At 37.7% G+C, this 144179-nt stretch overlaps 1 protein-coding gene and 1 non-coding gene across 9 annotated transcripts; both read left to right on the top strand.

Moving 5' to 3' along the window:
* Window positions 1–27061: 27061 nt before the first annotated feature.
* ANKRD62 (ankyrin repeat domain 62) lies at window positions 27062–139679 on the top strand. Of its 8 annotated transcripts, XM_074383805.1 has the most exons (28): window positions 27062–27452; window positions 36364–36478; window positions 36630–36803; window positions 39916–40022; window positions 41391–41528; window positions 43898–43965; window positions 45277–45336; window positions 50524–50557; window positions 53078–53147; window positions 56310–56379; window positions 56461–56642; window positions 58426–58465; window positions 59117–59175; window positions 71303–71396; window positions 76998–77068; window positions 87161–87324; window positions 93205–93238; window positions 93513–93654; window positions 104890–104970; window positions 105442–105655; window positions 107283–107463; window positions 108557–109495; window positions 111159–111311; window positions 112752–112822; window positions 113163–113241; window positions 114451–114489; window positions 115125–115281; window positions 138001–139679. In XM_074383805.1, the coding sequence occupies exons 1-26, from the start codon at window positions 27229–27231 to the stop codon at window positions 114469–114471; spliced, it is 3585 nt and encodes a 1194-aa protein (XP_074239906.1). In that variant the 5' UTR covers window positions 27062–27228; the 3' UTR covers window positions 114472–114489; window positions 115125–115281; window positions 138001–139679. The 8 variants fall into 8 exon arrangements, with proteins under 8 accessions (XP_074239906.1, XP_074239905.1, XP_074239908.1 ...); XM_074383804.1 differs by having other exon boundaries at window positions 114451–115281; XM_074383807.1 differs by lacking the exon at window positions 104890–104970 and having other exon boundaries at window positions 114451–115281.
* On the top strand, window positions 42778–42884 carry LOC120361700 (U6 spliceosomal RNA). The gene has a single exon (XR_005577840.1). It is a non-coding gene; the product is annotated as a U6 spliceosomal RNA (small nuclear RNA).
* Window positions 139680–144179: the final 4500 nt, after the last annotated feature.

The following is a 144179-nucleotide window of genomic DNA, read 5'->3' as shown; positions in this document are numbered from 1 at the left end:
CCTACCAGGTCCCTTCTCCAATTTGACATGAGATTTGGGGTGGGGAGGACCCAAATCTAAACCATATCACTTGGTACACTCAGAGTAGAACTAGCCACATGATCCACCAATTTCACTATGGAATATGTATCCAAAGTAAGGAAATCAATACCTCTAAGAGAGATCTGCACTCCTATGTTTGTTGCAGTATAATCACAGCAGCCAAAATATGCCAACAACCTAAATGCTCATTTTAAGAATTGATGGATAAGGGAAATGTGGTCCAGAGTAAGAACATTGTACAGCCATAGAAAAGAATAAAATCCTGTCATTTACAGCCACATGGGTAGAATGGGAAGTCATTATGCTTAAAATAAGTCAAATGCAGAAAGACACATAATACATATTCTCACTCATGTGAGTACAACAAAAGTGGGTCTCCAGAAGATAAAGTGTAGATCAGTGGTTACCAGAGGCTGAGATGAGGGGTAAGAGAGGAGATAAACAGAAGTTGATTAATGAATACAAATATACTATTTGACAGAAGAGGTGAGGCCTAGTGTTAGATAGCTCCATAGGATGACTACTGTTTATAATAACCTATTGTACATCTCAAAATAAGTAGAAAGATTTATGCTAGCATAAAAAGGACATTATGCTAGCATAAAAAAATTACAAATACTTAAGGGAATGGGCATTCCAGGTACACTGACTGATATGATTTTTACAAATTATAGAAATGTATCAAATTATCACATGCATCCTGAAAAAAATTGTATACTCTCAGTCACAATCATAATTACTGAAACCGTATTATCTGATCACCAGACAATTAAATTAAAAATTAACCCTTACAAATAGGAATTATAAAAACACAGGTTAGAAAATCTGAGAAAACAAAGCCCAAACAATGAGTAGCTTACAGAAATAAATCACAAACTGAATTATAAATGTAATACTTCTAAGATATTACAAATACAAAAATATTAAATACAAAATATAAACTTGTGTGATACAACTAAAACACTATCTGAAAGTTATCCATAGTTTCTACGTATTTCTGATGACAAAATGGGTTAACTGTCTGATCCCAGAAGCTAGGTGAATAATTTAAAAGAATAGTAAGAAAGTTGAAGAGAATTATAAAGGCAAAATGCAACTTAACCTAGGAAAAAAAAAAGAAAAAAGACTGTATATATATATATATATATATATATATATATATATATATATATATAGAGAGAGAGAGAGAGAGAGAGAGAGAGAGAGAGAGAGAGATGGGGGTCTGGTTCTTTCACCCACCTGCAGGTTGTAGGGTCAGGGCATGGCATGAGAGAGCCCTAATTCTAGTACCTCATGAAAGAGTCCTGGGTGTCGATGGGGCAAGACTCATCTCTGGGCTTACTGGAAGGGAGCATGGGCCAGCTGAGCCTCATCTACTGGCACTATCTGGAGATCTTAATGGTCCTGCAAGGTGGCAACTTCTCCCTGTACTGCCTGAGCAAGTTCTGAGTGTTCCTGAACAGCAAGTTTCAGAGTCTCAGAATACAGCAGCTGCAGCTGATGCATGTATGAGTATTCAGGTCCTGGGTCAAAAATATCAGGATTCACATAAGTAATGATAATAGGATCTACCTCAGGAGTTTTCTGCGACTACATTTGGGAATACATATGAAGCACATCACACCACGCAGACACACACTTACCATGTTTTCACATTATTAAGTGCTCAGTCATTGTTAATCTTTATTGTTGCCATTGTGGCTATAATTGCTGTGGTTGTAATGGTTTTAGAGATGATAAAATTTAAAAAATGGGAAGAAAGAGTTTGTGACAATAGTTGCAAACCCCGGCTGGAGGGCAGTGGTACAATCTCATCTCATTGCAACCTCCATCTCCTGGACTCATGTGATTCTCCCACCTTGGCCTCGCAAGTAGCTGGGACTACAGGCCTGTTCCAACACAACTGGTCATTTTTTGTTCTGTTTTGTAGATACAGGGTTTTGACATGTTGCCCAGGCTGGTCTCAAACTCCTGGGCTCAGGTAATCTACCTGCCTTGGCCTCCCAAAGTGCTGGTATTATGGGCATGAGCCACTGCAACCAGTCAGGAGTCTGTTTTAAACAAAGATTTCAAGAAGATGCAATAAAGAAATCACTCTCTTCCATAGTCAGCATCAGAAAAAATGGATATATCCACATGCAGGAGACTACGCTCCTTTCACACCATATTAAAAAGAAAAAAACATAATGAATTGAAAACTTCAACATAAAACTTCAAACTGTAGAAATACTAGAAGAAACTATGGTACAAAAGCTCCATGACACTGAGCTGGGCAATGATTTTTTAGAAATGACCTCCAAAGCACAGGTAACAAAACCAGAAATAGACAAATGGAATCACATCCAACAGAAATGCTCCTTAACAAGAACCAAGGAAACCATCAGTAGAGTGAATAGACAACCTATATCATGAGAGACAATAGTTGCAAACCATACGTCTAATAAAGGGTTAATATTATATGCATATGTTATATATATATATATATATATATATATATATATGCACACACACACATATGTAAAGCTCAACTCAATAGTAAGAAACAAAATGAGCAGATCGATATATGTGGGCAAAGGACCTGAGTAGACAGTTTCCAAAAGAAGACATGCAAATGGATAACAGATATATGAAAAAAAAAATCAACTCACTAATCACCAGGGAAATGTGAATCAAAACCACAATCAAATATGACCTCACACATATCAGAATTGCTGTTATGAAAAAGACATATGATAACAAGTGTTGATGAGGATGTGAAGAACAGGAAACACTTGTGCACTGCTGGTGGGAATATAAATAGGTCTAGCCCCTATGGAAAAACAAGATGAATGTTCCTCCAAAACTAAAAGTGAATCCATATGATCTAGCAATCCCACTATTGGTTATCTATCTAAAAAAAATCAAATCAGTATGTTAAAGAAACATCTGCACTCTCATATTCGTTGCACCATTATTCATAATAGGTGAGACAGGAATCACTCCAAGTGCCAGTGATGGGTCACAGATAGAGAAAAGGTGGTACATACACAGGATGAAATACTGTTGTGCCATAATAAACAATGAAATTCTATCATCTGTGAAAACCCAGATGAATCTGGAAAATGTAAGGTTAAGTGAAATTAACCAGGCACATTAAGCTTAATACCACATGCTTTCACTTATATGTGGCATCTGAAAAAGCTTACCTCCAAGAAACAAAGAGTAAAATGGTAGTCACCAAAGGCTGGCTGGTGCCGAGATTGGGAAGACATCAGGCAAAGTGTGTAAAGTTCCAGCTGGACAGGAGGGATGAATTCAAGAAAGCTACTCACAGCATAAAGGCTAGCATTAATAACTGTAAATTGTATACCTAAAATTTCCTCAGAGTAGATTTTCAGTGTTCTGAACACATGTAAAACAGAAAGTACATGAAGTAAGGTATAACATAAGTAACTTCTTTTAGGCTTTTCACAATGTACACACACCTCAAACACGTTGCATACCACATATATGCACAATTTTTACTTGCCAATTAATACATTTTTAAAAGTTTAATACCTAACATTGTTAATATATGTAAAGTAGTGTTGAACCTCTATGAATATTAAAACATATCAACAAATACAGCAATAGTGAAGCTTACAAAAGAAACTGGTATAAAATAAGAAAAATTGCTAAGTCTATAATGATAAAGGGAAATTATATACCTTACTTGGGTATTTATAGATTAAGCAGACCAAGACTTTAATAAGATCAGATGAAGCAGTAAGACTGACTTGATGGTTGTGGTTAGAACTCAACAAAGAGGGAACACATTTGTTTCTGGGATTTCTGAATCAGTCCCAAAAGCTGTCCTCAACAATCAAAAGGTAACCTATACCCTGCAAAGATGCAATAAAATCATCACCCTAAAGCATATATATTTGAGAAATTGAAAGCTACACTTAAAGTATGCTCAGGTCGATACATCACAGAAAGCATGATACCTATATAAAGAAACAATAATGAAAATCCTACAAACAACATTTGTGCAATGCTGATAAGGGACTACCAGAGAAAGTGGGACTCTAGGTTTTGCATCCATCCAGTGTGCACATATGAGAAATAAAGATGGAATGAAAATTTGTCAGGCAACTATGTACATACAGAAAGCAGAATGGAGGATCCAATTTAAAGATCAGTCAATGACTGGAGGCCAATTTTGCTTATCAATATTACAAAAAATGTTGCAAAATAAAATGTCGAAGCAAATGAAGCCAAATAGACATTTGGCGCTGGAAGATACAAAGTGGCAGTAGCCAAATGGAACAGCTGGAAAACTCCTAGCTTGCTACTAGGACTAGACATCAGGAAGGGCCATTATGCACACCTCTTAGACAAAGTTCTTGCATTCATAAATAGGAAAATACATGCAAACAAGAGACAGCCTCAGGATGACCCCACAAAAAGGATCAACACCTCTCACCACTTCTGACTCACTGGATGGCTCCCTGGCCACAGGCCTGGGCCTGGCCCCTTCCTAGGCTCCTGCAGGCCCAGGACAGTGGCATCAGCAGGACTTCTGGGTGCAGACCACAACTACAGTTTGCAGGGCTAGGGGAAGAGTTCGAGGGTCACTATTCCAATACTTGATGAAGATGGAATGCTGGGTGTCCATGGTGTGTGACTCATTTCTGGGTTTGCTGGATGGGAACACAGGCCACTGGAGTAGAATTTCCTGATGCCATCTGCAGACCTTCACACACACCCCTGCAAAAGGGAGCAACTTCTCCCTGTGCTGCCTGTGTCAGGACTACATGTTCCTGGATAGCATGTTTGGAGGCATGGAGTACCATTGCTGTTGCAGCTTCATGAATGCACATTCAGATCCTGGAGAATAAAGATCAGGATGACTTTCCCTTTCACCATTCTCACTCAACATAGTTCCAAGGGCAAGTCACGGCCAGAGCAATTCAGCAAGAGAATGGAGAGAGGAACAGAACATAATGGAAAGTAATGTTCAAGGGAAAGGAAAGTGGGGGGAAGGAAAGAGAAATGAAGGAAAAAGGAAGATAAAAGCAAGGCTTCTACATGAAAAAGGAAGACATCAAATTAGCCTCGTACATACATGATGTGATCATACATTTAGATAAAGCTAAGGAATCCACCAAAAACAGGCAGAAGTGATTAAAGGATTTTGTAAAGTAGAATACAAAATATCAACATACAGTAATCAGTAGCATTTTTATTCAGCAAGAGTAAATACTCTAAAAAAGAAATCAGGAGTGCAATCTCATTTACAATATAATGGCAATCAATATAAAACACCTAAGACTCCATTTAGCCAAAGATGTGAAACATGTATGCAAGGGAAACTATAAAACTTTGAAGGGAGACATTGAAAAACATACAAGCAAATAAAAACCTCTTCCGTGCTGATGAATTAGAAGAATTAAGACTGTTAATATGGCGATAGTAGCCCAAGCAATGAACAGATTTGATGCAATCCCTATCAGAATTCAAATATCCTCTTCAAAGAAATTTTTTTTTAATATCCTAAAATTTCTGTGGAGCCACAAAAGTTTCCTGAAGAGTCAAAGCAATCCTGAGCCAAAAAAAAAAAAAAAAAAAACGAAGCTGGAGTTATCACCCTACCTGACTTCAACATGTACTAGGAAGCTATAGCAATAAAATCTGCACGGCTCTGTCCTGAAAACAGATACATAGATCAATAGAAGGGAATGGAGGACCCAGATATACATGCACACATTTAGAGCTAACTCATCTTTGACAAAGGCACCAGGAAAATGCACACAATGGAGAAAGGAGCTAAGGTGTGAGTCACCACCTGGAAGGCCAAGATGGGTGGATCACCTGAGGTCAGAAGTTCAAGAGTAGCCTCAGCAACATGGAGAAACTCTGTCTTTACTAAAAATGCAAAATTAGACAGGCATGATGGCACATGCCTCTAAGCCCAGTTATTCAGAAGGTTGAGGCAGGAGAATTGCTTGACCCTGAGAGGTGGAGGTTTCAGTGAGCCAAGATCATGCCACTGCACTCCAGCCTGGGTGATAAAGTGAGACTCTGACTCAAAGAAAAAAAAATGGAAAAAGGTCAGTCTCTTCCATCAATGATGCTGAAGAAAACTAGATAACTTCATGCACAAGAATAAGACTAGACCCCTAACTGTCACCATCAACTCAAATCAAATCAAATGCATTAAACACTTATGCTGAAGACCTGAAACTATAAAATTACTAGAATAAAATATTGTGAAAACACTCCAGGACCCTGGTCTAGGCAAAAGTTTTTGATTTAAGACCTCAAAAGCACAGATAACCAAAGCAAAAATAAACAAATAAAATTCTGTCATCCTGTAAAGCTTTTAATGCACACAAACACACACACACACACACACACACACACACACACGCACACAGAAAGAAAAAAAAAAAAACAGAAAAGAAAGGAGACAACACACAGAATGGGAACTAATATTTGCAAACTCCTCACACCACAAGGAATTCAAAACCAGAATATATACAAAGCTCTAACAACTTAATACCAAAAAAACTCCAGGAAACAAAAAAAAATCTGATTTAAAAACGAACAGAAGATCTAAATAAATATTTCTTGAAAGAAGACACATGGATTGAACTACTGGATCTCTCTTAGACCCTGCTAAAACCAGAAATCAGTAAGGCCACTGTGAACACTGCTTAGCCAATGTTCCTACATTCATGAATGAGAAAATAGATCCAAACCAGAGAAGGCCCCAAGATGACCTCCAAGAACAGAGGTCCCCAAACTACGGCCCGCAGGCCACATGCAGCCCCCTGAGGCCATTTATCTGCCCCCCGCTGCACTTCAGGAAGGGGCACCTCTTTCATTGGTGGTCAGTGAGAGGAGCACTGTATGTGGTGGCGCCGCAACGCGCAGCATCGCTCACGTACAGTACTACTTCCGTTGATGCGGGACGCACTCGTCATGGCTCTGGAAGCGCGTCATATGACGCACATCCGGTCTGCGGCTGCTACGCCCCACATCACCAGAAGCGGTGTGAAATAACAGCAGAAGTAGGAAGAAAGGCAAAGCACTATAACCATTACTACACAGTACAATGACCTCCATACTCCCCTAAATGTACAACAACATAATGACTCCTATAACCTCCCTTTGCCCAAAAGTCTCCCCCCACATTACTACACACCATGTTTCCCCTATTATAAGACCCTGTCTTATATTAATTTTACCCCCAAAAGACGAGGGCTGTCTTATTTTTAGGAGGTGTCTTATAATAGGGGAAACATGCAGCAGTGGGCTTCCCACAGAAGAGGCCCACCGCTGCTGCAGATGTCCAGGATACTGTATACACAGTGTCACAGGCTGATCACTGCCATCCCTGTATACAGCACTGGAGGTGGTGCTGGGCCTGTGACACTGTATACCACTGTCTGGGTGGAGGCAGCAGCGCTGGCTGTGAAGGGTGTCACACCTTGCATAATCCAGCCCTCCAATGATCTGAGGGACAGTGAACTGGTCCCCTGTGTAAAAAGTTTGGGGACCCCTGTCCAAGAAGGTTTTGACATCCCTCAGTGCCTGTGGCTCGCTGACTGGATCCCTAGCCAGCAGCCTAGGTCTGGAACTTTCAATCCTTCCCTCAGCTTTCACAGTCACATGGCAGTGGCCATGGCAGCACTTCCAGGCTTGGACAACCACCTGCATGTGGTAGAGCTGGGGTGCGGCTTGAGAGTCCTAATTCCAGCACCCGATGAAGGAGTGCTGGGTGTCCATGGGGTGAGACTTATCTCTGGTCTTGCTGGAAGGGAGCACAGGTCAGTTGAGCCTCATTTCCTAGTACCATCTGGAGATATTAATGCCCCCGTGAGAAGGCAACTTCTCCCTGTGCTGCCTGGGTAAGTTCTGAGTGTTCCTGAACAGCATGTTCCAGAGTGCCAGCACACAGCAGCTGCCGCTGGCACATGCATCAGTCTTCAGGTCCTGGGTCAAAAATATCAGGATTCACATAAGTAACAATAATAGGATCTACCTCAGGAGTTTTCTGTGACTACATTTGGAATACATATGAAGCTCTTCACACCATGCAGACACACACTTACCATGTTTTCACATTGTTAAGTGCTCACTGTTAGTCTTTGTTGTTGCTGTTGTGACTATAATTGCTGCAGTTGTAATGGTTTTAGAGATGACATAAGCAAAGAATGGGAGGAAAGAGAAATAATTATAAGTGACTGACTGGTGATAGCAGCAACTGGAAATCTCAACTCCTGCACAACAACAATTCAGTGAGTCTCCATGGGATATGTAAAATAACTGATTTGGAGATTAGTAAGGAAACTATTCAACACAATGAACCTGGGCTAATCGATTATACCTTTTCTTTCTTTGCAGACAACTCTTTCACTGTATAGCTATAGAATCTATCTGGAAGCAACCCATACAATCAATTTGATGCTAAGATCCCCTGAATAATTTTAGCAAAATGGTTTCCAAGTCTCTATCTGGATGATTAGTGTCAGAGAACTCTACTTTGAAGCAGTTTTGGACAGCTCTCACTGAAAGTTCCTCCTTATGTTTAGTACCCAGCATCCATTCATTAGCCTTAGTTCTTCATGAGGACATGTGAGCCATAATTTACCCACTTCTATAGAACAGTCCATCATGTATGAAGACAACTCAAGCCCTGGGCACAGGCATCTTTACCGTCTCAGGTTAAGTGACCCTGTATCTATCAATTAACAGGATCTTGAGTGCCTTTGTCTTTTCCAGAGCTCAACTCTAAATGTCTTCTAATCAGTTAGTTATCATTTTAAAAGCTTATGCAGATTGAACATTCCCAGTAATTATACTAGCACATAGTGACAACAATCATGACAATAGTTATAAGTAAAATTTGTGAAGCATGTTCTGTATGTCAAGCATTGTTGCAAGCATTTTACCTGCAAGATCTCAACTAATACAACAACTCTATGAAGTAGGTATAATTATTCTTGCCACTTAATAAATAGAAGAGGTTTAGGTATCACACAGCTAACGGGAGTAGGGCTGGGAACTCTGACTCCAGAGCCTGCTTTTTAGTCAATACACCATGCTGCAGAATTGTCTCCTCCTATGGTTTATAGATCATCACTCGAAGGAATTCAGCCTCAGATCACTTCGATATCCATTTTTTAAAAACATTCCCAGTTCCCTGCCACTCACCAAGTTGACGAGCATGTTTTCTCATGTTTCCTCAAGTCCCTAATATAAATATAAGGTAAAACATTGTGCTAACAAAAATTTTCATATAGGCCGAAATAAATCCACTCATCAGGGCCCAGCTCAGTTGCTGCTCTAGCCCCCAACTCGTATCATGAGAGGAGTAAATCAGAGGTAAGTCATAAAAATCAAAAAACTCATTTTCTGGAGTGAAAGGATACATGACCATTTGTGCTGCTCTCCTAAAGTACATGACTGAAAAGACAAAAGCTTATTTTTTCTTACAACATTTGGTCCCTGAAACTGGGCACTTATGTTTTTCTCCTTATCTACAACAGAGTCAAAGAAACAGTGCCAGGCTCTTCTCCATCATCCCCCAAATCCCACTTACATCTATCTAGTATTCGTGTACACCAGAGAGAAAGAGGGCCTCACCTGGTTAATGAGAGCCTGGGTCAGTCACTTTTGCACACTGACCTGCTGCAAATAATTCCAGGCTCTCATTAACCAGGTGATTCCCAGGATGGGAATAGGTCTCCTCCCAACCTCACATTTATGCCACTTTCCACCTCAGCTTTACCAGACAGTTTCCGCTGTGGGGCTTATAAGGTGTGTGGAGATTTGCAAGTTCAATAACTACTTTCCTTGTGTGTGCTTTATAAATCAGAGGCCTGAGACATGAAGAAGTGTTAAAGCTACCCTAACACTCTCCTCACAAAAATAAAGAAGTTAGAGAATTGGACATCACAATGAACTAACAATTTGTACTCCAAGAAAAAGAATAAAATGGAATACTAGACCAGCCTGGCTAATATGGTGAAACCCCATCTCTACTAAAAATACAAAAAATTAGCCAGATGCAGTGGTGCATACCTGTAATTCCACCTACTTGGAAAGCTGAGGCAGGAGAATCACTTGAACCTGAGAGCTGGAGGATTGCAGTGGCCAAGATCATGCCATTACACTCCAGCCTGGGTAACAAGCAAAACTCCATCTCAAAAAAAAGGGGGGAGGGGGCGGGAGAATATTATTCTCTGCTTCGAAGAAACACCCCAGCGTTGACCCCAAGGAAATGCATCTAATCAAAATCCTGGGCATTTTGGTTTGCAAAAGAATACCACTTTTTTGTCAGCAGACCAAAATAGTGGGGTGGTATTTGGACATATCCTTATATGATACTTAGGTGCGAATAAACATTCACCAGGTTTTGTTACAGGGTATTATAATTTTTATCAGAGTTTTATAAAAAACATTCAATTACAGTCAGTCTAGGTCTGAAGTATGGCATCCACTTGGCCACCTGAAAACAAGTATTTGGAATCCTACCTTCTTTACCTTGCTTCTGGTAAAGAAATGAATGCATAACTTTTTCTAAAGAGGCGTTGAGTGTTCAGAAACATTTCTCAGCCTAGAGCAACTACAACACCAGGAGACTGCCTAACTCCACAAACTGCATCATCTGAATCACAACTCTGAATGATTCCAGAGGCCTTATTGTACCTTGAAAAATCATACATCACAATGTCATTCTTCTCATTGAAAGGATCTTCAAAGGTGCCACTCAGATATCATGTCAAACTGTGAGAATCAAAAAAGCTTTATAATGGTAGCATTACTCTTTCCTTACAAGTCCTATAATAAAATATGTTTATTTGCAAGGGACTTGAGTGAATTTTCTCTTCCCTACAAATGTGCACAATTACACAACCTTTTTAAAGTAACTTATAATTGTTAGTCAAGTCTTGGGTAATACATTACATAGTAAATAATCCGAGTTTTGTCCTATATATCTTATAAGTTATTTTTGTACAAAAATGTTCATTTTATAAAATAAAACCATGGCATTGTACAGTATGTACAGTATTATAACTGCCCAATGGATTCACCTTGCCTGCTGTCTAGACACAACCAATTTATCAAGACAGGGAACTTGTGATATAGAAAGAAATTCAGGACCATTCCCTGGAGCTCCAGTTTTCAGCTTCTTTCCAGGCTACCTTGTAGCAATTAGAATTTGCCAGTCATCAGTTTCTGCTGGGTTTCAAAGATCCAGGAGAAGCTTAGTGTTGTGTCAAGACGAAAATGGATCCAACACAGAAGTTTAATCTAACCTTCATCCCAGAGTCTTCACAAGTGGTCACCAAAGAAATTTACCTGGATGATTCAGGGGCCTCTCAAAACTTCTCCAAGACATTGATAAAGAACCTTAGTAAGCTGACTACCAACACCAGTACTGAACTCCCTTCCCCACTACCAAAGGGTTCCCCACTACCAAAGCAGTCTACAGGAACAGCGATCCTCAGGGAAATCGAAGATGACTTGTCTTACAGGAGGAGAGGAGTAAGAACATTGATGTCTGTGAAGAGAGAAAGGCTGGCAAGACTCAGATACATATTACTTGGCAGAGGTCCTAGGCAGCCTTAAAGAACACTAACAAACACTGGGCTTAAGGGAGTTAAGAATGCATCAAGAAGAGGAATGTTCAAATGTCCCTGCAGTTTCTGTGAGTCTAGCGAATGGGATCCTTCTGAGAATGTTAGAATGGGGAATTATGACACCAAACCACTTCAGCCATAAACCTTATTCTTGCCCTTTTTTTTTCTTGCTGGTAATTTTATATAGCAGACCAAGAAAGCTACTCTCTGCTCATATGAATTATACACCAATAATTTTGATAATGAGTTTGAGGTTGTATTTTTCTTGTATCTTTTTCCCTACTATGATGCTAGTAATTAATAAGGGATCTGTGTAGTTTGAATATATTTAGATAACTTTAGCTCTACTGTTTGACTTGACCCAAAGAAGCCAAGATCATGTAAGTGTTCCATGTGTTTTAAAAGTCCAAAGTCAGTGAGGTGAAACCCAGCAACAAGAAATTGAAGCAAAGATACTTGTGGATAAAGAAAGCATTAGCTAGTTTGGTTAGAGCACAATAATTAGATTTTCTGGCTTTCAAAAATTTGGGTTGCAATAAGAGCAAAGTTTATGCTATTTTTACAGTTTTCAGTCCAAAAAGGTGTTACTATAGAAACAATAAAGTTGACATTTGATTACCTTAAAAAAAAAAAAAAAGAAAAAATAAGAAACAAATTCAGGCAGAACTGGCTGTACATGAGACCACTGGCTGTACGTGAGACCAGAGTTTTGTTATTACTCAAGTCAGTCTCCCCAAGAATTCAGGAATGGGAGTTTTTAAGGATAATTTGGTGCATAAGGGTTCAGTGAGTTGGGAGTTCTGATTGTTTGGGCCAGAGATAAAACTACAAGGAGTCAAAGCTGTCCACTTGTGCTGACTCAGTTCCTGGGTGGGGGCCATAAGACCAGATAAGTCAGTTTATCAATCTGTGTGGGGTCAGCTGATTCCTCAAGTACAGGGTCTGCAAAATATCTCAAGCACCAATCTTAGGTTTTACAATAGTAGTATCATCCCCAGGAGCAATGTGGGGAGGTTTTGAATCCTGGAGCCTTCAGCTGCATGACTCCTAAACCATAATTTCTAATCTTGTGGCTAATTTGTTAGTCCAGCAGAGGCAGTCTAGTCCTAGGGCAGAAAAGGGGTTTTGGAAAAGGGCTGTTATCTTTCTTATTTCAAAGCTAAACCATAAACTAAATTCTTCCCAAAGTTGTAGTTCAGCCTATGCCTAGAAATAAACAAGGATAACTTGGAGGTTAACCAAGATGGAGTCAGTTAGGTCAGATCTCATTCACTGTAGTAATTTTCTCAGCTATAATTTTTGCAAAAACAGTTTCAATCACTCCCTTTGGGTTTTATAACACCTTATTCTTTTATTCTTTTTTTTTTTTCTTTGAGAAGGAGTTTCGCTCTTGTTACCCAGTCTGGAGTGCAATGGCACGATCTCGGCTCACCACAACCTCCACCTCCTGGTTCAGGCAATTCTCCTGCCTCAGCCTCCTGAGTAGCTGGGATTACAGGCATGCACCACCATGCCCAGCTAATTTTTTGTACTTTTAGTAGAGACGGGGGTTTCACCATGTTGACCAGGATGGTCTTGATCTCTTGACCTCATGATCCACCCGCCTTAGCCTCCCAAAGTGCTGGGATTACAGGCGTGAGCCACCGCACCTGGCCTATAACACCTTATTCTTAAGATGTGAACTATGAAGATGGAAAAAGAATGACAACTGCTCCAACTTCTTCCTGCTGACAGGGGGTATAGTTGGGCATAGGTGTTAACCCCAAGGGAAGAGAAGTGGACTTGCTTTGCAACTATCTGCGCAGACTCATGGACGCCTGGTTGGGGTTTACAAGGCTTGCATAACAAGGACGTTGGCATTCTCATCTACAATTTTAGCACACAGCAGTGGACTATAAGGTAAATAATGAGTTCCAGGATAAAAAGTGAAAGTCTTAGCAGAATTGCTCTTAAGCTCTGAGGGATCCAGATGGACAGCTCCAAGAACCAATCAAATATGGGGTTACTAGCAGAGAGAGATTTCGGTCAGAGGTTGTTAGACAGACAAATTCGGATATACAGAAAAAAAGCAGATTTAAATACACTGCCCCATATTTTTTCAATCAGTTTTCTAGTTCTGAAACTAGGTCAGTTCAGTTAAACATCTGTTTTCTGTATCAGGAGGTGCACCCAGCCCTCCATTGTTTTTAATTCATCTGTATCTTTGAATCTAAAGTGTATCTTAGGCCAGGTACAGTGATTCACGCCTGTAATCCCAGCACTTTGGGAGGCCCAGACAGGCAGATCACCTGAGGTCAGGAGTTCAAGACCAGCCTGGTGAACATGGCAAAACCCCATCTCTACTAAAAATACAAAAATTAGCTGGGCATGATAGTTTGTGCTTGTAATCCCAGCTATTCTGGGGGCTGAGGCAGGATAATCGCTTGAACCCAGGAGGCAGAGGTTGCACTGAGCTGAGATCACTCTCCACTGCACTCAAGCCTGGGCAACAGAGTGAGACTGTCTCAAAAAAACAGAGATTCTGTCTCAAAAAAAAAAAAAAAAAAAAAGAATAAAGTGTATCTTGCTCGGTAGACAAGTTGAATCCTCTTTTTAAATCCAGTCTGACAGTTTTAACTTTTTGATTGAACTGTTTAAGTCGGTTCACTCTGTGTGTGTGTGTGTGTGTGTGTGTGCGTGTGTGTGTGTGTGATGGAGACTTACTTACTCTTGTCACCCGGGTTGGAGTGCAGTGGTGCAATCTTGTCTCTCCGCCTCCTGGGTTCTCCTGCCTTAGCCCTCCATAGCTGGCACCACAGGTGTGCCCTACTATGCCTGGCTAATTTTTGTATTTTGGGGTAGAGATGGGTTTTGCCTTGTTGGCAGGCTGGTCTCCAACTCCTGACCTCAAGTGATCTGCCTGCCTTGGCTTCCCAAAGTGCTGGGATTATTGGCATCTGTGACTGCACCCAGACTCCATACACTTTTTTAAAAGAGGGTGGGAAGGGTCAGGGTCTCTATCTGTCTCCCAGTCTGGAGTGCTGTGGTGAGATCTCATCACTGCAACCTCTGCCTCCCAGGTTCAAGTGGTTCTCCTGCCTCAGCCTCCCGAGTACCTGGAATTACAGGCCTGCACCACCATATAGGGACAGGGTCTCACTATGTTGGCCAGGCTGGTCTCAAACTCCTGATCTACCTGCCTCGGCCTCCCAAAGTGCTGGGATCACGGACATAAGCCACTGGTCCAGCCCCATCCACATTTATTTATTTATTTATTAAGATGGAGTCTCACTCTGTTGCCAGGCTGGAATTCAGGGGCATGATCTCAGCTCACCGCAACCTCCGCCTCTTGAACCTCTTGGGTTCAAGCGATTCTCTTGCATCTGCCTCCTGAGTAACTGGGATTACAGACATGCATCACCACACCCAGCTAATTTTTGTATTTTTAGTAGAGACGAAGTTTCACCACGTTGGCCAGGATGGTCTCAATCTCCTGACCTCATGGTCTTCCTGCCTCGGCCTTCCAAAGTGCTGGGATTACAGGCATGAGCCACTATGTCTGGCCACCCCACTCATGTTTAATGTTATTATTGATATGGCTTGATTTGTGTTTGCCATTTTAGTTTTCTTTTATCTCATGCATTTTTTTCTCCTTTATTTCTCCCTTAATGCTTTCTTGTTCTGTTTTTTGGTTTTTGTTTGTTTGTTTGTTTGTTTTTGGTTTTTTTCTTTTTTTAGAGATCAGAGAGCACCCGGAGGTCTACTGCTTTCTTCTGTGTTAAGTGAATATTATATTTTCTTAATTTCAAGAGACAGTGTCTCAATCTGTAGTCAGGGCTAGAGTGCAGTGGTGTGATCATAGCTCACTGCAGCCTTAAACTTGTAGGCTCAACAGATCCCTGGGCTCATCAGATCCTCCAACCTCAGCATCCAGAGTAGGTGGGACTACAGGCATGTACCACCAACCCAGCTAACTTTTAAAATATTTTGTAGAGACAGGGTCTCACTCAAATACAGGCCTTAAACTCATGGCCTCAAGCGATCCTCCTGACTCAGTCTCCCAAAGTGCTGGGACTACCAGGGTGAGCCACCATGCCCAGCCCAAAAGAATATTTTATAATTTAACATTTTAATTTGTTTAATGATTTTTATCAATTTTTCATCTTTTTTTAAAAAAATCACTAATTTTTGAGGGTTTTAGTATTTGCCCTAGGGTTTCTGTATACATAATATTTTTGTTTGGTGTTTGTTGTTTTCCGTATATGTCTTCATTTGTTAGAATCAGATTAAGATTTATATTAGCTTAATTTCAATAATATATGGAATTTTTAAGATTATATATGATAAGTAGAGGTTGTTTTAAATGTGGTAGAATAAACCTATTCAAAAGTTTGTTTTTTTTTTTTTTTTAGGCCCGGTGTAGTGGCTCACGTCGGTAATTCCAGCATTCTGGGAGGTGAATCAATTTAGCCCAGGAGTCTGAGACCAATTTGGACAGTGTGGCAGAACCCTATCTCTACTAAAAATAGAAAAATATTAACCAGGTGTGGTGTGTGCACCTGTAGTCCCAGCTATTTAGGAGGCTGAGGTGGGAGGATTAATTGAGGTGGGATGTCTCGAGGCCTCCCTGGGCCATAACTGCACCACTGCACTCCATCCTGGGCAACAGAGGGAGACCCTGGACTCAAAAAACAACAACAACAAAAAAAGAATACCATACAATTTTGTTAACCCTGGAAACTTCCATGGCATTATGACAATATCACAGCTGAAGAATTATCAATACCTATGAATACAACTAACGAGGAATGTAAAGGACCTCTTCAAGGAGAACTACAAACCACTGCTCAACGAAATAAGAGAGGACAAAAACAGATGGAGAAACATTCCATGCTCATGGTTAGGAAGAATCAATATCACGAAAATGGCCATACTGCCCAAAATAATTTACAGATCCAATGCTATCCCCATCAAGCTACCAATGACCTTCTTCACAGAACTGGAAAAAAACACCTTAAATTTCATATGGAACCAAAATAGAGCCCACATCACCAGGTCAATTCTAAGCAAAAAGAACAACACAGGAGGCATCACACTACCAGACTTCAAACTATATGACAAGGCTACAGTAATCAAAATAGCATGGTACTGGTACCAAAACAGAGATATAGACCAATGGAAAGGAACAGAGGCCTCGGAGGCCACATACCATATATACAACCATCCAATGTTTGACAAATCTGACAAAAACAAGCAATGGGGAAAGGACTCCTTGTTTAATACATGGTATTGGGAAAACTGGCTAGCCATGTGCAGAAAGCAGAAACAGGACCCCTTCCTGACATGTTACACTAAAATTAACTCCAGATGGATTAAAGACTTAAACATAACACCTAACACCATAAAACCCTAGAAAAAAATCTAGGCATAACCATTCAGGACACAGGCATAGGCAAGGACTTCATGTCCAAAACACCAAAATCATTGGCAACAAAAGCCAAAATAGACAAATGGGACCTAATCAAACTCCACAGCTTCTGCATGGCAAAAGAAACAGTCAGTAGAGTGAATAGGCAACCAACAAAATGGAAAAAAATTTTTGCAGTTTACCCATCTGACAAATGCCTTGTTTCATCAGCAAAGTATAATTCAGTCTGAACATTTTTCTTTACACAAAACTCTGGTGTGTTAAAATTTTATCAAGAAGTCTCCATTGTTAAGCAATTATTGTCAAACATCAAACTTTGCTACAAAATAAAGATATTTTTGTGGCCAGTTGTGGTGGCTCACACATGTAATCCCAGCGCTTTGGGAGGAAAAGGCGGGTAGATCACTTGAGCTCAGGAGTTCCAGACCAGCCTGGGCAACATGGTGAAACAACATCTCTACAAAAAAATACAAAAGTTAGGCAGGTGTCACCACACAAAAAATATAAAAGTTGGCCAGATGGCGTGTGCCTATGGTCCCAGCTACTCAAAGGCTGAGGTGGGAGGATTGCTTGAACCTGGGAGGCAGAGGTTGCAGTGAGCCAAGATCATGCCACTGTACTTAAGCCTTGGCCTCAAGAACCTGTCTCAAAGAAAAGATATTTCTGTGCCTTATTTTGTTTTTTATTTCCCACTGGAATTAAGGAGCAAGCTACTGCTTGTCCTAACGTTTGAAATCTGATCAGAATATGTAATATGGCTATTAAAAGGGATTTGGAAAGTTTGTGTCATAGGAAATGTATTTGAATTTTCTCAGGCCAACTAGCAGTAATTTGGGGAAAATCACTTAACTTTTGCAGGCTCCAGTTTCCATAAACATAAAATAATGGCTTGGCCTAAAAATCCTATTTATGAGATCTTTTCCAAATCAAATCTTCTTAACTAGTTGAAGGTCATAACTACACTTATATTTAGAATCAGAACATCCTCTATCTAATTGGTTTATAAATAATTGTCTTAAAGTAGAACACATTAAGAAGGTGAAGCATGATTATTGCTTAGCCTAGTATTTTCCAGGGTCTCTCATGAACCCACTGATACACTACTGTTCACACATTTTACCTCAATCCTCTACTTCTTCTCAAAAAATTTTTTTCTTTTTCTTTTCTTTTCTTTTTTTTTTTTTTTTTTTGAGACAAGGTCTCACTCTGTTGCCCAGGCTGGAGTGCAGTGGCATGATCTTGGCTCACTGTAGCCTCTGCCTCCTGGGTTCAAGCAATTTTTGTGCCTCAGTCTCCTGAGCAGGTGGGATTAGAGGTGTGCACCACCACACCTGGCTAATTTTTTATAGGGATGGGTTTTCATCACGTTGCTCAGGCTGGTCCAAACTTGTAAGCTCAACTGATGCTACTACCTCAGCCTCCCAAAGTGCTGGGATTACAGGTGTGAGCCCCCACAGCTGGCCTCAGGACTTTATTCTTGCTCTGTGTGAGTGTAGAGGGATGCTGTAATGTAGGAGGAAGAGCTGAGCTGATCAGGAGGCCTGGATTTCAGTCCCACCTGTTTCAGTTAGTGTTTCTGGATTTTGTCCTATGACTGTATTTTATCCTCTGCAAGATAGAAAAAATAATATCTGACCCTTCAAGTAGAACAAATAAAGCACTTTTTTTTTGAGATGGAATTTTGTTCTTGTTGCCCAGGGTGGAGTGAATGGCTCAATCTCGGCTCACCACAACCTCCACCTCCCAGGTTCAAGTGGTTCTCCTGCCCAGTAGCTGGGATTACAGGCATGTGCCACCATGTCCAGCTAATTTTTTGTATTTTTAGTAGAGACGAGTGTTTCTCCATGTTAGTCAGGCTGGTCTTGAACTCCTGACCTCAGGTGATCTGCCTGCCTCAGCCGCCCAAAGTGCTGGGATTACAGGCATGAGCCACCATGCCTGGCCTTAAAAAGCACATTTTGAAAAGTATAAAATATCACTACAGAAGTATAAGTTATTACAATTGTGGGCAATGAAAATTTACATTACAACATTGAAAAATATGCATTTTTCTTCCTTTCTGGTGCACTTTTCTAGGTGAATGTGCCTCTTAGGAGCACTTGTCCAGAAGTATCTGGGAAAAGCTTGGGCTGCACGGTGATGGTGCTCCCTGAAAGACTTGGAGCAGCGTAGCCAGTACCTCCAGAGTATGAAGCATGACGTACATTTATTCTACAAGAATACTAAGTAAATATTTTTAAAGTCAAGGATTCCATTTTTAACAAATAAAATCAACAAAAACAAAATCATATTCAGAGTAACACATCAAACTTCACAGTCCTCTAAAAAGGACATTTAAATTTTGATTTGAGTCGTTCAGACATTTAAAATGTGAAGTCACAGAGTAAAAATACAATCAATGACTAAAATTAGGAACAAAATATCCTGAACATAAAGGCATTTGCATCTTTGGATTTTTTTTTTCTTCCTTTGAGACGAAGTCTTGCTCTGTCGCCCAGGATGAAATGCAGTGGTGCACTCTTGGCTCACTGCAATCTCTGCTTCTCAGGTTCAAGTGATTCTCCTGCCTCAGGCTCCCAGGTAGCTGGGATTACAAGCATGCGTCACCATGCCCAGCTAATTTTCTTTGTATTTTTAGAAGAGATTGCATTTCACTATATTGGCCAGGCTGGTCTCAAATTCCCAGCCTCAATTGATCTGCCTGTCTCTGCTTCCCAAAGTGCTGGGATTACAGGCATGAGCCACTGCACCTGGCCCCGAATCTTTGAATTTGAATTGAAAATGAGAAACCAGGAAGGTGCTGTTATTCCACATGGTTGCTTGAACTCCACAGAGAAGATATCAATCACTGGTAGCCTTTGAGTGGTCAGCAGTCATTTTCAGAGTGTTGTGATGATGGATGACGGTAAGGCTTATCAATTTTTTCTTTTCTTTTTTGAGACAAAGTTTCGCTCTTGCACAGGCTGGAGTGCAACGGTGGGATCTCCACTCACTGCAACCTCTGCCTCCTGAGTTCAAGTGATTCTCCTGCCTCAGACTCCCAAGTAGCTGGGATTACAGGCACCTGCCACCACATTCAGCTACTTTTTGTATTTTTAGTAGAGATGTTTGCCATGTTGGCCAGGCTGGTCTCAAACTCCTGACCTCAGGTAATCTAACCACCTCAACCTCCCAAAGTGCTGAGATTACAGGCATAAGCCACTGTGCCTGGCTGGCTTATCAAAATTTTAAGGAGTACTGAAAATCATTTAGAAGTTAGTAAGTTATAGTCTTTATACTAAAAAAGTGTCAAGTGTTCCTGCTGTATAACTATACTTAGAAGACAGTTAGGATTTTAAAGATTTTCCTTTATTTTGTTTAGAGAAGGAATATGACACAATATTCTACTTATCATCTTGCCTCAACTTAATTACATATATGCTCATGAAGGCAAAAATATTTACTTTAAGTATATCATAGCCATGAATTGATACTAGGCACACACACAAAAAAGGCCCTTCTATTGATATAAACTTCCTGTGATTCAGTGCAGTAATGTTCTCCTCTTAAAATGTGTACATATTAAAAAAATAAATCATCACTCAAGGAAAATCCTAGTGTTGCAAATTTGTTTTTAAGAATGCATCTTTTGGCTGGGTGCAGTGGCTCACACTTGTAATCCCAGCACTTTGGGAGGCTGAGGTGGGTGGATCACTTGAGGTCAGGAGTTTGAGACCAGCCTGGCCAACATGGAGAAACCCTGTCTTTACTAAAAATAAGCCAGGCATGGTGGTGTGTGCCTGTAATCCCAGCTACTTGGGAGGCTGAGGCACAAGAATTGTTTGAACCCAGGAGGCAGACGTTGCAGTGAGCTGAGATCGCAACACTGCATCCTAGCCTAGGTGACAGAGTGAGACTCCGTCTCAAACAAACAAACAAACAACAAACAAACAAAAAATGAATCTTTTTCCATTGATTAGAGGGATGATTAAAAAAATAAGAATCTTTCAAAAGGTAAGTTTGGATTTGCTTTTCTTTGCTTCACTCACTCGCTCCTTCCCTGTGTTGTCTTCAAGATTTATTTATTGCCCTATGCTGGGGTTAGCAGGTGAATGGCTCATAGATTCCTCGGTTTATTAACCCATTTATCTTGTTTACTGGTGGGTAAGGCAAAGATAATGTTTTTGGCTGTAGTTGTCCACGTGCAATGGAAAGTAGTATCCCATAAAGCCAGTAGGTGGTAGTGTTGTCCATAAAAGTAGATCTTCATTTTTATTTTTCCTGGCTTGTTCAAAATATTTTAAGCCAGTCTGTATTTTCAAAATCCACACAGGATGAACTTTTGAAATAGCAAAATTTGAGAATGTTTATTTTTAAGCAAGAGGACAGAGCTATATTTATACGTATATAGTGTCACACATAAGGAATTACATGTTTGCCTCTCCAGGCTTTGGCACACATAGATATTGCATTTTTACAAATGAGATTATGAACCAATAATAAAGTGATGCTACTTTAAAGGGTTGTTTTGTATTTCTTGTAGTGAAATTATAATAAGTTCCCTGGGGAGATTTCTTCTCCTCTTTCAATTTCTTTCTTTTTTTCTTTCTCTTTTTTTTTTTTTTTTTTTTTTGAGACAGACTCTCGCTCTGTCCACCAGGCTGGAGTGCAGTGGTGCCATTTTGGCTCACTGCAACCTCCACCTCCCGGGTTCAAGCAATTCTCCTGCCTCAGCCTCCCAGATTTCTGGGATTACAAGTGTTTGTCACCACACCCGGCTAATTTTCTTTGTATTTTTAGTAGGTACAGGGTTTCACCATGTTGGCCAGGCTGTCTTGAACTCCTGACCCCAAGTCATCCACCTGCCTCGGCCTTCCAAAGTGCTGGGATTACAGGCGTGAGCCATTGCGCACCACCCTCTTTCAATTTCTTTTCCTTTTTTTTTTTTTTTTTTTTTTTTGAGACGGAGTCTTGCTCTGTCGCCGGGCTGTGCAGTGGCATGACCTCGGCTCACCGCAACCTCCGCCTCCCAGTTCAAGCGATTCTTGTGCCTCAGCCTCCCAAGTAGCTGAGACCACAGGTGTGTGCTGCCACTCCTGGCTAATTTATTTATTTATTTATTTATTTATTGTAGAGAAAAATATTGCCCAGACTGGTCTTGAATTCCTGACCTCAAATGATGTGCTGAGATTGTGGGCGTGACCAAACTGTTTATTTTGGGATAATTTTAGACTTACAGAAAAGTTGAAAAGATAATGCAGATAATTCTTATTTGCCCCTCACCCAGTTTCCCTAATGTTAACATCTTATCTTATTGTGGTATATTTGTCAAAACTAAAAAGCCACATTGATGCATTGCTATTAACTAAACTCCAGACTTCATTTGGGTTTCCCCAGTTTTTCTATTAATGTCCTTTTTCTATTGCAGAAATCCCATTCAAGAAACTATGTTGCATTTAGTCATCATGTCTCCTTAGTTTATTCTGGTTTGTGACAGTTTATCATGACCTTGACAGTCTAGGTGACTACTGGTCAGCTGTTTTGTAAAATGTCCCTCCGTTTGGACTTGCCTGATATTTTTATGGCTAGCCTGGGCTGTAGGTTTGTGGGAAGAATACCAGCGAGGTGAAGGGTTCTTCTCATCACATCATATTGGGGCACATGATATCCATGTGACATCAGTGGTTATGAGAACCTGGCCACTTGATTAAGACAGTGTTTGTCAGGTTTCTCCACTAAAATGTGACTATTTCTATTTTTTTCTGTATATCAATCTTTAGAAAGGAGTCATTAATTCCAGCCTGCATTCAAGGATGGGGCCAGGTAATTAAACCATCTCCTGGAGGTGTGAATGTCTTCTTAAAGTTATTTTGAATTCTGTGAGGAAGATTTGTGCCTTCTCTCCCATTTACTTATCTATTCAATCATTTGTTTATATCGGTCTGGATTGACTATATTTAGTACTTTGGTTGTTTTGTTACTCAGATTGTTCCTGCCATGACTATTTGGTGCTCCTTAGGCTTGGCTCCTGTGTTCCTTTGATAAGCAGCCTTCCTTTTGTCTGGTGGAGCATGTGCTTGCTTTCTGGCACTGCAAGACGTTTCAAGGCTCATCTTGTATATTTCTTGCCCCAACCCTAGAGTCAGCCATATTTCCAGGGAGCTCTTGTTCCTTTATTGGAGAATGGTGTTCTCCAATGATCTTAGCACTGGGTATGCTTGTTGCTTATTGTTTTGCTTTTATTTATTTATTTTTTAAAGTTGGAATCTTGCTCTGTTGCTCAGGCAGGAGTACAGTGGTGTGATCATAGCTCTCTGTAACTTTGAACTCCTGAATACAGGTAGATGATCCTTCCACCTCAGCCTCCTAAGTAGCTGGGACTATAGATGCACAACTCCACTCCTGGCTAAATTTTTGGGGTTTTTTTGTTTTGTTTTGTAGAGACTCTACACTGGTCTCTCACTATGTTGCCCAGGCTGGTCTCAAACCCCATTCAAGTGATCTTCCTGCCCCAGCCTCCCAAAGTGCTGGGATTACAGGTATGATCCACTGTGCCTGTCCTGTTTTTAAGATAGAAGAAGAAATGTTCAAGAGTTTAGTTATTTTTGATGTTCAAACTCTAGATGGATATTTGGGTTTCAAATATAGACTTACTGGATAATATGAATAATGTGCACATGTCTTTTGGTGAACAAATGTCAGCTTTTGTTGAATATATGCCTAAAAGTGTAATTGCCAATTCATGGTATATGGTCAACATAAGTAGATATTGCCAGAAATTTTCCAAAGTGATTCTATCTCGCAAACTTTTAAAATTAAAACCAATGTGAAACATTATAAATTTAAAAAGGATTTGATTAGTGTTAGGTATATGGAGGGGGATTATATTCCTGATGATACCAAACTGCTGGCTTCTGAAAACTGTGACTCTTAGGTCTTTTTATACTAACTGTGCTAATGCATTTTTTTTTTTTTTAGTTGTTTTGCTCTTGTCCAGGCTGGAGCGCAGTCCTGTGATCTTAGCTCACTGCAACCTCCGCCTCCTGGGTTCAAACAATTCTCCTGCCTCAGCCTCAGTAGCTTAGATTACAGGCATGCACCACCATGCCTAGCTAATTTCGTATTTTTAGTAGACATGGAATTTCATCATGTTGATTGCCGATCTCAAGTGATCTGCCTGCCTCGGCCTCCCAAAGTGCTGGGATTACAGGTGTGAACCATCAGCGCCCAGCCTAAATGCATTTTTAAAAGTTAAGTCTATGGTCTTTTTCTGTCATATTTTCCATTTTCTCACCCATCTCTTAATATAATGAGAAGTCAAGTTTCTATCTAATATAATCCTTTAATATCTTGTATTTCGGAGAGATAAAATATAAACAGAATTGGTGGGTAGTGCTAGAATGTCACTAACAATCCCCATAGGTTGCCTGGTCCCACGGTTTGGTCATGGCTTCCTGGATTTTTAGTGAAAATACCATGTTAGAGCTATTCCCGTTACATGGTTTTATGTATTCATTTCATTCATTCTAGTGCCTTCTAAGCACTGGATATTGATGACACAAAGAGTGATAAAGTGCACTCATACCTTCAAGAATCTCTTAGATGCAGAAACTAACACAGTTCAGTGCAGCAATTCTAAAATAATAAAGATGTGCAGAAAACTATGAGAGTCCAGAGAAGAGATTTGCTGACCCTGCCTGGTGACATTAGGCGAGTATTACAGAGGAGATATGGTTTCTGGAGGTCTCCAGGATGGGGATGTAGCATAACAGGAAGAATATGTGAGGCAGAAGCAGCAGTAAGTGGAAAGGCTTGGAGATGTGGAGGACATTGTATGGTGCTCAGAGAGCAGCAGTACATGGGTGGCAAGTACTGCATTTGTGCTGCCACCCACTTCCCCCTGCCAAAAGCAGACAGCAGATCTGCCCTTAACAATGCAGAGTGCTAAAGAACAGGACTAGATCATCTGATAATATGTTACTTGGTCTGGTTATTGTGTAATTCCTACAATAGGCTCCTTGCAGAGCAGGTTTAGTACATCAATACTGCATTGTAAATCTAGTTTGTATAATTGGTGTAGTGTCTCTTCCAATCCCCTCTCCCCCATTTTTTCTTCATGTGGCAAATAGGTTAAGGTGATGTGGGATAAATGTGACTTTCTAAATACACCTAGATACCTGTGTATTAAATAGCAGCTTCTGAAATGCTGGAGGTCTCTATCCTCAGTGCTTCCATAGTACTTTGTGATACCTCCCTTAACATGTACCTCACCACATCACACTTTGTACGTGTATGTATTTGTCTGTTCCACTTGGCTGTGAGCCCTTTGAGGGCCAGGACTATGCCTCATTTATTTTTGTATCTATATTTTGGTGCCTGAATCAAAATAGGTACTCAATAAATATTAGTTGGATAATTGTTTAAAAAACACAGATACAACTTCAGATGTCTGTCACTTGCCACAACTTGTGGTAGACGAGCTGCACTTAATAGTTTTCTTTTAATAGCACTTGGTCCTATGAAAAGTTCTGTAATCTCCTAGGATTGTTTATACAGTTGACCCTGAACAACACGGGGTTAGAGTTGCTGACCCTCCTGTGCAGTCAAAAATCTGAGTATAATATCTGACTCCATCAAACTTAAGTTTTGGTTGGAACACTTACTGGTAACATAAACAGTTAACACATATTTTATATGTATTACATCCTGTATTATTATTATTGTTGACAGGGTCTGGCTCTGTTGCCCAGGCTGGATGGAGTACAGTGGCACATTCATATCTCACTGCAGCCTCGACTTCCTAGGCTCAGATGAGCCGCCCACCTCAGCCTCCCAAGTAGCTGGGACTATAGGTACCCACCACCCTGCCCAGTTAATTTTTGTTTGTTTCGTATTGGTAGAGATGGGGTCTCGCTCTTTTGCCCAGGCAGGTCTTGAATTCCTGGGCTCAAGCAATTATCCCTCATCTGCCTCCCAAAGTGCTGGGATTGCAGGTGTGAGCCACCACACCAGGACCTGTATTTTAAAGTAAGCTAGAGGAAGAAAAAAAAAAAAACAACAACACTCAGCCAGGCACAATTGCTCATGCCTGTAATCCCAGCACTTTGGGAGACTGAGGCAGCCGGATCACAAGGTCAGAAGTTCAAGCCCAGCCTGGCAAATATGGTGAAACGTTATCTCTACTAAAAATACAAAAATTAGCCAGGCATGGTAACAAGCATCTGTAATCCCAGCTTCTCAGGAGGCTGAGGCAGGACCCATTTACTCAGGAGCCTGAGACAGGAGAATCGCTTGAACCCAGAAGGCAGAGATTGCAGTGAACTGAGATCATGCCAGTACACTCCAGCCTGAGTGACAGAGCAAGACTCCATCTCAAATATATATATATATTTATATATATATACACATACATATATATATATTTGCTCTTCATTAAGTGGAGATTGATCATCATAATGGTCTTCATCCTCGTCTTCAACTGTTGGATAGTCTGAGGAGGAAGAGGGACTCAGGTGTGGGCTAAGTCGGGAAGCCGTCCGTGGGGCCGTCATCCGAGAAGCTGCTGAGCGTACCGGGTCAGGTTCCAGCAGCAGGCACCAGCAGAGCAGTCAGTGGAGACCTGGGGCAGGACGGCAGCGCGCTCCAGGAAGCCTGCTTACCAGCCCGAGGGCCTTGCCGGGTGCAGGTGGGACTCGCGAGAGCGAGGCTCAGAGCGGGGGTGGGGGATGGAGAGAGGGGTGGTCTCTTGTGCGCTGACTGTTAGGGCGCATGCGCCTGCCAGCTGGCTGTTAGGGCGCACGCGTCCCCCAACCCCCTCTCTCAGGGACGCATGCGCCCGCCGGGTAGCTGATAGTGCGCATGCCCTCGGTGGGTACATGCTCCCGCCAACTGGCTGTTACCACGCATGAGCCCGCCGGTTGGCTGTTTGATACTGCGCATGCGCCCGCCGGCTGCCTGTTACCGCGCATGCGCCCGCGGGCTGGTTGTTAACGGCGCATGCGCGCTGGTGCCTAACGGCTCTGCTGGGCTAGGTGCTCGTTTCAGAGGCTGGAGACTGGAGTGTCCCTGGCGGCGGTTGCGGCTGGACCTGGTTACCTGCGGGTGCTTTGCTCCAGAGCAGCGGAAAGCGAGTGGGAACTGAGTTGTCTTGAAGCCAGTCCCTCAGCCTGGGAGATCCTTGGCTTCACGATGGGGGTGGGGGGGTGGTTCCTGGGGGCCTGCAGGAGACGCGTGGCTAGCTGGAGGGAGAATCGTCGCCAGGCTACCGATGGCTTCTCAAACATCCAGTACCGAATCCGGCAGAAACATTTGGGCATGATCCACAAAGCTGCCATCGCTGGTGATGTGAAGAAGGTGGACGAGATCCTCTTACTCAGGTTGAATGAGATAAACGACAGAGACAAGAAGAAGAGGTAACGACCCAGGGCTGGGGGCTGTGGAGGGAGGCCTGGGGATATAGGAAAAGCCCCCATTCCTGGTTTCGGGGTAGAGGAGATATGGTGCAGGGTGAAGGCATGGGTGGGGTGGAAGACAGGCTGGGGGTGGAGTTGGGTGGGCGGGTGTGGGGCATTGTTGTGGGGAGTAGAGTTGGGAGGGGGACTGTGGTAGGAAGTGGAGTTGGGTGGCGTCTGATGTGGTGGGGGACGGTGGTGTGGGTAGCGTTGGTGATGGACTGGTCGGGAGTGGAGTGGCGTGAGGGTTGAATGGGGTGAGGAACTGGTGGAAGGTGGGTGATGGCATTGGATGTGGTGGGGACTGGGCAGAAGTGGAGTGGAGTGGAGTGGATTGAAGGATGAATGGGGTGTTTGTGGGAGTGTGGGGGGTTGAGTGGGATGGGGTTCGATGGAGCGGGAGTACTGGTGAGGGATAAAGTTGGGTAGGACGTGGGTGGAATGCAAGGTGGGGGTGAGGTGAGTGCTGTCATGAAGGGCACTGGGCTCTCTACCCTGGCAGGCTCAGTAGCACATGGGTTGTGGAAACTTTGCCATGGGGATGGAGCACCCAAGCCGTCTTTATCAGCAGCAAAACAAAAACAAAGCTTAGCTGGTTTCTGATCCACTCATCATTCCCCTTACAGAGCACTTTATAAACCATTTTAAAGTGATTTAACTAACAAAATTAAATAGATACATCACTTTCTTTTTCTTTTTTTTTAATTGCATTTTAGGTTTGTGGGTACATGTGAAAAACGTGCAAGATTGTTGCATAGGTACACACATGGCAGTGTGATGTGCTGCCTTCCTCCCCATCAACTATATCTGGCATTTCTCCCCATACTATCTCTCCTTAACTCCCCACCCCCCACTGTCCCTCCCCTATTTACCCCTGACAGACCCCAGTGTGTGATGCCCCCCTCCCTGTGTCCATGTGTTCTCATTGTTCAACACCTACCTATGAGTGAGAACATGCAGTGTTTGATTTTCTGTTCTTGTGTCAGTTTGCTGAGAATGATGCATTCCAGGTTCATCCATGTCCCTACAAAGGACACAAACTCATCCTTTTTAGTGGCTGCATAGTATTCCATGGTATATATACGTCACATTTTCCCTGTCCAGTCTATCATCAATGGGCATTTGGGTTGGTTCCAGGTCTTTGCTATTGTAAACTGTGCTGCCATGAACATTCGTGTACATGTGTCCTTATAGTAGAACGATTTATAATCCTTTGGATATATACCCAGTAATGAGATTGCTGGGTCAAATGGAATTTCTATGTCTACGTCCTTGAGGAATCGCCACACTGTCTTCCAAAATGGTTGAACTAATTTACACTCCCACCAACACTATAAAAGTGTTCCTATTTCTCCACATCCTCTCCAGCGTCTGTTGTTTCCAGAATTTTTAATGATCGCCATTCTAACTGGTGTGAGATGGTATCTCTGTAGTTTTGATTTGCATTTCTCTAATGACCAGTGATGATGAGCATTTTTTCATATGTTTGTTGGCCTCACATGTGTTTTCTTTTGTAAAGTGCCTGTTCATGTCGTTTACCCACTTTTGAATGGGCTTGTTTTTTTGTTGTACATCTGTTTTAGTTCTTTGTAAATTCTGGATATCAGCCCTTTATCATATGCATAGATTGCAAAAATTTTTTCCCATACTATTTGTTGCCGATTCACTGTTATGACTGTTTCTTTTGCTATGCAGAAGCTGTGGAGTTTGATTAGGTCCCATTTGTCTATTTTGGCTTTTGTTGCCAATGCTTTTGGTGTTTTGGTCATGAAGTCCTTGCCTACGCTTATGTCCTGAATGGTTTGCCTAGGTTTTCTTCTAGGATTTTTATGGTGTGGTCTTATATTTAACTCTTTAATCCATCTGGAGTTAATTTTAGTGTAAGGTGTCAGGAAGGGGTCCAGTTTCTGCTTTCTGCATATGACTAGCCAGTTTTCCCAACACCATTTATTAAACAGGGAGTCCTTTTCCCATTGCTTGTTTTTGTCAGGTTTATCAAAGATTGGATGGTTGTAGATGTGTGGTGTTTCCTCTGAGGACTCTGTTCTGTTCCATTAGTCTATATCTCTGTTTTGGTACCAGTACCATGCTGTTTTGATTACTGTAGCCTTGTAGTATAGTTTGAAGTCCGGTAGTGTGATGCCTCTGCTTTTTTTTTTTTTTTTTTTTTCTGAGAATTGACTTGGGTATGCAGGCTCTCTTTTGGCTCCATATGAAGCTTAAGGTGTTTTTTTCCAGTTCTGTGAAGAAGGTCATTGGTAGCTTGATGGGGATAGCATTAAATCTGTAAATTACTTTGGGCACTATGGCCATTTTCACAATATTGATTCTTCCTAACCATGAACATGAACATGGAATGTTTCTCCATCTGTTTGTGTCCTCTCTTATTTCACTGAGCAGTGGTTTGTAGTTCTCCTTGAAGAGGTCCTTTACATCCTTTGTTAGAAGTTGTATTCCTAGATATTTTATTCCCTTTGTAGCAATTGTGAATGGCAGTTTGTTCTCGATTTGCCTCTCTTTAAGTCTGTTATTGGTGTATAGGAATGCTTGTGATTTTTGCACATTGATTTTGTATCCTGAAATTTTGCTGAAGTTGTTTATCAGTTTCAGGAGAGTTTGGGCTGAGATGATGGGGTCTTCTGGACATACAATCATGTCATCTGCAAATAGAGACAATTTGACTTCCTCCTATCCTATTTTAATATGCTTTGTTTCTTTTTCTTGCTCAAATGCTCTGGCTAGAACTTCCAATACTATGTTGAATAGGAATGATGCGAGAGGGCATCCTTGTCTAGTGCCAGATTTCAAAGGGAATACTTCCAGTTTTTGCTGATTCAGTATGATATTGGCTGTTGGTTTGTTGTAAATAGCTTTTAGCATTTTGAGTTACATTCAATCGATACCTAGTTTATTGAAGGTTTTTAGCATAAAGGACTGTTGAATTTTATCAAAGGTCTTCTCTGCATCTATTGAGACAATCATGTGGTTTTTGTCTTTGGTTCTGTTTATGTGGTGAACTACATGTAGATTTGTGTATATTGAACCAGCCTTACATCCCTGGGATGAAGCCTACTTGATCATGGTGGATAAGCTTTTGGATGTGCTGTTGCAGTCAGTTTGCCAGTATTTTATTGAAGATTTGTACATCTATGTTTCTCTTCTTGCTGAGTCAATGCCAGGTTTTGGTATCAGGATGATGCTGGTCTCATAAAATGATTTGGGAAGGATTCCCTCTTTTTGGATTGTTTGGAATAGTTTCAGAAGGAATGGTACCAGCTTCCCTTTGTATGTCTGGTAGAATTCGGCTCTGAACCCAATTGGATCTGGGCTTTTTTTTTGGTTAATAGGCTATTAATTGCTGCCTCAACTTCAGACCTTCTTGATGGTCTATTCAGGGTTTTGACGTCTTCCTGGTTTACGCTTGGGAGGATGCAAGTGTCCAGGAATTTATCCATTTCTTTGACGTTTACTAGTTTATGTGCATAGAGTTGTTTGTAATCTCTGGTGATGCTTTGTATTTCTGTGGAATCTCTGGTGATATCCCCTTTATCATTTATTATTGCATCTATTTGATTATTCTCTATTTTTTTTTTTTAATCTGGCTAGTAGTCTGTCTATTTTGTTGATCTTTTCAAAAAACCAGCTTCTGGATTTATTGATTTTTTGGAGGGCTTTTTTTTTTTTCTCTCTGTCTCCTTCAATTCTGCTCTGTTCTTAGTTATTTCTTGTCTTCTGCTAGGTTTAGAGTTTTTTTGAAGTTGCTCCTCTAGCTCTTTCAGTTTTGACAATATGGTGTCTATTTTTGATCTTTCTTTGCTTGTCATGTAGGCATTTATTGCTGTATATTTTCCTCTAGACACTGCTACAAATGTGACCCACAGATTCTGGTATGTTGTGTCTTCATTCTCATTGATTTCAAAGAACATCTTTATTTCTGCCTTCATTTCATTGTTTATCCAGTCAAAATTCAAGAGCAAGTTGTTCACTTTCCATGAAGCTGTATGGTTCTCAGTTAGTTTCTCGATTCCATGTTCTAACTTGATTGCACTGTGGTCTGAGAGACTGTTTGTTTTGATTTCTGTTCTTTTGCATTTGCTGAGGTGTGATTTACTTCCAATTATGTGGTCAGTTTTAGAGTAGGTGTGATGTGGTGCTGAGAAGAATATATATTCTGTGGATTTTGGGTGGAGTTTTGTAAATGTCTATTAGGTTTGCTTGGTCCAGATTTAAGTTCAAGTCCTGGATATCCTTGTTAATTTTCTGTCTTGTTGATCTAATATTGACAGTGGGGTGATAAAGTCTCCCACTATTATTGTGTGGGAGTCTAAGTCTCTTTGTAAGTCATTAAAAACTTGCTTTATGTATCTGGGTGCTCTTGTATAGGGTGCGTATGTATTTAGGATCATTAACTCTTCTTGTTGCATTGATCCTTTTACCATTATGTAATGTCCTTCTTTGTCTCTTTTGGTCTTTGTGGTTTAAAGTCTATTTTATCAGTGCCGAGAATTGCAACTCCTGCTTTTTTTTGCTCTCCATTTGCTTGGTAAATCTTCCTCCATCCCTTTCTTTTGAGTCTTTATGTATCCTTGCATGTAAGATGGGTTTCCTGGATATGCACACCAATAAATTTTGGCTTTTTATCCAATTTGCTAGTCTGTGTCTTTTGATTGGGGCATTTAGCCCATTTACATTTAGAGTTAATATTGTTATGTGTGAATTTGATCGTTCCATTTTGAGGCTGGCTGACTGTTTTGCCCATTAGTTGATGCAGCTTATTCATTGTGTTGATGTTCTTTACGATTTGGTATGTTTTTGGAGTGGCTGATACTGGTTGTTCCTTTCTATGTTTAGTGCCTCTTTCAGGAACTCTTGTAAAGCAGGCCTGGTGGTGATGAAATCTCTGAGTACTTGCTTGTTCATAAAGGATTTTATTTTTCCTTCACTTATGAAGCTTAGTTTGGCTGGATATGAAATTGTAGGTTGAAAGTTCTTTTCTTTAAGGATGTTGAATATTGGCCTCCACTCTCTTCTGGCTTTTATGGTTTCTGCTGAGAGATCTGCTGTGAGTCGGATGGGCTTCCCTTCGTGGGTAACCCGACCTTTCTCTCTGACTGCCCTTACCATTTTTCTCCTTCATTTCAACCCTGGTGCATCTGACGATTATGTGCCTTGGGGTTGCTCTTCTTGAAGAATATCTTTGTGGTGTTCTCTGTATTTCCTAGACTTGAATATTGGCCTGCCTTGCTAGATTGGGGACGTTTTTCTGGATAATATACTAAAGAGTATTTTCCAGCATGAATTCATTCTTTCCGTCACATTCAGGTACACCTATCAAACGTAGATTAGGTCTTTTCAAATAGTCCCATATTTCTTGGAGACTTTGTTCATTCCTTTTTACCCTTTTTTCTCTAATCTTGCCTTCTCATTTTATTTCAGTGAGTTGATCTCCGACCTCTGATATCCTTTCTTCTGCTTGGTCAGTTTGGCTGTTGAAACTTTTGTATGCTTCACCAAGTTCTCGTGTTGTGTTTTTCAGCTCCATCAATTCACTTATATTCCTCTGTATGTTGTCCATTCTCGTTAGCATTTCATCAAATCTTATTTAAGAGTTCTTAGTTTCTTGCATTGGGTTAGAACATGTTCTTTTAGGTCACAGAAGTTTCTTATTACCCACCTTCTGAAGCCTGATTCTGTCAATTCATCACACTCATTCTCCATCCAGCCTTGTTCCGTCACTGGTGAGGGGTTGTGATCCCTTGTAGGAGGAGAGGCATTCTGGTTTTGGGTGTTTTCATCCTTTTTGCACTGGTTTCTTCCCATCTTTGTGGATTTATCCACTTGTCGTCTTTGTAGTTGTTGACTTTCAGATTGGGTCTCTGAGTGGACGTCCAGTTTGTTGATGATGAAGTTATTTCTTTCTGTTTCTTAGTTTTCCTTCTAACAGTCTGGCCCCTCAGCTGTAGCACTACTGACGTCCACTCCAGGCCTTGCTTGCCTGGGGATCACCTGCAGCAGCTGCAGAACAGTAAGGGTTGCTGTCAGTTTCTTCTTCTGCTATCTTTGTCCCAGAAAGATACCTGTCAGATGTCATTCTGATCTCTCCTTTATGAGGTGACTCTTTCAATATACGGGGGTCAGGTAGCTGCTCAAGAAGACAGTCTGTCCTTTATCGGAGCTCAGGTGCTGAGCTATGAGCTCCGTTTTTCATTCAGGGCTGCTGGGCAGGTACGTTTAAGTCTGCTGCAGTGGAACTCATAAACCCCTGTTTTCTTTTCCCCAGGTGCTCTGTCCCAGGGAGTTAGGGCTTTTTTTTATGAGTTTCTGTTGTGCTGCTGCCTCTTTTTCAGGGCTGCCCTGCCCAGTGAGGAGGCAGCCTCGTCACTGTCTGCTGCAGAGGCTTTGTTGAGCTGCTGTGGGCTCCACCCAGCTGCCATGTGAACTTCCCTGCAGTCCTGTTTATACGGTCCTGCCTAATCAGTGGTTGCCCACCTCTATAATGGCAGACTGTCTCTGTAATGGTGGGCTGCCTCTGCAATGGCGGACTACCTCTGTTGTGGTGGACTACCTCAGTAATGGCAGACACCCCTCCCCCACTGAGTTGGACCATCCCAGGTTCAGCTGTGCTTGCTGTGAAACTCTCATTTAGAGTGTTTCAGATTGCTGTTTTTTGTGGGAGTGGGACCAGCCAAGCCAGCTCACCTGGCTCCCTCCCTCAGAGCCCTTTTTTTTTTCTTTTTTTTCTTTCAGTTGAATGGGCAACTCCATCTCCCAGGTGTTCTAGTCTCCTGTTGAAAAGGCTCCAGGATCTGTGTGATTTCCCATGTGGTGACCCACCACACTGGCTGAAACAGCCACCCTGAGATTCATGGTGCTTTTTTGCCTGGGAATATCCTGGCCTGGCTCCCTGCTTCAGTCCTCTTTTTTTTATCCATCGAGTGGGTGACTCTATTTCCCAGAAATTCCAATTGCCAGCTAAAACGGTGCCTGGACCTTATATTTTGTGTGGAGGGCTATAGCACTGGCCAAAACAGCTGCACTGGCAACTCGTGGGGCTCCTCTGCTTGGCAATCTCCTGGTCTATGGGCAATAAAAATACGTCTGGAAATGTGGCATCCACTCACCCTCTGCACTTTCACTGGAAGCTGCAATTCTGAGCTGCTCCTAATCGGCCATCTTGGATCTGTTCCTTATTAAGGGGACGTTATTATGTGTGCTTGTAGGTTTTTCTGCATACGTTTTATTGTATAGATAATTTTTATTATATACAGGTTTATTACATATATGCAAATGATAACAATGAACTCCTCTGCTCTGTGTGTTCATTCTTTCAATCCAGTTATTTCTTCAACATAAGCCAAATACCTTTTATGTAGCAGACACATTCTTCCATCTTTCAGGACCCCCTTCCATCCTTAAAAATTTCATTTATCTGCCCAGCCTGAGCAAGCTAAGAGATTTAAAATTGGACTATTAGGGTTTAATCTCAATTGAAGCTTTTATTCCCTTTTTTCAAATGAAAGTATTTCTGAAGGTAGAAAGTATTTGTAAAAGATAACCTTTAAATACCCTTCTGAAAATTTAGATTTAGCTCAGAGAAGTTTAAATACCAACAGTGTTAAATACTACTATTAATTTTTGGAAATACTTGATTCAATACATTCTATAAATCTAAGTACTAACAAAGTAGGTGTGCTTATTAATTTGAATCCTGAGTTTTCTTTGGCTTTAAGTTTTCTGAAAAAGTAAGAATTACTTTGTTTTAAAAATGTGTTGTTATTTTCATTTCAGCCCTCTTTTTCTGTCGTACTTCTAAGAATGAAAATATATTTAGATATCAATCATATGAGTAGAGCTGCCTGTTCTATATACCATATCTCAGTGTAAGGCACTGTGAATTATGGGATGCCCCATTATTTTATGTATCAGTAAGAAAATGTTTAAAATACTGCCAATAGGCTGGGCGTGGTGGCTCACACTTGTAATCCCAGCACTTTGGGAGGCTAACGAGGGAGGATCACCAGAGGTCAGGAATTCGAGACCAGCCTGGCTAACATAGTGAAACCTCATCTCTACTGAAAATACAAAAAATTACCCAGGCATGGTGGCATGCCCCTGTATTCCCAGCTACTCAGGAGACTGAGGCAGGAGAATTGCTTGAACACAGGAGTCAGAGGTTGCAGTGAGACGTTGCAGTGAGCTGAGATCATGCCATTGCACTCCAGCTTGGGCAACAAGAGCAAAACACCATCTAAAAAATAAATAAATGAAATGCTGCCAATGTTAGTCTCAATAAATCATGAATTATAAGCAGGATTCCAAAGTCAGAAATATTAAAATGTGACAAAATGGTCTTCTTAGTTGAAATACAATGATACCTCTAATCCTTAAAACATATTTCAAAGTAGGTATAATTGTAATTTTTTACTTAATTAAAATGTTTTTGTAAGTAGTAATGCTTAACGATGATTGAGCTGTTATTTGTGCTGAGAACTGTTGTAAATGCTTTGTATAGATTCTCATGTAAGCATCACACTGGGAGATAGCTACTATTCTCATTTGTATTTCACTAATGAGGAAATTGAGGCTCATAAGGGCTCACCAGCAGTGAATGAGTGACAGAGCTTAAAGTAGGAATCAAGCCCAAATTGAACTGAATCCAAAGGCTAAGCCCTTTCTATTAAGCAACCTGCTCTTTCATCAAATGTGGTAGGTAATAAGTGCTAAGAAAGACTGAAGTTTCTTCACAGAAAAGTAACTGTTAGTTTTTAAGGCAGAGGGATAACATACTATTTGATGTTTACAATTAAATGCATCATTGTTTGTTTTGCGATAGTGCACTACAATTGCCTAAAATGTCCTCTCACTCTAATAGGACTGCTCTACATTGGGCATGTGCCCATGGCCATTCAGGATTGGTAACTCACTTGGTGGCCAGAAAATGCCAGCTTAACCTCACTGACAATGAAAACAGGACAGCTCTGATCAAGGTATATGGTAGTCAGCTTTTTCAGCATGAAATGGATTTAATTTAAAATCACGGAATAAAATGAATTAATCTCATTGGAATATAACTAGTTGCTGAATCATGTGAAAGATTTCCTAGAATTTACAATCTATTTTTTGGTCTAATATTGACAGGCTGTACAATATCAGAAAGACGTTTGTGCATCCATCCTCCTGGAACTTGGTGCTGATCCAAATATTACAGACATGTACAGCAACACTGCCCTGCACTATGCCATTAACAATGAGAATATATCAATGGCAGGAAAACTGCTTGCATATGGTGCAGATATTGAAGCAAGAAGCCAGGTATAGATCAACCGGTGTTCTTTTCAAAGTATTTTATGTGTATTTGTTTTACCATTAACATATGTAAGGGTCAGTTTTCTATATTTGGAAGCTCACATACTCCCTAAGTGAAGATATTTTTAAATAATGTAATTATCTAAGATTTTACTATAAATATGTAAGCTTTTAAAGCACTAGAGGATGCAGCTTTTATTTATGCACTTATAAATATCTGTGAAAACACAGAATTTGTGAAAGGTAATACTTTAAAACATTTTTCCACTCAAGTTTTTCTTCCCTCTGATTAGCATAATGTGACACAGAAAAGTAAAATTTGCCCTTAAATCTCAAAGAAAATTAAAGTATTTTACAATCAATATAATCCTTGCTACTGTTGACAGTTTTTCCCCCAAAAAATAATTTATGTGAGAGCAATTGATGGCTTTTGTTCAAGGGCACAAGATGGAAAGGTTGGACAGGGTAATGAACAGCCATCAGAAATATGCGTGCTGATTTGGACATTAGATAATGAGGACAAATACTGAGAAGAGAGTTTTGTCTTTTTTGTTTGCTTCCAGTGTATATGTCTAGACAAGGTTCTTTTCAGTTTGGGGAATAATAAGTCTTAGTTTGGGAGAGTGAGTTGTAAAATTGTCTTTGCCTATGCCTGTGTCCTGAATGGTTTTGCCTAGATTCTCTTCTAGGGTTTTTATGGTGTCAGGTCTTATATTTAAGTCTTTAATCTATCTGGAGTTAATTTTAGTGTAAGGTGTCAGGAAGGGGTCCAGTTTCTGCTTTCTGCACATGGCTAGCCAGTTTTCCCAATACCATTTATTAAACAGGGATTCCTTTCCCCGTTGCTTGTTTTTGTCAGGTTTATCAAAGATCAGATGGTTGTAGATGTGTTGTGTTTCCTCTAAGGCCTCTGTTCTGTTCCATTGTTCTATCTCTCTTTTTTGGTACCAGTACTGTTTTGATTACTGTAGCCTTATAGTGTAGTTTGAAGTCCGGTAGTGTGATGCCTCCTGCTTTGTTCTTTTGCTTAGAACTGACTTGGCTATGTGGGCTCTCTTTTGGTTCCATATGAAGTTTAAAGTGTATTTTTCCAGTTCTGTGAAGAAGGTCATTGGTAGCTTGATGAGGATAGCATTGAATCTGTAAATTACTTTGGGCAGTATGGCCATTTTCACGAAATTAATTCTTTCTAACCCTGAACATGGAATGTTTCTCCATCTGTTTGTGTCCTCTCATTTCGTTGAGCAGTGGCCTTAGTTTTCCTTGAAGAGGTCCTTTACACTCCTTGTTAGTTGTATTCCTAGATATTTTATTCTCTTTGTAGCAATTGTGAATGGCAGTTCATTCTTGTTTTGGCTCTCTTTAAGTTTGTTTTTGGTGTATAGGAATGCTTGTGATTTTTGCACATTGATTTTGTATCCTGAGGCTTTGCTGAAGTTGTTTATCAGTTTCAGGAGATTTTGGGCTGAGATGATGGGGTCTTCTAGATATACAATCATGTTGTCTGCAAATAGAGATAATTTGACTTCCTCCTTTCCTATTTGAATTCTCTTTATTTCTTTTTTTTTTTGCTTGATTGCTCTGGCTAGAACTTCCACTATTATATTGAATAGGAGTGGTGCGAGAGGGCATCCTTGTCTAGTGCCAGATTTCAAAGGGAATGCTTCCAGTTTTTGCCCATTCCATATGGTATTGACTATGGGTTTGTCATAAATAGCTTTTATTATTTTGAGTTACATTCTGTCAATACCTAGTTTATTGAGGGTTTTTAGCATAAAGGGCTGTTGAATTTTGTCAAAGGCCTTCTCTGCATCAATTGAGATAATCATTTGGTTTTTGTCTTTGGGATAGTTTTTATTAAGCAGAGTCTGACCCTTTCAGGGTTTTGTGTCTCTTAGTTGCTAATTCAGGTGAGTAGGTCAAGAAATCATTGTTGTAAGCAGGTTTTCCCGTTAGAATAGTAGCACATTTTTGACCTTTTTTAAAAGTTTAAGCTGTATTATGGACTATCTCATTATGTAATTAGATTTGTAGAGTTTTGGCATGGTTAGGAAGGCAGTTTTAAACACTGAAGACCATGAGGTTAGTAAGAATACACATAGGTGTTCTTTCAATAACTTACTTACAGCAGTCCTATGAACTAATTATCCATTTTTTAAATGAGCTGGGAAAGTTATATACAAATAGAATGTAAATGAATGAATGTTGGAAAAGTTCTTGAAGTGGCAATTATGAATCTTAGTGGCAATTTTTATTGCATTTTGGGGCCTGACTTTTTTGTTAAAACATCTGAAACTAAAAGGAAATATTTTACATGCAAATATTTGCTTTATATACAATTATTTAAAAATATATTCATAGCAAATATGAAAACATAAGATCTGTAGTCTAAATGTGCCCCATAGATTTAGTTTAGTTTACCTCCATAAGATGTGTCAACATGTAAAATTTAGGCAACTCATACACAGATGTAGATTTCAGGCTTCTCTTAAAGGATCACATCTGAATTCCCTTGAGCTCATATCACTGTTCAGTATGCTATGCAGAGGTTACCCCTTTATGTGAGGCATATGTGCTCCAGTCTGCTACTGTGCCTTCCAGACACCCTAGGTGGGGTATCTGAAAAGAAAGGAACAGTATGTGGGTAAGCACAGTGGAGTGAGTGAGAAGGAAGGAAGTGATTGCTTTTTTTTTTTTTTTTTTTTGAGACGGAGTTTTGCTCTTGTTACCCAGGCTGGAGTGCAATGGCGCGATCTCGGCTCACTACAACCTCCGCCTCCTGGGTTCAAGCAATTCTCCTGCCTCAGCCTCCTGAGTAGCTGGGATTACAGGCACGTGCCACCATGCCCAGCTCATTTTTTTTTTTTTTTTTTTTTAGTAGAGACGGGGTTTCACCATGTTGACCAGGATGGTCTCGATCTCTCGACCTCGTGATCCACCCGCCTTGGCCTCCCAAAGTGCTGGTATTACAGGCTTGAGCCACCACGTCCGGCCCCAGTTGCTTTTTATTTCCTTTCTACTTCATATGTTTAAGTTCATAGGATCTTAAATAAGGTTTTCAGTTCAGTTGAGAAATATGTAATTTTGTGAATTATAAATTGTTTTTGCTGCTTTACAGGGTGAACTTACGTCACTTTTACTTGCCATAAATAGGAAAAAAGAGCGAATGGTGGCATTTTTGTTGAAGAAAAAACCAGATTTAACTGCAGTAGATAATTTTGAAAGGTACAATAGTTCTTTTTTTGTTCATTTTTAAACTTGAGTGTTGTTCTAGAGTGGTAACAGTCACTTGTCAGAAATATTAAATTGATAAGATTAACTTATTATTATTGGGATAGAGAGTGAAATATCAACACAAATCATCAGGTAAACAATTATTTACACTGGGCAACAAAAAATCTGTATTATAGGATTCATCTTCTCTTATGTTGACTGTTGACAGATGAGGTGATATTTTGAGTCATACGATCTTACATTAACTAAAGGGATTTCATATTGGTTTTATTTGTTTTAAAAGTGTAGACTTCAACTTTTAGTTTACTTTGACTCAATATTGAAATTTCTTAACTCTCTTATAGTAGTTTTAACCTTTGCTTCTTACATACTTTTTCTTTAAAAATACTATGTTAAAGATAAATTAGAGTTGAAAATCATTTTGTCTTTTGGATGACTTTGCTTTAGCTTGCTTTCTCTTAAGAATCTTAATGTTAGGTTATTCCTAAGTGACTGTTAATTGCTATTGCTAGATACTGTGGGTTCATTGGGCTTTTTTCTTCTTTTTACTTCTAGTGTATTTTTATGTTATTTTAAATTAGTATGGGCAGAGGACAAAAAGATAGCTTTAAATGGATAAACTTAACTTTTCATGAATGCAAGCCATGGGTGGCTGACAATGAGGGAAAAAAAAGATAAGCTTTAGATTCACCCAAGACTGGGTTTAATTCATTGCTTTTCTACTTGTTAGGTGTGTGACCTTGGGAGCATTACTTATCACCAAGTATGTTTTTCTGTGTGAAAAAGAGAAAATAGTATCTCTTCAATGGTGGTTGTTTATGAGTAATGTGTATATGTGTATATATATATATATATATATATATATATATATATATATAGTATTTAATTGAATGCCTCGCACATGATTATCAGTATTATTAACTGAAACTATTGTGGCTATTATTAGCATTATTTTTATTGTTTTAAACCTACAGATAGCTCTTACCCCAAGCTGATTTTGAATTACAATATATCAGACTAGGGAAGAAATGGTTAATTCATCAATTAAATGCTTAGCTACTTTAGGTAAGTGACCTGAACATAGTATCCTGCTCATCAAAGGACTTTATTTTAGCAACTTCTTCTGTGTCATATCCCAGTGGCACAAGACGCTTTCTTGTTGTCCCTTCCTTTTAGCTTTGGTTGCAATTTACAAACATGAGCCCTTGAACACCCAAGATGCTTGTGTTTATTAGTAGATATAATTGGTTAATTCTACAAGGTCAGACAAGATATTAAATTGGTAAAGTATATAATTATAGTTTTTAATATAACTTTGCTAAAGTTCCTAAACATGAAATTATCTCTCTGTTATTTTAGATCAGCCCTCATACTTGCTGCTCGTAATGGATCAACAAATGTAGTCTACCAGCTTCTTCAGCACAATGTTGATGTTGTTTTCCAAGATATATCTGGATGGACAGCAGAAGACTATGCTGTTGCTTATAACTTTCGAGAGTAAGTGTTTAAAAGGCCACTGAACAATAAATTGAGGCTTAAAATAATTGTAACCATTGCATCTTATACATCAGGTGAGATTTCATAGTTTGGTTCAGATAGGTTTGGAGTGGCAGTGAGTTAGTCCACTTCATCAGCCAGAAATCAAGCATAAGACTAGACTAGTTAGAAGTAGCAATGAGTGCAGGATTCTTTAACTCAAGACTCTTAAAGACTTTTATGCTTAGGGATCCTAATGTTTTCCATTTCATTCCAAGTATAACCCCTGTGCATGGAATAAAATAGTTTCACATCTTTGATTTTTACAATTAATTATTTGAGTCTTGAAATGTCCAGTTTATCAGAAAATGTTGGACTATCTCCTGGGAACTGTCTTATATACCCTCTACCTTGCATTTTTCCAGAACCTAAGAGGTCCCCTAAGTCCAAAGAAGACAATCATGTTTTACAAGTCAATAAGAGTGGAAAGGGGAGGATATTCTAATTATTCTGTTGTTTCCATGGATTCTGTTAACTGGTTTTTGCCATTGAAACTACTGTATTCTGGTAAAAATTGACTTTTGCCGCAAGAATGCCCCTTCTGATTTAGATCCCTCATTCTTTATAGTAGTCTATACATAGTCTTCCAAGTCACAACTTGTAGTTCACATAAATATGCTTATATTCTCAGCCATTGTTTCCAAAGCACCAGTACCCTGCTCTGGCTTCTAGACATCCTAGCTTTACCCACACACATAGTGAGCAAATTGACCCTTCCTTCCATACTCAAAACTTCATGTGGAGCCCATATCTTAGCCTGGAATCCTAGATATTGATGGTAAGTTATTCTTTGAGTCCCTTGTTTGTCTTCTTTCCAGCAAATATTAGTTGGGATAGTTCTAAGCTGTTAGAGATGTTCAGATAGTGTTGCAGAAAGATATCAAAGACTTTTCTTCTTTGCTACCAGATTTTTACCCCAAGCCCCTTTATATCATATGTAGCAGCTTTTCTTAGATAGTGGAAGGTCCCATAAAGTTATCCTTTCCCAGAGCACCAACTTGTGGCTGGCCCCTCAAAAGAATCTGTTTTCGATAATAAAAATCTCCCAAGCTACTTGCTTCTCTTTATCAAGTTTTTAAAATTTCTTCAAATTCTACCTTATAGGAAGCCATTCATCAGAATTACTTGAGTCTCAGGTAGGTGAGTTGAACTGAACAGAGCCAAGCTTCATCCATGATTCATCAGTATCCATTTATAAAAGTAGGGCTTTGTGCTTGCTTCAGCAGCACGTATACTAAAACTGGAACAATATAGAGAAAGTTAGCATGGCCCCTACATAAGCATGCCACACTAATCTGTGAAACATTCTATATTTCACACAGTTACAAAAAGGTAAGCTGACTAGTTTGCTGACAAGTTTCCAGAAAACAGTGTGAGTCAGAGCAAAACAGGTGCTAGCCAATAGTGAAATTACGCATTTTTATTACAAAAACATTGGTATAAGGTAATTTATGAAATGAGAATGGAGCTGAGTAACCCATGGTGCGTTGCGTGCAAATATATTGGTAGTATGTATCTCAGAAATGAGAAAAGACCCACTTACATCTCCTTCATGAAACTTTAAAAAATTAGGGTTTTTGTCTTCCATGTCAGTTTGGGATGACCATGGAGAGAAAGCATCATCCTAACAAAGATCCGCTGGTTCAGAGTTAGAGTCATGTTATCTATTCTAATGAGACAATCTATTTATAATAAATTTAATTACAAACACAAACTGTGAAACAATTGAGATGTCCTGAATCATAAGCCAAAAATAATAGAACAACTAATAAGCAAAATTAAGGCTTAACAACATTTTCAAAAGATCACAACATTTTAATATTAAGACATATGGGAAACTACACATTGGGTTTCATTTGGAATTCCAAAATAAGTTCAACAACAAAGTTCAAGAATTAAATTATTCCATTGCTTCACTGTTTCTCTGAGCACATTAAAATGTTATTTCATTAAACATTTATAACAACCTAGTGAATAAGGTAGCAAAACCTTCATTCTTTAGAAGAAGATATTGAGCCTAAGAGGAGGAACTTGTCCAAGAACAAATACATCTTGGTTACAGAGCTAGGACTTATGAGTCAGATCGTTTTCCATTATGTCAACCTTACATGTTAATTTACTGAGTTTTACTGCCTTCACTTCATGAGTACTTTACTTTTTTCTTCTTTAATTAGAAGGTTAATAAGAATTTTATAGAGCTTAAAAACTAAAAGTATATGGGATAAAGTTCTGATATTGTTTGATATACTCTCAGAATTTAATGTATCTGGTAAATGTTTTTCATATCAGCATTAAAATAGTAATTGTATTTACTACATTTTTATACATAGCATTCGCAGACTAATTTCTGAATATAAAGCAAACAAGAAACATAAAAGTCTTCAAAATAGCAATCAAGGTAAGACTTCTGACAGTGCATTCCTCTTGATGGTCCTATCATAGATAAAAAAGTAATAGGAAGGAAGTGATCACAAAACAGCAGTTTAAAAAAACCACTGTGTAAATTGAATGTATATTTTTAAATTACTTTCTTGGTAATCTAGATTTCAGAATTATTTAAAAGGTTACTTGTAGGCAATTTATAATCTCAAGCCATATTATCTGAAAAAACAATTCATTATTGTATTTTCTAAAATTCTAGATGATATTTTTGTGTAAACAAGAAAAAAGATTTTTAAGTTAGAATGTAGTATGTTTTCTTTATAGTCACTTTGACGAATTAGACTTGTAAAATTGGATATTCTAATCTGTAAAATAAGTGCTTTGTATTTAGTAAATACATATTACAGCTGATCTTTGAGCAGTGTGGGATTTAGGGGTACCAGTCACCTATTCACTTTGAAATCTGTGTATAACTTTAGACTCCCCCTATAACTTAACTACTCATGGCTTATCATTGACTGGAAGCCTTATTGATTATAAAATCAATTAAGACATTTGTTATATGTTAATTATTGTTATATGTGTTATATACTGTATTGTTAATACAATAAACTAGAGAAAAAGAAACTTATAAAGAAAATCATACTGAAGAAAGAATATATTTTCATTCAGTGAAAAGTGGATCATCGTAAAGCTTTTCATCCTCAGAGTCTTCAAGTTGGCCTGACTGAGGAGGAGGAAGAAGTAGATGGAGATTGATCTTGCTGTCTCAGGTGGCAGGGACAGCAGAAAATCTGCAGATAATTGGCCCCTGCAGTTCAAACCTTTGTTATTCAGAGGTCAACTCTGACAGTGATTTGTGTCACTGAAAAAGTAACTGTCTTCAAAACCAGAATTTCAATGAGGCTTTTCTGGTACCATGAAGAAACATCCATAAGAATTGTACCAATACCTATAGGATATTATTTTTTAAAGATACCTACTATGTGAAGCCAGAAAATAAATTCCTTATTGAGAAGCACAGGTCATATTACATATTCTTATACCAACAAGGTCTCGCTAGTATTGACTTAATTCCCCCCAAGTGGAAATCAAATGAGATATATTTATTTTGTTAGAATGAGATTTGTTCCATCTGCTAGTTAATTGTCATAACATCAATTTTGTTAGAAGAAGACACTCTGTTACCATTAGCTAAAATATTATTATAATAAAACATGGGTAGGATTAAGGTAAGCATGCAGAGTGAGTAGATATTTGCCAGGTAAAGAAGCCAAAGAATGATAGTTGACGAAAGGAATATCTAACAAGATTATATGTTTGGCAGAAGGAACAGCTAAGAAGATTGCACATTTCCCAAAAGGAAAAGCAAGTACAAATACTAAAGGTAAGATGCTTGAGGGAACTTCACAGAGTTTATGAGCAGTTAGTACAGTTAGTATAATATGAGAGTGGTTGGGAATGATTTGAATACCTAGCTAAGTTAAGCTTAGGAAAGACTTTTTAAACATATTGAAATGAATAGATCTTATCCGTAGTCCATGGAAAAATTCTTAGATAGAGTGCTTGTGACTGCAAACATTAGATGATCTAACTAACAATAGCTAAAACAATGGGAGCCAAAGTTGTTTTGGTGGTTCAGCGATACCATCCTATCTCACTTGTCTCTTTCAGCTGTGCTGTTGGCAGTGTTTTGTTCATATCTCCTTTCATGGTTGGCTACTTAGCAATAGCTTCAGACATCGTGTTCTCACAAGAGAGTATCTAAAGGCTGGAAGGGTTACTTTTTTTCAAGTGTTCCTTTTAGAAAAGGAAGAAAAGTCAGGAGCTTTGCATTGGACTTCCTGTGACATTTTATTGGCTTGATTACTCCAGCTGCTCATTCCTAAACCCGGCACTGGAAAAGCAAATGTAATTATTTTGATTTACTTAGAATAATTATTTCTCTTTTTGGAGCTTGGAGGGATATTGGATGATGAATATCCAGGTAAACTTGCATTTCTCCAGCAAGAAAAAAATAAGGAATGGCTACTTGATAGGGAACCAGCAATGTTTGCTGCAGGGATTCACTAGAAATTTTTCAGAAGGGAAGTCACAAGATTTGAAAATTAGGGCATTCTGGTTATGATATAAAGCAAGGATTGGCAAGCTTTTTCTGTAAAGGACCAGATAGGTAATATTTTAGGCCATGTAGTCTCTGTCATAGCTACTAAACACTGCCACTGAAGTGTGAAAGCAGGCATAGATAGACTGTGCTCCCAAAAAAAGTTTATGTACAAAACCATATGACAGGCTGGATTTGGCCTACGATCTGTAGGTTGCTGACCCCTCACTTAGAAGGTCGTGAAAAGTAACCACATAGACTGGGAGACAAAGGAAACTTTGGCTATAGTCAAAGCTGTAGTTTCCTTATCACTGGTCTTTGCACTAGCTTAATCTACTGTGAGGTTTTCACCCAACCCAAGGTGAAATAATCATAAGAAGCTCAGTTTATTCACTTTAAAATGTTCATTTTTTCTTGCCCTTATTCTCTTTTCAGTTTTTTCTTAGTTTTTTTTATTTAGAAAATATTAATAATTGGTAGGGTTTTTTTTTTCCCTTGTGAAAGACATCAGTTTAGAGGCCATGTTTAACTAGAAAATATAAACATATTTATCTTGTGGCAGTGGAAATATAAATCCAAGGCAGAAAAGAGGCACAGTTAATATGGTTTAGTGATTGTTGAAAGTAAAATGTTAGATGGCAGAGAGAAATCTTAGATTATAAGTGTTGAATTTGTGCACTAACATTTATACTATATTAGAGGAACAGGGAATTTCAGGTGAATAGAGAAGCATAGGGAAGAGGGAAGACAAATGTGAGTTTAATGGAACAATCGTAGAGGATATTTTTTGTAGGTAATTGGATAATAGGTATTTCTAGCTAGAGATGAAACTCTGAGGTGGGAGTTGCCAACATAGAATGATCCTGTTATAATTATTAAGCAAACTCATAGATCTCAATGAGCTGAAGTTGTATAATGACAAGAAAGCCAGTGACAGAACCCTAGGCATAGCAACATTTTCCAAAGGAAAAGGGCGTGGGGTAAGGGAGAATGAGCAGTAGCTAGAGAAATGTAGGAGAGGAGTAGAGGAAGTGGTGTTGCAGAAATTTATAATGTGAGAATTTCAAGAAGCTAATATCAATTCTAACAATTAAGATTACTAACAAGTAAAAGGGATGTAACTTTGAAAAGCTCTCTGGTGGTACCCTTTCCAAAAGAATCATTTTAGAGTTGTAAGGTTTACTATGATTTGATTCATACTTCTGGTGTTCAAATATGAAAGAACAAATCTACCAAGATCCTACCTAACTTATTGGTAACTACAGCAGCTATGTACAAGGGGTCAGGGAAGATAATCTAGACTGATGCGTACCCGTGCCAACATTTTTCCACAGTTGTCAAAACCTAAAGATCATGTGTGAGGAAAAGTACTGTCTTTCTTATCTGCTTCCTGTGGAAAAACTTGATTTATATTCAAGTCCTTGATAAGTTCCTCTGGATACATTTTGAAGCTTAAATATGGTACTAGCAACTAAAACCTGCTGTCAGACACATACCCTCTTTTGTCTTGGAATTATAACACAGCCATGTTTTAACAGTTTCAAGTTTTGAACACAAGCGTAGTTTAGAGACCAAGAATTTGGAGAAACTGACATCTTTTGTATAATATCATGGAGAAAAATATAAGGTGATATGAAAATACTAGTTCTCAGCATTCTGGTGACATCAGTAGAAAAGCCAGTACTTGGTTCTTTTTCTTAGTGCAATTCCCTCTTCATTTGCCTCTTCTGATATCTGCACTTCTACTGCTTCCTTCTGAATTTCATCCCTAAAGAAAACACTTCTAGAATACATTTCTAATGACCATTGATGATGAACATTTTTTCGTGTGTTTGTTGGCCTCATATATATATTCTTTTGAAAAGTGTCTGTTCATATCCTTTGTCCAGTTTTGAATGGGTTTGTTTGTTTTTTTCTTCTAAATCTGTTTCAGTTTTCTGTGGATTTTGGATATAAGTCCTTTGTCATATGGGTAGATTGCAAAAATTTTTTTCCCATTCTGTTGGTTGCTGGTTCACTCTAATGATTGTTGCTTTTGCTGTGCAGAAGCTCTGGAGTTTACTTAGATGCCATTTGTCTATTTTGGCTTTTGTTGCCAATGATTTTCGTGTTTTAGTCATGAAGTCTGTGCCTATGCCTATGTCCTGAATGGTTTTGTCTAGGTTTTCTTTTAAGGTTTTTATGGTGTTAGGTGTTATGTTTAAGTCTTTAATCCATCTGGAGTTAATTTTAGTGTAAGGTGTCAGGAAGGGGTCCAGTTTCTGCTTTCTGCACATAGCTAGCCAGTTTTCCCAACACCATTAAACAGAGAATCCTTTCCCCATTGCTTGTTTTTCTCCAGTTTGTCAAAGATCAGATGGTTGTAGATATGTGGCATTGCCTCTGAGGCCTCTGTTCTGTTCCTTTGGCCTATATCCTGGTACTTGTTCCTTTCCGTGCTTAGTGTTTCTTTCAGGAGCTCTTGTAGGGCAGGTCTGGTGGTGACAAAATCTCTCAATAATTACTTGTCCATAAAGGATTTTATTTCTCCCTCACTTATGAAGCTTAGTTTGGCTGGATACGAGATTCTGTGTTGAAAGTTCTTTTCTTTAAGGATGTTGAATATTGGCCCCCACTCTCTTCTGGCTTGTAGGGTTTCTGCCGAGAGATCTGCTGTGAGTCTGATTGGCTTCCCTCTGTGGGTGACCTGACCTTTCTCTCTGGCTGCCCTTAGCATTTTTTCCTTCATTTCAACCCTGGTGAATCTGACGATTAAGTGCCTTGGGGTTACTCTTCTTGAGGAGTATCTTTGTGGAGTTCTCTGTATTTCTTGAATTTGAAATTTGGACTGCCTTGCTAAGCTTGGGAAGTTCTCCTGGATAATAACCTGGAGTGTGCTTTCCAGCATGAATTCATTCTCCCCATCATATTCAGGTACACCGATCAAGCATACATTAGGTCTTTTCGCATAATCCCATTTTTCTTGGAGGCTTTGTTCATTTCTTTTCATGTTTTTTCTCTTGTCTTGCCTTCTCTTTTTATTTCATTGAGTTGATCTTCAGCCTCTGATATCATTTCTTCTGCTTGATCGATTCAGCTATTAAAACTTGTGTTTGCTTCACGTAGTTCTCGTGCTGTGTTTTTCAACTCAAGTTTTTTATGTTCTTCTCTAAGTTGGTTATTCTAGTTAGCATTTCTTCTAACCTCTTTTCAGGGTTTATGGTTTCTTTGCATTGAGTTAGAATGTGTTCCTTTAGCTCAGAAAAGTTTGTTATTACCCATCTTCAGAAGCCTGTTTCTGTCAATTCATCGCACTCCTCACTCAAGTTGTGATCCTGTGTTGTTGAGGAGTTGTGATCCTTTGAAGGAAAAGAGTGGTTCTGGTCTTTGACGGTTTCAACTTTTTTGCGCTGTTTTTTTTTTTTTTTTTTTTTTTTTTCCTTTTTTCATCTTTGTAGATATACCTGGCTGTGATGTCAGGGAGCTGCTTGATGAGGTCGCTTGTCTGCCTGTGGAGGCGCTACTGGGTTTCTAGGGACTCCTTCAGGTTACTAGGAAAGCTTCCTGTGTCTTTTTTGTTTATACTGGGAGATTAGGCCCACCTCTTCCACTGACCTGTAAGCGTTGTCAAGAATGCTGTCCTGTTGCTAAGTAGGCTTCCTGTGTTTTTTGTTAAAACATGTAGCCCAATTCCACCCCTCTATTGGTGAGTTGTGCCCTTCCTCCACTGGGCTGGATCATTCAAGGTTCATCTCAGACTGTGGCAGTGGCTGCACAACCCACTAGAGTCAGAACTTCAGCCCTCTGGGGTTTATGGGAGAGGGTAGGGAGCCGCCCAGCTGCACCCAGCCATCTCCCCCTTTCAGCTTCCTCTCTCTCCAGTCATGGAGTAGGGGCCTGCCCAGCTGCTCCCGCTTACAGCTCCCTCTCTCTCCAGGTGGTGGGAGGGTACAATAGCTCAGTCTGCAGGCTCTTATTCAACTCTATGCTTGTAATTCCTGCTGCTTGACTGGCAAAGATCCCCTGTTTTGTGTACTGCTGAGGCTTTAGGGGAAGTGCTATGTCTTGACTGGAGTGCCAGAGGGAGAGCCTCCCACTCACTGGTCCGATGCACTTTCTGGGTGAAGGAGCACCCCTCCCCGCCCTGGTCTGCCCTGAGTGGGCTTTGTTCACCATCGGACCAGATGCATTAAAATGCACCTGGTACCTTGTTTGGAGCTAGGAGATCTCTGGATTTCTGCATCTTTCTTGCTGGGTGTTGTGCGCTGGAGTTGTGTCTAATCAGCCATCTTTCAGGAGTTTTTAAATGAAGGTAGAGTTTTGCTGTGTTGCCCAGGTTGGTCTTGAACTCCTGGGCTCAAGTGATCTTCCCACCTCAGCCTCCTGAGTAGTATCTGGAATTACAGCTGTGTGCCACCATACTCCCTTATGATTCTAATAGTTTATGTTTTTCTATTGTTGATTTAAAATATATATTTTTTTCTTTAATAGCGCATGCTGCTACCTCTGAAGACTGCATGAACAGGTAGGATTTTACAGATTTTGAAAAATGATATGTAATCTAAGGGACTGTAGAGTAAAGAAACTAATAACTGTTGGGTGTTTTATGCTGGGCTTATGTGCTTCACATTTATCATCTCCTGTAGTTCTCATATAGCTTTGCAAGTAGCTGTGCTATTATCACCTGCTTTTTTAATAATTAGGTATCCACGATTTAGAGAGGTTGGATAATTAGCCCATGATCTTGTAATTAACAAGTAGCCAACCCATGATTTGACCATGAGCCTGCCTGGCCCCCAGATCACTTCTCTTAAGACCTGTGCAGCAATGGGATCAAGGTACAGGTCAACATCAGATCAGTTCAGAAAGTTACATTTTGTTTTATGTCAACACTCTCCTTAGAAACTTGATTAGTTTAGAAATTTGTCCTAATGTACCTGATAATTGCAGTGCTAACCAGCACCTTATTTTTACCATCAAGGTTTTTAAGGCAGATCTTACTTAGCTGGGCTACAGGACCCTAGATTGTTTTCCATAGGCAATGTCAGCCAAGTCCTGGAGAGAAATATTTTGCTGTAAGTGGTCTGCATATAGACCATGTTACATTAATTATATTTTGCTCACATTCAAACGAAATGTTAATTGATTTCTCCACTTTCTTGACTTCCCTGTTTGGTTTTCCCTTTAGGCAAGTACATTGTTTAGTTCCATGAAGCTGTTTCTTTTTCTCCAAAGTCCTTTTTTTTCCCTGTGAGTTTTCTGTATTCTTTTCTTGATTTTTTTTTTTTTTTTTTTTTTTTTTTTGGTTTGTTTGTTTCTTCTCTGCTTTTCTTGGTGGGTTTTTTTTGTTTTGTTTTGTTTTGTTTTGTTTTGTTTTGTTTTGTTTTGTTTTTCTATTACTGTGCTCATGCCAGCTAAAAATTCTCCATTTTTCAATATACAGAATCAAAAGCACATCGAATTTCAGGATTTTAAGAGATCTTAGGGACTAAACAAAATATCTACTACTTCAATCTGTGTTTAACATCCCAGACAAGTGGTTGTTCAGGTGAAGACCCTGAAACTCAAAGATAGTAAATGATTTCTTTGGAAACACTTTGTAGCATAAATGAGATTTGAACTCTAATTCCTTAGTTCAAAGCCTAGTCCTCTTGTATACCATCCTGTCAGTCAGTATTTTAATAATAGAAAAGGGAGAGTGGGTCTAGTGATCCCAATGGAAGATGATGAGAATGGAATGAGCTGGTGAACCTTAATGGAAGTGGATAAGAATAGAACTAGCAGGGAGTGGCCAAAGACACTGAATTAGATAAGAATAGGGGTTTAAGAAAAGAGATCAGACTATTGGGCTTTGTGATAAGGATAAATTAGAAAAGCACAGGATGTTGAGAGTTAGCAAGAAAGACAAAGTAGGGGGCTTAAGAAAGTCCTAAACAGGTTGCTGCTGTTTCATTTCTCTAATTAGAGAAACTGGCAGACATCAAGGGTTTTTTGTTTTTGTTTTTGTTTTTTGAAAGATGTTAAGAGAATTTGAGCCACTGGGAAGAGTCATAGAGCAGATAGAAATGTGTATCATCTTCCACTCCAGCTTACAGAGGTGTAGCTTAGAGCTTATCAAGTGCTAGGGTATTGGAGGTCGCTGAACTGCATAGATCTGTGACCCAGGCCAGGTCTCCCCTTTTCTTTGCTTCTTTTCCCAATTAACTGATGTTCTTCTAATATCTATGTAGGTTGAAGGCAAGCATAGGATTAGCTGGGAAATCAGCCAAGAGCTTCATTTGGGTAGTTGGTCATATGCCTATCCTAGAGGTGGATGATTGAAACTCCATTTAGCTTTCCAGGAACAGGGAAACGGAGCTCCTACCCTTGATTATTTGAGCTCATCCTTTTAGGAATCTGTGCTTTCCTACACTGAACATTTAAAATCTGGAGACTGCCATGGAGCCCTGCAGAAAGATCTGGAAGTGGGAACCCACAGTAAAGAAGATATTCAGATAGTACTTAGAGAAATAGAGATGTAACTCCAAGGACTCAGTTATGTTAGCTAAACCTGTTTATGCCTAGTATTCTGTTATTAGAATGCTAAGCATGTGGGAGTTATTTATATCCTACCACTCAAGGTCATCACCAAGGTCTGACTTTTCAACTTCAAAAAACTGCAACCTCAGGCATAAATGGGTTAATTGAACTTTCAGTTCAGCCTTCAGGACAAACTGCTGTAAGTCTCTGCCAGTATATTGGCTGACACTATTTGGTATGGAAGTAAGACTGAGTAGGCATTGGATATCACATAGGTTTGGAGAGCTGAAGGAAGAAATAGGTAACAGATATTTTTTGAAACAAAGGTCATATTTTAATTACATCAGGATATATATTATTTGATATACTGATAGCTGCTCTTTTCCTAGATTTTGTTTTTCTTTTTTTGTTTTTTGAAGGGACATATAAATATAGACTGGGAGTTTTTTGGTTTTGTTTTGTTTTGTTTGTTTTTGTAAGAAATGAACCTTATTTTTTGTTTGTTTTGTATATTTTTGCTCTTAAGGCTTTCCTGCAGACTGGATACCTTTTTAGGGCATACTTCACAGGATGGTTACTTCAATTTTAAATCCAAGGTAAAATGATATTGTGAAATTAATATTCTCACTCTGAATCTAGTTTTATATAGTATTTACTCTTAAAATTTAGCAATAGTCTAGCTTTGATTATCTGCAGAATAGAAATTTGGTTAAGAAAACCATTTTATAGATATATAACTAGGTAAATTTATTTTTTTTACTTTGGTAAATAACAGATAACTGCTAAATACTTCAAGGGAATGAGAACTGAAAAAGAGAATGGGCTGGAAAATACATAATGGCAGGAAAATTATATTACAAAAATCTTCCCCATGAGAGAGGAAATGTGAAATTTGGTCAAAGTTCATTAGAATAAATATCTTTACTGTGAATTTAAAACCATACTAACTGACTTTTATAATACTTATCTGTTAAATGAACTTTTAATGGATCCAGTTACTTGTAGCAATCATGGAGTCTCCCTGTTAACCATAGCATATAGTTGCTTTTTTCTTCTTGAACATTTATTATTTTGGTATTATACAGTTTTTGGCAGAGAATTTTAAAAAAAATTTATCCTTGGTTCTGTAATTAGACTAAAACAATATTGGCAATAGTGGGAATTTAATTATGCATGATGTCATGTGCCTGCAATCCCAGATGTTCAAGAGCCTGAGGCAGGAGAATTGCTTGAACCCCAGAGTTTGAGACCTGGGCAACATGACAAGACTCCATCTCTAACTTTTTAAAAAATTATGGAAGACTAGAAATTAAAATTCTTCCTCAATATCTGTATGGTAAAGAGATTCCACTGTATTTTCTAAGTCACTAAGAGTGTATTTCAAAATCTTAATCTAATTGAAGAATACATGTTTTGTTCTTACAAAAGTAAGCAGAGAATTTTAGTATTGATATGATAAGACTTTAATTTCAGAAGGTTTTTGTAAGTAATTTTCAGAAATACTTACTCAGAGTTCTTGTATCTCATTCTAAAATTTCAAATCTCAGGCTTTTCTATTCAGTTACTTAAATAAAAAATTTTAAGCTACTATATTACTATGAGTTACTGGAGATTAGGAAACATGTTTGTTTTGGAGTATCTAGAATTATGATTTGCATGTAAGAAGTATTTTAATATTTTCATTATAAATAAATGAACACACAAATGAGTTTCTATAAAATGGAATGTTATAAGTAACATAATACATGTAATATATTCTAATAATCTCATTTCTAAAATTGGCTTAAATTTATATATTTATTTTATTTTATTTTATTTATTTTTTTGAGACAGTCTTGCTCTGTCACCCCGGTTGACACGATCTCAGCTCACTGCAACCTCCGCCTCCTGAGTTCAAGTTATTCTCGTTCTCAGGCTCCCTAGTAGCTGGGATTACAGGTTCCTGTCACCACACCTGGATAATTGTGTGTGTGTGTGTCTGTGTGTGTGTGTGTCTGTGTGTGTGTGAGAGAGAGAGAGACAGAGAGTTTTAAGTGTAGAGGGGCTTTCACCATGTTGGCCAGGCTGGTCTTGAACTTCTGACCACAAGTGTTCTACCCTCCTCGGCCTCCCAAAGTACTGGGATTGCAGGTGTGAGCCACCATGTCTGGCCCTTTTTAATGTTTAGGATATATAAGTTCAGATAAGTTGTGTTAAGAAAACATGTCAAAATGGGAAGGAAATAAATTAGAAATATGTCATAAGTAGAAAAGATGGATTTAGTATATCTTCTAATATCCTTCAAGTGGAAGCTTAGGTTGAGATTTTAGGTTAAATTTCTTATTTTTTTTAAAGCCCAAACTCATGTTATATTAAATATATATTTTCAATCCACACATTACTGTTTAGAATTCTGCTTGCTAATTCTTTCTCCAGGTGGAAAGTTGATGGATTATTTCTTGTTCTATTTTTCTCTCTCGATGTTAACAATGTTCCATCTTTCAGGTAGTGATAGATGTATTTTAGAGTAATAAAATTAACCCTTTTATTATACAAGTTTTTACAAAAAGCTTATTGTAGAGTAAATTTTAATCAATATTACTCGGGATCCATTATGAACACAAGTTTCTGTTAGGTATCTGTATTTCTCCACATACATTATTGTGGTTAACATTTTTTCTTTCCTTGGCTAAGCTAATGCTTGACTGACTGGCTGTCTCTTTTTTGTTTTGTTGTTTCTCTGTCCCATCTCTCCTTTTTTTTGAGACAGAGTCTTGCTCTGTTATCCAGGCTGGAGTGCAGTGGCACAATCTAATCTCAGCTCACTGCAACCTCTGCCTCCCAGGTTCAAGCATTTCTCTGACTCACCCTCCTGAGTAGCTGGGATTACAGGTATGCACCACCATGCCCAGCTAGTTTTTGTATTTTTAGTAGAGACAGGGTTTCACCATGTTGGCCAGGCTGGTCTTGAACTCCTGACCTCGTGATCTACCTGCCCTGGCCTCCCAAAGTGCTGGGATTACAGGCTTGAGCCACTGTGCCTTGCCTCTCCTTTTAAAAATGATTTACTTTGGCCCTTTTCCTTGCAGAACACATGTCATTAGTTTCTGTTCTTTCATTACACTCTGTCTCTATTGTCAGCATATTTAGTGACAGCTTCCTCCTTAGTAGCTTTGTGTAGTTTTCACTCATCTGTCATTGCCCCACAAGGTTTATTCTTATTTTTTTCTCTTTCTTGGAAGGAGCTGAATTAATATGATAATTTATTTTAGCTTTTTTATAAACAGTATAGAAGTTGCTTGTACTGTTTGCAATGTCTGCCCATTTAAATAAGATACCACTAAAAACTAAGTTCTCACATTTTCCCTATAAGACATAGTTTATGCAAATACACAACATATAATTACATATTTAATTTATATTTCTTAATACATTAGTTTTTTTCAGTAATACTCAAAACTCCTTATGGCTACGTTGTGTTCTAGGTTATTTTGGTTAAGGAAATGATCTAATTGATATAGTATTTGTTTAATAATGAACTAGTGGCAAAAGAGTAACATTTTGAGGATATCTGTATCATCTCTCATAATTCTCATCCCGTGAGAGCATGTAGACTAGTAAATGACAGATTTAAGGTTTAAATCTATTAATACATCTGAGGGACTCTAAAACCTGTATTCTTTGTGTTAGATCATATATTACTGGTGAATATTATAATTATTTTATCAAACTTGATACATGTTATTCTCTTAAAGCTATTGTTTTTTTTTTTTTTCCAGAATATTCCAAAACAACACTTAACCAAGCAAAGAACTGTTTCTCAAAAAACAGTCTCAATGAGGAATAATGGTAAGCTATCTGAAGACTACCTATTCTTGTGTTATTCATTGACTCTTGATCACAATTTTTTACTCTTTCCTTTAACTTTAGTGAAAACATATGGCACTGTGAGAACAGGAAATATAACTTTGTTTGAGGGCAGCAGTTCTGACAGCGGAAATGAAGATGGGGATAAAATCCATCCTAAAATCATCAATGTTCAGCCTTGTCGACCTACTCATCCTGGTCTGAAACCTTCCCTCAAACCTATTGTGAACCCTGGTGTTACAAAGGTAGATTGTTTCTTTTTAAAATCTTTCCCCTCCCCATGCTCTTTCACATACCATCCCCTCAATCTTCATAATGAGGACAGGGATCCTAGAAAGAAATTCAAGTCCTCAAGATCACAACAGAAAACAAGTGTAACAACTACAGAGATAGATGTACGGGATTGAGGTTTATGAAAAGAGATGGGAATAAACAGTTCTTAGATTTGCCTTTATGAAAGGAAATAAATAATAAGCAACCCAAAAGAACAACTTAAAATGAGCTGGGCACAGTGGGTCATGCCTGTAATCCTTACACTTTGGGAGGCCAAGGTGGGCAAATCCCCTGAGCTCAGGAGTTTGAGACCAGCCTGGGCAACATGGTGAAACCCTGTCTTTACTAATAAACAAAAAAATTAGCCAGGCGTGATGGCACATGCCTGTATTCTCAGCTACTCAGGAGGCTGAGGCATGAGAATTGCTTGAACCCAGGAGTTAGAGGTTGCAGTGAGCCAAGATCACATCACTGCACTCCAGCTTGGATAACAGTGCTAGACTCTGTCTCAAAAAAAAAAAAAAAAAAAAAAAAAAACAAGAATTAAATCTTTCCATGCAATTCAAAAATGCATTGCCATAATATTCCAGAAATAAGTGTCTGCCTAGATTAATTAAGGAATATTTTATACTCTTGAAAAAAAAAGGGGAAATAAATACATAATTGAAAAGTGGAATTCCATGATTTTCCCTCATGTTTTCATTTTCAAAAGTTCAGAGTTCTGTATAGGTTTGCATTATTTAATTTTACTAGTTTAGTATATTTTACAAATATTTATCAATACTGTATCCTTTTCCTGATTAAGGTTATTTACTTCTATTCCAAATGTATTTATCCCAATCTGTCTTCTAAGTCTCCTGGGTGCCTCAAATTTTATAGGTCCTAAACTGAACACATTGTTCTTGATTCTTTCCTGACTACTACCCTTTGTAATCTACTCTGTCATCTGGCTTCCCCCTCCTAATATGTAACACCTGGTAAATAGCACTGATATATAGAAAGAGGGAAATCCTGCACTCCAGGTCTCACATCACCAATGTGTTCACTTACCAAGTTCTGTATTTTTACCTGCTTACCACTTTTCATATCTTATTACTATAGTTCACATTGTGACCTGTATTTCTAGAATACTCTTTTATAGTTTGGTCCCTGCCTCACCACTTTCATTTGCTTTTACATTGCTGCCAGGATGACTTCTCCCAAAATATATTTGTGATGATCTTAACTCGTCTGCTCATTGAGTGGATGGATCCCCATTACATGAAGGGAGATTTTACATTCCAGCATGACACATATCTTTTGTAGTTTGACCTCGTTCTCCTGTTTTCTCTCTCCACCCCATTTCCTCTGACTGCATTCCAGTTTTACTTTAATGCCCCTTATTTGCCATGTGATGTCGTGTACCATTCTTCTGCCCATGCTGCCTTATCTAGAAACCATTTATACCCTCAATCTTCACTTTGTCTTTCAAAATATGGCCCTGGTTTTTCAACATTTATGGAGCTTTCCAAGTAGAATTGACTATTCTCTCTTAATAGCCTCACCATATTTTATTCATTTTAATTGTAGACCTGGTGTTATATGTTTCTCTTCTTGCTGCTTTTCATATATCTCTATCCCCACTTGAATATAGGGTGGAATTTGTCGTTTGTTTATATTTTCAGCTTTTCTCAGGAAATGCCATGATTTTATAGGCACAGTAAATAAAGAAATACAATGTTTTCCAAAGTTTTTTTTTTGTTTTTGTTTTTATAGGAGGAAGCAACAAAACTACCAGCTGGAAAAAAAGAAAATGGTATTATTTAAAGTGCTCCATGAGAGCAAACAAATTATAATAATTTTCTGTGTGTACAAAAATCAGAGGTGGTAAGTTAGTGAATAGCTTTGAAAAGAAAAGTATTTGCTTAAATGCTATTATTTAAAAAAGAAGAAGAAAACACCAAGTGTGGTAGCTCATGTCTATAATCCCAGCATTTGGGAGGTCAAGGTAGGCAAATCACTTGAGCCCAGGAATTTCAGACTTGCCTGGGCAACATGGCAAAACTTGAGCTCTGCTTTAAAAAAAAACCTACAAATATTAGCTGAATATGATAGCACAGGCCTGTAGTCCCAGCTACTTGGGAGGCTGAGGTGAGAAGATCACTTTAGCTGAGGAGGTGGAAGCTGCAGTGACCTGTGATCATATCACTACATTCTGGGTAACAGAGCAAGACCCTGTCACAAGAAAAAAAAAACCAAAGTCACAGACCCAAATATCATTATCTTTTTTGCTATTTTTTCTCATATTACAATCTCCTTTTTCCTGAAACTACATCAAACCTGAAATCTTTTTCTACTATTTTTATTTTATTTAAATATTCATGAATGGAGATAGACTTTACATATGTATTTGAAATTTACAGTAACTAATAGTGTTATGAATGTATCTGTGAATAACATTTTATAGATAAGTCTGCATCAGGATCAGGAGAAGAGGAAGACATAGGGTCACCCTCGAGATCTAAGGTACTGTCTACTGTTGTAAGTATCAAGTCATGTTAAATCATAAAATAGGATGTTTGGGCTTTACTTTCTCACCTGTTGTACACCCATAAAGGAATTATTTTCTCACATATCAGTGTGTAATGAATACAATAAATATGTGCTAAGTCAATTACTGCTGCATAGTACAGTTCTGCTAATTTGCAGAATTCATTTAAGAAACCAGTGTAGGAGGATGCTGGTAAGATGGCCGCCTAAGAACAGCACAGGACTTCACCTCCCAGTGAAAGTGCAGAGGGTGAGTGGACGCCGCATTTCCAGACGAATTTTTATTGCCCACAGACCAGGAGATACCGAGGCAGAGGGGTCGCCAGTGCCACAGTCCCAGCTGGTGCGGCTGTTTTGGCCCCCACAGGGCTGATTTGGCCCACGCGGCTTCTTTGACCACGCCCTGTTGCGGCAGTTCTCCATACAAAAGCCACTGCTCTGGGAACCCTCTTAGCTGGTGATCGGATCCCTGAGACGGCAGAGTTGCCCATTCATCGGAAATAGCGAGCCAGGCCAGGAGATTCCTAGGCAAAAAATCCGCCAGGAGCCGGTGCCTCTGTTTGAGTCAACTCAGTGAGTTGCAGCACGGGAGATCCCGGCGCCTTTTCAACAAGCGACTGGAACGCGGGGTCGTTCAACTTAAAAAATAAAAGAAAAAACTCTGAGTTAGGGAGCCAGGTAATCAGGCTCGGTTGCTCCCACCCCTTCACCCCAAACAACAACGAAAACAAAAACAGTAATTGAAAACCCACTGGGTAGAGTCCTTTACACCAAGCACAGCTGAACCCTGGACAGTCTGGCTCGGTGGGGGAGGGGCGTCTGCCATTACCAAGACTCCACCATTACGGAGGCAGGCCGCCATCGCCAAGGCAGCCCGCCTTTGCTGAGGCAACCTGCCACAACAGAGAGAGTCCACCATAACAGAGGTGGAGCCACCATTGCTGAGACAGTTCTAACTATGCCCATATAAACAGGACTGCAGGGAAGAGCACAGGGCAGCTGGGTGGAGGCCACAGCAGCTCACCAAAGCCTCTGCGAGCAGGCAGTGGCTAGGCCTGCTGCTAGCTTGGCAGGGCAGACATGAAAGGAAAAACAACTGCAGCAGCACAACGGAAGCTCATAAAGCCCCAACTCCCCGGGATGGAGCACCTGGGAACAAAAATGCTTTATGAGTTCAGTGCAACAGACCTAAATGTACCTGCCCAGCAGCTCTGAATGAACAACGGAGCTCACAGCTTAGGACTTAAGCCTCAGTAAAAGATAGACTGTTTCCTCAAGTAGCTCCCTGACCGCCATAGATCCAAAGACTCACTTCACAAAGGAGAGAATGGACTGAGAGTTGGTGAGCATCCTTCTGGGGCAAAGATAGCGGAAGAGGAAACTGTTAGCAACCCTTACTGTTGTGCAGCTGCTGCAGGTGATCCCCAGGCAAGCAGGAGCCGGAGAGGACCTCAGCAGTCCTACAACAGAGGGGCCAGACTGTTAGAAGGAAAGCTTTAAAAAAAAAAAAAAAAAAAAAAAAAAAAGATGTAACTTTAGCATCCACGAACTAGAAGGTCACTCAGAGACCCAATCTGAAAGACAGTAACTACAAAGACAACAGGTGGATAAACCCACAAAAATGGGAAGAAGCCAGCTCAAAAAGGTTGAAAACTTGCGAAACCAGAACACCTCTCCTCATTAAAGGGATCACAACTCACCAGCAAGGGAACCAGACCGGATGGAGAAGGGGGGTGATGAAATGACAGAGTCAGACTTCAGAAGGTGGGTAGTAAGAAACCAGTGAGCTAAAATAACATGTTCTAACCCAACGCAAAGAAAATAGGAACCTTGAAAAAAGATTGGACGAAATACTAACGAGACTGGACAGCATAGAGAGGAATATAAGTGAATTGATGGAGCTGAAAAACCCAACACAAGAACTTTGTGAAGCATGCACAAGAATCAACAGCCAAATTGATCAGGCAGAAGAAAGGATATCAGGTCGAAGATCAACTCAATGAAATAAAAAGAGAAGGTAAGAAAACAGAAAAAAGCGCAAAAGGAATGACCAAAATCTTCAAGAAATGTGGGACTATGTGAAAAGACCTAATCTACATTTGATAGGTGTACCTGAATGTGATGAAGAGAATGAATCCAAGCTGGAAAGTACTCTTCAGGCTATTATCCAGGAAAATTTCCCCAACCTTGAAAGGCAGGCCAATATTCAAATCCAGGAAATACAGAGAACACCACAAAGATATTCCTCAGGAAGAGCAACCCCAAGGCACATAATTTTCAGATTCACCAGGGTTGAAATGAAAGAGAAAATGCTAAGGGCAGCCACAGAGAAAGGTCGGGTTACCCACAAAGGGAAACCCATTAGACTCACAGCAGATCTCAGCACAAAACCTACAAGCCAGAAGACATTGGGGGCCAATATTCAACATCCTTAAAGAAAAGAACTTTCAACACAGAATCTCCTATCGAGCCAAACTAAGCTTCATAAGTGAAGGAAAAATAAAATCCTTTGTGAACAAGCAAGTACTCAAGTACTCAGAGATTTCATCATCACCAAACCTGCTCTACAAGAATTCCTGAAAGAGGCTCTACACATATAAAGGAACAACCAGTACCAGCCACTCCAAAAACACACCAGATGGTAAAAGAGCAACAACACAATGAAGAATCTGCATCAACTAACCAACAAAACAGCCAGGTAACATCAAAATGACAGTATCAAATTCACACATAGCAATACTATCCCTAAATGTCAATGGACTAAATGCCCCAATCAAAAGACATGGACTGGCAAATTGGATAAAAAGCCAAAATCCATCAGTGTCCTGTATCAAGGAAACCCGTATTACATGCAAGGATACACAAATGCTCAAAATAAAGGTATGGAGGAATATCTATCAAGTAAATGGAGACCAAAAAAAAAAAAAAAAAAAAACCAGGAGTTGCAATTCTAATCTCTGATAAAATAGATTTTAAAGCAACAAAGATCAAAAAAGACAAAGAAGGACATTACATAATGGTAAAAGGATCACTGCAACAACAAAAGCTAACGATCCTAAATATATATGCACCCAATACAGGAGCACCCAGATACATAAGGTAATTTCTTAATGACTTACAAACAGACTTATTAGACTCCCACACAATAATAGTGGGAGACTTTAGCACCCCATTATCAATATTAAATCAACCAGACAGAAAATCAACAAGGATATCCAGGACCTGAACTCAGACCTGGAACAAGCAAACCTAGTAGACATTTACAGAACTCTCCAACTCAAATCCACAGAATATACATTCTTATCAGCACCACATCACACCTACTCGAAAATTGACCACATAATTGGCAATAAATCACTCCTTAGCAAATGCAAAAGAACGGAAATCATAACGAACAGTCTCTAAGACCAGAGTACAATCGAGTTAGAACTCAGAATGCAGAAACGAACTCAGAACTGCACAGCTTCATGGAAACTGAACAACTTGCTCTTGAATGTTGACTGGATAAACAATGAAATGAAGGCAGAAATAAAGATGTTCTTTGAAACCAATGAGAATGAAGACACAACATACCAGAATCTCTGGGACACATTTAAAGCAGTCTCTAGAGGAAAATATATAGCCATGATTGCCCACATGAGAAGAAAGGAGAGATCTAAAATTGACACCCTATCAGCAAAATTGAAAGAGCTAGAGGAGCAAGATCAAAAAAACTCAAAACCTAGCAGAAGACAGGAAATAACTAAGATCAGAGCAGAACGGAAGGAAATAGAGACACAAAAAACTCTTGAAAAAAATCAATAAATCCAGGAGCTGGTTTTCGAAAAGATCAACAAAATAGACCACTAGCCAGATTAATAAAAACGAAAAGAAGGAATAACCAAATTGATGCAATAAAAAACGATAAAGGGGATATCACCACAGATTCCACAGAAATCCAAACCATCATCAGAGATTATTACAAACAACTCTATGCACATAAACTAGTAAACCTGGAAGAAATGGATAAATTCCTGGACACCTGCATCCTCCCAAGCCGAAACCCGGAAGAAGCCGAAACCCTGAATAGACCAGTAACAAGGTCTGAAGTCGAGGCTGCAATAAAGAGACTACCACCCAAAAAAAGCCCAGGTCCAGATGGGTTCACAGCTGAATTCTACCAGACATACAAAGAGGAGCTGCTACCATTCCTTCTGAAATTATTCCAGACGATCCAAAAAGAGGAAATCCTTCCAAAATCATTTTGATGGGACAAACATCATCCTGATACCAAAACCCGCAGAGACTCAACAAGAAAAGAAAATTTCAGGCCAATATCCATGATGAACATAGATGCAAAAATCTTCAATAAAATACTGGCAAACCGATTGCAACAGCATATCAAAAAGCTCATCCACCACGATCAAGTAGGATTCATCCCGGGGATGCAAGGCTGGTTCAACATATGCAAGTCCATAAACGTAATTCACCACATAAACAGAAGCAAAGACAAAAACCACATGATTATCTGAATTGATGCAGTGAAGGCCTTTGACAAAATTCTACAGCCCCCTCAATAAACTAGGTATTGACGGAACGTATGTCAAAACAGTAGAAGCTATTTACGACAAACCAACAGCCAATATCATACTGAATGGGCAAAAACTGGAAGCCTTCCCTTTGAAATCTGGCACTAGACAAGGATGCCCTCTCTCACCACTCCTATTCAGTATAGTACTGGAAGTTCTAGCCAGAGCAATCAGGCAAGAAAAAGAAATAAAGGGTATTCAAATTGGAAAGGAGGAACTCAAATTGTCTCTATTTGCAGATGACATGATTGTATATCTGGCAGACCCCATCATCTCAGACCAAAATCTCCAGAAAGTGATAAACAACTTCAGCAAAGTCTCAGGATACAAAATAAACGTGCAAAAATCACAAGCATTTTTATGCATCAGTAACAGCCTTAAAGAGAGCCATATCAAGAACGAACTGCCATTCGCAATTGCTACAAAGAGAATAAAATACCTAGGAATACAACTAACAAGGAACATAAAGGACCTCTTCAAGGAGAACTACAAGACATGGCTCAATGAAATAAGAGAGGACACAAACAAATGGAGAAACATTCCACGTTCATGGTTAGGAAAAATCAACATTGTGAAAATGGCCATACTGCCCAAAGTAATTTACAGATTCAACGCTATTCCCATCAAGCTACCAGAACTGGAAAAAAACACCTTAAACTTCATATGGAACCAAAAGAGAGCCTGCATAGCCAAGTCAATTTTAAACAAAAAGAACAAAGCAGGAGGCATCACACTACCGGACTTCAAACTATACTACAAAGCTACAGTAATCAAAACAGCATGGTACTGGTACCAAAACAGCGATATAGACCAATGGAACAGAACAGAGGCGTCACAGGAAATACAACAAACCCACAACCATCTGATGTTCGATAAACCTGACAAAAACAAGCAATGGGGAAAGGATTCCCTGTTTAATAAATGGTGTTGGAAAACTGGCTAGCCATGTGCAGAAAGCAGAAACAGGACCCGTTCTTGACACCTTACACCAAAATTAACTCCAGTTGGATTAAAGACTTAAACATCAGACCTAACACCATAAAAACCCTAGAAGAAAATCTAGGCAAAACCATTCAGGACATAGGCGTAGGCAAGGACTTCATGACCAAAACGCCAAAAGCAATGGCAACAAAAGCCAAAATAGACAAATGGGACCTAATCAAACGCCACAGCTTCTGCATGGCAAAAGAAACAGTCAGTAGACTGACTCGGCAACCCACAGAATGGGAACAAAATTTTGCAGTCTACCCATCTGACAAGGGACTGACATCCTGAATCTACGACGAACTAAAACAGATCTACAAGAAAAAAACAAACAAGCCCATTCAAAAATGGGCGAAGGATATGAACAGATACTTTACAAAAGAAGACATACAGGAGGCCAACAAACATATGAAAAAATGCTCATCATCACTGGTCATCAGAGAAATGCAAATCAAAACCACATTGAGATACCATCTCACACCAGTTAGAATGGCGATCATTAAAAAATCGGGAAACAACAGATGCTGGAGAGGATGTGGAGAAATAGGAACACTTTTACACTGTTGGTGGGAATGTAAATTAATTCAACCATTGTGGAAGGCAGTGTGGCGATTCCTCAAGGACCTAAAAATAGAAATCCCATTTGACCCAGCAATCCCATTACTGGAGACATACCCAAAGGTATAAATCATTCTACTATAAGGACACTTGCACACGAATGTTCATAGCAGCACTGTTTACAATAGCAAAGACCTGGAACCAACCGAAATGCCCAACGATGATAGACTGGATAGGGAAAATGTGATACATATACACTATGGAATATTAACTCAGCCATCAAAAACGATGAGTTCACGTCCTTTGTAGGGACATGGATGAACCTGGAAACCATCACTCTCAGCAAGCTGACAGAAGAGCAGAAAATCAAACACCGCATATTCTCACTCATAGGCGGGTGTTGAACAATGAGAACACATGGACACAGGGAGGGGAGCACTACACACTGGGGTCCATTGGGGTGAAATGGGGGAGGTACGGGGGGTTGGGAGGTGGGAAGAGATAGCATGGGGAGAAATGGCAGATACAGACGAGGGGATGGAAGGCAGAAAACCACACTGCCATGTGTATACCTATGCAACAATATTGCATGTTCTTCACATGTACCCCAAAACCTAAAATGTAATAAAAAAATAAAAAATAATATTTGTAAAAAAAAAAAAAAAAAAAAAACTCTTTGCACATAAACTAGTAAACCTGGAAGAAATGGATAAATTCCTGGACACCTGCATCCTTCCAAGCCAAAACCCGGAAGAAGCCGAAACCCTGAATACACCAAGAACAAGGTCTGAAGGCAAGGCTGCAATAAAGAGCCTACCACCCAAAAAAAGCCCAGGTCCAGATGGGTTCACAGCGAATTCTACCAGACATAGAGGAGCTGCTACCATTCCTTCTGAAACTGTTCCAGACAATCCAAAAAGAGGGAATCCTTCCCAAATCATTTTATGAGACAAACATCATCCTGATACCAAAACCCGGCAGAGACTCAACAAGAAAGAAAATTTCAGGCCAATATCCATGATGAACATAGATGCAAAAATCTTCAACAAAATACTGGCAAACTGATTGCAACAGCATATCAAAAAGCTCATCCACCATGATCAAGTAGGATTCATCCCGGGGATGCAAGGCTGGTTCAACATACGCAAGTCCATAAACCTAATTCACCACATAAACAGAACCAAAGACAAAAACCACATGATTATCTCAATTGATGCAGTGAAGGCCTTTGACAAATCTACAGCCCTTTATGCTAAAAACTCTCAATAAACTAGGTATTGACGGAACGTCTCTCAAAACAATAAAAGCTATTTTCGACAAACCAACAGCCAATATCATACTGAATGGGCAAAAACTGGAAGCATTCTCTTTGAAATCTGGCACTAGCAAAGGATGCCCTTTCTCACCACTCCTATTCAATATAGTACTGGAAGTTCTAGCTGGAGCAATCAGGCAAGACAAAGAAATAAAGGGTATTCAAATTGGAAAGGAGGATATCAAATTTTCTCTATTTGCAGATGACATGATTGTATATCTAGAAGACCCCATCGTCTCAGCCCAAAATCTCCTGAAACTGATAAACAACTTCAGCAAAGCCCTAGGATACAAAATAAACGTGCAAAAATTACAAACATTCCTATACACCAGTAACAGACTTAAAGAAAGCCAAATCAAGAACGAACTGCCATTCGCAATTGCTACAAAGAGAATAAAATACCTAGGAATACAACTAACAAGGAATGTAAAGGACCTCTTCAAGGAGAACTACAAGCCATGGCTCAACGAAATAAGAGAGGACACAAACAGATGGAGAAACATTCCATGTTCATGGTTAGGAAGAATCAACATCGTGAAAATGGCCATACTACCCAAAGTAATTTACAAATTCAATGCTATTCCCATTAAGCTACCAATGACTTTCTTCACAGAACTGGAAAAAAACACCTTAAACTTCATATGGAACCAAAAGAAAGCCCGCATAGCCAAGTCAATTTTAAGCAAAAAGAACAAAGCAGGAGGCATCACACTATTGGATTTCAAACTATACTACAAGGCTACAGTAATCAAAGCAGCATGGTACTGGTACCAAAACAGAGATATAGACCAATGGAACAGAACAGAGGCATCACAGGAAATACAACATACAACCATCTGATCTTCGACAAACCTGACAAGAACAAGCAATGGGGAAAGGATTCCCTGTTTAATAAATGGTGTTGGGAAAACTGGCTAGCCATGTGCAGAAAGCAGAAACAAGACCCCTTTTTGACACCTTACACCAAAATTAACTCCAGATGGATTAAAGACTTAAACATCAGACCTAACACTATAAAAACCCTAGAAGAAAATCTAGGCAAAACCATTCAGGACATAGGCGTAGGCAAGGACTTCATGACCAAAACCCCAAAAGCAATGTCAATCAAAGCCAAAATAGACAAATGGGACCTAATCAAACTCCACAGCTTCTGCACAGCAAAAGAAACAGTCAGTAGAGTGAATCGGCAACCAACAGAATGGGAAAAAATTTTTGCAGTCTACCCATCTGACAAGGGGCTGATATCCTGAATCTACAAAGAACTAAAACAGATCTACAAGAAAAAAACAAACAAGCCCATTCAAAAATGGGCGAAGGATATGAACAGATACTTTACAAAAGAAGCCATACAGGAGGCCAACAAACATGAAAAAATGCTCATCATCACTGGTCATTAGAGAAATGCAAATCAAAACCACATTGAGATACCATCTCACACCAGTTAGAATGGCGATCATTAAAATATCTGGAGACAACAGATGCTGGAGAGGATGTGGAGAAATAGGAACACTTTTACACTGTTGGTGGGGATGTAAATTAATTCCACCACTGTGGTAGACAGTGTGGCGATTCCTCAAAGACCTAAAAATAGAAATCCCATTTGACCCAGCAATCTAATTACTGGGTATATATCCAAAGGATTATAAATCATTCTACTATAAGGACACATGCACACGAATGTTCATTGCAGCACTGTTTACAATAGCAAAGACCTGGAACCAGCCCAAATGCCCATCAATGATAGACTGGATAGGGCAAATTGGTACATATTCACCATGGAGTATTACCCAGTCATCAAAAACGATGAGTTCACATCCTTTGTAGGGACATCGATGAACCTGGAAACCATCATTCTCAGCAAACTGACACAAGAGCAGTAAATCAAACACTGCGTGTTCTCACTCATAGGCAGGTGTTGAACAATGAGAACACATGGACACAGGGAGGGGAGCACTACACACTGGGGTCCGTTGAGGGGAAATGGGAGAGGGACGGGGGAGTGGGGAGGTGGGAAGAGATAGCATGGGGAGAAATGACAGATACAGGCGAGGGGACGGAAGGCAGAAAACCACACTGCCATGTGTGTACCTATGCAATAATCTTGCATGTTCTTCACATGTACCCCAAAACCTAAAATGTAATTAAAAAAAAAAAAAAACACAACCAGTGTAGTATAGTGCAAATATATATATGGAATCACTGAGTTCTGAAGGGAAGTTTATCTAAACGCTAAAGAATTATTCCAGGTCAACCTAGGAGCAAATGTATGATTCTATGGTATATCTGAATGTGTAAATATCCCAATGAGATGCAGAGATAAAGAGTTTAAACTGTAGGGTTTTTTTTTTTTGTTGTTGTTGTTGTTGTTTTTTTGCAACTTGGAATTTGAAAAGATAATGCCTAGGACTTGAAGGTATGGATATATTTGGATCATCAGTTTAAATATGCAAAGAACATTTTCTGAGAAGGAAAAGCATGGGAAATAGTTTATGTGTGGAAGCATACAAACAACAATTTGGTTTAATAGTGTTTTAGTTCTTTTTAATAATAGAATGCATTGAGTTTCTTTGTTGCAGTCATACTTGTAGTAACATAAGTAAAAAAATAATAATAATATATTTCAAAGCAACAACTGTGAACATAGATGGGAATGGCCTGACCTCTTAGGTAGAAGCAGCTGGTACATATTGGTACCAGCACTGAGTGGAAGTCAAAAGATATGTTAGTATCCTGGTCCTGTCACTTACTAGCTATGGAATCTTGGGAAAATTTATTTAACTTATTTGAATGTCAGTGACCTTTTTCATAAAGACTATTAATATCTATCTCATAGGTATGCATAATATACAAATGTGGTAAGAAATGTGAAAATATTTTGTAAACTGGAATATATACATACAAATATGAGACAAAATGAATCACAGTGAAATTCAGTGCCTTAATACATACTGTGAGTCTTTTTTTAACCTGTAGTCAATACTGTCAATTAGTCGATACTGTCAAGTAGTCACTACTGTCAAGAGAACAATGAGAAAGTATAGCATAGGTAGGTGGATTTCCATTTTGAAGTAAAGTTTTAGTGGTCTAATACTAGTGATATCCTATGGGAGTAGAGTGATTTGACACCCAAGACCTCCTGATAAGGTTTTATATATTTTGACTTTGAATAAATTTCTGTCATTGTCTACTGTGTACTAGGCAGTAATACACTGAATACACAAGATGAAGGCTTATCCTAGAGTGGTAGGAACACAAAAACAAACAACAAACACATAAGTCACTGCAAGTGCTCCCTATGAAGAAAACAGAAAACACTCCATTACAGGAAATTGAGGAAGTTTGTAGTTAGGATTGGGATGAGAGTGGGAGTAGAACTGTGTAGTCAGAGAAGATCTTTCCGGGTGCCATTTAAGCTGCGAGCTAGAGGCTGAGAAGAAGCAAGCCATGTGAAAATCTAAAAGGAAGATGTTCTGGACAGAGAGAAAAATGGATAACAATTGTTCATCATTTTGCTTTTAAATCCTCAAATGACCAGGAAGCAGGAAGTGGGGTAACCATCATCATCATCATCATTTTTAATGTGTAGGAAAGAAAATGTGCAAATGAGAATCTGGAACATTTTAGATGCTTTGTGAATAAATGTTCTTATTCTTCCCTTTTATTAAGGCTTGCTCTAGTTTTTTAAGTTATTTCTTAAATGGAAAAGAGTGGCAGAGTATATCTAATATTTACTTGCTTTTATTTAAACATAACATAAAAGGTTTTTTTTTACTTCTATGCCATTTTATTCAACCATTTTTATATCAGTAAAAATTTTTTCAAGAAATACTTTAATTTTATCAGGCGTTTGTTTGCCTAAATGAAACAGCTTCATCAGTGTTCTGTTTATACACAACCTGTAGTACTCCAAAGTTTCTTATGCCAGTTATCTCCTTTTAATAAAAAATTCTATAATTGGGACTATTTTAAATGTTAAATGCTGTAATATAGCGAATGTATTGTATTTTTATAATGCCCTCTTTTGATGGAGATTACAAATTAGAGTTAGGTCTTTTGAAGCAAGTGTCTTGCTGAAATATGCATGTAAGTTAATACTTTCCCTGTAAATAAGTTTCCTTTCGCCTTCCATACTCAGTTTTACAGAGTCAATAGCCTAATGAAGATAAAAGATAAGCTCCCTCTAAAAAGCATATATGAGGTTCTCTGTTGAAATGTTTTGGTTTCCAGACTGGGCACAGTGGCTCATGCCTGTAATCCCAGCACTTGGGAGGTCAATGCAGATGGATCACTTAAAGTCAGCAGTTTGAGACCAGTCTAGCCAACATGATGAAAACTCCATCTCTACTAAAAGTACAAAAATCAGCTGAGCACAGTGGCATGAGCCTGTAATCCCAGCTCCTCAGGAGGCTGAGGCAGGACAATCGCTTGAACCTGAGAGGTGGAGATTGCAGTGAGCTGAGATCATGCCATTGCACTCTAGCCTGGACTCTCATAAAAAAAGCAAAGCAAAGAAAAAAAAAGAAATGTTTTGGCTTTCAGTACCTGCTTCTCTTTTTTTAAGTCTCATTGCTTTAAATATAGGAAATTTAGATATTTTAAATAAGCGATTAGGAAATGTTTGTGCAACTCATTATTGTTATTTTGTATTGAAACTCATTGTTGATATTAATTTTAACAGAGTATCTCGAAGAATGTTCTCCAGATACATGGTGGTCGTTTATCTGGACCTGTTGATCAGCAGAAGAAAAATGCAGTAAATGGAAATGTAGATGGTAATAAACATATTTTATTTTTAAAAACATTTAACATAATGTTTACTTGAAAACACCATCACTGATATAGTATAACAAGCAAAGGAAGATGATTTACTAAATGTACAGTAAGAAAAGTGAGAAGGTGATACGTTTTCTGTATTAACACACATCTACAAGAGAGTAAATTGAGAATGCCACTAAAGGAGTTTAATTAATAGCTCCATTTCAAGATACTCTAAGATCTGAGGAAAGTCAGGAAATAAGAAGAAAGGAGAGAAGAGGGAATGAAGAATGAGAAAGGCAGTGAGCACAGGGAGTAAATGAAAGAAACAGAACGTTCATATAATGGAAGGTGGCAAACCCAATAATTCTCAGAAAAAGGAAGAAAAGTGTTTTAGAAAAGTGGAAAGAAGATGTAGTGGGCTTCTAGCACCAAAGCTTGTCGAAGAATTAGAGCAAAATTTTTAATTCTTCCTGTCTTCCTCTTTGATGGAAGTACCTGACCAGGCAGAGCTATGTGTTATCTACCTCATGTGAATGTAAGCATATATGGTCATCTATGCATGCGTACAATTTGATGTCATATGCAGTCAGTATGGAAAGAACTCATACTTCAATAAATCATCTCAGGGACTTCTTAAAATGCACATTCTGATTCAGCAGGCCGGGGATTCTGCATTTCTATTAAGTTTTCAGGTGATGCTAATGCTGCTGATCCTCAAGCCATGCTCTGATTGGCAAGGTTATAGACTTTTTTCTATATAGAAATTGGAAAGAAGAGCCACCTGTTCAATAATAACAGGCTTAGAGGACAGCATGATTTGGCTTTTATTTCAGGTCATGTTTTTAGCCAGAGGGGAAGTAGAAAGAGATGAAGAAATAGAAATTATAGATGTAAGATACTATTGCTAAAATAAGAGGGGAGACTTGGTGGGAGTAATCCATAAAAAAATGTAGAATGGGAAGAATCAAGACCACAGATGTAAAAATTTTCACAAGGATTGTAAGCAAGGATGAGAGGAAAAGAAAGAAATTAGCTAGGTAATTTTGAATTTTCTGATTAGTATATCCATCCACATCATTGCAAATGACAGGATCTCATTCTTTATTATGACTAGACAGTACTCTCTTGTGTATATGTACATTTTCTTTGTCCATTTGTTGGTGTACAAATAGATTGCTTTTAAATCTTGGCTGTTGTGAAGAGTCCTGTGATAAACATAAGAAGGAAGATATCTCATCAATTTACTAATTCCCTTGCTTTTTAGTATATGCCTAGCAATGGGATTGCTAGATCATATGGTAGTTTTATTTTTAGTTTTAGGGTTTTTTTTTTTTTTTTCTTTTAGACAGAAGCAAAAAAATATGCCTCCTGGTCTCAAGCAATTCTTGCACATCAGCCTCCCAAGTAGCTGGGACCACAGGTGTGTACCACCATGCTGCCTAATTTTTTTCATTTTTAGTACAGATAGGTTTTCACCTTATTGGCCAGGCTGGTCTCAAACTCCTATACTCAAGCAATCCTCTTGCCTTGGTGTCCCATTGTCTGGTATTACAGGTGTGAAGCCTCACACCTAGCCTATTTTTAGTTTTTGAGGACTCTCCACAGTATTCTCCATAGTGGCTGTAGTAATTTACATGCCCACATGTACGAGGGTTCCCCTTTCTCCACATCCTCGTCAGCATTAAAACCTGTCATTTGGATAAAAGCCATTTTGATTTGCATTTATCTGGTGATCAGTGCTGTTGAGTACCCATCCATATATCTATTTGCCATTGGATTGCTATTGGATAGCAGTTCAAGACATAACAGGACCAAGGGAAAGTGTTGTTTTGCTTTTATTTCTGAATATGTTTCCAGCCAGAGGGTAAGATTATGAAATAGAAATTATTGATGTGAGATTCTACTGCCTAATGAAGAGTAAAGAAGTAGTGGGCATAATCCAGGAGGCGTATATGCAAGGAGAAGGAAGACCACAAATTGAGAGGCTTTTCCAACGACAAAGGGATTGTGAAGGGGGAATGAGAGAGGAAAGAAATAAGCTATCTCAGTAGTTTTAGAGTTAGTGATGAGGACACTTGAGAGAAGTCAATTCAGATGGCTTCAGTATGTTTGCACTCAGGACATTAGATTATCACTGCCCTTGAAATTATTGGAAGGAGGAAGGAGTGCAAGAAATGGGGTAAACCACAGCAACTCATTGCTCCACTTTATATCACACATCAAAGATAAAGGTTAAATTTATATGAGGTAATCAAATGGAATTCATTTGAATGAAAGACCTTTCACTGTTTTTGTTAAGAAAGCTATGTTTTGATTAGATACCTGTTCCATAAAAGTACTTTAAAGACTAGCATGGTATACCCAAACACAGTAATTTCAGAAACAAAAAGTATAGGATTTATTCCTTGAATAACAAAACTAATGTTTTCAATAAACATTGTACTGATTTTGAAACATAAAAGTTTATCATAATGAATGTGAAATTTTTATTTTTGCAATAAATATTTACACATTGAAAGCTGCTTATACATTATTTTGTGATGTGTTTAATATACTGTCTTGCATGAGTGGGTCAAGAAACTTTAAGACAAGGCCAAACTACAGGATGCAATCAAGAAGAAGAGAAAACCAAACACTGCATGTTCTCACTCATAAGTGGGTGTTGAACAATGAGAATACATGGATACAGGGAGGGGAACATCACACATTGGGGCCTGTTGGAGGATTAGGGGATGGGTGGGGGAATAACAGGGTTTGGGGAGATTGGGGGAGGGAAAACAGGAGAAATTCCTAATGTAGATGATGGGTTGATGGGTGCAATAAACCACCATGGCATGCATATATATATATATATATATATATATATATATATCTGTGTCACAAACCTGCACAATCTGCACATGTACCTCAGAACTGAAAGTATAATTTTTAAAAAATTTTTCAGAATAGTAGAGGAAAACATTTTGGATATAAACAACAAAGTGTAAACTGATGAAGGGGTAAAAAGAAAGTCACATTGGAAATTATTAGTACTAAATAGTAGACTGTAAAGAAAAGGAAAATATACAGTGTTACTTTATCTGTTTGGATTTTTAATTTTTTTGTTTTTGACAGTTTTGTTCATTGATGTTGAGTGGATGAAATTGTCAGTGAATCTATGAGATGATTATAGGGCTTGAATCAGGTGGCATCTAGTGTCTTGCCAGGTGGTTTGTTGAAGTTTTAGAGAATAAGAAGTATTTCTTAAGCAACCCACAGCCAATATCATAATGAATGGGCAAAAACTGGAAGCATTCCCTTTGAAAACTGGCACAAACTAAGTATGCCCTCTCTTAACACTCCTATTCAACATAGTATTAAAAGTTCTGGCCAAGGCAATCAAGCAAGAAAAACAAGTAAACGGTATTCAATGAGGAAAAGAGGAAATCAACTTGTCTCTATTTGCAGATGATATTGTCTATTTAGAAGACCCCCTAATCTCAGCCCAAAATCTACTTAAGCTGATAAGCAGCTTCAGCAAAATCTCCAGATAAAAAAATCAATGTGCAAAAATCACAAGCATTCCTATACACCAATAACAGACAAACAGAGAGTCAAATCATGAGTGAATTCCCATCACAATAACTACAAAGAGAATAAAATACCTAGGAATACAACTAACAAGGTATATGAAGGACCTCTTCAAGGAGAACTACAAACCACTGCTCAATGAAATAAGAGAGGACACAAACAGATGGAAAAACAGTCCATGGTCATGGTTAGGAAGAATCAGTATTGTGGAAATGGCCATACTGCCCAAAGTAATATATAGATTCAATGCTATCCCCAAAAGCTACCATTGACTTTCTTCACAGAATTGGAAAAAAACCACCTTAAGCTTCATGTGGAACCAAAAAGAACCTACATAGCCAAGACAATCCTAAGCAAAAAAACAAACAAACAAACAAACAAAAAAAACTGGAGGCATTATGCTACCTGACTTCGAACTATACTACAAGTCTACAGTAATCAAAGCAGCATGGTACTGTACCAGAACAGAGTTATAAACCAATGGAACAGAACAGAGACCTCAGAAATAAAGCCACACATCTATAGCCATCTGATTTTTGACAAGCCTTACAAAAACAAGCAATGGGGAAAAGATTCCCTATTTAATAAACAGTGTTGGGAAAACTGGCTACCCATAGGCAGAAAGCTGAAACTGTATCTCTTCCTTACAACTTATACAAAAATTAACTCCATATGGATTAAAAATGTAAACATAAGACCTAACACCCTAAAATCCCTCAAAGAAAACCTAGGCAATACCATTCAGGACATAGGCATGGGCAAGGGCTTCATGACTAAAACACCAAAAACAAGGGCAACTAAAGCCAAAATTGGCAAATGGGATCTAATTAAGAGCTTCTGCACAGCAAAAACAAACAAACAAACAAACAAACAACAAACAAAAACAACTATCATTAAACTGGCAACCAACAGAATGGGAAAAAATTTTTGCAATCTACCAATCTGACAAAGGGCTAATAACGAGAATCTACAAAGAACTTAAACCAATTTACAAGGAAAAAAAAAAAAAACATCAAAAAGTGGGCAAAGGATATGAACCAACACTTATCAAAAGAAGACATTTATGCGGCCAAAAAACATGAAAAAAAGGTCAGCGTCGCTGGTCAGTAGAGAAATACAAATCAAAAGCATAATGAGATACCATCTCATGCCAGTTAGAATGGCGATCATTAAAAAGTCAGGAGACAACAGATGCTGGAGAGGCTGTGAAGAAATAGCAATGCTTTCACACTGCTGGTGGGAGTGTAAATTAGTTCAACCATTTTGGAAGACAGTGTGGTGATTCCTCAAGGATCTGGAAATAGAAATTCCATTTGACCCAGCAATCCCATTACTGGGTACATACCCAAAGGATTATAAATCGTAGTATTATAAAGATACATGGACACTATGTTCATTGCAGCACTGTTTACAATAGCAACGACTTGAAACCAACCCATTACCCATCTATGATAGATTGGGTAAAGAAAATGTGGCACATATACACCATGAAACACTATGCAGCCATTAAAAAAAATGAGTTAATGTCCTTTGCAGGGACATGGATGAAGCTGGAAACCATCATTCTCAGCAAACTGACATAAGAACGAAAAAACACTGCATGTTCTCATAAGTGGCTGTTGAACAATGAGAACACATGGACACAGGGAGGGGAACATCACACACTGGGGCCTGTTGGGGGTTTGGGGGCTAGGGGAGGGATAGCAGGAGGTGGAGAGATTCGGGAGGGACAGCATTGGGAGAAATAAGTGTAGATGACAGGGTGATGGATGCAGCAAACCACCATGGCACATGTACACCTATGTAACAAACCTGCAGGTTCTGCACATGTACCCCACAACTTAAAGTATAATAAATAAAAAGAAGAAGCAAATATTCCACCACAGATTAAGCTTTTTTTAAACTCTGATTTTATAAAAGAAAAATGTTTAAATTTATGTTTATAAAGACTATAGCTTTTATCTAACTGTTATAAGTAGTTCATTTTAATGAAATACATGGATTTTTTTTTTTTTTTTTTTTTTTTTTTTTTTTTTTTTTACCAGAACAAGACTTAAAAATGACATCGAAGGGAGAACAAGAAAATCTTCAAGAATGTGAAAATAACCAGCAACAGGTATGTAAAATTTTGATTTCAATTTTCTGGTTTTCTTTGCTTTCATAACATAGCATATTTCAAATGAAATTACCTTTGGACTGTCCTTTTAGAATCAGTTGATTATAATATTTAATTTTAAACCATTTTAACTGATTATAAATCTTAAAATATTCTCAGAATGCATAGTGATTTACAGCTAATCTTTTCCCTTCAAAATGAAGCCCAAAGTTCCTGAATATTGTTTACTGTTCCTTTTTTGTAACCTCCTAATTAATAAACACTAAATATTGAATTATAATTTCAAGCAATCAAAATTATGAACAATTCAATAGGGATGGCTGCCGACTTGGGTTCATGTTATACGAGTAATCTTTGCTGATGGTTCAAAACTTGCAACTTTATATTACTAGTCACTAATCCCATGATTAAAAATGTATTATCCATTTTGATTTTTAATTGACTGCAGCATCTATGTTTGAGGAGAGAATAGAGTCATAAAGTCAACCCAACTGCCTATCAAGAGAACCAGTCTGTAGAATGGAAGCTTTGGTGTTAGGGCACAAAAAGTAACTTTCTAACTTATTTCAATATAGGAAATTTGTAATTATGGTCAAAAAATTTTTAATCCATTGTCATTAGTGGACTTTAGAATATATTGAAACTTAGCACTACAGCCTGTATAGAATAGCTACATAACACTATCATATTACTGTATATAATTTGAATTTAATTGTAAGAATTTGGCTTTTACCTGATTAGTGTTGATTCTGATTTCTATTAAAGTTTGCCTACTCACCAGTTAGTAATATTTGGAAAAAAAAGCAAGTGTGCACTGTTCAGTATCACTATTTCAGGTACAGTGAGATAAAATCTTAAGATACCTTTGTAATACTTCAAACCATCTTTTAATTCATTTTTGGTAAATTAAACACTTCATGAATTAATCTTAGTCCAAACACACAGTTACAAAGTTAAGATTGATGGTTTATATTTTCCCCTATTTTAGGCTAATACAAATATTTTTAGCTTATTAATTACAATCCAATGATTGGGAGTAGATACAGAGTAAGAAGTTTAACAGTTAATTTTTTTTTATTTTTAATATTTATTTTTCCATACTTTATTATTTATTGACAAAGTTATCTTTAAAACATACACCCTGACAGAAAAGACATCTGATAAAAACTAGCAAATTAATCTTCCATTTTTGCATCTTCAAAAAATGTATCAACAAACAGAATTGAACACTTACTGTAATAGAGCTCATACATCTGTATATGCAGGAGTCCTTTGTGTGCAAAAATAGGAGAAAATGTGGATCAAGCAAGGCAAATGACGGTGAAAAAAACTTTTAAACTCATCACAATTGAGTTAAAGCAGAGTTTGAATGAAATTTGTGAAGAATCCAAAACTTCTGATTGTTTGAAGGAAGAGCCACTACAGGAAGAAGAAATGTAAAGAACATACCCTGTAATGTGACAAATAATATATGTGATTGTCAGGAAAAAATGCATCTGGGGTAATCATATGTATAGTATTCCAGTTATTTTTTGAACAAAAATAGTTCAGTCTCATAAATATCTTTCCATTTCATTTCTATTCTGGGTCCTCGGAATATGCTCACCAGTCATCTTCTGATTTTTATTTAAATGTAAATAAAGTATGCTGTGAAAATAATAGCAAACCAGTTGCCGAACATGTTTTTAACACAGACCAGGAGAATTTTTATAATGACCCAGAAAGTACAAAAAGCAAAGAATCCGGAAGTAGTTATCATTGGAAAAAAAAAAAAAAAGAAGACCAAGAGTGTTATAGGCACATGCTGAAAAATAACCAAAATAACACTAATTGCAAATTGGACATCAGAAATGTGCCTCAGTATTGTGATCAAAAAAGCCTTTTAGATTTGTGGCTTACCTCCTCCAGAGACATAAAGCATGTAAATACACAAAAAGGCATGGTGTTTCTATTGCTACAGACATTTGTAAGAATACAAAACCAATACAGAACTGGTTCCAGAAACCATTATATCATAATTGCAGTGCAAATAACTATAAAAGAATAGAAACTAGATTAGAAAATGTGCACTCCTCCCCACCACATAGTGACAGAGCATCAAAAGTACGTCTAGAAGAATAGTTACAGCACAATATACAAAGATTTAAGCATTAAGTAGGAATATTACAACAGAGTTCTTGACTTTGAAGAAAGAAAAGTTCAACTTGACAAAGACTTGGAGGGTCATTTGCTGCTACTTGTTTTTTTCTCTTGATCAATTATTTGGTGCATTCTGATTTTTTTTTTAATTGCATTTTAGGTTTTGGGGTACATGTGATGAACATGCAAGATTGTTGCATAGGTACACACATGGCAGTGTGCTTTGCTGCCTTCCGTCCCCTCACCTGTATCTGTCATTTCTCCCCATGCTATCTCTTCCCACCTCCCCACCTCCTCGCCCCTCCCCCATTTCCCCCCAACGGACCCCAGTGTGTAGTGCTCCCCTCCCTGTGTCCGTGTGTTCTCATTGTTCAACACCCGCCTATGAGTGAGAATATACGGTGTTTGATTTTCTGCTCTTGTGTCAGTTTGCTGAGAATGATGGTTTCCAGGTTCATCCATGTCCTTACAAAGGACATGAACTCATCGTTTTTGATGGCTGTGTAATATTCCATGGTGTATATGTACCACATTTTCCCTATCCAGTCTATCATCGTTGGGCATTTGGGTTGGTTCCAGGTCTTTGCTATTGTAAACAGTGCTGCAATGAACATTCGTGTGCACGTGTCCTTGTAGTAGAATGATTTATAATCCTTTGGATATCTACCCAGTAATGGGATTGCTGGGTCAAATGGGATTTCTATTTTTAGGTCCTTGAGGAATCGCCACACTGCCTTCCACAATGGTTGAATTAATTTACATTCCCACCAACAGTGTAAAAGTGTTCCTATTTCTCCACATCCTCTCCAGCATCTGTTGTTTCCCGATTTTTTAATGATCGCCATTCTAACTGGTGTGAGATGGTATCTCAATGTGGTTTTGATTTGCATTTCTCTGATGACCAGTGATGATGAGCATTTTTTCATGTTTGTTGGCCTCCTGTATGTCTTCTTTTGTAAAGTATCTGTTCATATCCTTTGCCCATTTTTGATTGGGCTTGTTTGTTTTTTTTCTTGTAGATCTGCTTTAGTTCTTTGTAAATTCTGGATATCAGCCCCTTGTCAGATGGGTAGACTGCAAAAATTTTTTCCCATTCTGTTGGTTGCCGATTCACTCTACGGACTGTTTCTTTTGCCGTGCAGAAGCTGTGGAGTTTGATTAGGTCCCATTTGTCTATTTTGGCTTTTGTTGCCATTGCTTTTGGCGTTTTGGTCATGAAGTCCTTGCCTACACCTATGTCCTGAATGGTTTTGCCTAGATTTTCTTCTAAGGTTTTTATGGTATTAGGTCTGATGTTTAAGTCTTTAATCCATCTGGAGTTAATTTTGGTGTAAGGTGTCAGGAAGGGGTCCTGTTTCTGCTTTCTGCACATGGCTAGCCAGTTTTCCCAACAGGGAAAAATTAAACAGGGAGTCCTTTCCCCATTGCTTGTTTTTGTCAGGTTTGTCGAAGATCAGATGGTTGTGGGTATGTTGTATTTCCTCTGAGGCCTCTGTTCTGTTCCATTGGTCTATATCTCTGTTTTGGTACCACTACCATGCTGTTTTGATTACTGTAGCCTTGTAGTATAGTTTCAAGTCCGGTAGTGTGATGCCTCCTGCTTTGTTCTTTTTGCTTAGAATTGACTTGGCTATGCGGGCTCTCTTTTGGTTCCATATGAAGTTTAAGGTGCTTTTTTCCAGTTCTGTGAAGAAGGTCATTGGTAGCTTGATGGGAATAGCATTGAATCTATAAATTACTTTGGGCAGTATGGCCGTTTTCACTATGTTGATTCTTCCTAACCATGAACATGGAATGTTTCTCCATCTGTTTGTATCCTCTCTTATTTCGTTGAGCAATGGCTTGTAGTTCTCCTTGAAGAGGTCCTTTACGTTCCTTGTTAGTTGTATTCCTAGGTACTTTATTCTCTTTGTAGCAATTGTGAATGGCAGTTCGTTCTTGATTTGGCTCTCTTGAAGTCTATTACTGGTGTATAGGAATGCTTGTGATTTTTGCACGTTGATTTTGTATCCTGAGACTTTGCTGAAGTTGTTTATCAGTTTCAGGAGATTTTGGGCTGAGATGATGGGGTCTTCCAGATATACAATCATGTCATCTGCAAATAGAGACAATTTGATTTCCTCCTTTCCAATTTGGATACCCTTTATTTCTTTTTCTTGCCTGATTGCTCTGGCTAGAACTTCCAGTACTATATTGAATAGGAGTGGTGAGAGAGGGCATCCTTGTCTAGTGTCAGATTTCAAAGGGAATGCTTCCAGTTTTTGCCCATTCAGTATGATATTGGCTGTTGGTTTGTCGTAAATAGCTTTTATTGTTTTGAGATACGTTCCGTCAATACCTACTTTATTGAGGGTTTTTTAGCATAAAGCGTTGTTGAATTTTGTCAAAAGCCTTCTCTGCATCAATCGAGATAATCATGTGGTTTTTGTCTTTGGTTCTGTTTATGTGGTGAATTATGTTTATGGACTTGCGTATGTTGAACCAGCCTTGCATCCCCGGGATGAATCCTACTTGATCATGGTGGATGAGCTTTTTGATATGCTGTTGCAATCTGTTTGCCAGTATTTTGTTGAAGATTTTTGCATCTATGTTCATCATGGATATTGGCCTGAAATTTTCTTTTCTTGTTGAGTCTCTGCTGGGTTTTGGTATCAGGATGATGTTTGTCTCGTAAAATGATTTGGGAAGGATTCCCTCTTTTTGGATTGTCTGGAATAGTTTCAGAAGGAATGGTATCAGCTCCTCCTTGTATGTCTGGTAGAATTCAGCTGTGAACCCATCTGGACCTGGGCTTTTTTTGGGTGGTAGGCTCTTTATTGCTGCCTCAACTTCAGACCATGTTATTGGTCTATTCAGGGTTTCGGCTTCCTCCAGGGTTAGGCTTGGGAGGATGCAGGTGTCCAGGAATTTATCCATTTCTTCCAGGTTTACTAGTTTATGTGCATAGAGTTGTTTGTAATAATCTCTGATGATGGTTTGGATTTCTGTGGAATCTGTGGTGATATCACCTTTATCGTTTTTTATTGCATCAATTTGGTTATTCTTTTTTTTTGTTATTATTAATCTGGCGAGTGGTCTGTCTATTTTGTTGATCTTTTCAAAAAACCAGCTCCTGGATTTATTGATTTTTTGAAGAGTGTTTTGTGTCTCTATTTCCTTCAGTTCTGCTCTGATCTTAGTTATTTCCTGTCTTCTGCTAGGTTTTGAGTTTTTTTGATCTTGCTCCTCTAGCTCTTTCAATTTTGATGATAGGGTGTCAAATTTAGATCTCTCCTTTCTTCTCATGTGGGCACTCATTGCTATATATTTTCCTCTAGAGACTGCTTTAAATGTGTCCCAGAGACTCTGGTATGTTGTGTCCTCGTTCTCATTGGTTTCGAAGAGCATCTTTATTTCTGCCTTCATTTCATTGTTTATCCAGTCAACATTCAAGAGCAAGTTGTTCAGTTTCCATGAAGCTGTGCGGTTCTGAGTTAGTTTCTGCATTCTGAGTTCTAACTCGATTGCACTGTGGTCTGAGAGACTGTTTGTTATGATTTCTGTTCTTTTGCATTTGCTGAGGAGTGATTTATTGCCAATTATGTGGTCAATTTTCGAGTAGGTGTGATGTGGTGCTGAGAAGAATGTATATTCTGTGGATTTGGGGTGGAGAGTTCTGTAAATGTCTATTAGGTTTGCTTGTTCCAGGTCTGAGTTCAGGTCCTGGATATCCTTGTTGATTTTCTGTCTGGTTGATCTGTCTAATATTGACAATGGGGTGTTAAAGTCTCCCACTATTATTATGTGGGAGTCCAAATCTCTTTGTAAGTCACTAAGAACTTGCCTTATGTACCTGGGTGCTCCTGTATTGGGTGCGTATATATTTAGGATCGTTAGCTCTTCTTGTTGCAGTGATCCTTTTACCATTATGTAATGTCCTTCTTTGTCTCTTTTGATCTTTGTTGCTTTAAAGTCTATTTTATCAGAGATGAGAGTTGCAACTCCTGCCCTTTTTTGCTCTCCATTTGCTTGGTAGATCTTCCTCCATCCCTTTATTTTGAGCCTTTGTGTATCCTTGCATGTAAGATGGGTTTCCTGGATACAGCACACTGATGGGTTTTGGCTTTTTATCCAATTTGCCAGTCTGTGTCTTTTGATTGGGGCATTTAGTCCATTGACATTTAGGGATAGTATTGTTATGTGTGAATTTGATGCTGTCATTTTGAGGCTACCTGGCTCTTTTGTTGGTTAGTTGATGCAGATTCTTGATTGTGTTGATGCTCTTTTACCATTTGGTGTGTTTTTGGAGTGGCTGGTACTGGTTGTTCCTTTATATGTGTAGAGCCTCTTTCAGGAGTTCTTGTAGAGCAGGTTTGGTGGTGATGAAATCTCTGAGTGCTTGCTTGTTCACAAAGGATTTTATTTTTCCTTCTCTTATGAAGCTTAGTTTTGCTGGATAGGAGATTCTGGGTTGAAAGTTCTTTTCTTTAAGGATGTTGAATATTGGCCCCCAATCTCTTCTGGCTTGTAGGGTTTCTGCTGAGAGATCTGCTGTGAGTCTAATGGGCTTCCCTTTGTGGGTAACCCGACCTTTCTCTCTGGCTGCCCTTAGCATTTTCTCTTTCATTTCAACCCTGGTGAATCTGACGATTATGTGCCTTGGGGTTGCTCTTCTTGAGGAATATCTTTGTGGTGTTCTCTGTATTTCCTGGATTTGAATATTGGTCTGTCTTGCTAGGTTGGGGAAGTTTTCCTGGATAATATCCTGAAGAGTATTTTCCAGCTTGGATTCATTCTCTTCATCACATTCAGGTACACCTATCAGACGTAGATTAGGTCTTTTCACATAGTCCCACATTTCTTGAAGATTTTCTTCATTCCTTTTTGCGCTTTTTTCTCTGTTCTTGCCTTCTCTTTTTATTTCATTGAGTTGATCTTCGACCTCTGATATCCTTTCTTCTGCTTGGTCAATTCGGCTGTTGAAGCTTGTGCATGCTTCACGATGTTCTCATGTTGCGTTTTTCAGCTCCATCAATTCACTTATACTCCTCTCTATGCTGTCCATTCTCGTCAGCAGTCCGTCCAATCTTTTTTCAAGGTTCCTATTTTCTTTGCGTTGGGTTAGAACATGTTCTTTTAGCTCATTGTAGTTTCTTACTACCCACCTTCTGAAGTCTGATTCTGTCATTTCATCACCCTCCTTCTCCATCCAGTCTGGTTCCCTTGCTGGTGAGGAGTTGTGATCCCTTTTAGGAGGAGAGGTGTTCTGGTTTCGGGAGTTTTCATCTTTTTTGTGCTGGTTTCTTCCCATTTTTTTGGGTTTATCCACCTGTTGTCTGTCTCTGTCCCAGGGAGTTGGAGCTTTATGAGTTTCCGTTGCACTACTGCCTTTTTGATTTTTTTTCAGGTCGGACCCGCCCAGCTAGCAGCAGGCCTAGCGTCTGCCTGCCCACAGGGGCTTTGCTGAGCTGCTGTGGGCTCCGCCCAGCTGCCCTGAGCTCTTCCCTGTAGTCCTTTTTATATGGGTGTAGTTAGAACTGTCTGGGCAATGGTGGCCCCGCCTCTGTTATGGTGGACTCTCTCTGTTGTGGCAGGTTGCCTCGGCAACGGCGGGTTGCCTTGGCAAGGCAGCCTGCCTCCTTAGCGGTGGAGAGTCTCAGTAATGGCGGAAGCCCCTCCCCCACGGAGCCGGACCCGTCCGGGTTCAGCTGTTCTTGGTTTGAAGGGCTCAACCCAGAGGGTTTCCAATTACTGTTTTTGTTTTGTTGTTGTTGGGGGTGGAGGGGTGGGACCAAGGGAGCCTGATCACCTGGCTTCCTGACTCAGAGTCTTTTCTTTTAAGTTGAAGGACCCCGCGTTCCGGTTGCTTGTTGAAAAGGCGCCGGGATTTCCCGTGCTGCGACTCACGGAGTCCGCTCGAACTGCAGCACTGGCTCCTGGCGGATTTTTTGCCTAGGAATCTCCTGGCCTGACTCGCTATTTCAGATCAATGGGCAACTCTGCCATCTCAGGGCTCTGCTCGCCAGCTAAGAGGGCTCCCAGACCAGTGGCTTTTGTATGGAGAACCGCAGCAACAGGGCGTGTTCACAGCAGCCGCACAGGCGGAATCAGCCCCACGAGGGCCAAAACAGCCACACTGGCTGGGACTCGACGCTGGCGACCCCTCTGCCTGGGTATCTCCTGGTCTGTGGGCAATAAGAGTTCATCTGGAAATGCAGCGTCCACTCACCCTCTGCACTTTCACTGGGAGCTGAAGTCCTGAGCTGTTCTTAGGCGGCCATCTTCCCAGCCTCTGATTTTTTACTTATGAAAATCTCTTGTGTAAAATGGAGTTTCTAAATACATAATTGTGTGTAGAAATAGATTATTTCTCTATCTAAATGATAGAAGTTCAGGAAAACATTCTGCAGTCTTTGTTCCTTAATCAACCCAAATCTATCTATCTGTTTTCCAAGTGGCATAGAGATTGAGAAACTAATCTATCCATATACTATAGATATGGGTACTTCTGAACTAGGGTTAGCATATAGGAAATTGCTTAATGAATGTAATAAGCTCTAGGATGTAACTTTTTCTATTGACTTGAAGATGAATTGCACTTACGTAATAAAGTGGGAAATCAATGGGAAGGAAGCAATGACTAAGAAGTGATATAAAAATGTATCTATCCTTGAGAATTGGAACAAATATTCATAGTCAAAGGAATCTGTATGTTGTATGTTGTGCCTTCACATGTGCAAGTTGATCCATTTAACTCAATATGTTGGGGCTTATAATTTCATCATGATCACCTTAAATATGTTTGAAAACAAATATATATAGATACCTCCATTTATTTTTCTAACCACCAAGTTTATATGTTTCTGTCAAAATCAGATCTTAATGTGATTTTATTTAATAGAGTATGATACGTATTAGCATGTATAACTTTATCATATAAATACCACAGATTCTCAGCTAAAAATTTAGTTTCTGACTCCAAAGTAGAAACCTGATTTCTGTACATCGAGTTTTAAAGATAAACAAAAATCTGGTGATACCTTTAAAAGGAAAAGTAGATGAGGCCTCTCAGCCCCTGCTGAGACATTAAGTTATTTTCCCAGGATCATACTTTTAATTCTTCTGATTAATTTAATGAATTTATCAGGTAATTTATCTGACTCTGCATTATAAAATAGTATTAGCAGTTTTTGTGCCGTAAAATGCTAGGAAATGCCACTTTAGGTTTAGGAGCTTTGGATGAGTCATTTAATCTTTAGATAATAGGGCTAAAGTAGATAAATATTTCCACTGTATATCCTCCAGCTATGTAGTGTTGTGGTTACTGAATGTGAAATTTGGAAAGCATCTCATTTTCCAGAACTCTATCCTAGCGTCTCAGCAATTTCACTCTGCTTCTTCTGTGGTTTCAAATTTTGGCTCCTGTTTTTCAGCAAGCACCTTCACATTTTTGATATCCTAGGATCCAAATGAAAAAGAAAGATAAAAGACAGTGGGGAAAGCTTATTGCTGAAAGGGGAAAATTTCCTTTCTGTTCCTGAAACCCCACAATGCCACATTCTCTAAATCTGGCCATTAGTGTAAACTCCAGGAGGTAAAGATAGAAGGGGACAGATTTCATGGCTTTGTCCTTTTATTTCTCTATTTCTGCTCATCACAAGGGAGTGAAAATTTATATTAGACAGCAAAGAGTGGAGGGAATGAAAGCACAAATTTCGAATGAGCCCTTTTTGAAAGTGTGGAAATTTTTGTTTTATTCACTCAGACAGAAATCATTCAGACTTTGTATGAATATTGATGAAAAAATCATAATGTAAGTTATGGTAATAATTATATAGTGATAAAATTAAATACAAAATATTTTAATGACCATTATCATGACAGAGTTAAGTGATAAAATGAATGAAAACAAAAAAGTTCTTTCTATTAGATAAAATAATGGCAATTATTATCAGTGTCAAACTTTCATTGAAGGTTGCAGAAAAAATGAAAACACACAGAAATAAGAAAATGGAAGTGTCAAGAAACCTAGATGCCAATTACAGTGACAGTGATGATGATGAATTAATCCAAGAAAGAAGGAGCAGAAAACCTGATAATCATCAATTTCCTAGGCAGAAGAGTGAAGAGTATAATAGGTAAGCCTATAGCAATATTTAATAATATGAAACATCTTAAGTATAATAAATCTGTGTTAAAGATTTTATATATGTTACATGCTTATATATGTTAAGAATTTTCATTATAGCATCATCGTATCAGAAAGCTGGAGATAGTCTAAAATCCCATTAATAAGGAAATAGGTAAATCATCATACCCATTAAATAAGGTAGTATGCAACCCTCTTTTTAAAATTAGGTTACATCTATAGTATACTGATTACTTCATCAGTAATGTATATTTAAAACATTTAGTTTGATAACACATCTTAAGTAAATTTTGTCAGAATATGATACTGTAATATCTTGATACTTGTAATATCTACCGAGTTGCAAAAGGCAACTACGTGCTTCCTTGGCACTTTACGTTACCAACAAAATTGCTAGTTATGACATTTGTTTCTTGTTCTCAATACATGAGTGCTAATCTGAATATTGTCAAGGGATTGCACATGGGGATCTGTATTCCATGTAAATATTCAGTGTATTGGTAAAACTTGTTAATATTTCAAAGGATCTTTGATCTACCGAGTCAGGAGTTTGCCCAATTTTTTCCTGTAAAGAGTAACTGCTTTAGGTTTCGTGGACCAGAAGGTCTCTGACATCTTTCATAGACAATAGATAAATAGGTAGCACTGTGTTCCAAGAAAACTTTACTTACAAAAACAGGCAGTGGGCTGAATTTGGCCCACAAGTACTGATTTGCTGACTCCTATGCCAAAACCAAGGTGCTGCTAATGCAGTGAACCTCCTCTTTTGAGGCACTTTAAATGCATCCGATTATCCTTTCAAAAGATATTTCAGTATGCACAACACCATATTTTACAACAGTGACTTCCTATTATATAATTTATAAAATTCAGTAGACAAAATAAGATTTTAAGTTTTACCTTTTTTCATCTTATATAATTTATTATTTTAATATGACTAACCATTTTGTATATTTGATGAGGATAAAATATCTCAGAGTTGAGTGATTTTTTTTCAAGTAAGAAATACTGCCCTTTAGTCTTTCTGTGGTCTTTATATGCATGACCAAAATGATAACCAGCCTTATAATCTAGAAATGTTCAAGGGGTATTTTAGTTCTATAATTTTATGATGTTATTCAGTACCTTGGTCTGACTTGCCGTATATGTCTGGCTTGACATATATGTGTGTGTGTGTGTGTGTGTGTGTGTGTGTGTGTGTGTGTATGTGTGTGTGTGTTTGTGTGTGTATAATTTTTAAAAGCTTTTAAGATGTTAAAACATACTATGTAACTAATCATTAATCATTATTAATCATTATGAAAGGATTGAAAATGTCCTTAAAATTAACCTGTCTGTACTCATGGATTCAAGTTTCCTTTCCATTCACTCTTTAACTCACTGCCATAATATTCGCTCTCACCACTCTTCCAAAACTGTTATTCTCAACGTTGTCACAGATTTTTCAATGTAATACATCTAGACATAATTTTTTTAGATCTCACTTTATGTAGCTTATCAGCAATACTTGACCCAATGGAAAACTCTGTCCTCTACAACACTTTCTTCACTGACCCTCAGAATCTCACTCACTCAGCTAGATTTTCCTCCTGACTTTCTAGTCCATCCATCTTAGCCTGTTTTGCTTACATCTTCTCATTTTCTACCTTTTATAGATTTAAGAGACCCAGGGCTCAGTTCTTGAGGTTTTTTCTTGTGACTTTTACTAGCTTGTATATGCTAATAATTTTCAAATTTATACCTCTAGCCCATTTCAGGCCTATATGTCAACCTGTCTATTTGACATCTCTCCTTGATTAACTATTGGGTATGGCAAATTTATTAGGTCCAAAATCTAGCTACCGATGGTCTTTCTCCTACCTGCCCCTCATGTAGTCTTTTGTTGTTCCATTAATCACAACTCTTGCAAATGCTCTGCCCAAAAGCCTGCTGTCATCCTTGACTCACACATGCTTTCTCTGGCTCCCTCCCTTAACCCCCACCTCTGACACTCCACAGCTAAAATGTTAGCAGATCTCGTCAGGACTAACTTCACAATATATCCAAAAACCAGTCACATTTTTCATGTCTAAGCAACTCCACTACCATCTGATCGGCCGTCTAGATTAGCATAATAGACTGCTAATTGGTCTTCCTGTTTCTCTGTGTTTAATCCTGTTTTCATCAATTCTTAACCCAGTGAACCTATGAAAACATGTCAGATTATGTCACTCTTTTGGTTAAAAACTTCCAATTGCTTCCCATTTCACTCAAAATATATGCCAAATTTTCTCCTAATACTCAAAAGGCAGCACAGCATCTGACCTCTTATTTTCCTGATTTAAGCTTTTGCCTTTCTAGTCTGGTTTATCCTGGTGTATGGTTTTAAACAATAATATTCACTTAAAGTACAGTTTGATATGGGTTCATTCTGACTATTTTACCTGGCAATTATATGCTCTTTATGGACTCTTTTGGCTCTTTTTAATGAGCTATACTCTCTATATTAATAGTTTTCTAATTAGGGAGAAAAGCCCAATATTGTGGTCATTCACCATTCTATTACTGGTAATTATGATCATTTTAATTATTGTACAAGGAATCATAAGAGTTGCAAACTTCACTGGTATTTTATTAGGAATAATAAAATATTCGTGTGGTAAATGCAATGGATGTAAACATTTTTTTCAAAGGATTATGAGCCTTTAGCTTCTGAAATAAACAGATGAAAGTTGGATTTGGCCAAGTGTGGTGGCTCACTCCTGTAATCCTAGCATTTTGGGAGGCCACGGCAGGTGGATCATTTGAGATCAGAAGTTCAAGACCAGTCTGGCCAACATGGTGAAATCCCATCTATACCAAAAATACAAAAATTAGCTGTCAGTAGTGGTGTGCCTGTAATCCTAGCTACTTGGGAGGCTAAGGCAGAAGAATTGCTTGAGCCTGGAAGGCAGGGGTTGCACTGAGATGAGATATTGGCACCACACTCCAGTCTGGGCAACAGAATGAGACCCTGTCTCAAAAAAAAGTTTGATTTATTACTTTCTCTAATAAGAAATCTGTACTGGTCAGACAGTCTCTTGTAATGGAGCAGCTACTAAGCCTTATAAAAGGTTTATGGAATAGTGAAGTTGAAGGCTTGGCTGACTCTCATAGGCATAACTGGGTTGACATCATCTGGAGCAATGTGGTTATCTGTGTAAGACTGTTGTGGATTAGTTGACACTTCCAGGAATGCTGACTGGAATGAGTTTATCTCTGGATGTCTTCAGAGGCAAGTGGCTGACATTCATTTGTTGGTGTTAGTGAGGCCAGTGGTCATTGACTGACTAGATTAAAAATTGGTTCTGGGTGGCTACCTGTTACCATGACTACAGGTCAGTTTTCCTTAGTTTGTGGCAATGTTAATCAGATGTTTTCTGTTTGAAAGTTGCCTTCTATCAACTATGCTCAAATGAACTCTTATTTTATATTCCAGAATTATATACTTATTTTTTAAGTTTGGTTCAAGAGAAATTGTTGGATCAATGATCTCAGAAAGATAGTTTTTAGAAGCTTAGTCTTAACTAGAAGACTCGTCTACATATATTTTTGGTAAATAATTGCTGGATTTATTTTTGTTTTTTTTGTGTTTTTAGGGGCTCAGGCTGAACTCCTAACATAATAATCTCCAATGGGAAATTTCAGCCTTTTTGTAAATTTATGTAGGTATATGATAGTGATATTCTTATTCATGTGTTTACAATTTTCTGCTGATAAATCCAGCTTTTCATATTAGGAATAGATACCACACTATAAGTATACAAAAGTTTCTAAGTCATTCTATTTTCAAACAAAATCCTAACTAATCAGAATAGTGCTATTTTTGAACTATATATAAAGACATATAGGTATTTTAAAAGCAAGTGTTTTTTCCCTTTATGGTAATTTCACAGTTTCTTTTAGGTTATATGTGCCTCATAGTATTCTGAAAACTTAATTTAAATGAAACACGTTAAAACAATAACTATGAAACAAATCTAACTATGACCCTATGTCTAAGAGTCATTGCCTTGCAGGCAGGGAGCTCCAGCATTTTAGTGTAGCATTCAAGTTTAGTGTAGCATTCTTTTCTCAGTGTTTGCTTTCATGTATTTTACATTTTACCTTTCAACTTCCCAAGAAACAACTGGATGCCATGTGCCTAATCCCTGTGCTCACATTCTATTCTCTATATAAAATGGATTTCTCTTACTGTTTTTGTTTTTGTTTTGGCCTGGTGAGCTCCTCTTGTCTTTTGCCTCTTCCATAATGTCTTTCTCATGCTCACATATAATTTTTTCTGGTAGTCTTCCAGAAAAATAATGATATCAGTTTTAGTGAAATGGTTAAGGATGAAGGAGGATAAAAATCTCTGATTTTTTTTTGTCTCCTTGTGAAGGAATATTAGCAGTGATTACTTTCTCTGGAAATAAAATAGTGTAGACAGCCTAATCTAGAGAATACTCAACTGTGTCAATGCTGCTGGAACATTGATTAAAATGATGAGTTTCAACTGGTTGCCATGGAACCCTGACTGTAGTGGCTAAGCACAGACAAATCTTGAGAGAACTTTGACTGCAAAAGGGAGTAGAGAAATGGGTAACAAAAGAAGAAGAATGAAAGATTCAAGTGACTCTTGTTTCTTTTTCAATTTTAAAATGGAAGCTGTTAGAGTATTCTTGTTTGCTGTTTGGAATAATCTGTTAGAGAAGAAATGTGTTTTTGGAATTTAGTTTTGTTTGCATGTCTGAGGATTGGAAAGTTATCTTTTAAATATCTATAGTAAATCAATTATTTATACAATTTCTATTCATGTATAGTTTTATCAGAAGAGGTGTTTTTTCAGAATTGGTTCAGGAATGGAATATTTTAATGTAATGGTACATGAAAATGATGACCTAAAGTTAAACTCACATGCATATATTTTTAGAAATTCTATAATAACAAACATACAAACACTTGGTCATATTGGATAGAATTTAAATATGCCTTGATGATGTATGTATGCCTATTTTCTTCCTTTATAAAATGCCTAGTATGTTATCTATCTCACAGAATTTTTAGGAGGATTCAAGTGACTTAAACACTTGTACAGTGTTTAGAATAGTACACAGTACCTGCACAGTATGTCCTGAAAAGCTCACTAATGTCATAATTTTAAAACGGGTTTCTGTTATATAAGTAATATTTATCAAATAAGTCTTAGTACCAGTTAAAGCTTGTTTGTATAGAAAAGGGCAATAAGGTCAGGTGCAGTGGCTCACACCTATAATCCTACACTTTGGGAGGCCAAGACATTGGCCTGTGTGGATTACCTCAGTTCAGGAGTTCAGGACCAGCCTGGCCAACATGGTGAAACCCCATCTCTACTAAAAGTACAAAAAATATAAAAAATGAAAAATAAGTAGGTGTGGTGGCAGGCACTTGTAATCCCAACTACTCAGGAGAATCACTAGGTGTGGAAGTTGGAGTGAACCAAGATCATACCATTGCACTCTGGCCCAGGCAACAAAGCAAGACTCTCTTAAATAAATAAATAAATAAATAAATAAATAAATAAATAAATGGGAGTAACAAGAGAAAAAGCTAGTATATATATTTTCTATCAAATAATGCAAGTAATATGTGTTTTCATTTTCTTTGGCTGTCAGAAAACTAATGCTACCCTTTCCATTTACTTTATCCCATTGTAGAAAATAATTGTATTTTATATCACCTGTGAAATATTGCCTGTAAACTTTATGGATAGGAGAGAGAAATTATAAATATAGAGGTTTTATATAGAAAATAGTTATAGATAGTCTGTATTTTACATGTTTACTATTTGCCTGATTGTAACTTTTTTTTTTTTTTTTTTTTTTTTTTTTAGGCTTGCAAAGAAAACATCTAATAAAGAGAACAAGGTATTGTAAAAGTAAATTGTCAAGAATGTTGTTGAAAATCCCTTATTAAAGGTCACTTAAAGAAACAGAAAATCTTTTGTAGTAAAGATACTGGCTTTGGAAAAGCAGCCGTAACCATTCATAAAGGTACCCTTTTAACTAAAGTCCATTAACTGTTTTAAGAAGTACTTTGGTTTTGCTCATAAAAAAAGATGAATAATTCCCACTGGTGTACATTTAATATATGCTATAAATATTTGGGGGACATTTTGAAACAGTGTTATTTGTTTTATAGGTTAAAAGACATCTATATTTCAAGGATGACCTCGATGACATAATTTGGTCATCTGAAACAACCTCAGAGGATGATGAGTTGCCTTACTCTGATGATAAGAATTTTATGTTACTCATTGAACAACATAGAATGGAGTGTAAAGGTAGGACCAATGCATAAATATAAGGCTTTTTCCCTAGTCTATAGTAATGTTTGCACACATTACTTGGCACTGTATCATAGATCACTGATACGTTATAGGAATGTTCATCTCAGAAATATACTTTTTGTGAATGTAGAATGAGAACTGCTTTATCTTGTATACTTTTAGCCAAAGAGCTGTGATCATTCCACTATACCTTTCTCAGTGTGAAATGACAGTCCCAATCTATATGTTGACTCTGCTTCTCTCCTATGCCTTTATCTAGGGTCAGGTCATTATCTCGTATGTTGAATACTGTGATAATTCTTTTTTTAACTCTTTTCCCTACTGCTCCACCTTCCAAAACCATGGTCTATTCTGCAACCATATTTATATACATTTTAAAAATTTACATCTGATCATGTTACCTGCTTGCTTAACACCCAGCTGCCACTTGTTATTGCTATAAGATAGACATGTCAAGACTCTAGCTTTATACTGCAACATTTCATATCCTTGTTTCTCTCCACATCACAGCCAGTGCCCCAGGTGTTTGCTCCTACAGTCCTTAGCTTTAGTGAGGTATAGTTAATATATGTTAAAGTGCACATATGTAAGATGTACAATTTAATAAGTTTTTGACAGGTGTATACACCTGTGAAACTATCACCATAATGAACATAGTTATCTTATCCATCACCCACAGAAGTGTCCTGTGCTGCTTTATGTTCCCTTTTTAGAAAAACTGCTGAATTGTTTTCCAAAACATGTGTACCGTTTTTCCAATGCCATCAACAAACTAGGACAGTTTCTGTTGCTGTGTTGTCATACTAAGTATTGCAGCATTTATTTGTAACATTCTCGTAGGTGTGGATTTTGTGCATGATCCTAATGACTAAACATGTTGAACATCTTTCCATGTTTTATTTGCCATCTGTATATCCTCTTTGGTGAACTGTGTTTTCAAATATTTTTCTATTTACAGTATTAGGTTGATGTTTTCTTGCTTGTTGAATTTTAAGACTTCTGGACACTATCACTTTACAGGAACATTTTTTCCAGTTTGTGGCTTGACTTCATTTTCTTAATAGTGTCTTTTCTGAAGAGCAGAGGTTTTTAATTTTGATGAACTTTGTTTAGTTACAGAGTTTGCATTTTTATGTCATATCTAAGAAATGTTTCCTAGCACAAGTAATTTTCTCAAAATTTGACAAAAATTTTATTCTATATTCATTCTAGACGTTTTATAGTTCTAGATCTTACATTTAAATGTATGCATCATTTTGAGTTCATTTTTATGTATAGAATGAGAAATGGATTCAAGTTAACTTTTTGGATATGAACAACCAGTTGTTTGGGTACCATATATGGAAATGGCTACCCTTTCTCTACTACATTGCCATCCTGCCTTTGTCAGAAATAAACTGGTTGCCTGTATGTCATCTATTTGCCTGTGGACTCTATTGAATTCTACTAATTTACAGATGCTCCTCAAATTATGGTAGGGTTACTTCTGATTTCAGTCAAAAGCTAAGTGATACTTCATTAAACCCATTGTAAAGTCACTAAGTTAAACCACCTTACGTTGGGAACTGTCTGTATTTGACTTTCTTTATATAGGTTGAGCATCCCTAATTCAAAAATTTCAAATCTGAAATGCTGTAAAATCCAGTGTGTTTATTGTCAACCTGATCTCACAAGTGGAAAGTTCCATATCTGAGCTCATGTACACAAACTTTGTTTCATGCAAAAAATTATAAAATATTTAAAATTACGTTCAGAGGCTAGGCACGGTGGTTCATGCCTATAATCCCAGAACTTTGGGAGGCCAAAGGGAGAGGATCACTTTGGGTCAGGAGTTCAAGATCATTCTGGCCAACATGGCAAAACCCCATCTTTACTAAAAATACAAAAATTAGTTAAGTGTGTTAATGCACACCTATAATCCCAGCTACTCAGGTAGCTGAGGCAAGAAATCGCTTGAACTTGGGAGGTGAAAGTTGCAATGAGCTGTGATCTCACCACTGCACTCCAGCTTGGGTGACAGAGCGAGACTATCTCAAAAATTGAAATAAAATAAAATTACCTTAAGGCTTTGTGTATAAGATATATATGAAAAATAAGCATATTTTGTGTTTAGACCTGGGTCCTATCTCCTAGAGATATCATTATATATATGCAAATATTCCAAAATCCAAAATCTGCAATACTTCTGGTCCCAAGCATTTTGAATAAGGGATGTTCATCCTGTACCAGTGGCACATTGTTTTGATTACTATTGATTTATAATAATTCTCAAAATCAGTTTTCCAATTTTGTTATTTGTTCTGTTTTGGCTATACTAGAACCTTTGCATTTCCACATGAACTTTAGAATTGACTTGTCAACTTAAAAAATGCCTACTGGCTTGGACATTAGGTTGGGATTGTGTTATATTTATAAATTAATTTATGGAGAATTGACATCTTAACAATAATGAATCTTCCTGCTCCTGAAGAAGTGTATGTCTGTGTTTATATAGGTCATATTTAATTTTCTCAGTAATATTTTGTAGTTTTTAGTATATAGGGCTTCTTGTGTTTTATCAGATGTTTCAGTATATCAGTTTTTGATATAGTCATAAATAATATTTTAACATTTTTACTCTGATTGCTTATCGCTAATATATAGAAATACAATTGGTTTTTGTATGTTGATTTTACATAGTCCAATCTTGCTGTACTCACCACTTATTAGTTCTGGTACGTTCTTGGAAGATTTGATCAGATTTTCTACATAGACCAAAGACTGTCAAACTTTTTCTTAAAGTAGTTTCTTATTAAAGACTTGTGGAAGAAGGTGTCTCTGTTGTAGCTGATTGACACTGCTAATGTAGTATGAGAGCAGCCGTAGGCAACTTGTACACTAATGAACACAGCTGTGTTCATTGACAAAGACAAGAAGTTGGCCCATAGGTTAGAGTTTACCCAAACCTGTTGTGTGATCATGGTTGTGTATAAAGACAGATTTATTAATTTTTTCAACTGGGATGATGTTTCTTTTTCTTGCCTGACTAAACTAGCTAGAATATTTAGAACAATGCTACATAAAAGCAGTGAAAGCAAACATTCTTGTGTTCTTCATCTTCTGGGGAACATACTCAATTTTTCACCATGAGGCATGTTAGCTGTGGGTTCGTCATAGATGCTCTTTATCATGCTGATGAAGGTCCCTGGATTCTTACTTTCCTGAGAGTTTTTCCTTTTTAAAAAATTAGATTCAGCCATACCCTGGCAAAGAACATGAACTCATCATTTTTTGTGACTGCGTAGTATTCCATGGTGTATATGTGCCACATTTTCCCTGTCCAATGTATCATTGATGGGCAGTTGGGTTGGTTCCAAGTCTGCTATTATAAACAGTGCTACAATGAACATATGTGTGTATGTGTGTGTGTGTCTTTATAATAGAACAATTTCTAATCCTTTGGATATATACCCAGTAATGGGATTGCTGGGTCAAATGGAATTTCTTTTTCTAGGTCCTTGATGAATTGCCACACTGTCTTCCACAATGGTTGCACTAATTTATGCTTCCACCAACAGTGTAAAAGTGTTCCTGTTTCTCCACATCGTCTCCAGCATCTGTTGTCTCCAGATTTTTTAATGATCGCCATTCTAACTGGCATGAGATGGTATCTCATATAGCTTTGATTTGCACTTCTCTAATGACTGGTGATGATGAGCATTTTTTCATATGTTTCTTGGCCTCATATGTGTCTTCTTTTGAAAAGTATCTGTTCATATCCTTTGCCCATTTTTGAATTTTTTTTTAAATTTTCTTGTAAATCTGTTTTAGTTCTTTGTAGATTTTGGATAAAAGTCCTTTGTCAGATGGGTAGATTTGAAAAATTTTTCCCATTCTGTTGGTTGCCAGTTCACTCTAATGATTGTTTCTTTCGCTGTGCAGAAGCTCTGGAGTTTATTTAGATCCCATTTGTCTATTTTGGCTTTTGTTGCCCTTGCTTTTGGTGTTTTAGTCATGAAGTCCTTGCCTATGCCTATGTCTTGGATAGTTTTGCCTAGATTTTCTTCTAGGGTTTTAATGGTGTTAGATCTTACGTTCAAGTCTTTAATCCATCTGGAGTTGATTTTAGTGTAAGGTGTCAGGAAGGGGTCCAGTTTCTGCCTTCTGCATGTGGCTAGCCAGTTTTCCCAACACCATTTATTAAACAGGGAATCCTTTCTCCATTGCTTGTTTTTGTCAGGTTTGTCAAAGATCAGATGGTTTTAGAAGTGTGGCATTGCCACCGAGGCCTCTGTTCTGTTCCATTGGTCTATATCTCTGTTTTGGTACCAGTACCATGCTGTTTTGATTACTGTAGCCTTGTAGTATAGTTTGAAGTCCGGTAGTGTGATGCATCCTGCTTTGTTCTTTTTGCTGAGACTACACTTGGCTATGTGGGCTCTCTTTTGGTTCCATATAAAGTTTAAAGTATTTTTTTCCAGTTCTGTGAAGAAGGTCATTGGTAGCTTGATGGGGATAGCATTGAATCTATAAATTACTTTGGGCAGTATGGCCATTTTCATGATATTGATTCTTCCTAACCATAAGCATGGAATGTTTCTCCATCTGTTTGTGTCCTCTCTTATTTCCTTGAGCAGTGGTTTGTAGTTCTCCTTGAAGAAGACCTTTTCATCCTTTGTTAGTTTTATTCCTAGGTATTTTATTCTCTTTGTAGCAATTGTGAATGGCAGTTCGTTCTTGATTTGGCTCTCTTTAAGTTTGTTATTGGTGTGTAGGAATGCTTGTGATTTTTTGCACATTGATTTTGTATCCTGAGGCTTTACTGAAGTTGCTTATCAGTTTAAGGAGATTTTGGGCTGAGATGATAGGGTCTTCTAAATATATGATCATGTCATCTGCAAATAGAAGCAGTTTGATTTCCTCCTTTCCTAATTGAATACACTTTCTTTTTCGTGCCTGTTTGCTCTGGCTAGAACTTCCAATACTATATTGCATAGGAGTGGTGAGAGAGGCCATCCTTGTCTAGTACCAGATTTCAAAGTGAATGCTTCTAATTTTGCCCATTCAGTATGATATTGGCTGTGGGTTTGTTGTAAACAGCTTCTATTACTTTGAGATACATTCCATCCATACCTAGTTTATTGAGAGTTTTTAGCATAAAGTGGTGTTGAGTTTTGTTGAAGGCCTTCTCTGCATCTATTGAGATAATCATGTGGTTTTTGTCTTTGGTTCTGTTTATGTGGTGAGTTATGTTTATAGACTTGTGTATGTTGAACCAGCCTTGCATCCCCGGGATGAAGCCTACTCGATCATTATGGATAAGCTTTTTGATGTGCTGTTGCAACCAGTTTGCCAGTATTTTATTGAAGATTTTTAATCTGTGTTCATCATGGATATTGGCCTGAAGTTTTCTTTTCCTGTTGAGTCTCTGCTGGATTTTGGTATCAGGATATTGGTGTCATAAAAAGATTTGGGGAGGATTCCCTCTTTTTAGATTGTTTGAATTAGCTTCAGAAGGAGTGGTACCAACTCCTCTTTTTATGTCTGGTAGAATTCGGCTGTGAACCCATCTGGATTTGGGCTTTTTTTGGTTGGTAGGCTATTAATTGCTGCCTCAACTTCAGGCCTTGTTATTCATCTACTCAGGGTTTCAACTTCTTCCTGCTTTAGACTTGGAAGGGTGTAAGTGTCCAGGGATTTATCCATTTTTTTCCAGGTTTACTGGTTTATGTGCATAGAGTTGTTTGTAGTAATCTCTGATGGTGGTTTGTATTTCTGTTTAATCTTTGGTGATATCGCCTTTATCATTTTTTATTGCATCTATTTGATTATTCTCTCTTCATTACTCTGGCTAGTGGTCTATTTTGTTGATCTTTTCATAAAAACAGCTGGATTTATTGATTGTTTGAAAAAAAAATTTTTTTGATTGCATTTTAGGTTTTGGGGTACATGTGAAGGACATGCAAGATTGTTGCATAGGTACACACATGGCAGTGTGATTTGCTGCCTTCCTTCCCCTCACCTGTATCTATCATTTCTCCCCATGCTATCTCTTCCCACCTCCCCACACCGCCATCCCTCCCCTATTTCCCCCCAACGGACCCCAGTGTGTAGTGCTCCCCTCCCCATGTCCATGTGTTCTCATTGTTCAACACCAGCCTATGAATGAGAACATGCGGTGTTTGATTTTCAGCTCTTGTGTCAGTTTGCTGAGAATGATGGTTTCCAGGTTCATCCATGTCCCTGCAAAGGACACGAACTCATCGTTTTTGATGGCTGCATAATATTCCAAAATTTTTTTGTGTCTCTATGTCCTTCAGTTTTGCTCTGACCTTAGCTATTTCTTGTCTTCTGCTAGCTTTTGCGTTTTGCTGATCTTGCTCCTCGTGCTCTTTCAATTTTGATGATAGGGTGTCAATTTTATATCTTTCCTTTCGTCTCATGTGGGCATTTATTGGTATAAAGTTTCCTGTAGACACTGCATTAAATGTGTCCCAGAGATTCTGGTACATTGTGTCTTTGTCCTCATTTGGTTTTGAAAAACATCTTTATTTCTGCCTTCATTTCGTTGTTTATCCAGTCAACATTCAAGAGCCAGTTGTTCAGTTTTCATGAAATTGTGTGGTTCTGAGTTAGTTTCTGAATTCTGACTTCTAATTTGATTGTGCTGTGGTCTGAGAGACTGTTTGTTATGATTTCCATTTTTCTGCATTTGCTGAGGAGTGATTTACTTCCAATTATGTGGTCAGTTTTAGGGTAGGTGTGATGTGCTGAGAAGAATGTATGTTCTTTGAATTTGGGGTGGAGAGTTCTGTAAATGTCTATTAGGTTTGTTTGGTCCAGATCTGAGTTCAAGTCCTGAATATCCTTGTTAATTTTCTGTCTTGTTGATCTAATATTGACACTGGAGTGTTAAAATCTCCCATTATTATTGTGTAGGAGTCTAAGTGTCTTTGTAGGTCATTAAGAACTTGCTTTTGTATCTGGGCACTTCTTTATTGGGCACTTATATATTTAAGATCATTAGCTATTCTTGTTGCATTGATCCTTTTACCATTATGTAATGTCCTTCTTTGTCTCTTTTGATCTTTGTTGGTTTAAAGTCTATTTTATGAGAGACTAGGATTGCAACACCTGCTTTTTTTTTCTCTCTCTCCATTTGCTTGGTAAATCTTCCTCCACCCCTTTATTTCAAGCCCATGTGTTTCCTTGCATGTGAGATGGGTTTCCTGGATACAGCACACTGGTGGATTTTGACTTTTTGTCCAATTTCCCAGTCTGTGTCTTTTGATTGGGGCATTTAGCCATTTACATTTAAGGTTAATATTGTTATGTTTCAATTTGATCCGATGCTAGCTGGTTATTTTGTCCATTAGTTGATGCAGTTTCTTCATTGTGTCAATGCTCCTTACCATTTGGTATGTTTTTGGAGTGGCTGGTACTGGTTGTTTCTTTCTATGTTTAGTGCTTCTTTCAGGAGCTCTTGTAAAGCAGGCCTGGTGGTGATGAAATCTCTGAGCAATTGCTTGTTCATAAAGGATTTTCTTTCTCCTTTGCTTATGAAGCTTAGTTTGGCTGATGTGAAATTCTAGGTTGAGTGTTCTTTTCTTTAAGGATGTTGAATATTGGCCCCCACTCTCTTCTGGCTTGTGGGGTTTCTGTGGAGAGATCCACTGTGAGTCTAATGGGCTTCCCTTTGTGTGTAACCCAACCTTTCTGTCTGGTGGCCCTTAGCATTTTCTCCTTCATTTCAACCTTGGTGAATCTGACGATTATGTGCCTTGGGGTGGCTCTTCTTGAGGAATATCTTTGTATTTCTTGGACTTGAATGTTGGCCTACCTTGCTAGGTTGGGGATGTTCTCCTGGATAATATCCCGAAGAGTGTTTTCCAGTTTAGATTCATTCTCTCCGTCATATTCATGCACACCTATCAAACGTAGATTGGGTCTTTTCACATAATCCCATATTTCTTGGAGGCTTTGTTCATTTCTTTTTACCCTTTTTTATCTAATCTTCTTTTCTTGTTTTATTTCATTGAGTTAGTCTTCAATCTCTGATATCCTTTCTTTTGCTTGGTTGATTCGACTATTGAAACTTGTATATGCTTTGCAAAGTTCTCGTGCTGTGTTTTTCAGCTCCATCAAGTTGTTTATGTTCTTCTCTAAGCTGTTTATTCTCGTTAGCATTTCTTCAAACTTTTTTTCAAGGTTCTTAGTTTCTTTGCTTTGGATTAGAACATGACTTTTTAGCTCAGAGATATTTATTATTACCCACCTTCTGAATCCTGTTTCTGTCAATTCATCAGACTCATTCTCCATCCATCCACGTTCCCTTGATGGTGAGATGTTTCTATCTCTTGGAGGAGGAGAGACATTCTTGTTTGGGGTATATTCATCCTTTTTTTGCTGGTTTCTTCCCATCTTTATGCATTTATGTACCTGTGGTCTTCGTGGTTGGTGACTTTCAGATGGGTTCTCTGAGTGGATGTCCTTTTTGTTGCTGATGAAGTTGTTTCTTTCTGTTTCTTAGTTTTCCTTCTAACAGTCAGGTTCCCCTGCTGTGGGACTGTTGGAGGTCCACTCCAGACCCTGCTTGCCTGGGGATCACCTGCAGTGGCTTCAGAACAGAGAGGGTTGCTGTTACTTTATTCTTCTTTTATCTTTGTCCCAGAAAGATATCCACCAGCTATCAGCCTAAGTTGTCTCTTTGGTTATATGGGGGTTGGGAGCTGCTTGAGGAGACCATCTGTCCCTTATAGGAGCTCAAGTGCTGAGCTGTGAGCTCTGTTGTTCTGTTCAGAGTTGCTGGGCAGGTACGTTTAAGTCTGCTGCAGCAGATCTCATAACCATCTTTTTTTCCCAGGTGCTCTGTCCTGGGAAGATGGGGCTTTATTTATAAGTTCTTGACATTCTACTGCCTTTTTTCAGAGATGCCTTCCCCAGTGAGGAGGTAGTCTAGTCACAGTCTGCCAGTAGCGGCGTTGCTGAGCTGCTGTGGCTCTGCCCAGCTGCTATGTGAATTTCCTTGCGGTTTTTTTATAGGGGAATAGTTAGAACTGCCTCGGTAATTGTGGTCTGCCTCACTAATGGCAGACTGTCTCTGTAAGGGCGGACTGCCTTCGTAATGGAGGATTTTCTCGGTAATGGCGGACTGCCTCGGGAGTGGCAGACTGCCCGAGTAGTGGTGCACTGCCTTGGTAATGGCAGACACCCTTCCCCCACAGAGCTGGACCATCCCTGGTCCAGCTGTGCTTGCTGTGAAACACTCAATCCAGAGCGTTTCAGATTGCTCGTCTTTGTGGGCATGGGACCAGCTGAGCCAGATCTACTGGCTCCCTGTTTCAGCCCCCTTTTTTTCAGTTGAATGGGTGACTCTGTCTCTCAGGCCTTCCAGTTGCAATTTGAAATAGCACCCAGATTTGTTTGAGTTTTTGTGTGGAAATCCACTGCACCAGCTGAAACAACTGTGCTAGAGACTCGTGTCGCTTTTCCACCCAGGAATCTCCAGGTCTGTCAGCATTAAAAATTCATTTGGAAATGCGGTGATCACTCACCCTCTGCATTTACACTGTGAACTGCAATCCAGAGCTGTTCCTATTTGGCCTTCTCCTACTTAAATCTTTTTAATGAGATTTATTATATGATCTAAAATATTGTCTATTTTGGTAAGTGTTCCATAGGTACTTGAAAAGCAGTGTTAAGTCTGCTCTATTCTTCCTAATTTTCTGTCTCCTTGTTCTATCACTTCTTGAGTAAAAGGTATTGAAACTTCAGATTGCTTAGAAATTGGCTATTTCTTTTTGTAGTTCTATCCACTTTGGCCTCCTGCATTTTGAATTTCTTATGACATTAGGGGCATAAACATTTAGGATTATTATGTTTTCTTGATTAAAAGAAACTTTTATCATTATGACATGACCTTATTTATTGCTGGAAATGTTTTTGCTATGAAATCGACTTTGATATTAATACAATCATTTCTTCTCAGTAATCTTCTGACAAGTGTTAGCATGTATTTTTTTCTATTCTTATAGCCAATTTATGTCTTTACAATTAAAGTGCATTTTGTATAGACAGGATGTAATTAGGTATTGCTTTCTTACTGAGTCTGTCAGTCTGCTTTTTAATTGAGGTTTGTAAACCAGTTTCATTTATATTATGATTATCAATATAGTTACATTTTTCTGTCATTATGCTGTTCGATTGCTGTTAGTCTCGCTGTTATTTGTTCCTCTTTTCTTCTTTTTCTGCTTTCCTTTAGATTAGTCAGCTATTTTCTATGATTTAATTTCACATTTATTTTTTGGTTTATTATATATAACTCTTTGTTTGCTATCTTAGTGGCTTATTTCGGATTTATAGTATATAATTTTAACCTATCACAGTCTGCCTTTAAGTAATGTTATACCACATCATAGATGGCATAAGAAAATGACAATGGTATCCTTTTATTTTTTTTCCCAGACAGTTCCTTCCTGGATCTGTGGGATTATGGATTTTGCCAAGTTTAGAATGTTTTTGGCCATTTTTTTTCAATTTTCTTTTCTGTCTTTCTTCCTATTTGGGGACTTATATATTAGTTGCTTGAAGGTTTCTCATAGTTCATCATGTCAAATTTATGATCGTGATGTTTAATCTTTGTTTATTTTCATCCTCTGTAGTTTTTACCTCTGACATTGCAATTGGCATTTCTGCAAGTATGGTTTGATTTTTAAAGAAATATCTTACATGCCTCTACTTATTGTCTCAAGTTTTTTTGGAGGTACAGTCATTTACTTATAAACAGAATTCTTTTTGTTCTTGCTTTTAGATTTTGAGCAATTTGCCACTCCTGAGGCAAGAGTTTTCTGATTATTTATTATCCTGTGAAGTATGAGTTTTTTGGGCCTGGCTTCTGGGAATGGACCCTCTTCTGGGCACTTAGAGAACAGCAGACATTGTTACTCCTGTTTTCCCCTCTGCCTTGGTCTTAGGAAGTTTCCTAGCACACATGCATTTTTTTCATTATTCTATTAAATACTTTAGAGGGGACCTCTGCAGATATCCTGGGTTTGTTTCCTCTGTTGCTTTCTTCTCTCAATTGTTCTGTCCTGTGATTTATCTCTGCTTTCGTTTTACCAAACTCTTAGCATCACCGCCCCAGCTCAGGGAATCTGTGTCAGATTTTCTCCCTTTGTCGTGGCCTGGGAGCTCGGTACACACAAAAAGCTGGGACTTTTGTAAGGCCTACATTTGTTTCTTGTCTTTCAGTGATTACCGTCCTCATTACCAAAGTCCACTGTGTTGAAAGGCATCATTTCACGTATTTTGCCTGGTTGTTTTTGGCTTCAGGTAAGAAAGAAAATTAGTACCCGTTGCTCCCTCTTGGCTGGAAGTAGATTGCAGCAGAGATCCAGAACATGCATCAGACAAGCCAGAGTGCTCTGCTTCCTCCTTTGCTCAGCTGCTTCCTTCTCATTATTCATTTCTCAGTGTAGCCTTCTCTTCCTCAGGGAAATCTTCCCTTGGCCAATTATAGATCAAATTCTCTTATGTGATTATAAAACTATGTATTCTTAAAGCAGCTATCTGAATTTATATTTGTCAGCTTTGTCTTTGTTCTTCACTATGCTTTAAACTAAACAAGTTCGGACATGTCTGTTTTATCTGAAGATCTTTCTATAATATTTTCCACATTGCAGGCGGTCAGTATACACATACTCATTCAGTGTTTGAATGAGTGCCATGTTGATATCCACAATCCTTTATATCTAAAACCCTACTCATGTATTTTATCTCTATTTTGTTTTCCCTTGGTTACAGATTTTGTTAGCCTATTGAAAATCAAGAATGCAATATCTGCACATGAAAGATTAATCGAGCATAAAATATATTACTGTGAACAACTTACAGTGAAATTTCAAAAAATGAAAAATAAGATTAGTATACTACAAAATGAACTATCTGAGACAGACAAAACCAAATCACAGTTAGAGCATCAGAAACTTGAATGGAAACAAGAGCTCCATAGTTTAAGGTAAAACATTCTAGTTTTAAAGAAATATTTGAACTGCTTATACTAAAGAGATGTAGGATAATTTTTGTAATAGTTGACTTACCTTCTAGGGTTTAATAGAGAAGAAAACTTCTTAAAATTGTGGAATGTGAAATTCTTGTATATAATATCACAAGCTCTTAATTGTGTAATACTTCTCTAATAATTAATTGCATATTCCTTTAAATCATTGTTTAAATGATTATATAGATTTCTACTCTATGGAAATCTCATTATTTAATACATTGAAATTGGGGGTCTTAATGTATTGTATTAATGCTGTAAGGAACATGCTACATATCCATAATTTTCTACATTTCTATTTATTTACTTTGGAAAAACGTTTCAAAATAGTGCTATCTGGTTAGAGTATAGGAGCTTTTAAAAAAGATTTTTGATGAATATTTCTAAGTTGTTCTTAAGAAAGTTTATATTAATTTGTAATTCAACAGAGTATGACATGTGTATTTTTCTCTACCCAGAGTAATTATTTTTAAAATTATTCACTTTTATTTTTATTTATTTATTTATTTTTGAGACGGAGTTTTGCTCTGTCACCCAGTTTGCAGTGCAGTGGTGGAATCTCATCTCACTGCAACTTCTGCTCCTGTGTTCAAGTGATTCTTGTGCCTCAGCCTCTCAAGTAGTTGGGATTACAGGCATGCATCACCATGCCTGGCTAATTTTTTTTTTTTTTTTTAAGCAGAGATGGGGTTTTGCTATGTTTGCCAGATTGGTCTCAAACTCCGCAAGTTATCCACTGGCCTTGGCCAGACTGGTCTCAAACTGCTGACTGCAAATTATCCACTGATTTCAGTATGAGCAACCATGCCTGGCCTAGTTTTACTTTTAGTATGCAGGAAATTAAAAGTAAAATGGAAAGTGATTACTGATTAGCTTAGTCAACATCTCTCTCTGCTACAGAGATTAAATTAATTCGAGGTTCTATGCTAAAGGCACTCTTTACTGTTTAAATATTAAATATTGTCTTGTTTGAGAATGGATTTTAACATTATTTGTAAAATACATAATAATCAATAGGATAAGTTAAAAGTGTTACTTAAAAAAGAAACATAAAAAGTATGGGGTAATATCTTAGATTCCTTAGCCTAGGCTTGGATGATAGTCATATGCAGATAAATGTTGCAAGAAGACACCTGAAGGTGCTATCTTACAATGTAAATCATGTTTAGGGATACCTGCAGTATTTCATGAATATGAAAATTTATTTGTACTGAAGACATCAACTTATTTATAAAAAAAACTTCTTTTTAATTAGCTAACTCTAAATGCTTCATCCTGAGGAGTAATTATTAATGTGTGAAGAAAAGGTAATTTTTAACTTGCAACTTTACCTAATAATTTTCAATGTCCTTTTCAATAATATTTACTACAGTTATTAATAACAGAAGCTAATCAATTAGCAGAATGCTTATTCCTTACTACTTTTCAATTTATATATGTCCTTTGGAAGACATTGAAGTGAAAAATTAACATGAAAACTACAAAGAAAAAATATTCAAGAACATGGGCACTTTATTAGGAAAATAAATCAGCATACGAGTGCTTTGTTTTTAAAGGATTTTAAGATAAGTATATTTAACTACAGATTAATCTTACAACAAGAAGAAGAAAAAAGAAGAAACCCTGAAAAGTATGGAAAAGATACAGAAAAGTTCAAAATAATGGAAGAGCAATATTGGACACAAGCTGGACTAAAAAAACAACTTAAACTGACTCTCAAATCACTGGAAATGGAATTGAAGACTGTAAGAAATAATTTAAATCAGGTACATTAACATTTGGTAAAATTTTATATTTCTAATTTTATTTTGTTAATATTATAATATCCCTTTGACTTAATATATATTATTTAGTTCTAAAACCACAAATTTTATTTCATCTTAAAAATGAATGACACTTATAGCTACAATTATTTATTATAAATCTTGGCGTCAAAGTAGTATTTTATTTCAGTTCAAAGACCTTTGGAAAAAAATTATATTCCATAACATATACTTAGTGGTATTTTATAGATAAGTAATTTATTCCTAGGGACATAGTTCAATGTAGATTTTTCTATTTCACATTAATTATGGTTTCAAACATTGTGAAAATGAAATAAAAGTTATCGTAATAGTACATAATCTCATGATGTCCTAAGAAGAGCTTTATAAATGTTACCTTCTTTACTTTTGGTGTTTTGAAAGAAAATGTTTTTATTGTATTTGCATATCTACTCCTTGGACATAACCATGTTCTGGTGGAGGAGCACTAGGAGTCAGAAGACCTGGGGAAAATCCAGCAGCTTGCTTATATTTTTAAACTTTCCCTTCAGAATTGTGATAACTAAATGACTTAATTGATGTATGCATATAAAAGTGCTTAGTACAATGCCTAGATTTATCATTTATAAATACGTGTCATTCTTAAAACTGACTCGAAAAATGTAAGAAAAGTAGAATTATCTATAAAATATTTGCAGGAAAAAGAAACCTAAGGAATTTGGAAAATTTCATCTGTCCAAATATCTGCAGAGCTAAGGCTTTTACACTATAGGGAAAAATAAAGGTTAGATGTTAGTGCATAAACCCAATTTCTAAATGTACTCATAGTTATTAATCATTTATACCTTTGGGTTTGTTGAATTTCAGTAAAAGCCTTTTTTAAAATTAATTGTCTTCAAATACATTTTTGAACTTTTGAGAGTTTATGCTTTAAAATGTTTGAAGTTTTGATTCAACTTCTTTTTTCCAATTGGATATCCAGATGGCAATTCTTTCATTGTATAAATGTACCGGTTATTACTTATTTAGTTTCAGAAGAAATCATAATGTATCATTTTATTGGGTACTAGTTGAAAGTTTTCTTTGTTTTATTTAGAGTTCTCACACTTATGAAAAACAAAAAGACCTGTGGCAGAAAAATCACTTGATGCAGGATGAAATTGCCAGACTCAAGCTAGAAAAAGACACAATAAAACATCAGAACGAGGAAAATGAAAACACGTATTTCAAGGATATTGAAATTATAAAGAAAAAGAATGAAGACCTTCAAAAGACTCTAAAGCTGAATGAGGAAACATTAACAAAAACAATAAACTGGTATAGTGAAGAGCTTAATGTTCTGACATTGGATAAGAATACAGTGCTCAGTTCTGAGCTAGAGAAGGAAAAACAAAGAAAGCAAAGACTGGAAACAGAAATGGAATTATACAGTTGTAGACTGGCTGCTGCTCTATGTGATCGTGATCAAAGTCAGTCATCAAAAAGAGACCTACAGCTTGCTTTCCAGAACACAGTAAATCAGTGGTGTCATTTACAAGAAAATATGAATTCTCATATTGAGATTCTTTCTCAGCAACTTTCTAAAGCTGAGAGTAAATCCAGTGGCCTGGAAACTGAGCTCCATTATGAAAGAGAGGTTCTCAAGGAAAAGACATTGGCTATAGAACACATGCAAGGAGTCATAAGCCAAACACAGTGTCGCGTGAAGGCCATTGAACACATGTACCAAAATGACCAACATATAGTGGAAAAATATGTGAGAAAGCAGCCATCTGTAGAGGACGGACTATTTCAGATACAAAGCCAAAATTCATTGCATCAACAGCAACTTAATGATGCTCACAAGAAAGCTGACAATCAGGAAAAAACAATAATTAATATCCAAGCCAAATGTGAAGATACTGTAGAGAAACTTGAAGCTGAGTGTAGAAAGCACTGTATTCTGCTAGAAGAGAACAACAAGGGGTTGATGGAGGAATATACTCTTTTAAAAGAAAGGCAATGTCAGTATGAAAAAGAGAAAGAAGAAGAAGAAGTAAGTATCAAGAAAAATAAGTATTTTTCAAACTTCCTGAAGTAAAATTTAAAGTAATATTTGGTTATGGCTAAACATTGAATGTAGTTGAATATGAAAATATATACATGATAAATAGATCTGCTATATCACCTTAGAAAATGTAACTTGTTTCCAGCAAATAAAAGTTAGAGCTAAGAGATGCTGTCTTTTGAGTAAAGACAATGTGACACTCAGGAAATTTTAAGCATTTCAGTTACAAAATGTTAATATAGACTAATATTTATAATGTAGTCTTACACTGCTGAAATAATTTTAAAGTCTGTATGTTGCCACATTTTAGGATTATGATAAAACAGATATAAAGAAATGTTCATACCTAAAGTGTTATTTTTAAATTGACTCAATTAATTGGATTACTTTGACCATTAATTCCAGATTTCCCAGATGAACAAAAGTGTAGTCCTTATTTTAAAATTATTTTTCTTTGATAGCTTTTAATGTATCTTAGTTGGTATAATTTTATTTATTAAATTATAAATAATATAAAATTATTTATAATATCACTCCGTTGCCCAGAATGGAGTGCAATGGCACAATCTTGGTTCACTGCAACCTCTGTCTTCCAGGTTCAGGTGACTCTCCTGCCTCAGCCTCCCGAGTAGCTGGGATTATAGGCACCTGCCACTATGCCTGGCTAATTTTTGTATTTTTAGTAGAGACCAGGTTTCACCATGTTGGTCAGGCTGGTCTTGAACTCCCAACCTCAGGTGATCTGCCCACTTTGGCCTCCCAAAGTCCTGGGATTACAGGCATGAGCCACCATGCCTGGCCAATTTTATTTTTATTCATGTCAATTTGACTTAAATTTGAAAATAATTCAATCTTAAATTATACATCGATGTGACCTTTCCATTCTTCAAAGATATCTAATTTTCCTTACATTATAATATGGGGAAAATGTGGTAAATGTTACCAAACTAGATTTGATTTAATCTTCTCACTAGCATTTATAACTTACTTTCAATTTTTAATGAAAAATGTGGTTATAATTTTTTTTTCAAGACTCAATGACTCTCATTTGGATATAATGTTGTCCAGTAAAAAGATAAGCTTAGCTGTCTGTGATTTATTAGTTTCACATTGGATCCCCATTTTCAGATTAATGAGGGTTGGTAGGAATGGAGGGAGTAGGGAAGACAGACATAGCAGCCGAGGTCAGGGAGGGAGGTAGAAGCCAGTTTACCTAGAGCATTGAAGGCCATTGGAATGTTACTTTTTTTCTGAGATGGAAATCTATTGAAAGGATATGAGCAGGTGACTGAATATGTTGAGGTTGATTTGAGCTTCTTCTTATAAAAAAGAGAAAAGAATATTGCACAATGTAAATTTCGGTACTACCAGTCCTACCTGTTTATTTTTGAGAAGGTTTTTAAGCATTGCATATTCATCAGACTGAATCTGCTGTATGAGTAACACAGCAGCAGTTTGTCACAAAGGTAACACCTTCTTTATCCTTAACTGGATTCATTCATAAACAGGAATGTATACACATGAGGAAAAAAAAAGAATCTGTGTGTGTGGTGATACTTTTCTTAGTGTATACATTAGAGTTAAATATTACTAACACAATTTAATAATAAGGTGATATGTAAAATCCATAACAAAAATAACATCTTATCAGGTAGTTGTGAGAAAACTCAAGCAAGAACTGGGTGATGCCCTGAACAAACAATTACTGTCAGAAAGTATGCTAGAGATTTCATCACAACATCAAAATACTTTAGAAGATGAGATACAAGATACAAACAAGAAATTAGGACAGATGAGAAGTCAGGTATGTATGAAACTTAGCATGTCAACAGTTACTCTGTAGCTGGTTAATATCAACTGTTGTAGGATAGTAGTTTTAGTTGACAGCTTTATTTAATATTTTAATTATGATTAATTTTATTATCTTTATAATGCACTCATTTCTCAATCTCTGCTGTTTTATAATAATAAATATTTTTCTTATAATATTTCCAGTTAAGAAAGTTGAGAATTACACATCATTTCTCATAGAAGATTAGATAATTTTTTTTTTTCTGCTTACAGTGTATTTTTAGTGATTTTTGTATTGCCATGGGGATACAAGCCAGATTAATTCAGAGGATAATTTCTAATGGAATGTTTCAGAAATTTTTCTTTTTTTAATCTCTACTTTTCTGTGTGAATAAAGAACTTGTGCTTACTTATTTCATGGGTTTCAGTTTAACTTGCACAGAAAGGCCATTCTACATCTTTGTTTTGATGAAAATCCTTGCTCTGACTTTATGTTGGGCTATAGTCATAGTCATATGACTACGAACAGTTAGCATTTGCCAACCTGTGTCTGTCTACTTTCTCTAGTTTAAAAAAACAAAACAAACAAAAAAAAAACTTTAAACATGGAGTTATAGAAGGTCAGCAAAGGGTAGGTTTGAGATGTTTGGATGGGTCAAGTGGGCATTTTGACAACATGGCTTCTCCTTTGGCATGTTTAATGGATATCCCTGCAGTTTAAGATGACACTTGTAAATAAATTCTCTCCTAATGATGATGTGAGCCCTGTCACTCAATCAACAGAACCTGTAGGATCTTATTTGAAATTGATCTTGTCTATTTTAATTATGTTCCTATTTATTTTTAAATTTTCTTGTGGTTTGCCTCGAGAGGAAAGACGATGCTTAGTTTTAAATATTAAAAATGTATAGGTTGCCTTGCTACAACAAAATTAAATGCATATACACAAAAAAGAAACAAAATTATAGTTGATGTAGTAGTGGTGTTTGGAATTCAAAAATATAAATGCTTACCATAAAGTAATTTTCTCTTTCCCCATTTAACCAATTTTGTAAATTTGAGTATCCGATAAAAAAGAAATTAAAAGCAAGAAAAATATTGTATTTTAATCCTACAGCATAGGTCAGTAAATTTTTCTGTAAAGGACCAGGTAGTATTATTGGAGACTTTGTGAGCCGTAAGATCCCTGTTGGAACAACTCAACACTGCAGTTACAGCACAAATGTAGCCATAAACAATATGCAGACTGCAGGGGTGTGGCTGCATTCCAATAAAATTTAGTTAAAAAACAGGTAATAGGTTGATTTGTCCTAGATTATTATCATTTTTAATAAAATAGATTTTGATGGTTTAAAAACAGTATTTTATATATACCATATTTTGTTCATTCATTCACCTATTGATGGGCATTTGGTTTCCACACCTAAAGGTTGTTTTCAATTCTTTGTTTTAGTTGCAAGAAATCCAGGATCAACTCACAGAGACTCTAAGATGTGATGAGGAGATTCCAGACAACGTGCAAAAGTACAATTTAAAGCAGCACACAAAATATCTTGAGTATTTATAAAGCAAATGAGTAGTGTAGTATGATAATTATATCAGTTAAGATAATAAGTATGTCTATGTGAAGCCAAGAAAAAATTTCAGCTGTAAACTATTTTGAAATGCATAATTTTTCTACATTATTTTTAATTTTACACATTATCCACAAAACAAAGGTAGAAAAATGGCAGTTGCTCAGTTTTCTAATTTTCAAATGTCTCAGAATTTATGTAATTATTTCTTCAGATATTTTTTTAGAATTTATATGATTTTTTAAAAAATTATGTCTGTAAATAATTATTTTAAAATATATGTATTTTAGGCTTGAACTAGAAAATGCCATGTTAAAAATTAGAATGAAAGAGCGAGCAAACAAAATTGAGCAGCTTCAGAAAATTCTGGTAAGTTAAAGTTCAATAAGACAATCTCTTAATTTCTGTCACATTGAAAAGGAATTTTATTTTTCTAGTAGGACAGGTTGAATATCCCTTGTCTAAAATTATTGGGAAGACCAAAAGTGGATTTTTTCCGGATTTTGGAATATTTGTATATACCTAATGAAATACCATGGGGACGGTACCAAGTGTAAACATGAAATACATTTATGTTTCTTTTTGTTGTTGTTGTTGTTGTTGTTGTTGTTGTTGAGACGGAGTTTTGCTCTTGTTACCCAGGCTGGAGTGCAATGGCATGATCTCGGCTCACCGCAACCTCCGCCTCCTGTGTTCAGGCAATTCTCCTGCCTCAGCCTCCTGAGTAGCTGGGATTACAGGCACACGCCACCATGCCCAGCTAATTTTTTGTATTTTTAGTAGAGACGGGGTTTCACCATGTTGACCAGGATGGTCTCGATTTCTTGAGCTCATGATCCACCCGCCTCAGCCTCCCAAAGTGCTGGGATTACAGGCTTGAGCCACCGCGCCCAGCCTACATTTATGTTTCATATACACCTTATGCACACAGCCTGAAGATAATACTATACAATATTTTTCTTTTTCTTTTTTCTTTCATTTTCTTTTTTCTTTCTTTGCAGGAGAGGAGTGGGTGTGGTGGAGCACAGAGTCTTGCTTTGTAACCTAGGCTGAAGTGCAGTGGTGTGTTCTCAGCTCACTGCAACCTGCACCTCCCAGGTTCAAGCAATTCTCCTGCCTCAGCCTTCCAAGTAGCTGAGACTATAGGTACGCACTGCCACACCAGGCTAATTTTTGTATTTTTAGTAGAGACGGTTTCACCATGTTGGCCAGGCTGGTTTCGAACTCCTGACTTCAGGTGATCCATCTGCCTTGGCCTCCCAAAGTGCTGAGATTATAGGCATGAGCCATCACACCCAGCCTGTACAATGTTTTACAAAAATGTTTTGCATGTAACAAAGTTTTAACTGTGTTTTCACCACAGCCTGTCACATGAGGTCAGGTGTGGATCTTTCTAGTTGTGATAACATGCCTGTGCTCAAAAAGTTTCAGATTGTAGAGCATTTTGAATTTCAGATTTTCAGGTTGGGGATGATCAACCCAGAGTAGAGATACTCCTTGACTTACAATGGGGCTACATGAGAATGTCTCTTGTTTAATTTAAACATTATTAATAATATTTGACTTTTTCAAATACAGCAGGTGTGCAAGAAAACATAACTGCAGAAGTACATGAAGGTATGTTGCCAAAAATTATGAATTAAATTTAAATCATTGATTCCTGAAATAAACTGTATTTTTTTACAGTTTGTGTCAATTTCATCCCTCTTCATTGCTTTGTTAATAAATACTACATTAAATACTTTTTCTTATACACATTACTGAAAGGTGTGAAAACATAAATATTCATAATGAAAAGTATACTTATGCCTCATTAGTTTATCATGTTTTATAACTTTTAAAAAAATCTCAAGAAGTCTGTGGGTACCCCCTTTTTTTCTGGCTCTACACTTTCTTCTGCCATCTCTATGGAACCATCCATCAGTTTGCACACTGAAACTGTTCTCAGAAAACAAAGACATCATCAACGTCTCAAGATTATGGTAGTGATTTAAGGCCAACAGATCCTAGATTAGTGTATCAAGCAATTACTGTTCATAAGCAGTCACTTGACCAGTGACATTTTAAGTGTGTGTGTGTGTGTGTGTGTGTGTGTGTGTGTGTGTGATATATACCTGGTTTCTGGACACTATTCTGTTCCATTGATCTTTCTTTATGTCAAAATCACACTGTTATGATTATTGTAGCTTTGTAATAATTCTTCAAACTGCATTGTATTTGCTCTCTAAATTTATTCTTTTGTGTTTTCGGAGTTACTGTGCATTTCTGTGTTATCTACATGCCATGGAAGTCATGAAATCAGTTGTCAATTTCTACAAAATATGTGCTTGGATTTAGACTGGGATTGCATTATGTCATGGAAAAGAATGAACATCTTAATAATGTTGAGTCTCTCAACCTATGAATAAGGTATTTTCTTAGATCTTCTTTAATTTTTCTCCATAATACTTTTTGGTTATCATTGTACAGATATTTTGCAAAGTATGTCAGATATATTCCCAAGAATTTTATATTTTAATGCTGTTATAAATAGTATTATTTTTTAAATTTCAATTCCTAACAGTTTATTTGTAACATATAGAATTACAATTGATTTTTGTATATCAATCATGTGTCCTGCAATGTGGCAAAACTCACTTACTGGTGTCAGTAATGTTGCAGTGGGTGTCACTTGGTTTTCTACACAGATGATTAGGTCTGTGAATAAAGACAGTTTTACTTATTTCTTTTCAGTCTAGATACCTTTTATGTTCCTCCCTCTCTTCCTCTTTTCCACTCTTCCTTTCTTCCTTCCCTCCTTTCTTCCTTCTCCTGACTCCCTTTTAAAAGTGATTACAGTGGCTCGAATTTCCAGTACAGTGTTGAATAGAAGTGGTAAGAACTGACATGCCAGTCTTATTCTTGGTCTTAGGGAAAAACATTCAGTCTTTCATCATTACATAGGATGTTAGCATTAGGTATTTTAAAGAAGCCCTTTGACATGTTCAGGAAATTCTCCTGTATTCACGGTTTGTTGAGAATTTTTTTTTTTTTTTTTTTTTTTTTTTTTTTTTTTTTTTTTGAGATGGACTTTCACTCTTGTTGCCCAGGCTAGAGTGTCGTTGCCCAGGCTAGAGTTTCGTGGCCCAATCTCAGCTCACCGCAACCTCTGCCTCCCAGGTTCAAGGGATTCTCCTGCCTCAGCCTCGTGAATAGGTGGGATTACAGGCAAACACCACCACGCCCAGCTAATTTTGTGTCTTTTTTAGTAGAGCCTGGGTTTCTCCATGTTGGTCAGGATGGTCTCAAAATCCCAACCTCAGGTGATTTGCCTGCCTCAACCTCCCAAAGTCCTGGGAGGCACCATGCCTGGCCCCACTGAGATTATTTTTTTAATGAAAAATATTCCATTTTCTCATGTTTTTTCTGCATCTAATACATATGGTTTTTATTTTTTAATATTGTTAATATAAGACTGATTTGGAGGAGAATGTTAAGTTCATATTTTTAATTCAACATAATTTTTAAATGTTTTTTCTTGAAATTTTTTATTTTAAATTTTCTGTTTAAAAGACTCTAAGCATTGTTTGTTTTTTTCTTGTAAATAATCTAAGCATTGTCAATTTTTTTTTTTTTTTTTTTTGAAACGGAGTTTCGCTCTTGTTACCCGGGCTGGAGTGCAATGTCACGATCTCGGCTCACCGCAACCTCCGCCCCCTGGGTTCAGGCAATTCTCCTGCCTCAGCCTCTGGAGTAGCTGGGATTACAGGCAGACGCCACCATGCCCAGCTAATTTTTTGCACCTTTAGTAGAGACGGGGTTTCACCATGTTGACCAGGATGGTCTCGATCCTTTGACCTCGTGATCCACCTGCCTCAGCCTCCCAAAGTGCTGGGATTACAGGCTTGAGCCACCGCGCCCGGCATTGTCAATTATTTTTTAAAGTTCTGGTGAAATATATATAATATAAAATTTTGCATTTTAACAATTTTCAACTCCATAGTTCAATGGCATTAAGTACATTTACAATGTCATACAACCATCAACATAATTAATTTCTAGAACTTTTCATAATCCCTAACAGAAACTCTGTATGCATTAAATAATGTCTTCCCATAATCCCTCTCCTTATCCCTAGTAACCTCTATTATAATTTCTGTCTGTATGATTTACCTATGCCAGGTATAGTATATAAGTAAAATAATGAAATATTGGCTTTCTGTGTCTGGGTTATTTCACTTAGCATAGTGATTTCAAGGCTCATCTATATTGTGCAGCATGTATCAGTAGATTGTTTCCTCTTATTTGTGATTAATATTCTATTGCAGAGAAATATCACATTTTATTTAACAGTTGATGGACCTTTGGATTGTTTCCAGGTTTTTACTATTATGATTAATGCACTGTGGAAATGTATGTAGACACATGTTTCTCATGGGCAACTACTCAAGTGGGAATCTAAGCCAAATGGTAACTATGTTTAATCTCAAGGAACTGTCAGGCTGTTATTCAACACAGCTGTATAATTTTACATTTCCACAAGCAGTGTTTAAGGGTTCCAATTTCTCCACATCTCTTGCAGTATTTTTTTTCATCTTTTTTTTAATCTTTTTTAAAAAATTTTGTTATTGCATTATAGGTTTGGGGGTACAAGTGAGGAACATGCAAGACTGTTGCATGGGTATACACATGGCAGTGTGATTTGCTGCCTTCCTCCCCCTCACCTATATCTGGCATTTCTCCCCATGCCAACCCTCCCCAACTCCCCAGCCCATGTTGTCCCTCCCTTATTTCCCCCCAACAGACCCTGGTATGTAGTGTCCCCCTCCCTGTGTCCATGTGTTCTCATTGTTCAACACCCACTTATGAGTGAGAATATGCGGTGTTTGCTTTTCTGCTCCTGTGTCAGTTTGCTGAGAATGATGGTTTCCAGGTTCATCCATAACCCTACAAAGGACACGAACTCATCTTTTTTGATGGCTGTGTAACATTCCATTGTTTATATGTGCCACATTTTCCCTGTCCAGTCTATCTTATTTGGGTTGGTTCCAGCAGTAAACAGTGCTGCAGTGAACATTCGTGTGCATGTGTCCTTATAGTAGAACGATTTATAATCCTTTGGATACATACCCAGTAACGAGATTGCTGGGTCAAATGGAATTTCTATGTCTAGGTCCTTGAGGAATTGCCACACTGTCTTCCACAATGGTTGAACTAATTTACACTGCCGCCAACAGTGTAAAAGTGTTCCTAATTATCCACATCCGCTCCAGCATCTGTCGTCTCCAGATTTTTTAATGATCGCCATTCTAACTGGCGTGAGATGGTATCTCAGTGTAGTTTTGATTTGCATTTCTCTAATGACCAGTGATGATGAGCATTTTTTCATATGTTTATTGGCCTCATGTATGTCTTCTTTTGTAAAGTGTCTGTTCATATCCTTTGCCCACTTTTGAATGGGTTTGTTTGTTTTTTTTCTTGTAAATCTGTTTTAGTTCTTTTTCGTCTTTTTTATTATAGGCATTCTAGTGGTGTTAAGTGGTACCTCATTGTTGTTTTGATTTGCATTTCCCTTTGATGTTGAGCATGCCTTCTTGTGGTTACTGGCCAGTTGTCATTTCTTAGATGAAATACCTGATCGTTATCTTTTGACCATGTTGTATTTGATTGCCTTTTTCTTATTGATTTGTAAGAGTTCTTTATATATTCTGAACAAGAATGTATTTTTTCACACTTTTTTATAAACTTTGTTCTAAATCTAATATTATTGTTTCCGTGTTTTAAAATTTTGTTTTATCAGCCTCTTTTCTCAAGAACGTACCATATATATTAGTATCATATTTCTGTATTCCAATCTTGTTTTCATGATTTCCTTCCTTGACCAAAAGAAAAAATATATTCTCATTACCCAAATAATTTCCCACTTTACTCACACCCACTGTTTTTCTGTAATCCACATTCTCTCCTGGGGCAAAAGATTGGGAAGATTTATGTTACTGAAGGAACTTCCTTTATATTGTGCAGGAAGAGCTTTAATGAAGTTTTACATAGTTGGAGAAATCAAGAGAAAGCATGTATGTCACTGCTTTACTCAGAAGCACTGGCTTACATGCCTTGAAATGATTTAATAGGCCTTCAATAAATGGCCTAAGATACTAAAAGTTGCCATGTCATTAAGCATCACAGTTACTTATATAGAAAAAAAAAATAGAATTTACATGTCAAAATCTTCTACTACAAAGATGGCAATTATTTGTCTGAAACTGCAGTGTTTGTCCCTGACAACATAACTACAAGCTAGTCCCTGCCTTACTCATCTGTTTTCCATTTTTAACATTTGTTTACATTTTTATTTGACAAATGTATATATATATATATATATATATATTTTTTTTTTTTTTTTTTTTTTTTTTTTGAGACGGAGTTTCACTCTTGTTACCCAGGCTGGAGTGCAATGGCGCGATCTCGGCTCACCGCAACCTCCGCCTCCTGGGTTCAGGCAATTCTCCTGCCTCAGCCTCCGGAGTAGCTGGGATTACAGGCACGCGCCACCATGCCCTGCTAATTTTTTGCACCTTTAGTAGAGACGGGGTTTCACCATGTTGACCAGGATGGTCTCGATCTCTTGACCTCGTGATCCACCCGCCTCGGCCTCCCAAAGTGCTGGGATTACAGGCTTGAGCCACCGCGCCCGGCGCAAATGTATATTTTTATACCATGCTTCCAAGAGTCACTCTGATCTATGCCTAAATGATCATACACAGAATTGTGGAGTTTATTAAGGAGACTCATCCCATGAATGGGAAAACTCAGATAATCTGAGCAGATGTCTCTGGAAATATTGAGAATACAGAGATTCTCCCCATTATTTCAATGCACAATATATGAAACACAAATCAGCATCAGTTTTTCAGCACAAAAATAAAAATACTCAATGCAATTGTGAGGGGAATCATCTTTCTAAAGGTCATTTATTCTAGGGGAAACACTCAGCATATACTAGATGAATGAAAAAAGTCAGTAATGAGAAACACATACTAACCCCAATTCCCAATTGCTTTTCTGTCTTCCCACTGACAAGACCTTCTGTCTTCTCCCAAGTGTTGAGTAGAAACCTGCCAAATCTCCACATTGATCTGACTCATACCCAGAGCCAGGAGATGTCACTTACTAGGTGGATAGGAAATTTTACATCCATTGGTCCATGTTTGCATGTCAGTAAGGCTAATATGTCAGTGATTAGTGAGTTCATCTGGTCTCTCCTCTGGACTCTGCACAAGAGAGATGGAAGGTAAGTGAAGACCTTCCCTGAATTAAGTGGGTAAGTGTCTGTTCTTCAGGTAACTTTTCTTTGTTCAGGTTCCAAAGTCAAGACTGGGGGAAGTATTTGAAAAGGTTTTTTTTTCGTCAAGGCATTAATCCATATTTTCCAAATCAGCTTTCCAGAAATGACATCTTTGGTATAATCATATATATGTATATATATGTATATGAGATTATATCAATATATATAAGATATAATCGTATATAATGAGATTATATCAATATTCAAAGATATTGATATATGTGTGTATATATATAAATTTTTATTTCTATATATATATTTTGTACTTTAGATTCTGGGGTACATGTACAGAACATGCAGGATTGTTGCATAGGTACATTTATGGCAATGTGGTCTGCTGCCTCCATCCCCCATAAGCTTATCCCTCCCCAATCTCCCTACCCCCGCTGTCCCTCCCCTAGTCCCCTCCAACAGACCCCAGTGTGTGATATTCCCCTCCCTGTGTCCATGTGTTCTCATTGTTCAACACCCCCTATGAGTGAGAAAATGTGGTGTTTGATTTTCTGTTCTTTTGTCAGTTTGCTGAGAATGATGGTTTCCAGATTCATCCATGTCCCTACAAAGGACATGAACTCATCATTTTTTATGGCTGCAAAGTATTCCATGGGGTGTATGTGCCACATATTCCTTGTCCAGTCTATCATCAATGGGCATTTGAGTTGGTTCCAGGTCTTTGCTATTGTAAACAGTGCCACAATGAACATACTTGTGCATGTGTCTTTATAATAGAACAATTTATAATCCTTTGGATATATGCCCAGTAATGAGATGGCTGGGTCAAATGGAATTTCTATTTCTAGATCCTTGAGGAATTGAGACACTGTCTTCCATAATGGTTGAACTAATTTACACTCCCACCAACAGTGTAAAAGTGTTCCTATTTCTCCACATCCTCGCCAGCATTTGTTGTCTCCAGATTTTTTAATGATCACCATTCTAATTGGCATGAGATGGTAGCTCAATGTAGTTTTGATTTGCATTTCTCTAATGACCAGTGATGATGAGCATATTTTCATGTTTGTTGGCCTCATATATGTCTTCTTTTGAAAAGTGTCTGTTCATGTCCTTCACCCACTTTTAAATGGGTTTGTTTTCTTCTTGTAAATCTGTTTTAGTTCTTTGTAGATTATTAGCCCTTTGTCAGATGGGTAGATTTCAAAATTTTTTCCCATTCTGTTGGTTGCCAGTTTACTCTAATGATTGTTTGTTTTGCTGTGCAGAAGCTCTGGAATTTACTTAGATCCCATTCATCTATTTTTGCTTTTGTTGCCAATATTTTTGGTGTTTTAGTCATGAAGTCTTTGCCTGTGCCTATATCCTGAATGGTTGTACCTAGGTTTTCTTCTAGGGTTTTTATGGTGTTAGGTCTTATGTTTAAGTCTTTAATCCATCTGGAGTTAATTTTATTGTAAGGTGTCAGGAAGGGGTCCAGTTTCTGTTTTCTGCACACAGCTAGCCAGTTTTCCCAACACCATTTATTAAACAGGGAATCCTTTCCCCAGCGCTTGTTTTTGTCAGGTTTGTCAAAGATCAGATGGTTGTAGATGTGCAGCATTGCCTCCAAGGCCTTGGTTCTGTTCCATTGGTCTGTATCTCTCTTTTGGTACCACTACCATGCTGTTTTGAATACTGTAGCCTTGTAGTATAGTTTGAAGTCAGGAAGCGTGATGTCTCCTGCTTTGTTCTTTTTGCTTAGTATTGTCTTGGCTATGCAGGCTCTCTTTTGGTTCCATATGAAGTTTAAGGTGGTTTTCTGCATAGAATGTTTTTTCATGCTTGTGTCCTCTCTTATTTCCTTGAGCAGTGGTTCATAGTTCTCCTTGAAGAGGTTGTTTACATCATTTGTTAGTTGTATTCCTAGATATTTTATTCTCTTTGTAGCAATTGTGAATGACAGTTCATTCTTGATTTGGCCCTCTTTTAGTCTGTTATTGGTGTGTAGGAATGCTTGCGATTTTTGCACATTGATTTTGTATCCTGGGACTTTACTGAAGTTGCTTATCAGTTTAAGGAGATTTTGGGCTGAGATGATCGGACCTTCTAAATATACAATCATGTTGTCTGCAAATAGAGACAATTTGACTTCCTCCTTTCCTAATTGAATACACTTTATTTCTTTTTCTTGCCTGATTTCTCTGGCTAGAACTTCCAATACTGTATTGAATAGGAGTGGTGAGAGAGGCCATCCTTGTCTAGTGCCAGATTTCAAAGGGCAAGCTTCCAGTTTTGGCCCACTCAGTATGATATTGGCTGTGGGTTTGTCCTAAATAGCTTTTATTATTTTGAGATACATTCCATCAACATCTAGTTTATTGAGAGTTTTTAACATAAAGGACTGTTGAATTTTATCAAAGGCCTTCTCTGCATCTATTGAGATAATCATGTGGTTTTTTTATTTGATTATGTTTATGTGGTGGATTACATTTATAGACCAGTGTATGTTGAGCCAGCCTTGCATCCCCAGGGTGAAGCCTACTTGATCCTGATTGAAAAGCTTTTTGATGTGCTATTGCAATCAGTTTCCAGAATTTTGCTGAAGATTTTTGCATTTATGTTCATCATGGATATTGGCCTGAAGTTTTCTTTTCTTGTTGAGTCTGCCACGTTTTGGTATCAGGGTGATGTTGGTCTTATAAAATGACTTTGGAAGGATTCCCTCTTTTTGTATTCTTTGGAATAGTGTCAGAAGGAGTGGTACTAGCTCCTGTTTTACATCTGTTAGAATTCTGCTGTGAACCCATCTGGACCTGGGCTTTTTTTTTTTTTTTTTTGGTTGGTAGGCTATTAAATATTGCCTCATCTTAAGCCCTTGTTATTGGTGTATTCAGGGTTTCTACTTCTTGGTTTAGGCTTGGAAGGGTGCAAGTGTCCAGGGTTTATCCAGTTCTTCCAGGTTTACTGGTTTATGTACACAGAGTTGTTTGTAGTAATCTCTGATGATAGTTAGAATTTCTGTGGAATCAGTGGTGATATCCCCTTTATCATTTTTTATTGCATCTATTTGATTCTTCTTTTCTTTTTTATTATTCTCTTTTCTTTTTTATTAATATGGCTAGTGATCTATTTTGTTGATCTTTTAAAAAAAAAAAAAAACAACTCCTAGATTTATTGATTATTTGAAGGGTTTTTTGTGTCTCTAACTCCTTCAGTTCTGCTCTGATCTTAGTTATTTCCTTTCTTCTGCTAGTTCTTCAGGTTGTTTTTGTTTTTTTTTGTCTTGCTCCTCTAGCTCTTTCGATTTTCATGATAGGGTGTCCACATTAGATCTTTCCTTGCTTCTCATGTGGGCATTTATTTCTATAAATTTCCCTCTAGACACTGCTTTACATGTGTCCCAGGAATTCTGGTGCATTGTGTCTTCTTTCTCATTTGTTTTGAAGAATATCATTATTTTGTCCTTCATTTCATCATTTATCCAGTCAATGTTCAGGAACCTGTTGTTCAGTTTCCATGAAGTTGTGTGGTTCTGAGTTAGTTTCTGAATCCTGAGTTCTAATTTGATTGCACTGTGGTCTGAGAGACAGTTTGATTTCCCTTCTTTTGCATTTGCTGAGGAGTTATTTACTTCCAATTATTGGTCAATTTTAGAGTAGGTGTGATGTGTTGCTGAGAAAAATATATATTCTGTGGACTTGGGGTGGAAAGTTCTGTAGATGTCTTTTAGGTTTGCTTGGTTGAGATCTGAGTTGAAGCCCTGGATGTTCTTGTTAATTTCCTGTCATTGATCTGTCTAATATTGACAGCAGAGTGTTAAAGTCTCCTACTGTTATTGGGTGGGAGTATAAATCTCTTTGTAGGTCATTAAGAACTTGCTTTATGTATCTGGGTACTCATGTATTTAGGTGCATATATATTTAGGATCATTAGTTCTTCTTGTTGCATTGATCCTTTTACTATTGTGTAATGCCCTTCTTTGTCTCTCTTGATCTTTGTTGGTTTAAAGTCCATCTTATCAGAGGCTAGGATTGCAACTCTTGCCTTTTCTCTCTCTCTCTCTTCATTTGCTTGGTTAATGTTCCTCCATCCCTTTATTTTGAGCCTGTGTGTGTCCTTGCAGGTGAGATTTGTTTTCTAAATACAGCACACCAATAGGTTTTGACTTTTTATCCAATGTGCCACTCTGCATCTTTTGATTGGGGCATTTAGCCCATTTACATTTAAGGTTAATATTATGTGTGAATTTGATCCTGCCATTTCGATGCTAACTGGTTGTTTTGCCCATTAGTTGACACAGTTTCTTCATTGTGTTGTTGTTCTTTACCATTTGGTACATTTTTGGAGTGGCTGGTAACTGGTTGTTCCTTTCTATGTTTAGTGCTTCTTTCAGGAGCTCTTGTGAGACAGGCCTGGTGCTGACAAAATTTCTCAGCAATTGCTTGTTCATAAAGGATTTTATTTATCCTTCACTTATGAAGCTTAATTTGGCTGGATATAAAATTCTAAGTTGAAAGTCCTTTTCTTTAAGGATGTTGAATATTGGCCCCCACTCTGTTCTGGCTTGGAGGGTTTCTGCCAAGAGATCTGCTGTGAGTCTGATGGGCTTCCCTTTGTTGGTAACAAGACCTTTCTCTCTGGCTGCCCTCAGCATTTTCTTCTTCTTTTCGACCCTGTTGAATCTGATGATTATGTGTCTTGGGGTTGCTCCTCTTCAGGAATGTTTTTTTGGTGTTCTCTGTATTTCCTGGTCTTGAATGTTGGCCTGCCTTGCTTGGTTGGGGATGTTCTCCTGGATAATATCCTGAAGAGTGTTTTCCAGCTTGGATTCATTCTCTCCGTCACATTCAGGTACACCTATCAAACGTAGATTAGGTCTTTTTACATAATCCCATATTTCTGGGAGGCTTTCTTCATTTCTTTTCACTCTTTTTTGTCTAATCTTGCCTTCTCATTTTATTTCCTTGAGTTTATCTTCAATATCTGATATCCTTTCTTCTGCTTGGTCAGTTCAGCTATTGAAACTTGTGTGTGCTTTGCAAAGTTCCCATGTTGTGTTTCAGTTCCATCAAGTCATTTATATTCTTCTCTAAGCTGTTTATTCTCATTAGCATTTCATCTAACCTTCTCTCAAAGTTCTTAGTTTCTTTGCATTGGGTTAGAACATGTTCTTTTAGCTCAGAGAAGTTTGTTATTACCCACGTTCTGAAACCTGTTTCTGTTAGTTCTTCAGACTCCTTCTCCATCCAGCTTTATTCCCTTGCTGTGAAGATTTGCAATCTTTTGGAGGAGTAGAGGCATTCTGGTTTTTGGCGTTTTCGTCCTTTTTGCACTGGTTCCTTTCCATCTTCTTGTACTTATCTACCTTTGATCTTTTTATTTGGTGATTATCAGAAGGGTTCTCTGAGTGGACATCCTTTGGTTGATGTTGAAGTTATCTCTTTCTGTTTTTTAGTTTTCCTTCTAACAGTCAGGGTTCTCTGCTGTAGGACTGCTGGAGGTCCACTCCAGTCCTTGCTTGCATGGGGATCATCTGTAGTGGCTGCAGAATAGTAAGGGTTGCTACCAGTTTCTTCTGTTATCTTCATCCCAGAAAGGTATCCACCAGCTGTCATCCTGAGCTGTTTTATGAGGTGTCTCTTTGTATATATGAGGGTTAGGGAGCTGCTTATGGAGACAGTCTGTCCCTTATAGGATCTCAAGTGCTGATCTGGGACTTCCATTGTTCCCTTCAGAGCTGCTGGGCAGGTATATTTAAGTCTGCTGCAGCAGAACTCATAACAGCCTTTTTTCCCATGTGCTCTGTCCTGGGAAGGTGGGGCTTTATTTATAAGTTCCTGATATACTGCTGCTTTTCTCAGATATGTTGTGCCCAGCAAGGAGGTAGTCGAGTCACAGTCTGCCAACAGAGGTGTTGCTGAGCTGCTGTGGGCTCTGCCCAGCTGCTGTGTGAACTTCCTTGCAGTTTTGTTTACCGAGGTACAGTTAGAACTGCCTCGGTAATGGTGGTCTGCCTTAGTAATGGTGGGCTGCCTCAGTAATGGCAGACCTCCTCAGTAAAAGCGGATTGCCTCGGTAATGGCATATTGCCTCCATAATGGTGGATTGCCTCAGTAATGGTGAACTACCTCAGTGATGGTGGACTGCTTTCATAATGGCAGACTGCCTTGGTAGTGGTGGACTGCCTCAGTAATGGCTGACACCCTTACCCCCACTGAGCTGGACCATCCTTTGTCTAGCTGTGCTTGCTGTGAAACTCTCAATCCAGAGCATTTCAGATTGCTGGTCTTTGTTGGGTTGGGACCTGCTGAGCCAGATCACCTGGCTCCCTGTTTCAGACTCATTTTTTTTTTCACTTGAATGGGCAGCTCTCTCTCCCAGGCATTCCAGACACGAGTTGAAATGGCCACCCAGATTTGTGGAAGTTTTTATGTGGAGACCTGCAGTGGCCACTGAAACAGCCATGCTGGAAACTCTTGGTGCTTTTTATCCTGGGAATCTCCTGGTCTGTGGGCAGTAAAAACTCATTTGGAAATGTTTTGATCACTCAACCTTTGCGTTGTTCTCTCTGGAAACTGCACCCCAGAGCTGCTCCTATTTGGCCATCTTGGATCTCTCCTCTTTTTTTATTTGTAAGTTGATTTATTCCTGAAATGGGAGATATTTGTTATCAGTTCATACCTTTTAATTTCCCAACACCCATGAATCCATTTTAATAGAATCCAGATCTCTAAGAAGCAGATATAAAATATTTATTCCTGTCCAAATGTGATTATTATGCTTCCAGCTGTGTTGTTGCCCGTAAGTAAAGTCTGTGTAGATGTGGCTGGTTCATGTATGTCCAGGGTACCAGAGCATTACATTTACATCAGGATGTAGATCCCAAGAATGCCAGAAAGCACCAAGCAGAGGATGAAACAGGCAGTTATTTTCAGATCCTGCAGGTAAGGAGGTGGATGCACCTCTTGGCTGGTGTTTTCAACCACGAAGTGACAGAAAGTAATGACCAGGTTAAGTAATGACCAGAAATTCAAAACATAAGCCACAACAAATTTGTCTTATATTTGCTTTTGTTGACTGTGCTGTCAGGGTTATATTAAAAACAGTATTGCTCAGACCAGTGTGATGGAGCTTTAGCCCTATGTTTTAATAGTTTTCCAGTTAAATGTTATATTTAAGTCTTTATTTGGAGTTGATTTTTTAATATGATGTAAGTTAAGGGTCTAATTTTATTTTTCTGGTGGATATTCCATTTTTGTGACACCATTTATTGAAAAGACTGTCCCTTCATCATTGTGTGTTTTTGGCATCTTTGTGAAAAATAAGTTGACTATAAGCACGTGGGTTTATTTCTGAGTTTTCCATTCTGTTCAGTTAGCCAGTGCATCCCATTTTGATAGTGATTGCATTAAATTTGTTACCTTTTGTACATTTTCTCAGTATTAATTCTTCCAATTCATGAACATAGGATATCTTTTTATTTACTTGTGTTTTTAAACTGTAGTTCATTGGTATTTTATAGGTTTTTCATATACAGGCCTTTTTATCTTTTTGGTTAAATTTATATGCAGGTATTTAATCTTTTGTTGCTATTGTACTTGGGATTGTTTTCCAAAATTTCATCAGGTAGTTTGTTTATTGGTACATAGAAACACTACTTATTTTTGTTAGCTTATTTAGTTATCATTCAACTTTACTGAATTCAAACATCAGTTATCTTCAGTGTTGGAAGAGGGGCCTGGAGGGAGTTAATTGGACAAGGGGGTGGATTTCTCCCTTGCTATTACTTATGATAATTTTCATGAGATCTGGCTGTTTACAAAAGTGTGTAGCACCTCCCCCTTCTTTCTCATTTCCCCCTATTCTAGCCATGTAAGATGTACTTCCTTCCTCTTTGCCTTCTGCTATAATTTTAAGATCTAGCCTCCCCAGCCATGCTTAAAACCTGCTGAACCATGAGCCAATTAACCCTTTTTTTCTTTATAAAGTACCCAGTTTGGGTATTTGTCTTTAGTAGTGCAAGAACAAACTAATATAGTTCAAAAGATAGAGAGTGGCTTAGTAAATAACATAAAACAATATACAATATACGCTGCATATAAGAGACTTGCTTAATGCTAAATGACATCCATGAGTGAAAGTGAAAATGGAAAAAGTTATTTCATGCAAATGAAAACAAAAGCAGAGAGTAGAGGTAGCTATGTTTATCTCAGACTGAATTGATTTTAGGTCACAAACTGTAAAAAGAGACTATGAATGTCTTTATATAGTCATAAAAGGGTCTATTCAGCCACAGGATGTAGCAATTGTAAATCAATATGTACCCAAGAACAGAGCATCTTAATATATAAATGAAACATTAAGTGATCTGAAGGTGGACATAGACTGCAACACAGTAATGCTAGAGAAGTTCAGTACCCCACTTTCAACACTGGACAGATAATCCAGATAGAAAATCAATAAAGAAACATTGAGCTGCAACTACATTTTAGACTAGATGAATTTAACGAACATATGTAGGACGTACCATCCAAGAGAAACAGAATACACATTCTTTTCATGTGCACATATAACATTATCCAGGATAGATCATATTCTAGGCCGTGAAACAAGTAATAAGAAATTTGACAGTATTGAGTTTGTATCAAATGTTTTTCTGACCACAATGTTATAAAGCTAGAAATTCACAATAGAATCACAAAACATTAACAAATATGTAGAAATTAAACAATATGCTCCTGAACTACTAACAGAAACTGCATAAAGAAGAAATTAAATAAGAAATTTACAAAATACTATGAGAGAAATGAAAATATGTGAACAACTTATCAATACATGCTTTATCAAGTAAAAGCAGTTCTTAAGGGGAAATTTTATAACAATGAATACTTAAATCAAATAAAAGCAAGATCTCAAATAAACAACCCAAAGTTACAACTTAAGAAACTAGAATAAAAGGTACAAACTAAGTCAAAATTTAGCAGAAAAAAGGAAGTAACAAATATCAGAGCAGAAATAAATTAGGACTAGAAAGAAAATATCAATAAAACTAAGATGTGTGTAGTATTTTGAAAAGGTAAACAGAATTGATGAATGCTTCGCTGGGCTATGAAAGAAGACTCAAATAAAATGATAAACATAAAATAGGATATCATCATTGATAAGACAAATATAAAGGCCTATGAGACTTACTATGAACAATTATGCAGGAATGTATTGGACAAACTAGATGTACATACATTCCTACCTACCAAGATGGAATCATGAAGAAGGTGCAGATCTTAACAGAATAACAGAATAACGAGATTGATTTAGTAAATAAAATTTCCCACCAAAGAAAATTTTAGGAACAGGTATCTCCACAGCTAAGCTCTACCAAATATTTAAAGAAAAACAAATTCCAATTGTTGTCAAACTCTTTCAGAGTTGAAGAGGAGGGAAGACTTCAAGACTAATTGTATAAGGTCAGCATCACCCTGAAACCAAAGACAGATAACGAAAATACTATAAAAGAAAACTACAAACCAATATTACTGATAAACATAGATGCAAAAATCCTCAACAAAATCGTATGAATCTGTATTCAGCAGCACATTCAAGAGGATCATTCACTATCACCAAATGGGATTTATTCCTGGATTGCAAGGATGGCATAACATATTAAAATCAGTTAGTGTGATTTACAGAATGAGAGACAAAAACAGCACAGTAATTCTAATTGATGCATAAAAAGCATATGACAAAACAATATTATAAAACTCTTGTTAAATTAGGTATAGAAGGAATGTTTTATTATAAAAACTCTTAATAAATTAGGTATAGAAGGAATGTTTCTGAACACAGTAAGGCCCAAATATGACATGTTTACAGCTACCATTATGTTCAATGGTGAAAAGTTGCAGCCTTTTTTTGTCTCTTGATCAGGAACAAGCCAAGGATGCACAGGCAACAATAAAGTGTTACTACACACTGAAAACAAACTGACCAAAAAAAAAAAAAAAAAAAAAAAAAATACAGTGAACAAGATACTAGGAGTAAATTTAATCAAGAAAGTGAAAGATACACTAAAAACTATAAAACATTACCAAAAAATGTAAACCACACTTACTGATTTTAACATGTTATGCCATCCTTGCAACCCAGGAATAAATTCCACTTGGTCATAGTGAATGATCATTTTCAATGTACTGTTGAATACAGATTCAAACTATTTTGCTGAGGATTTTTGCATCTATGTTTATCAGTAATATTGGTTTGTAGTTTTATAGTATGATAAAAGTTATTCAACATGATAGAAACAAAAAGTTATCTCTTTGACAATGAGATAACTTTATGCTTATGAACTGGAAGAATTAATATTGCTTTAAAAAGTGTATAGTAAAAGCAATATACAGATTCATTGCAATCTCTATTAAAATTTCAATTTCACTCTGAAGAAGTAGAAAAAAAAAAATGTAAGAAACCACAGAAACTCTAAATAGCCAGAAATCTTGACCAAAAATATTAAAGCTGAAGACATCATACTACCAGATTTGAATACAAAGCTTTAGTCATCAAAACTCCATGGCGGTAGCATGAAAACAGACATACCAAGATGAAATTATTTATTTCTGTGCATAAATAAAAATAAATCAATGCATCTGTAGTTAATTAATGTTTGACAATTTTCTTTTCTTCTGTATGTGGTTATCCAGTTTTTCTCACACTGTTGAAGAGACTGCCTTTTCTCCATTGAAATTACTCCCTGTTTAATAAATGGTGTTGGGAAAACTAGCTAGCCATGTGCAGAAAATGGAAACTGGATCTTTTTCTTACACCTTATACAAAAATTAACTCCAGATGTATTAAAGGTTTAAACGTAAACTGTAACACCATAAAAACCCTAGAAGAAAACCTAGGCAATACCATTGAGGACATAGGCATAGGCAAGGACTTCACAACTAAAACACCAAAAGCAATGGCAGCAAAAGCCAAAATAGACAAATGGTCACATTTAAGAGCTTCTGCACAGCAAAAGAAACAATAATTAGAGTGAACCAGAAACCAAAAGAATGGGAAAAAATTTTGCAAGCTACCCATCTGAGAAAGGGCTAACATCCAGAATCTACAAAGACTAAAACAAATTTACAAGAAAAGACAAACAACCCCATCAAAAAGTGGGCAAAAGGATATGAACACTTTTCAAAAGATGACATTTATGTGGCCAGTAAACATGAAAAAATGCTCACCATCACTGATCGTTAGAGAATTGCAAATCAAAACCACATTGAGATATCATCTGACACCAGTTAGAATGGCGATCATTAAAAAATCTAGAGACAACAAACACTGGAGAGGATGTAGAGAAATAGGAGCACTTTTACACTGTTGGTGGGAGTATAAATTAGTTCAACCATCGTGGAACACAGTGTGGTGATTCCTCAAGGATCTGGAAATAGAAATACCCCAGCAATCTCATTGCTGATTATATACCCAAAGGATTATAAACCATTGTATTATAAAGACACATGCACACGCATGTTCATTGTGGCACTGTTTACAATAGCAAAGACCTGGAACCAACCCAAATGCCCATCAATGATAGACTGGATAAAGAAAATGTGGCACAGATACACCATGAAATACTATGCAGCCATAAAAAAGAATGAGTTCATGTCCTTTGCAGGGACATGGATAAATCCAAAAACCATCATTCTCAGCAAACTGACACAAGAACAGAAAACCAAACACCACATATTCTCACTCGTAGCGGATGTTGAACAATGAGAGCATGAGGACACAGGGAAGGGAACATTATACAATGGGGTCTGTTGCTGGGTGGCATGCTAGGGGAGGAATAGGGACTGGAGATTGGGAAGGGATAACATTGGAAGAAATATCTAATATAGGGATTGGTGAGATGGAGGCAGCAAACCACTACGGCAAGTGTGAAGCACATTCCTCTTGTCTCAGCTACTCAGGAAGCTGAAGTAGGAGGATTGATCCTGGTAGGTTGAGTCTACAGTAAGCCTTGATCACACCACTTCACTTTCTCCTGGGTGACACTGTCTCAAAAGGGCAAAGACCTAAATATATATTTCTCAAAGAAGACACACAAATGGCTAACAGATATATGAAAAACTGCTCATCATCTCTAATCATGAGATAATACAAAGTAAAACCACAATGAGGTGTCACCTCATATCTGACAGCCAATTAGCAAATAGATGAAAGATAAATTTTAGAGAAGACATGGAAAAAAATGGACTTGTTATCCACCATTAGTGGTATTGTATATTGATACAGCCATTTTGGAAAACAAAAGTTTCCTCAGAAAACTAAAAATAAAATTGTCATGTGATCCAGCAATTCCACTACTGGGAATATACAGAAAGAAATTAAAATCATGCAAGATTGTTGCATAGGTATACACGTGGCAGTGTGATTTGCTGCCTTCCTACCCCTCATCACATGTACCCCAAAACTTAAAATGCAATTTAAAAAAAAAAAAGAACAGGAGGAGCTGAGGCCGCAGCTTGGCCTCTGAGCTCATGCTGAATCTGAGAGTTTTAGAACCAGCTTTCAGATCAATTTCTAAATGGCCAAATTTAATGTATTGCCATTTAGAGCCAAGAAATAAATTTGTTTTATAGAACTCATTTGTCTTCCAGGGAAACCCACACATGTCGGCTTCAAATTACTGACTGGCTTTTGCTTCCCAAGAATTCAACGTGTTATTTTAAGCTTATCTCTGCCTTTTTAAAGACAAATTTTAAATTTATTTTAAAAAGTAAATGGTTAGTGCTGATGCTTGCACAACAGTATAAATGTACTTAGCACCACTGAACTATACACACTTAAAAATGGCAGCAAATGGGACGGGTGCAGTAACTGATGTCTGTTTAATCCCTGCTACTCAGAAGCCTGAGGCAGGAGAATTGCTTTAACCCAGGAGACGGAGGTTGCAGTGAGCTGAGATTGCCCCATTGCACTCCAGCCTGGGTGACAGAGTGAGACTCCATCTCAAAAAAAGGAAAAAGAAAAGGCTAGAAAGGGTAAATTTTCGCTTACATATATTTTACCATAATTTCAAATGTTTTTACTTGGGCTGGGCATGGTGGCTCACACCTGTAAATATCAGCATTTTGGGAGACCGAGGCAGGTGGATCACAATGTCAGGAGTTTGAGACCAGCCTGACCAACAAGGTGAAACCCCATCTCTACTAAAACAAAACAAAAAAAATTAGCTGGGTGTGGTGGTGTACACCTGCAATCCCAGCTAATTGGGAAGCTAAAGCAGGAGAATCGCTTGAACCTGGGAGGCAAAGTTTGCAGTGAGCCAAGATTGCACCACTGCACTCCAGCCTGGGTGACAGAGCAAGATTCCATACCCTCCCCCCCCAAAAATGTTTTACTTGGGGGAAGAAAAAGTAAACGGAGGCATATTTCAAAGTTTTCACTTTAACAATAAAATGCAGAGGAATTATGCTGACAATAATTTTACATAAATATATATATTTAAATATTAAATAACAAAACAGCAAACAAGGAAGACAGTGAGTAAAACAAATCTGAAATAGTTTGTTTTCTAGCTTAATGTTCCCAAGGGAACACACAATGTTCACTAAGAGAGTCAAAATGGAGGTGTTTTTTTAATGAAAGTTGGGTTCAAAATATTGAATATAACAAAAAGTTAATTGGGGAATAGTAATAAATCACAGATCAAGTCTCTTAAATTTTTGATTATTTTAATTGTCTAAAATAATAGAAAATACTGTGTTTCAGTTAAATTCCAAATCATTTTTTAAATACCTTAAAAAAATAAAAAGAAATTAAAATCAGTATATGAAAAAGATGTATGCCTTCCCATGTTTATTGCAGTATTATTTGCAGTATCTAAGATATGAAAACAATCTAGGTGTCCAACAATAGATAAATGGATTTTAAAATTTGGTATATGTACAATCACATAACCCAAATTCAGACTATATAGTACAAGGCTACAGTAACCAAAACAGCATGTTACTGGTACAAAAACAGACTTGTTGATGAATTGAACAGAATAGATAGCCCAGAAATCATGCTGCACACCTACAACAATCTGGTGTTTGACAAAATCAACAAAAACAAGCAATGGGGAAAGTATTCCCATTCAATAAATTGTGCTGAAATAACTGGCTAGACTTAGGCAAAAGATTGAAACTTGTCCCCTTCCTTACACCTTATACAACAGTCAGCTAAAGATGACTAGCGACTTAAATGTAAAACTTGAAGCTATAAAAGCCCTCAAAGATAACCTAAGGAGTATCATTCTGGACATAGGACCTGGCAAAGATTTCATGATGAAGATGCCAAAAGCAATTGAAACAAAAACTGAAGTCAACAAATGGGACCTAATTAAAGAGCTTCCCTGTTGAACGTTTGCTATGAATAGCAAAATGAACTATCAACAGGTAAACAATCAACCAAATGGGGGAAAACATTTGCAAACTGTACAGCTGACAAATGTCTATTATCCAGTATCTTAAATAAACAAATTGACATGCAAAAAGCAACCTCATTAAATAGTAGGCAAAGGGCATAAACAGGCAATTTTCAAAAGAAGATATACATAATGGCAACAAGCATATGAAAAAATTGCTGAACACCACTGATCAGTGGAGAAATGCAAATCAAAACCACAAGGAGATACCATCCCACACCAGTCAGAATGACTATAATTCAAAAGTCAAAAAATAGCCTGCTGGCAAGGCTGTGGAGAAAAGGAAACACATACACTGCTGGTGAGTATGTAAGTTAGTTCAGCTGTTGTGGAAAGCAGTTTGGCAATTTCTCAAAGAAGACAGAATTACCACTGGACCCAGCAATCCCATGATCAGGCATATATCCAAAGGAATATAAACCAGTCTACCCTAAAAGGACATTCATATGCATGTTCATGGCAGCACCCATCAATGGTAGATCAGATAAAGAAGAAAATGTGGTGCATATACCCCATGGAATACTATGTAGTCATAAAAAGAATAAAATCATGTTCTTTACAGCAACATAATGAAACTGGAGTTACTTATCCTAGTGAACTACTGCAAAAACAGAATACCAAATACACATGTCCTCACTTATTAGTAGGAGCTAAACATTGAATACACATGAACATAAAGATGGGAATAGACATTGAGGACGACTAGACAAGGCAAGGATGGAGGGCCAACTGAGCTGAAGAACCACCTGTTGGGTACTATGCCTACTTTCTGGGTGATGGGACTGTTGGGACCACAAATCTCAGTGTCATGTAATTTACCCATGTAACAAACCTGCATGTGTATATTTTAATCTGTAAGAAAAGTTGAAATTATAAATAAAATTTTTAAATGACTACACCATTTTACATTCCCAAAAGCATTAAATGAGAGTTCCTCTCCAAATTTTTGCCAGTATTTGGTGGTGTCAGTATTTGGGATTTTGGTTATTCTAACAGGTATGCAGTGGCATGTCATTGTTGTTATTTCCCTGAGGAAGTATTTTGTTTAGCATCATTACATATGCTTATTTTTCATTTGCATATTTTATTTGATGATGTGCCTGTTAGTGTATTTAGCTCCATTTTTAGACAAGGTCTTGCTCCATCACCCAGGCTGGAGTGCAGTGGCACGATCTTGGCTCACTGCAACCTCTGCCTCCCAGGTTCAAGTGATTATCCTGCCTTAGCCTCCCAGATAGCTGGGATCACGGGTGTGCACCACCATGCCCAGCTAATTTTTGTACTTTTAGTAGAGACAGGGTTCCATCATATTGGCCAGGCTGGTCTCAAATTCCTTACCTCAAGTTATCCACGGGGCTCGCCCTCCCAAAGTGCTGGGATTGCAGATGTGAGCCACCATTCCTACCCTTTAGTTCATTTTTTAATTGGGTTGTTTCTTAATGTTTAGTTTTAAAAATACTAATATATTTTGGTGACAGCCCTTATATGTTTTGGCAAATATTTTCTTCCAGTCCATGGTTTCTTTCTTTTTTTTTTTTTTTAAGTGTCTTCCCCAGAAAAGAAAATATTACATTTTAATCAAATCCAGCTCAATAATTATTTCTTTTATGAACTGCAACTCTTGTTTTTTCTAAAGGTTATCATCAAACCCAATAATCTGTTTTCTCCTTGTCATGTTCTGTAAGTTTTATCATTTTCTGTTATATTTTTAGGTCTTTATTTTGAGTTAATTTCTGTTAAGGTGTAAGGTCTGTGATTTTTATTTATTTATTTATTTATTTATTTATTTATTTATTTTGCATGTGGATGTTCAGTTTTTCCAGCATCCCTTCCTGAAAAAAAAAACTATCTTTGTTTTATCATCATGTTTCCTTTATTTCCTTTTCAAAGGTAAACTGAATATATGTGTCTATTTCTGAACTTTATCCTGTTTCATCAATATGTTTGTCTATTTTTTTTTAGCAATACCACACTCTTGATTAAGGTAGCTCTATAGTAAGTGTTGAAGTTAATTTGTCTGTCCTCCAATTTTGTTCTTCAAAATTGTGTTTTGCTATTGAAGGTCTCTTGCCTATTTATACAAACTTTAGAGTTTGTCTATATTCTCCAACTTATTTGCTTCCATTTTGATTGGAATTGCATTGAATTCCAATTCAATAGGAAAAACTGTCATCTTAACAATACTGAGTCTTTCTGTTTATTAATATGGTATATCTCTTCATTTGTTTAGTTCCTTGATTTCTTTCATCAGATGTAGACACTTCGGGGATTAGAGAGGTCCCTCTTCCTTGAGCAAAGGACGGTAATAAATGCCGGGGATTAGAGAGGTCCCTCTTCCTTGAGCAAAGGACGGTAATAAATGCCACAGTTTGCAGCCAAGAAGTCACCTCTAAGAGGCAGATGTCTAACCACACTCAGGAGGTCAGAGAATGATAAAGATGTCCCAGGAAAATCAAGAAATTGAAGAATCAATAATTGTCTCTGAGTAACACTTTTTCATTTTCCCAGGGCAGCTGTCATTTCAGTAAATACCTACCAGCTTGTGCCAAGCATGCTGACACTTTTGGCTTTCCTTGGCCCTGATACTAGTCCTTAGTTTTGGCTGTGTGCTTCTTAAGTTAGTTAGAAAGTTCTTTATTCCTACAGTGAGATAACGTTTTTCTCAAATATTTATTTAAAATATTTTTCAAGTGGTATTTTAGATAGAAGGGGTACATATGCAGGTTTACATTGTGTCTTTTTGGTAAAATGTTGTATTTTCTTTTGGGTATGTACCCAGTAATGGGAATTTTTATCTTTTATTACGTTTTTTTGTTTGTTTGTTTGTTTTGTTTTGTTTTGTTTTGTTTTGTTTTTGAGATGGAGACTTGCTCTATCTCCCAGGCTAGATTGCAGTGACATGATCTCTGCTCACTGCATCCTCCTCTGGATTCAAGCAATTCTCCTGCCTCAGCCTCTGAGTAGCTGGGATTACAGGTCCCCTCCACAGTGCTCAGCAAATGTTTGTATTTATACTAGAGACAGGGTTTTGCCATGTTGGCTATGCTGGTCTTGAACTCCTGACCTCAGGTGATCCACCTGCCTTGGCCTCCCAAAGTGTTGGGATTACAGGTGTGAGCCACCACACCCAGCACCAGTAAGGGGATTGCTAGGTCAGATGGTACCTGTTTTAAGTTCTTTGAGGAATCAACAGCTTTGCACACTGGCTGAACTATTTAAATATCCACCAACTCTGTATGTGCTCCGTTTTCCATCTAGCTTCACCAGCGTCTATTAACAAATAAACACTTTTATTCCAGCCATAGAACATTTGTTAGTGTTTTTTTTTTTTTTAGCACATGCTCTGAAGACTTTCTGTTTCAAAACCAATGATGATTATTCTTTCCAAATATATTTTTTCTTCTTCCAGAGGGACATGGAGCTTTCTGCCTGTGTTAGTTTGGGGTATACATTGAGAGCATAACACCTTGGAGTGGCCCATTCCAGTATCTCTGAATGCTTCATATAGACTCTCTTCAACTGCAAACTCAGTAAGGAAAGAAACCTCCAGATAGTCCTGCACCAGGCAAGTCACCAACTACAGAATTACTACAATAATATCTGACTGGTTCTATAATTCACAAACATCGACATGGGTCACTTGCAGGTAATAAAGTTTTAGTAATGGCAGTGACGTCTCAGCTCACCAGGAAGCATATTATGGGCTCTGAAAACAGGTTACAATGAGTATTGAGGCAGTAAGAATCACATTCATTAGATTTTAGCTAAAAATGTTCTTGCAGGAAGGCAAATTATTCTTCCTGCACATGTAGGAATAACAGACCTGCAGGGAGCAAACACAGTGAGAGACAAAATCTGTGCCGCATGTCTGTGAGCTTCAGTCCCCAGGGAGACACACTGAGCTTGCATGGCTTCTTTCACCACTACTGCATTTGTTGTACAGTGTATTTCATATTAGTCCACTATTGAATTTTACATTCCATTGGTCTCTCATTCTGTTTATGAATTAACACAACACAATTTTAATTTCAAAGTCTACAATATTTTATGAGAGAATTTACTCTTTTCAGACTTTTCATGGACATTCTTACTTGTTTATTCTTCTTTAGAGTAAACTTTCTATCTCTAGAATACAAAGAGATGATAGCTATGTTGGAGTTAAAATCTTATTTATTAAAATATTTTTTATTTCTTGGCCAGGCATGGTGATTCATGTCTGTAATCCCAGTACTTTGGGAGGCTGAGGCAGGTGGATTACTCGAATTCAGGACTTCAAGACCAGCCTGCCTGAACAACATGGCAAAATCCTGGCTCTACAAAAAAAGAAGAAAAATTAGCTGGGCATGGTGGTGCACAACTGTGGTCCCAGCTACTTGGGGGACTGAGGTAGAAGGATCACTTGAACCCAAGATGTGGAGGTTGCAGTGAGCTGAGATTGTGCCACTGCACTTCATCCTGGATGAGAGGGGGAGACCCTGTCTCAAAAAAACAAAAGTATTTTTGATTTCTTAATAATGTTGATTCTTCCTGCTTAATCATGTAACATCATGACTTTTCATTTTACAAATCTATTTTTATGTTTAAAAAATATTTTCTGCTAATTTCTTAATGATTACATTATTTAAAATATAATTTTCTGTGACATTTTGACATCTGTTTTGCATTTGTGAACATGAACACATGACATTCTCATTAATTCAATTAATGTAATTTATTGTATTAAAGAATTTCCTGAGAATGAATCTCACTTTCTGGCATAAAGGGAACTTAATAATGCTACAATATTTTAATGTGTTAACACAATTTTTTCTAATATGTAATAATGTTACTTTCATATTCATATCTTTTAATTCTTTGTGATATTCTATTGCTCATGCAAACAGTTCTTATATCAATTTATCCTTCCTAAAAATGATTGGGAAGAATGATTATAGCTTTTAAATAGTTTAGGATATATTGGTATATTCATTAGTACATGAGTAGAATTTTCTTCTGGAATCCATAAAATTGGTACATTTTTATGGATAGGAGGGGTCGTTAGTGAATGTTCTGTTTCTTCTATAAATATTTAGTTTAGAATCTCTGTCTCTGTGGGGTAAATGTTGATAAAATATATATTCCTAGAATACATATTATCTACATTTAAATATTAATTTGCATTGAATTGTATAATTTCTTTTCTATTTATTCTTTATATTAATGTTTGACTTTAATTTCTTATCTGCAGTGTAAACTGTTGACACTTCCTTCTCATACTCTTTGTGTGATCCCATCTGTTTAAAGAATAGTTTGGCTCCAGAGTTTGGAGATTAGCTGAAAATTAGATTTTCAGCAGATGCATAACCCAGGGAAGCACAGAATTCAGTAAGACACACATGCTTTGCTTCAGTCTCTCATGTCTCAGACTCAGCATTTCTGCTTCCTTCATTTCCTGCTTCCTTCCTTCCTTCAGGAGCCCATTTTCTTCCAGATATTGTGGAAATTTATCACCTCTCCCAAACATTTTTATGTCTCTGGAGATGCACATGAGAACATTGTCATTGTTTTTGGTAATTGGTTTTCTGAAAATAACTTTAACTCTTCAAATATGTACTGTCATTGTATCTACAGGTGAAGTGATAATTGTAGTTTTCTGGGGAAGTGAAGTCACAGGATCACAAATCCACATCTCAGACCTCCTTCCTACACACTCACTGGCTGTAGTGACTACAAACCAGAGCCTATTCTCCCAGCAGTAGAAGGAAATCATGTGAGTAGTTTATATTTCAATCTGTGAGGTCAGGTCTGCAAGGAAAAGGAAGTATGTGGATCAGTAGACAGAGTAAGTACTGTTTTCTGGAAAAGGGAGTTTTCTGGGCTGTGAGCTGATCGGCATCAAAGCCATGCAGGAAAATGGAAATAATTACTGAATCATAAGCTTAACTTGTATAGAAGTAAAGGATGTCCAAGACCATAAGCCAATCCATAAGTGCTCCTACATTAATTTTGTGTAATTCTCACTGTTGGTCATTGTCAGATTGAGATGTATAAAACCATAACATCTGTCTTCTTAAAGTTCTCTAGTATAATTTGGAAATTAATCTGCTAGATGTTCTATCTTTCCTACAGGTGTCAGACCATTTCTAGGATTAGTAGAGATATTTCTACAATACCTCACAATGTGCCAGTAGTAATGTATAGGATGTAGCCAGTTGATTTACCCTATTCAATTCAGAAATAGTAAATATGTATAGGTTTCATACTTATTTGGTGTACATTTTGTATTTAGTGGAGACGGTGATCTAGTGATGACAGAGAACAGCTGATGTCTGCAAATTATGACTAGACTTTTTAGTATCAGAAAAATCAAAGAAAGGTAATTTGATTACCTTAAGTTTTTGCATCAGCAATTTTCAGAATTGCCATATATTGTGATACTTTTAGTAGTTTCAAAAAAGTTCTAATTGTATTTCCAAGCTCAATACTTACTTGGTACTATTTAACTTAATTAAATTAACAAATATTTCTGCCAGTTTTCCTTTTGCATAATAGACACATTTAACACTTTTAACAATTTTGACATTGAAATAATTTGACATTTTTGTACTCATCAATATGATTTTCTTTATAATTAATAGTAACTCAGTTTCAATTCTGCAATATATTATCTCATTTATGTTTCATATCTGTAGCTTTGGACACAATCACTTCACTGTGTGCTCCTTGGTTAACATTTAAAAAGTGACTCCTATTTAAATTTCAATATGAAAGCATTTGTGCATTCAATAAATTCCATTTGGTATAGTATAATTATTCTTTTAGAATTATATCAAAATTAAGGCATCTTCTTCTACTTGGATCTCTGAATCATTATAGATGATTTTTGCCTATAAATTAAGCAATTAGTTTTAAATAAGATATTACTATTATGTTTTTAAGTACAATTATTCTTTAAAACTCTGACAATATATTGAAATCGACATTAAAAACTGCAGAGTATTAGCAAAACCTAATTATATCTAAGTTTGTGACACATAGTGGTTATATACATTGTCAATTCCAGATTTTGCCTCATATAAGAAAGGGGTTTTTGCTGTCATTCAGTATTCCTGTGCCTACAATATCTTAAATGCTAGGGGTCTTGCTTTGTCTCTTTTCAGTCCTCAGAGCTATAGAGCACACACATTTATGTTCAGGCATCTCGAGACCGACGTAGCATTGGTCCTAAAATACCTGAGGCCCCTTTTGCAACCTTTATTTCTGTTACATTATCTTTTGCATTTTAAACTTCCTCTCCAGGTCTCCTTTGCAGGAAAATCACTATTCTCGACTTATCTCATTGCCACAGCTTAGGCACTTTTTTTTTTTTGGCAACAAAGAGCATGATAAATGCAATGGTACCTCACATTTCAATGCTACCATTGAATGTAAATGACCTACTTAAAAGACACAGAACTGCAGAATGGATAAGAACTCACCATCTGCTGCCTTCAGCAGATTCACCAGCACATAAGGACTCACACTCTTCCCCGCAAGTCCACAAAGTCCATTGCATCATTTTTATGCCTTTGTGTCCCCATAGCTTAGCTTAGTTCAAACGTATCAGTGAGAACATAGGATGTTTGGCTTTCCATTCCTGAGTGACTTAACTTAGAATAATAGCCTCCAGTCTCATCCAGGTCACTGCAAATGCTGTTAATTCATTCCTTTATATGGCTGTGTAGTATTCCATCATATATACACTACAGTTTCTTTATTCACTCATTGATTGATTGGCATTTGGGTTGGTTCCATGATTTTGCAACTGTTTTTTACCCAGTGCTGCTATAAAAATGTGTATGTATCTTTTCTGAATAATTACTTCTTTTCCTCTGGGTAGATACCCAGTAGTAGGATTGATGGATCAAATGGTAGTTCTACTTTTAGTTCTTTAAGGAATCTCCACACTGTTTTCTATAGTGGCTGTACTAGTTTACATCCCTATCAGCAGTGTAGAAGTGTTTCCTGTTCACCATAAAATAAATAAATAAATAAAATTGAATTTAGAAAATAAGATAAATAGGTGAGACTTAATTAAACTAAACAGCTTTTGTATAGCAAAAAGAACAGTAAGCAGAGTAAACAGACAACCCACAGAGTGGGAGAAAATCTTCACAATAAATACATCTGACACAGGACTAATATCCAGAATCTGTGACAAACTCAAGCACATCAATAAGAAAACAAAAATTCCCATCAAAAAAAAAAATGGACTAAGGACATGAATAGACAATTCTCAAAAGAAAATATATAAATGGCCAACAAACATAAGAAAAAATGCTCAGCAATCACTAATGATCAAGGAAATGCAAATCAAAACCACAATGTGGTATCACCTTACTCCTGCAAGAATGGCCATAATCAAAAAATCAAAGAATAGTAGATGCTTAGGCACATTTTTTCCCCCTCTGTTTTCTTTTTAGGTACACTCTTTTCTAGACTCAAATGCTTAAGACATTTTTAATTGATATCATAGATTGTTACCTTCCAAATACCTTATTACAAGTCCTAATATTGGTGTGTTGTAGTAAAAATAGACTGGTGCAGAACTCAAAGGGTTGAATGGACCCCATCCTAGACCCTTCAGGTAGGAAAATGGAAGGAATGCAGTTCCTAACAGCACTCCTAGATGTACAAAACAGATTACTTTTTAATCTCATCTATTTCTTTCTGTCTTTTCCTTCTTCCCCCTCCCCAAACTTCTGCAGTCTCTCACACTGTGAGTTGTGAGTTGTGAAAAGGAGATTTCTTAGATCAGTAGCAAAGATTTTCACTATATTGGCTTATCCCATTGCACCTGCTGAAATGCTAAAGGCAAAACTTTGGCACATTAAATATAAGTCAGCCTGATAAAATTCAACCTCACAAGGTATGCAGCTGTTGTGTACACATAAAACAGGACTAGAATCTTTGTTGCTGACTGCTTAGACACTCTGGTTTTACATCTTTGTTCTTTCACTGGGCTTGCATTTTGCATGTTGGGCAATAGGAAAAGAAATTCCAACATTTTTCCATCCTGCAGAAGAAAACATGTGAATCATGAGGCTCTATGCTTGCATCTCTATGTGTGTTTTTTATGTTTTTTGTTTGTTTGGTTGGTTTAGAGACAGGTCTCACTCTTGTTATCCAGGCTGAAGTGCAAGGCACAATCTCAGCCCACTGCAACCTCCCCCTCTCAGGTTCAATTGATTCTCCTGCCTCAGCCTCCTGAGTAGCTTGGATTACAGGCACACACCACTATGCCTGGCTAATTTTTGTGTTTTTAGTAGAGAAGCGTTTCACCATGTTGGTCAGGCTGGTCTTGAATTCCTGACCTCAGGTGATCCACCTGACTCAGCCTCCTAAAGTGCTGGGATTGCAGACGTGAGCCAATGCATCTGGCCATGTCTGTATCTTATATTAACATAAAGTATAACAATGTACAGATTATTGTCTCTAGGGCAGCATTGCAGCTTCAAGTACAGAGTTGACCCAAGTTCAACCACTGCCACCGCATAGGATAAACCCAGGCCAAGTAGTCACATCATTTAGGTGGCTCAGTCCTCATCAGCTCTATAAGGCTAGAGGAGA

Source organism: Saimiri boliviensis, chromosome 13 (genome assembly GCF_048565385.1).
Source record: "Saimiri boliviensis isolate mSaiBol1 chromosome 13, mSaiBol1.pri, whole genome shotgun sequence".
Lineage (NCBI taxonomy): Eukaryota > Metazoa > Chordata > Mammalia > Primates > Cebidae > Saimiri > Saimiri boliviensis.
This window is presented reverse-complemented; position numbering and strand designations above follow the sequence as displayed.

What these genes read in the sequence shown, in the direction of transcription:
- ANKRD62 (XM_074383805.1), top strand. Translation starts at nt 27,229, where the DNA reads ATGGGGGTGGGGGGGTGGTTCCTGGGGGCCTGCAGGAGACGCGTGGCT. An exon ending in AGCTGGAAAAAAAGAAAATG is followed by an intron (nt 58,466 to 59,116) that starts GTATTATTTAAA and finishes AACATTTTATAG; the next exon opens with ATAAGTCTGCATCAGGATCA. An exon ending in ACATAGAATGGAGTGTAAAG is followed by an intron (nt 93,655 to 104,889) that starts GTAGGACCAATG and finishes CTTGTCTTTCAG; the next exon opens with TGATTACCGTCCTCATTACC.